A 144179-nucleotide genomic window follows, 5' to 3' on the forward strand; every position below is an offset into this window, starting at 1 on the left:
CAGCATAGCAATAGGGAAATTATCTACAGTCTTTTTGGTTATTTATGCTGAAATAAAAGTAGCTTTATATGGAAAAGAATTTTTAGAACTCTTCATTACCTCACATCATACACAAAAATTAATCCTTAGTGAGTTGAAGGTATATATCAAAAAAACATGTTTTAGCCGACATTATAGGAGCACATATTTATGATGCTGAGTGACTTTTTAAACAAAACAAAATCTGTAGAAAAAAAAGTCTAAAAAATTGCATGAAGCTACATAAAAATTAAAACTTCTCTCCATCAAAATATACCATTAAAAGCCTCAAGGTAAAAATAAAAATGTTTACACCATATACAATGAAAGAGCTCATATACACAATAAGACACCGTTTTTTAAGGGCTAGAATCTTTAAATGATCACTTCCCCAAGAGTTTATCCACATTGACTGGTAAACACATGAAAGAGAGCTAACTACATTAGTAATTAATGAAATTCAAATAAACACCAAAATATAACACCATTATAGACCAGAGAAACTAAAATGAAACCCAAAGGACGATACTAAGTGTTGACATAGCAGTGAAGCAACTAAAAGCCTCTTAAATCCCTAAGAGTGTAAATTGGTACAACCACATTGGAAAAGAGTTCGTTTCAGCATTGTTGGCCCAAGTGAAAGTTACACATATGCTATCACCCAGAAATTCCACTCCTGAGACATACACTCAGAAGACTTCAGTGCCTTTCCTGAACTTAAAGAGTTGCCTCCAAGATCCTATTTCAAGGAAGAACCTGCGGCCCAGCTGCAGTGAGTGCAGCCGGCCAACAGCCTTCACCTACCAACTCCTTTGTGGTCAGCCTCAGCTGCAGAGAGCTACATTGACCAAGATCAACCATCTTAAGGGCAGCAGCTCATACCAGGTTACTGAATGAGGCTTGGCTCTGAGTCTGACCATTTAAGCCTTATGTACTTATTCTAGACCTGCCTGCCAGGTTTTCAAAGATTTTGTTGGACTTAGTTCAGCATTTTCCCCAGCCCAATTCTGCCCCAGCCACCTTCTCTTCACAGGTGTTAGTACCTACACGGCATTGCATACACCAAGACCCATCTCAGCACCTGTTTCTGGAGAAGTCAATATGTGACAGCTGGTGCTAGAAGCAGCCTGAGGATTTGAGGCTACATTGTTCACTGCCCAGCTGGCAGTGGAGACCCCATCAATAGTGGTAGGTGAGACACAATAGCCCCTGCACACAGGTGTTGATCATATCGTAAAACTTTCATTGGCAGTGAACTGAAAGGGTGTGCTCATGAAAAAGGACGCACCTGTATCAGGCTTCGGATACATTTAAAGAAAACAGTAGCTATTAAGTGCTGAATGACTATTGCTGAACACCATGACTGCTCTACAATAATATAGTGAGTAGTTCTGGGCAAGGAACTGGCAATTCAAAGCCAGTTGTGAAACTCCCAAGGCCTGTTGGGTTGCATAGAAAGAGGCTCTTACCAACACTATCTGGAGGATAGGAGAAAGCTGAGAATCAAACCCAGGGCTTAATCCATTCGCTGAAATTAAAAGAAAGCTAAATGTCCAACTCCGTTAGTTATGCACCTTAGTTGAGCAAACCTCTCGCTACTCACAGACATGTTGGTTAATCACATATCTGATGCTTAGCTGAGGGAGGAGGAAAAACTCAAGTTGGTTCCTAGTGTTATGGCCTTGTGTTAGTCCATTTCCATACACTTCTATGAAAAAATACTGAGGCTGAGTAATTTATTAGGAAAAAGAGGTTTAATGGACTCACAGTTTCACATGGCTGGGGAGGCCTCTCAATCACCATGGACCTCTAAGGAGCAACAAAGACAAACCTCACAGGGTGGCAGGCAAGAGTGTGAGCGCGGGAACTGCCCTTTATATAAACCATCAGATCTCGTGAGATCTAGTCACTGTCACGAGAACAGCACAGGAAAAACCTATCCCCATGATTAAACTACCTCCAACTGGGTTCCTCCCCCGACATGTAGGAATTATGGGAGCTACGATTCAAGATCAGATTTGGGTGGGGATACAGCAAACCATATCAGGGCTTAATTGTGTTCCCTGCGCCCAAAATTCATATAATGCAGTCCTGATTATATTTGTAGATAGAGCCTTTAAAGGGGGGCGATTAAAGTAAAATTAGGTGAGCGTGGACCCTAATTCAATAAAACTGGTGTATCTATAAGAATAGGCGATTATGACACAAGCGCATACGGATCAAGATGGCTATCTACGAGCCAAGGAGAGAGGCTCACAAGAAACCAGTCCTGCCAACAATTTAATCTTGGATGTCTAGTCTCCAGAATTGTGAGAAAATAAATTTCTATTTTTTTAACCATCCAGTCTATGGTACTTTCTTACGGTAACCCTAGCAAACAAATACAGATTTGGGTACAAAGAAGCAGGATGCTACTCTGACAAATAACTAGAAATGTAAAAGTGGCTTTGCAGTGAGGCTGGAAGAGTTTTGAGCCACATGTTGGGAAAAGCCTAGATTGGCTTGAGGAGACTGTTGATAGAAACACATATGTTAGAGGTGATTCTGGTCAGGGCTTATGAAGAAAACAGGAGAGCTCTAGAGAAAGCTTTTACCTTCTTATACAGTCGTGAACAGAATGTTGGGAAAAATATGAATGTTAAAGGGGCTTCTGGTAAGGTCTCAGATGGAAATGAGGAACATGTCATTCAAAATTGGAGAACTCTAATACAGATTTACTGGCTCAGATTGTGGGTACAAGCTGAACAAGGATAATAGCTACACAACATTCTTGCTCAGGGATGGACTCAGAAGACAATGGTGAGAGAAAATCCTCGCAACGGGCTGATCTTTGAATAATGAATCTAGCCATCTACTTTATGTGAAAAAAAGAAGTAACCCAAACTTATACACAGATTTATGGTCAATGGCAAATGGCTTGGCTGGCTGCTCAGGGACACATAAGAGAAATATCCATCAATAACAAAATAAATAATGTTTTAACATTCATACAATAAAATATGGCAATAAAAATGAACTACAGATATATACAATACCATGAATGAATCACACAAAATTGCTGTGCACAGGAAGTCAGGTAGCAAAAGAAACAATTACAGAAATCTGTATTAGTTTGCTAGGACTGCTATTGTAGGAATGGAGTTGAGATCCAGAAAGGACACATGGAGAGCTTCTGGTTGCTTGCAATGTTTTATTTCTTGATTGGGCAATAGTCAGGTGTTTGTAATTCAATATACTCTTTATGTATTATGTACTTTTTAAAATGTGTGTTTTATGTTGGGTACTCTCTTACATTGTAGACAAGTGGTCCTCTCAAAACTAAACTTCCAAGTAAAATTGGCTTACCTCCCCGGGCAGAGACAGTGCTGAAATAGTACATTCAGCACTGAGAGCGTGTACATCCTTCAGGAAGTTCATTCACAACAGAGAAGAAAGAGCAAGGGATTGGTCTATTCATGTTCTTTCCCTCCGCTATCCCCAGTCAGACGTCACTCTGCCTCCACTGGGGGGAATGAGAAAGAGGGAGGAGAGAAACCTGGAGCATTATGCTCATGAAGCTTCATCAACATAAAAGGAAACATCAGAGTAGAGAAAAAGCAATGCTAATTTATACCAACATTGTTCCTAAGGTTTTTGTTATTTTAATTCATTCATCTTAACCATTAAACCTATGGATTCCTGGGGTCAGTGGCCATTCCATTCCACTTCACTTAGGAGAACAGATTGGTATTCCATCAAGACAGCACTGTTCCTACCTTCATGCCTCCATTCTCTCAATACCATTCCCTTTGAGGGTCTTCTTGTAACCCCTGGTGGAGAGTAAAGATTAGAGTCCGAACTGATTTTAGGACTTAACTGATTTTGATCTGAAATTGATTATTGAGTACATTAAACCCCAAAGTGTATATCAACTCCAAAGTGTATATCAACTCCAGTTTATACTTAAAGGTGAAAAATGTACTGTTTTCCTCATGTTCAGCTATGTTGTCATAAATAAGCAGTACAGAATTTTTATGATAAAATCAAAAGTATAAGGATAATGCAAATAATGCAATAATAAGATGTTAACTTAGAGATATTCCAATAATAAAATATCAAATTTGAATATAAAGCCTTCTATAATTATCGAAGTTTTGGGGCAAAATTTAGGATTAAAACCCCTTGAAGACAGCTGCTAGAGCTCCAGCCATGATTCCTGAGTCCCAGGAAAAAGGAAGGAAAGAGAAGTTGAGCACCGTTCCCCAGTATTTTTTGGCGAATTCTCCAAGTCTCCTATACCACTTTCTTTGCATCTATTACTCAGAACTTAGCCATGTAGCTCCACATACCTGCAAAGAAGGCTAGAAAATGGGGTCTTCCCTCTGGAGGACAACTTATAATAAATATCAGGATTATTTTAGCGAGAAGGAACTAGAAGCGTTTGCTAAAGGAGCTCTTGAGATTTTTCCTCCTCTTTTATATGTAAAATCATTCAAATTTTACTTTGCCTCCAAGTGCTCTGTTTCTAACATGCTGGTATGGAAATGAAAGACACAATGGTCATATTTTTTAGTTATTAGGCATTTTCAAAGTTGATCTACAGTGGTTGTCTCTGCTGCCTTTTGCTGTAATAATGATTAAGTTTTAGAAACCTGTCAATGTAACCTAAGAAACAGTGGTGAATAGAATTAATTTTTGAGCTCATAATTAAGTCACAGGAAATCAAGATTAAATCTTTCTCAAGACCTTGATGTTGCCCCCCTCAAAGTCTATCTCCATTTCCACCTCTGGCAACCAGACCAATAATTAGGGTCAATCCCAGCACAACTTTGACCAGGGATTTTCTGGGCCTGCTGCAGAAGAAGGTGAACCAAACAACAAAGAGGCTGCATACCTAGGTGTCAAGCACCAGCATAAGCCAGGAGACTTTACATGGACCAAGATTCTCAGGGTGCTCAATCAAAGAAAGAAGGAGGTTGGGTGAAGCATGAAATTGGCTTAGGAAGAGTTTCTTGACATGGGGACACTTTCCCAAGGTAGCAAATTCTTGACAAGGACTCTGAGAGATAGTGCTAACATGCTGTCATGTTAGTCTTGGAAGCTTGTAAAGTGATGACCTACTTTCACTGAAGTAGAAAAGGAGAATGAACTTTCTGTTAACTAGAAATGTCCTTTTCCAACCTAACTGACAAAGTGCTACTCATTCTTTAAGATCAAGATTCAAATGTGTTCCATGACTCATTACACCAAATAAAATTAATCACTCTGTCTATTACAATCCTAGAGCACTACTAAGGGAATTCCTTACATTCTTCTCTCTACCTCGGTGTGATAAAATAATAAAAGTAAAAAAAAAAAAAAAAGGGCAGGGGGAGAAAATGCACATTCTCATAGATATCTGCCAGGATTACTAGGCAGTTATCGTTGCATGTATGCCTGTATGTGTTACGTGAGGTCAGGTAAGAGAGACTGAGAAATGTTGAAATATGAAACATTTTATTTAATCATTTAATTAATCAATAAAGGTAGATGCATATAGGTCAGGTTTCTTTTTCCCCCTCACCTGTTTCTTTTCTTCTCAACCTAATAATGAATACATTTTTGGTAAGACAAAACAACTTAAAAATCATAATATTAATAATGCCAGTACAGTGAGACCTGAAGAGATTCAGTAACTTGCTCTGGTCACACGGCTCGTAGGGAAAAAGACATGATTCAAATATAACAACTTTCTAACTCATCTTCTTAAATTTTTTACAATTTACTGCTTAAGGACAGTTTTCTTTGTTTAAAAATAATAAGGTTTAAGAAGCAGTCATTATAATGAAAAGATTTTTTGGACTATTGGATAATCCTCTTTGAAAATATCTGAAAGTTTTAGTTCACCTAACTGCCCCCATCATAGGACAGTGTGTGGATGACATAGTTGTGTGTTTCCAGAATGGAGGCAGGACCCTGAAGAGATGGCAGAGTGAGAGAAAGGACCAATAGAACCTAGAATGATGAGGGGAGAAGGAAGAAGACTGTTGTGATGGGTATCCTAAACATACATCACAATTATGCTGTATCCCAGCATGAGATCAAAAATATTTTTGCAACATCCTCTAAATACCATGTGTACAGGTAATCAACTAATAGTGGCATGGAGTTCTTTCTGCTGATAGATGAAACCTGTTTTCCTTCTCAGATATGATAGGTACAATCTAGGGGTTACACATGAATGCAAATTTACCAGCAATGTACCTAGTACAGCCTGTGTCTCTGCGGATACTAAGCATCTAATAAATATTTGTCTCCTTTAATTAAATTATGTCTTACACACTTGGTTTTCTCCACATGAAGTTTAGTCTTTAATTTGACAGAATCAACAGGAAGAGTCACACTTGTAAAACGTCATTTTAAATAACTAACATGTTTATCAAAAAAGCACTCATGATAAAAATAAATAAGATGAGATAATTTTTGGACAGCAGAGAATGTAGGATAATTTTCTCTTTCAACCAGAGACACATAATTTTCACTGTAATTGGGAGACCATGGGGTATAATGAAATAATTTCTAGATCAGTAGTCTAAAACGACATTCTAGGCCTTGATCTGCCATGAAGCGGTTGTACAATCTCAGGCAAGTTACTCTCTTTCTTTACAGTTCTAATTTCAGGGATGTTATGAGAACCCAATGAGATAATCCATGATGCAATTCATACACATGCTGCCATGTTGGAAAAATATAAATGATTTTGTTGTCAATCACAATACCTGATGTATATTCAGCTTTCTATAAGTAGCTGCTGATCAAACTTAAGTTTCTTAATTTTAGATTTCCATAACCCTGATGTGTATGTTCTACTAATACACAAAAGTATAACAATAAAAATATGTGAAATATCTTAATTATATATGATACCTAAATAATCCTCACAACAACACTGGTGAGGTTTCCATCCTTGATATCCCCTTTTCACCCATGAGGGTTACAAAGGTTACATAACTGCAAACAAGATTTTATAAGGTTTTTTAAAGGTTACATAACTGCAAACAAGGTTTTACTAAATAAAATATTTGGCCTAGGTCTACTGGTCACTAACATCCCTATCACTTCCATCATGAAATATTTCTTCTATTTGATATATAACTCTCTCCAAATCCCTAAAGGACATTTTCTCAGAGCAGAAAAGATACCCACTATAGGCTCGCAATTGTAAAACAAGCCCCCAAATAATTCACATGTGTTTTAAAGACAAATGCACATACATGCAACATGTATATATCCACAGGATATGAATCAATGCCATGAGAATAATGCATGCCTGTGCTAAAATCTGTATGTTCACGAACCTATTTCTCATTTGCTAATTTCTTTGCTTTACATAATTATCTTCTATTGTCAAAAGGAATGTAATGTGGGATGTTTTAGTTAGAAAAGTTTCTATTAATTTAAAAAAATGTTCTGTTTGCAATACCACTGAGACAATCAGAACTGGTAACCCAAAGGAATAATAATATAACAAGCCACTCTTTCTATCATAATACACCATTCCCCTAGCACCCCCTCAAAAAAAATCAAACTTTTTACTCAGACTGCAATATTTATTTTAAATAGAAGTAGAACTATGTGCTGAAATCTTCATAAAAGCTCTTATTACCTGTGAATCCCAGAGGCAGCCATCTATACATTAGCATAGATGATAATTGCCTGGTTTTTGATGATGTGTACAAATTTGACATTCCAAAGACCTGTTTTCATGAGCAAGTATAAAATATTTACCACTTTTGGCATCTGACCAACTAATTACCCTCAAAACACATTCAGAGTCTGCATAAAATATAAAATTAAAACTTTTAAAATAGTTTTATTATATATTTTTACTTTATATTCCCTTTTAATTGTAAGTAGTCTTTACAGGTAAAAGTCTCAGGGTACTAGAAGCTATTCAATAATCCTAGAAAAATAACTAAGGTCATGCCAGTGGTTTTTAAACATACTTTATGTATTTAACTGAAAATCACATCTCCTTCACTTTCTTTCAGCATATATCGTGCTTAGAGCTAAACATTAGCCCTCAGAATAAAGAAATGAATAATATACGAGTTGCTCTCTATTATGATTTTGAAGCCTGATTTAAAATTAATTTTCAAGACTATTATGGAATACCAAATGTCATATTCACTAGTACCTGTACTCTGCTTCCCAATTGCAATGTGCTGTTTGCCACAGCCATCTGTTCATATTCTCTCTCTTCCAACTTGAATATCAACAGAACCTCTTTCTAAAGGGAAAGAATTAGAGGTTTGAAGTTTTCCATGTTTTTGCAGAAAGATCATATAAAATTTGCACCCTGTATATACGAATTACACAAAAAATACAATTATAGAAATGAACAAAAATTATCTGTGATATGCTTGGGCATGTCATAAAAGTCTGGTATTGTATTTAGGCAATAGTTCTTATTGCACAAATGCTCATAAAGTTTGTAATATGAAGTCTACAGGGACTGTGAATATGAATGCAATGCATATGAGGTGTAACATATTCTAAGAAATAATACTGGAAAAAGTATTGTCATACAAATGGAAGCTAAATTTCCAAGGAAACCTTCAGCACATCAAGATTATACTCACCAAGCAAGAAGGACTCCTTAATGTATAAATGAGAATGCTTTGACTGATGACTGTGAAAGTGAGAGCTTTTATAGGCAATTAGCAGTTTCATATTTGTGACATTTTGTCTATCCAGACAGAATAGATTCATACAGTGAACAACTTTTTGAATCTACTCTGTAGGAGTACTGCACTGATTTGAGGAAATGGAGAAGGAAGGAAAGAGGATACAAAGAAAACAATTGATAAAGTGCTTACTGCAAATTTATATCCAATAGAAAGAATACATAGGCTAACATACATTGCCTGGAAAAAGAGAATAAAAAACCATGAAATCTGGTAACAAATAAAATAAGCAACACAAATAGCTCTCACATCCACCAATCACAAAGTAATACACCTTATGCAGAAACACTCCTTTTGAAAAGAAATTTGGATAATCTAAAGATAATAACTCATGAATATGTCACCAAGGTGTTTCCATACTCCCAAAGCAGATTGAGGAGATGACTTTGGCAAAATTTGTCATGTAAAAGAATCCCAGACACGGGATTCTTTCTCTCCCTTTGCTGTTAAGTGTCAATGCTGCCTATTTCCCTTACCAGGTCACTTGCTGAATGCTTGGAATAAATTCCAGAAGAAAATGGAATCTGCCTGTGACATCTCAGGTCCATTGATCACCATGGTTGATGTAACTAATCAGCTCCACAGGCTCATCTTCTTCTTCATTACTTCGTTTGTGTCATACTAAACCTGCAGTTCTAATCAATTTCCAGGTAAAAGTAAACATTCTTAATCGCTATACAAAGGAGGAGTTCTCTTGCTAGAGGCTCCAAACAAATAAGCTTTCTTTCTATATTCATTACTTAATGCAACTAATTTGAGACTGTAGTTTTTATTATCTGTGTAACTAATTAATTTTTGTCACATCTGTAAAATCACTGAATAAGACGGCATCATGTCTCTGACAGCCATGTCCATAACTTTTCTAATTGGCATGAGCTGCCAAAACCAAATCAATGCTACCGTGATCCTGAACAATCAATGACATGCTCAAATATATTCAGACTGGATGAGTGGCAATTTAATTGATTCTCTTTACAAATTCCACAATATTAAGGCTTTATTTTAGTACAAGTCAAGAACAACTTGAATTGCCAAGTGCCTACAGAGAAGTAGCGTGGGGGCAATGTAAGATCAGTAAAAGGCAGAGTTTTGCCCAGGTGGTGATGGAAAGCAAACACAAGTGAAAAAGATTTGGAAATAATGGCATCATTTATTGCTATAGATAAGAACAAACACATACCTCATTACTTATGAGAGAATACAGCACATTGTTTCATTAATTGAAAATTGGCTGGAATAGTTATCCAAGACAAAAAAAATGTGACATACACATAAGCACACATATATATTTAAAGTTATTTGTACATTATTGTAAAGAGATTCCTCTAAAAGATACCCAAGGGAGCAAAAAAGGAGACACTAATGTCCTTTTTTCTTTCCCAGACTATCAAGTAAGCCCAATTAAAGAGCTTGATATATCAGACAGGGTTTTAGTGAATGTGTCAGCATGGAATACAAGCACTGTAGCAAAGGAGAATGGATTATATGTTTTCAAAACCAATGTACATTATATAATCTACCCTGTGGAGATCATGAGGTGAGATACATCAGGCGGGGCTAATCAAACAACCTTTATCAATAAACACTTCCATGTAGATTTTTTTTTTTTCAGTTGGAACCACATTTCCAAGGATAGCTCTTATTCAATTCAACAAACTCCTGTTTTTAATAGCTCATTTAAACATTTTTTTCAACAATTCATTACAGACTGAAAAAGGCTCTGTGAAGCATTTTGAAATAGGCTTTGCACTAATGTGATAAGAGACATCTTTTGAAAAATAAAGTGAAATAAAATCCAGGAAAGCATATGGTGCTTACCACTCAGAAATTTCTGCTTTTTTTTATACTAAAATTCACCAGAGAACCCTACGGTTTTTAAGAAACAAATAAAAGTACTTCCATAGCTAGAGGGATGCTCTTGCTTCTTGCTTCTCCCACATTTTAATTAGCTTTAAGAATGGTATCATTACATGTTTTAAAAGCAACCTTAAGAGTTGAGTAGAAAGAAAACTAATGCTTATTTTGGACCTACTATCATGTATTATGCTGAGTATTTTGCATGGATCTCCTATAGGGTCCAGCACCATAGGGTTCTGTGAACCCCTCCCTGCTGGTGCCGAGACGGGAAACTGCAGAAATAAGAGACACAGACACAGAGATAGAGAAAAGAGAGTTTGGGCTGGATCCACTGCCAACCAAAGCAAGGAGACCTGCAGTGGCACCAAGTGCCTGGACACTCTGACTTTTATTGAGTACAAAGCAGGGGGCAGGGAATGTAGGGTGAGGTGATGGTGGTCGGTGATAGGGTCAGGTAAATCACATGTCTTGGAGATCGGGGGGCCTAAGACTTTCAAGCAGCGGAGCCCAGGAGAAAACCTAATGTGTCAGTGCTCTTTGCACATTTGTTAGAAATGTCAAGGACATTCATTCTTATCTTCTGAGAGAAAGAGAAACCAGGTGTAGAAGTAGGGTGTGAGAGTAGACATGGAACGTGATCACTGAAGCAGAGCATCACATAGAGACGGTTAAGTCCCTGGATGTCTGCAGGCCTCCTGACAGCCGTCAGGCCTTGTCACAAGAGCTTGGAGAAGCAGAGTTTTCTCCTAATTCCCCCAGGAAGGAGATATCTCAGCTATTTTGGACATTTCCTTCCCTAGCTGGCTAAACAGCGGGCACTTCCACAGCACTGGCACTGCCGCACAGCTGAGGTGCCCTCCAGCAGCCCTTATGTGGGCATGACAGAGGGCTTAGAGTATCTTGACTTAAGATCACTTTGTTCACAATGTCACCTCAGTTCCATGCATCATAATCCGATAGTCATGTCTAGTCATTAGTAAAATTAAAGGTTATATTAAGTATATATCTTTATAAGTGAGTAACTATAAGATTATATATAATTATATAAAGGAATCACCATGTGCCTACATTTCTAATTCTTTTCTAAATCAATATTTATATGGGAACAGGCAGAGGCTTCAGACCCTTGTCCCGGCACTTGCTGGGTTCCCCCAGCACAATCTCCCATTAGTCTCTTGCAACAATTCTTCCAGGTAGGCACTATTATCCTACTTTACAAATGAAAATTATTAGAAACTTTCTCAAAATCTCACTGCTTTGAAAAGTAGCAGGATATATACTCAGACTTCTAATTCATGAATTCAAAACTATATGATTTGCAAAATGTACCTGAGAAACCATGGTCACCAAAACCAACATGCCCCTGCCTTCAAAGAACTGACAGACTGATTATCACTAGGAAAAACAAGTCCCCTGGAAGTCTTTCAAAATCTTACCTGCTAAGTATATTAGGGCCTCCAAGAAAACACCAAAGCTACCTACCACACGTACACTATGGAAATTTGGAAAGTCTATACCCATAGAAAGTTCTTGAAGAGTTTTAAAAGAGAGGACAAAAAGAGCATTCTCCTTACTTTATTCTCCTGGTCCCCTTGAGGTTGGTATTCTACATTTGTGAGCTAGGAGGAATTAAGCAAGGGGTTACAAAAAGTGGATCAGAAGAAAAACAATTACTCAATTACATCTATAATGTTATATCGTTTTCCTAAATGTTTCTGTTTGATTAAAGAGAAAAAATAAACTATAGGAGCTGGGCAAGAGTAGTGATAGGGGTGGCATGGAGAAGAGAAGGGAGAAACATACGCTTAAGTGAATGGGGTCCACGTTTTCTTCTGTAGGTGAGCACATGCATGACACAATCAACTTCTGAAAAGACCAAAATGCTGCCAGGTGTAGTGGCTTACATCTGTAATCCCAGCACTTTGGGAGGCCAAGGCGGGCTAATCAGCTGAGGTCAGGATTTTGAGACCAGCCTAGTCAACATGGTGAAAGCCCATCTCTATTAAAAACACAAAAATTAGCCAGGCTTGGTAACACACGCCTGTAATCCCAGCTACTTAGGGGGCTGAGACAGGAGAATTGCTTGAACCCTGGAGTCAGAGGTTGCAGTGACCTGAGATTGTGCTACTGCACTGCAGCCAGGGCAACAGAGTGAGACTCGATCTCAAAAAAAAAAAAAAGACCAAAATGCTAGGAAGAATGCATAAGAAAGTGGTCAAACGGGAAGTACCAGCTTTATGGAATGCCAACCTTTACCAAGTGTTTCACTGCATAATTTTCATATAATCATCACAATGACCCTGGAAATAAGGGGTGCATTGGCTCAAGGTAACAGACTGTTGAATAGGCTTTGAATAAAAACAATGTGACAAAGCCATACCCACTATGCTGAACTGGCCTTACTAGCTGGAAAGATTAGAGATGTGTATGCAGTTGTGTGTACTTGTGTTTCTATAACCCACACCATAGAGACACTTGCAGGTAAATGAGGATATTATTTGGCATATCATATGTCCACAGTTCTCATGCCCCTCCCACAGGTCCCCTCCCACATAGCTCCCTATTATAAGCAACTTTGACTGTCAGTCTGGCCATTGCAGCTGCCCAAAAATGGGGCTATATAGACCAAATGCACTTCGGAATTAATGGTATCTTCCCCACCTTCCGGCAGCACTTAAAAAATAATTTGCTTTCTAGATGGAACAATTCTAAAGGGCACTCTGCAGTTTCCCAGAAGTCCAGACTAAGCTTCGTTTGCCCACAGAGGTACCTGCTCACTAACATCCCCTTCTTTAGTCCCATTACCTTTCTTTTCTCCCTTTCTCACTTGCCCACTGTTTCCCGGGACCACTTCCCAAATAAAGCTCTTGCATTCAATTCATATCTCAGGTCCAGCTTCAAAGGAAACTCCATCTAACACAGCCTTCAGAGGGGAGACAGAATTTGAAGTGAACCTTGAAAAAAAAAAGGGTGAAATTACAAAAGGGAGTGTAATCAGAACAGCTACAGATTTCTTGGTTCCCATACCTGGAGTCAAACCCAGGCCACCGGGGTGAAAACCAGGACTCCTAATGGCTAGGCCAGGACAGAAGCAGAGCTGCTGGTGGAACTTACGCTCTTGGCCTTCCTAAAGCAGAAGAATGCGGAAAGGGCTCAGTGTCCCTGACTCGGTGTTACAGCTCAAATAGAACTCGTGGACCCAAAAAGTGTGCAATAGTGCCATTTATTAGGCAGAGTGAAAGGTCAGCTTCCACACTGCAATGGAAGGAGACCCAGAAAACATTCCACCCCAGGCTCCGGCTGCTAGAGCTTTTACCACTGAGGTATTCCCATTCCTGTTCTCATCCAATGAGAGGGGTTCTTTCAAACTTCCTCTTGAGTAATTGATCTTTGAATCCTTTACCGGATTGGCTACTATTTCACAACCCTGAGACACAGAGCCCCCACCTCCAACAGCCAGAGGCGGGAAAACGGAAACAAAGGTCCTACCTAGCTTGCCAGAAGCGGGAAAGTGAAAACAAGGGGCCCTATCCTGCCCGAGGCCGGAAAGCGGAAACAAAGGGCCCTAGGAGCCCCAGGACATCATTCTGACACAGTCCCTCAGGAGGAGAATAAAATAAATGGAAGGTGAGGGGAGGGGCTCACGGCTGTAATCCCAGCACTTTGGGAGTCCGAGGCGGGTGGATCACGAGGTCAAAATATCGAGACTATCCTGGCCCACATGGTGAAACCCTGTCTCTACTAAAAACACAAATAAATTAGCCGGGCGTGGTGGCACACGCCTGTAGTCCCAGCTACTCCGGAGGCTAAGGCAGGAGAATTGCTTGAAACCGGAAGATGGAAGTTGCAGTGAGCCAGGATCATGCCACTGCACTCCAGCCTGGCAATAGAGCTAGACTCTGTCTCAAAAAAATAAAATAAATAAAATAAAATAAAAAGAAATGGAAGCCAGCTACAAAGCATAGGTATAGAAAACCCCAAGTCAATCTGAAGGTAGACAGAGACTGGATCAGCAGATTGAGCATGGTACATTCTTAAGAATGCAAGATAAATATTTTGTTATGTTTCTTTTTCTGAGCAACCGCTTTCTTTTTCTGAGCAAAGGCTTTAGAAGGCTTATCATGTGCTCTCACTGACACTCTTCTTTACTTAGTAAGATTAGTTTTTTTTTTTTTTTCTTGTTAACCATTTATTTCTTGCCTAACTCCAGAACAGATTTGAGAAGATCGAAAAGGCCAGTATCGACTAGTACCTACAAAGTTTGAAGTCCTTACTCTCCAGCTCAACTATTACAGGAGTGCTATTGATAGGACCTTTCATAATGTAACCAATAGAAGAACAAGAAATAGGTAAGACAGTATTAATGCAGTGACTGACATAAACTTTGAATTTCCTGATCATTCTGCTATTTAAAGGCAATTATGTTAAAGAGGATTTCCTCTCCTGTATTCACCTTATTGCCAACTGATATATATATATTTGGGAAGTGGGGATGTCCTTTTTTATTTTTGTTTTACTTAATATGCTTATAATGGCATCAGATTTTTTTTCTGGAGAAAGGAGGGGAAAATATCAGTTTGGAATTAAGATATACTTCCTAGGAAATGTTTTTGATGCCTTGAAAATTTGGGAATGATGCACTAAAGCTTCAGCAGAAACAAAGTACAAAATATCTTCTTATGTTCTTTTTAATCTTTAGAGTGAAGAGATAGTATTTTCTAGCTTTAGATAGAAAATTACTAAAATTATGTTTTAAAAGGAATATATTTAATATAACAAAGAACTGATGGTGCTCCCCTTATATTTTTTCATTTAATTTTTTTTTAATTTAATGTCACTTATCCTTCTTTTTAAAGCTTTAGAGAAACTCGGTTGCAGATTACAAGCACATATCTAACCACAATTTGTTCTGTGACTAGCAATATGACTTTGCAAAAGCCAAAAATTGCTGAAGGTTATAAAAAAAAGTCTCCATTATGGTGGTGGTGGGTTTTGAGGAATAAATTGCTTTGCATGGACAAAACTCTATTTCAAGGGCAGCATTTGGAATTGTGAAAAGACTCATACAGTATTTTCTCTTTTAACCTTTTATGAAATTACATGTAAAACAATTTGTTTCATTGAGAGCTCAGTGTTTATTTCACCTATATTAGCCCTAACTGACTGAATGATGTTTGTGAATCCTTGAGGTTTGTTTGCTATCAAAAGTAGCATACATTTCAAGCAGTTTCTTTCAAGCAGCCTTGAGGAAATTCCTAAAACTGCAAAGGAGTGCATGTGTGGACATTTTGCTACACTATTAGATGACAGAAACAGAAGTTATTCCATAAAAATTTTAGCTAGAAAAGAAGTTTATTTTGTATTTCAATCCAAACATTTGGGAAAGAGATTGAAAGAATAAGAGCATTTTCATTTTTGAAGACAGAGTAAATATAAATTATTATGGTTTGGCAATTAATTTTTGTGTGTATGTTTTGAGGGTGTGAAGGAAATGAGCGTTTCCCTTAACGAAAATGTCATTTTATTAACATAAATCTGGGGCACTATTCTTTTCTCATTTTAGGAATTGTCAGTAACAAAATTTATCTACATATGATCATAATTAACTAAAATTTCTAATCTTAACTAGATAAAATCTATAAAAATTAATTTCTAAAAAGTTAATTTCTAATCTGATATTAGCATAAGCAGAATAATGTTCACCAAAGGTATTCACATCTTAATTTCCAGAATTTGTGATATATTGTGTTTGGCAAGGAAAAATGAAAGTTGTACAGGGAAATAAGGTTGCTAATCAGCTAACCTTAAAATATAGAGATTATCCAGGATTACCTGAGTGAGCCCAGTGCAATCACAAATGTCCTTTAAAACAGAGGTGTAGGGGGCCATGAACCAAGGAGTGTAGGTAACCTCTAGAATCAGAAAATGAATTATCTTGTAGAGAATCCAATAGTTTGATTTTTAGTCTAGTGAGACCTATTCTGGAATTCCGATCTCTAGAACTATAAAAAAAAAAACTGTATTGTTTAAACACAGTGTGTGCTAATGTATTACAGCAGCAATGGGAAACTAATGTGTTAATCTGTAGTTTTTATTATATAAAATTAATCTATTTTATCATTGTATATTACATATCCAATCAGGTTCTCTGATACTGATTCCATATTAGCTATTTTACAATTCTAAAGTTTAGATAACAGAAATGCAATATAATTATTGTCTATGAACATGCAAATTCTCTTCAGTCCTATACAGTTTCAATTAACTTTCCTCCCCTACGTAGAAAGAGCTAATATTACCTCATTTTACACATTTACTATTTCCAGTCTATAAGTGTGTTTGTCCTTTGGATTCCCTTTTGAATTGGTTGTAACACCTCAGTAGCTTTCTCATAAATGAGTCAAATAAAGTCTTATCTATGTTAATTTTTGTCTCTATTCTAGTCATTATTTTACCTGTTTTTGAAAATTGTCTCTTAACAAAAGTGACAGAAAGCTATCTCCAGTTTAAATGTGAAAAGGTAGGAGGAGAAAGAGAAGGAAAGGAGAAAGAAAGGAGAAGGAGGAAAAAAGGAGAACGAGAAATAAAAGGAAGATGAGGAAAAGAAGGAGAAGAAAGAAAAAGAAGGAAGAGAGGGAGAGAATGAGAAGGAAGAGAAGTAGGAAAAATCATTAGAATTTTACTTATCTCAATGTACCCTGGAGACTTGGGGCTTTGGGTACAGCTGGGCAGCTATGCTCAGATAAAGCCCTCAGGGATGTGTCTCCTGCTTAGCTTTCTCCCTTGGTGGCTTTATTCTCAGGAAAGCTGTTTCTACATGAACTGAAGGATGCTTTTTGGCAGTTCCAGGCTACTTGAGTCTCACCATGTGTGATCCTAAATGAAGACACTCTGTCCTAGTGTCTTTGTCAATTTCCTCATCGATTCCAACAGAGATCTACTAAATATTTGTAATGTGACTTGATACTACTACATCAGGGAATTTGAAATACATCAGTGAATACAACAAAGATCTTTATCCTCAAGCAATGTACATTCTACTAAGAGAGATGGATTCTCAATATCCAAAATAAATGAAGTTTTTACAGCATACCTCAGAGATATAGCATGATCAGTTCCAAACTATTGCAATAAAGCAAATATTGCAATAAAGCAAGCCACATGAATTTTGTTTGCCCAGTGCATATAAAAGTTATGTTATAACACTATGCTGTAGTCACTTTAGTGTGTAATATAATTATATGTAAGAAAAAAATCACAATGTACATACCTTAACTAAAATATACTTTATTACTGAAAAATCCCAACAATCACGTTAGCCTTCAACAGTCATAATGTTTTTTGCTGGTGGAGGGTCTTGGCTTGATGAAGGCTGCTAACTCATCAGGGTGATGGTTGCTTGAAGACTGGGTGACTGTGGCAATTTCTTCAAATAAGAAACCAATGAGTTTTCCACATTAATTGACCCTTCCTTTCACAAAAGATTTCTCTGTAGCATGTAATGCTGTTTCATAGAATTTTACTCATAGTAGAACTTCTTTCAAAATTGGAATAAATCCTCTGAAATCCTGCCACTGCTTTATCAACTGAGTTTATGAAATATTCTAAATGCTTTGTTGTCATTTCAACAATATTCACAGCATTGATTCCATCTCTAGAAACTACTTTGTTTTCTCATCCCTAAGATGCAACTCCTCATCCATTTAGGTTTCATGATGAGATTGTAGCAATTCAGTCACCTCTTCAGGCTCCACTTCTAATTTTATTTCTCTTGCTTATTTGTACCACATCTGCAGTGACATCCTCCACTGAAGTCTTGGAACACCTCCAAGTCATCCATGAGAGCTGAAATTGACTTTTTCCAAAGTCCTGTTTATATTAATATCTTGACCTCCTACATAAATCGTGAATATAGTTAATGGCATCAGAAATGGTGAATCCTTTCCAGAAGATTTTCAATTGACTTTGCCCAGATTCACCATAGGAATCCCTCTATGGGACTATAGCATTACAAAATGTATTTATTAAATGGTAAGACTTGAATTTAAAAACTACTCGTTGATCCATGGGCTGTAGAATGGCTGTTATTTTAGCAGGAATAAAAACATTAGTCTCTTTGTACATACATCTCCTTAAATTCTCTTGTGTGCGTCTCCATCAGAGCACTTGGGTGACCAGGTAAATTATCAATGAGCAATAATATTTTGAAAGAAATCATTTTTTCTGAGCAGTAAGTCTTAACAGTGGGCTTAAAATATTGAGTAAACAACGCTGTACATAGATGTGCTGTCATCCGGTCTTTGTTGTGCTCATTTACATAGCATAGGCAGAGTAAATGCAACATAATTCTTAAAATCTCTAGAGTTTTCAGAATGGTAAATGAGCATTGCCTTCAACTTAAAGTCACCAGCTGCATTAGCCCTTAACAAGATCTTAGTCTGTCCTTTGAAGCTTGAAAGCCAAGCATTAACTTCTCTGTCGGTATGAAAGTCCTAGATGGTGTCTTCTTCCAGTAGAAAGCTGTTCTGTCTACATTGGAAATTGGTTTTTAGTGGAGCCGCCTTCATCATTGATCTTAGCTAGGCCTTCTGGATGAGTTGCTGCAGCTTCTCTATCAGCACTTGCTGCTTCACCTCCCACTTGCATGTTATGGAGATGGCTTTTTCCTTAAGACTCATGAACCATCCTCTGCTAACTTTAAAACTTTTTTCTACGGCTTCCTCACCTCTCTTAGCAGTCGTAAAACTGCAGAAAGTTAGAGCCTTATTCTGGATTAGGTTTTGGCTTAACGAAATATTGTGGTTGATTTATCTTTTATCCAGACCACTAAAACTTGCCTCATATCAGCAATAAGCCTGTTTTGTTTTCTTATTGTTTGTTGATGTGTATAAAGGAGTAGCACTCTTAATTTCCTTCAAGAACTTTTCCTTTGCATTCACACTTTGGCTAACTCTTTGGCATAAGATACCGAGTTTTCAACCTTTCTTTGCTTTCAACATTCCTTTCTCACTAAATTCATCGCTTCTAATTTTTGATTAAAAGTAGGAGACATGCTGGGTGCGGTGGCTCATGCCTGTAATCCCAGCACTTTGGGAGGCTGAGGCAGACAGATCACAAGGTCAGGAGTTCAAGACCAGTCTAGCCAACATAGTGAAACCCTATCTCTACTAAAAATGCAAAAAATTAGTCAGGCATGGTGGTGGGCACCTGTAATCCCAGCTACTCGGGAGGCTGAGGCAGGAGAATCGCTTATACCAAGATGGCACAGGTTGCAGTGAGCCAACATTGCACTACTGCACTCCTGCCTGGGCGACAGTGGGAGACTCTCAAAAAGAACAAAAAAAAAATTGGGAGACATGTGACTTTTCCTTTCACTTGAACACTTAGAGGTAATTGTAGGGTTATTAACTGGCGTAATTTCAATACTGTTTTCTCTCAGGGAATTGGAGGGCCAGAGGAAAGTGAGAAAGATGAGGGATCACCAGTTGGTGGAGCAGTTAGAACACACACAAAGTTTATCAATTAAGTACGCTGTCATATATAGGCAGAGTTTGTGATGCTCCAAAACAATTGTGGTAGTAACATCAAAGAGCACTCATGAGTGCTACAATAGATATAATAAGAGATATAATGATAATGGGAAATTTTGAAATATTGCAAGAATTACCAAAATGTGACACAGAGATACAAAGGGAGCACATGCTGTTAGAAAAATGGCACCAGTAGACTCGCTGGACACAGGGTTGCCACAAACCTTCAATTTGTTATTTAAAAAAAAAAAAGGTATCTTCAGAGTACAATAAAACGATTGATAAAACAGGATATGCTTGTACACAGCATAATGGAGGATGATAAGAGCTATGTTAAAAGAAAAGAAAAGGTAAAGTAGGGAAATCAAGAATATTGGATGTGGAGGCTGTCTTTTAGCAGTCATATAGGTTCCATTGAAGAAAGAGTGACATTTGCGCACAAGTTCCAAGGGGAGGAGGGAGTGAGTTTTGTGTATAACTGTTTGAAGAGAAGTTCAAAGAAAAGAAATAGCCAAGGCAAAGACCCTACTCTCAGGTGAACTAATTTCCGGGAATAAAAAGAAGGCCAGTCTGGGTGGAAAGAATGAAGAAGAGGAAGAGTAAAAGAAGGTGGAGGGCTGGAGAGCAAATCCTGTAGCATCCCATATACCATTTTAATGACTTTGGCCTTTCTTTGGATAAAAAGAGAATTTTTGCAATGTTTTGAGCAGAGGAATGGCATAATCTAACTTACTTTTTAAAATATTTTTTGTTTTAAATTTTCTGTAGGTACATAGTAGATGTGTATATTTATGGGGTACATGAGATCTTCTGATACAGGCATGCATGCAATGTGACAGAATCACATCGTGGAGAATGGGGTATCCATCCCCTGAAGCTAAGTTACACTTGTAAAAGATTCATCTAGCTGCTGTATTGTGAATTGACTCAAGTAGGCAAACATAGAAGCTGATTAGGAGGCTGATTGCAGTTGTCCAGCTAAGGAATATTGGTGGTTTGACCCACAGCGGTAACAGTAAAAATGTAGTCATGGTGAGAAGTGGTCAGATTATGAAGACATTTTGAAGACAGAACAAAATGGGTTTTCTGTTATTTTATGTGTGGAGGGAAACAGAATTAAGCATGATTTCATAGTTTTGGCCCAAGGAAGTGGAGGGAAATGGAAAAGGCTGTGAGGATTCTAAGTGTTGGAGGACAATCAGGAGTTTCACCCTCCATGTGTTGAATTTGACTTGTCTGTTAGAGAATCAAATAGAGAAATCAAGTAGACAGTTGGATATGAGTCTGGAGTTTAAGACAGAGCTCTGGACTGGTTATAAACTTAGGCAGCATTCACATATAGATTTTATTTGAAAACTTGATAAGACCAGCAAGAGAATGAGGAAACAGAGAGAAGATAATCAGGTACCCATCACTTCAACATTAAGAGGTTAGGAAAAAGAAGAACCAGAAAGCATAACAAAAACAGGAGAGAAGTGGAAATCCAAAAGAGTGTGGAATATTGAAAGCCAGATGAAGAAAGCATATCAAAAAGGAGGAAGTTATCAACTGGACCAAGAATTGACTGTTGGACTTGACAGCAAGGACACCATTGGTGGCATACAGGAGAACAATTTTGGTGGAATGGCGGAGTGCAGTGCCTTATTCACTTACAATTAACAGAGAATAAGAAAAGGGTGGCAGTGCTTTGAGACAATTCTTGAACACACTGCAAAAGCTTGTGGCAGAAAAGAAATCAAAAGATAGGTTTTGAATTATTTTATGGCAGAAATAATATTTTGTGTATAGTATACATGAATCTGGTACATACAGGGAGGGATTAGCCTAAGTAGTGACAATGTTATTCATTTACAGAACCATGAGTGCAGAAACAGTGCAGAGGGTTAGCTATGGTGGGTGGTAATTATCAGCTGAATGCCTTCCTTTTCTCAATGCAAAAGGAAGCAAGATCCTTAGCTGAGCGTGAAGTGAGGGAGTAGGTGTTGAGGCTGGAAAAGAAAAATGAGAAATAGTCATCAAAGTGGGAAAGTGAAGAGACTTGGGATGCATAGTATGATGATGGCCTGTGGTAAGTATCCTCTTGAAGTTCACAGCCATGAATTTGAAATGAGACTAGTCTTTATGGTTGTATGTTTTCCTTCAACTATATGTAGCTGCATAGGTACAGGTCCAGAGCAGGTGGGAAATTGAATTTACCTAGGGTTTTAGCTTTGGCAAATGAGTTTAAAATTCCCAGGATGCATGGGATATGTTTAACTTGTCTAAAATATGTATTGTTAAAGGAATTTTAAACCTCTTGGGTATCATCTCATGGAACAAAATGTCTTATTCACAAAGGCTTACTTACCCAAGGATTTATAGGGCTCCCACATATCTGGCAGGAATTCAGCAGCATGTATTAATTGTGTGATTAAGTTTTAAAAGTTCATATATTGGCCAACTGTTGAAAGGTATTTACAAAGGAGAAAAACTATATCGAGATAGTACATTTTACTATGACAAATAATTCAACGTTCTATTGTATTAGCGTAAAATGTAGCTACATATACAGCTATCATTTTCATTTATTTTTAGAAGTGTCTATACTTAATTTCCCAAGTAGGGTGACTTTATTTTAGGTAGATACTCTGTTTTATTCATTTTATTCTCTACTGCATTTAGTATATGTCAGAGCACATGGAAAATTCTCTTAAAAAAAAACCCAATGAACAAATATTTCTATTGATTAAAATAATCAGATGTACTGTTTTAGGTCCTATATTACTGTCTTGAAATAAAGCCCTCAACACAGTTCGTATAATATAATACAAATATTCAAATTCACATTGCAGATTTTAAATGATCTTCAAAATCACTCATTCTTTAAAAGCGCATTCTTCAGTTGGAGTCATTTGTGAGTATTAGTTAAAGAAAGAGTTTAAATTCAAATTTCATTACTATCTTGTTTCAATAACTTAAATATAATTAAAATGAGTTTCTACACACACAAAATACTTAGTTTACAAATAAGATACATTACCAGGCAAGGGCCATGTCTACTGTGTTTTTTTAAAAAAATTTAAAACTAAGGTAGGTTCTTGTATTGAAATACATATCTCTGAAAACAGTGTTTATAACGGAAATGCTGACAGACCCCATAACAATTGCAGTGCTAGCAGGCGCCACAATAATACCAACATCATCAGCCAATTTACCTCTTCATTCATGTCTGTTGCTAAGTGTCTAGTTACTGTAAATGCTTTAGATTTTGCATAATTTATGTAAATTATTAAACACCTGTTCTCTTCCCAGAAAACAAAGATATGGAACAGTTTCCTTAGTTTAATTGATTCCTGGCTTGAGTTCTGTCATTGTTTCCCCAGCACAAGGGAATGTAGCTCCCTAATGGTCAGATACTGTTGGAAAGACACAGATGTTAAGAACTGATCTCTGAGGAGCATATATCCGTATAGCTTTATGTGTTGGGTGGACATGTAAATGAATAAATGAAAATATTATTGTTTCTATTGCATTCATTTAGAACAGAATATATATACTATCAGTAATACTTATTGTAAAGCACTTTTGCTTGTTTTTCCTGCATTGACTTTTTTAATACTTTTGGCATCGGTCTTAAGTTTTAAAAACAACAAATCAATATTATTTTCCTTAATGAGGCAATTCATATTCTTTTCTAAATACCCAATTCAAATTATTTTTTTTAAATATTTCCAAATATCCAGTTCGCAAGATGTGCATTTAATGTGTACAGAAAACTCAATGTGGTCATTTGAAGCCTGTTAGAGAAGCATACTTGTTTGTGAATGATTATTAATTGTTATTGTTACTCTCCTAGATAAAATGTTAAAAAAATTTCTGGATCCAAATAATATTGTAATTACCTAGCCACCCTAGACAGTGTTTTAAATTGTTTCTTTATTAGGTAAAATCCAGTACAGCTACAGTTTAGTTACACTGAACCAGTTAGAGATGTAATTTGTATATGTAACATCTTTCTACAAAATTATTTTTTAATACAGTTGATTTTGGAAATTGCTTTGCTCAGAAAGGCATTTCAGAAATTATTTACAAAGCATAAATGATTTTTTATGGATCAATGGTTCTACCATTGAAGATCAATACATCTTCAGCTACCACAGAAATCTAATTTAACCACTGAAGGAAGTCATGAACTAAGAATCAGGAAGTAGAGAAAGAACCACCGAAAAAATGTTTAAGTTCTCTTAACCTATTATATTTGTATTCTTTAGGAGTAGTTCCAAACTTTATCCTTAACTGTATGAAATGTTCAGTGTTTGAAATCAAAATGGAAAAATATGTATCTTAAGAATTCTGAATTGGAGTTGAATTCATATTTAGCTATCAATAAAGTAAACTCCAATGCTTAAAATGAATGAGAATTTAACTCAGTCTCTTTTAATTAGTCTAAAAAGAAGAAACAGCAAAGAGTGGCCATGCATATAACACATATAATACAGATGAATGCATTCAGTATTTATAAAGGAGAAATTTAGACCCAACAAAATAGATATTACGTGATAAAAATCTGGACATTTAATATAAGTTTCATAGTGTGAGGTGGGGGGTAAATGAAATAAAACAATATACCTACTACAAGGCAAGCAGATTGTGTAGCAATTGTTTTTTGTTGTTTTTGAATAACACACCACACAAATTCAGTAATAATCAGCAACAAGCATTTATTTCTTGCTCACATGTCTGTAGTACCCTGAGATTTGACCTGTCTTAGCTGGGTTCCTCCTCCAGGCTGGCTTTCAAGATGTGGAATGGGTCTAACTCTTTTCTACATGTCTCTAATCACCCTGAACCACTGGGTACCCAAAGTATGAGCCTCTCACAAAGGCAGGAGCAAAAAGAGCAAGCCCACCTACCCACACAAGCATATCTTAAGCCCCGTTCACATGTTGTCAGCTAACATCCTATTGCAAAATGAGCTACATGGTCAAACCCAGCACCAATAAAATGAAGATAAAGAGGGACAAAGTGAATATTTGCAGAACAAAATTCTAATATATCACAGATAGCTGTTATTATTTTAAATGCAACTATAAACTGAGCCTACATTAAGAGTTGTCTAATGCCTGGTTCAAAATGAGCATCTCTAGTCAGGTTGAAAAAGAAAACTTTCAGCTATTTTACTGAAATGTATCCCATTTCTGCTCACCATTAACACATATGTGCATGATTTTATGTATGCATATCTAAAAAAGAAAGTTTTCTTTTAGAAATATTTTTTAGATTATGTTGCTATCATTCAGAACACTTGCTCAGCCCATGACCTATCCCATGTTTTTCTGAGTGCTGCCTCTCAATGAATAGGGATGGTCTCTTTACATCAATTTTCTCCAATATTATGCTACACACTGCCTTAACTCCCACCTTCCCATCCATCATATTTGATGCACCAGAAGGTAATATCTATAACAATTTGGGCCAATCAAATGATCTCTTATTTTCATTTTAAATTGAATATGAAAGGCATTGTTCAGCCTAGATTTGACAATCTGATGGAAGGAACTGGTTCATACTGGGCCTTGCCATCTATTTATTACAAAGCTTGCTTCAGAGGAAAAAGCAAAGCAGATAGCAGAGAGCTGAAGAAAGAGAAGATCTGACTTCCTTCCTGGAGCTTTTTGGTTTCTGGTCTGTCTGTTAGAAAGCCTAGCCCTTCTTGGGATCAATGAGGTCAGCTAACACCATTCTAAATAATTGATTTTATTTTGGATAAACAAAGTCGATATCATCGACTTGTACATCCAAAATAACCTTGGTTCAAAGAAAAAAATTCTCATGTTTAGGTTTAAAGTGAGCATATCAATACCCACCAATGAAGAGCAGTAAAATTATCCCTTAAGTATTTCCAGTTCACTGTCATTTATATAACCTATTACCTATATGATCCTCATTTTACTTTCCACAAAGCAAAACTAAACTAAGCAAAACTAAATTCAACTCTGTGGAGTAGTTGGGGTGTACAGGATTATCTACATTTAATTTATAGTAAAGCATTTATTAATTATATAAAATACACATGGAACATTTTAACAAGTATGCTCAGGTACTTAATTTCAGAAAGTGTTTCTAAAGCATGTATTTCCTCTTCTTTACCAGAACTCCTAAAGATACCTAAATACAGGATAAGCTCATTTACTGGCACCTCATACAATGTAGTTGAATTAGCAAAGAAAAAAAACCATGTAACATATTCACCTAATTGCATAGCCCACATGTCCTCCGAATTTCCTTTGTTCCCTAATGTTTTGAAAAAATTGAAAGGTTTGGTGTGCTACTTCTTGTGCTTGCTCATTAAAGTTATGACTCGAATCCCTATCTCCCAACTGTGCAGTGGACCTTGGCTCCCGCTCATGACCAACAGAACCTCCGGTCATGGTCTACATAATGGGTCACACTTTGCTTGGTTTTCAGGAGATAAAGCAGAGGTCAACTGCTTCCTTTGTTTCCCAAGCAAGCACACAAGATTCTGATATGCATGTACATTTTTTACTGAAGGGGTTAAGATAACTTCAGAAGGAAATTCCCGTACAAACTAGAAAATCTTAAATTTCTAGCCCATTCTGAATTTTCTGTAAGTCTAAATAAGGAAGGAATCTACATACGGAGGCTTCCATAGGAAAGGAAGTCTTCTGTGGATACTTCCTCTAATCTTCACTTTCTTGTTCTAACATAGGTGCATGTCCTTCTCAAAGAATCTCCTGATTCAAATCTCACTCCCAGTCCCTCAGAAAAACTCCAGTCCTCTCCACAGGATAAAATGTCAGTCTCTGGATTTCTTAAATATTTGCTTCACTTTCTTCAGTTCTGCCTATCTAAGAGTGTTATTATAAGGACAAAATAAATGACCATATCCAAATGGCTTAGCCAAGCACCTGCACATAGTGAATGTTTAATAAATACCATCACTATCATGTTCTTCTTCCTAATCACAATTGTCATCACCATTATTACCTTTGTATGTAGTACATTTATAAAGAGCACGGACCAGAATCCAAACTGCTTGGGTAAATATTCTGTCTCTTCCACGCTGCAGCTATTTGCAATTTATTTAACTTCTCTATAACACATTTCTTTATTTGTGAAGCTAATATAAAAATAGTACCTATATTATAGGATACTTGTAAAGATTGAGCAGATTATTATATTCAAATTCTTAAGGAGTTTCTGTCATGTAATAATCACAATATGTTTTCATTATATTTATTGTGATTATTATCCATATATATTGCTTCATGTCTGAGTCATGTAACCTCAAGTATCTTCCTCGGGTTTGTCCAAATAACAGTGATGTTCATCACTACCCAATGCCGAAGTTTCACTACGAATGTTTGCCCGGTATATAAAGGAAGTAAAACATACAATTGGCATTACCTAATCAACATTTTCACCTGTGCGATCCTGGTCAGTTTTGTCCTTTAATAAATGAAACTATTAAAGTAAAGCACATCTATCAAGTATTGACATTAATTTACCCTTCAGCTATGGTCTAAATCCATACTGAGAAAGGGAAAACTTTTATTTTTTCAATTAGTAAGGAGCCTGTCTGCTCTTTGAGTCAATGGACTCCAATTAGTGTGTGGAGAAGCATTTGATTTTTTTTCCTGCCCTACCCCAATGGGCCTACCTGAATCATAAAAGAGATATATTAGCTTTTAATGTATGCTCTTCTGGTTAATATGGAAGGGGAGGGAACTCAGTTCTTTATACCCATTTTCTCCCACTGATAAAAAGAGGAATGGGTGTGGAGAGATTAGCAATACGCCCCTCCAAGCATATCTAGAAAATACATAAACAACAAGATATCCCAGATATTTGAAACTTCCAAGGACTACTTTCTCTTCTTCCTACACACCATGCAAGTTCTATCCAGTAATTTAATACTCAAATGAAATTTGTGCTGGTAAGATCTAGCCCGGCTTAAACTAGATTCTAGGTTTCCTAAATGTAGTCTTTTCATAATCACTGGTAGGATTTATCATACCCATAAAACTAAGTGATTTAGTTCATTTTTTTGAATACATAAAAATATCATATTCTATTCATCTAATTATCTAAATTTTCTGCTCCAATTATGCTTGTAAATTGGAATGTAGAGAAATAGATAAAAACTGAAAGATCTTCCTGTATTGTAAATATAGGCAATTTGAGGACCTTATTATTTAATTTACTGCACCTTTTCCAATGAAATCTTTCTGTAAGATGCTTAAAGTTATGCTAATATGTTACTAAGAAATCAAGTAAAACTTTTGCATAAGCAAATTTTAAATATTAATTGTAATCCTTTCTGAAATCTATCTTTTCCACCTCTACTACCATTACAATTTTGAGGTTTAATTTAATTTGCTTAAGTAAGTTGCAATAGAAATGATCCAGTCACCCAAAGAATGCATTCCAGGGAATTGAAGCTCATCGTTATTTGTTCTGAGAGGTAAGTATGCCTTGGAGGTATACTTTAGAATCTATTCGGGTTTGCCAGGTGTTCTAACTCAGATATGCTGTTGACTAGCATGTCATCTGAGCACACTGCCAAATGAGAATTCTTCTGTTAGTATGTCTCTGTGGTGCACTACAACACAATACAAGTGGTTGAATAGGAAAAGGAAATAAGCCACACTTATGTGATTTCCATCTATATTAATAGTAGAAAATTTTGTCAGTCTGTATCCTCAATAATACCAGCAGATAGCATGCAAAGCTTATGTTACATTTAGGAAATATTTTCTCTGGAAAACTTGCCAAATGTAGTACATTTGATGCAGTGTATATCCAACTTGGCTGTTTTCTTGGCAGACCATATATTTTTATATTCTGATACTTGTAATGGATTTAAATATCAAAACTTTGGTTGTGAAGAAATTATATAATTTTTAAAAATAACTTTTTGGTTGTTAAGATCTTCTACTTTCATATTATATTTCTTTTCAGTTATAAGAGTGGAATCTTACGTCTGCAATAATGTCGGAAAATCTGGCTTCTAGAACTAATTCCCCTATGGACTATGTGGGTGACTTGTGCAAGCCATTTAATATCCCTTTCTTTCATTTGTCCTATTCCTTAAAGAGAATAATAGCATCTATCATTTTTGCTTTGCTCTGAACAGCAAGATATCTATGTGGACAAACTTTAACTACATCAGATACTAATTATTATAAATCATTATCTCTGTGTGACACAGAGTTTTCACTAGTGAGTCGCTGTGAGTCATGGCTTTTGACTTGTCCATATCTTTTCAAAGGAAAGTTAAGGATTATTAAATATCTCTCATCTGGTAACCTCTCATGACTATCTCTAAGTATTCCCACACTGGTTTATATCAAAGAGTATAAAATTATGGAGCACATTTCCAATAATCATTCTGTTTTAGGGCTAGAACTTTATTTGTGCAAAATATATTTTTGTAAGCCTTTTTCCTTAACTCTTGCTTCTTTTCTTTCTCCAGGCAGCAAAAGAAGTGCTAAATTTTTGTTGCCACCAATTTAGTTCTACATTTCCCACATGTATGTTACACAGGTTTATTAATGAGTGAAATGGTTTACTTTTTGTTTGTTTTATTCACAATATAAAAATGATATGCATTAGGTCTTATGTGTTTGTATTAATCTAGATTTTTTTGTGGTGGTGTATTTGCAATCTTAAAATTTTCCTAATAAAGTAATTAATGCTCAAATACATTAAAGAAACAATAAATAAATTCTTAAGACCTCATTGGTATTTTACCATTCTTATATAAGTAAATTACACTTTGATAGTTTCAACACTCATCATTCAATAATTACAAGTACATACAAATTTAAAGCTGGCTTATAAACAGTGTTAACCATACAAGACTGCAGGGCCCCAAGGATTAAATAAAGAAGGGCAAGGGTCAAAGAAAAGGAAAACAATGAAAAAAAAATTACATAATTTTTTCAGTCTCTGGAATTTTCCCCCAGTCTCTTTCTAGCCTGATCATCTGCTTAAGGAAAATAAATTAACTGCTTCAAAGAGAGGTTAAAGGCTTTATTTAGTTAATGTGCACGAGAGAACACCTGGAGACCAGGTAACTCTCCAAGTTGAAGCAAAATTGAGCTTTACAGGGTGGGGAAAAGAGAGCAGTACAAGTCCTTCTGGTTTGGCTCAGTTAGCAGTTTTTCTTGTCTCCAGCTGCTCTGAAAATTGTGGTTACAACAGCTGGAGATTATTCTGGTTTTTCCTGCCTCTCATTCAGTATCATTGGTATAGTTCCATCTCCATAACTGCCAGATACTTATTTTGAGAGCTGTTATTTGCAAGCATTGTGGTTTGTTGGTTGGTCAAGGTTCAAGAAGGGGAAAATAGAAGAGAATAAAAAGACCAGAGAAGCAATGAAAAAATTCAAGAAGGCAAGGGTTGAAGGTTATGGAAACTGGGGACTCTCCATTATGTTTTTCTTAATCCTTTTGCACATCTTTCTCTAAAATTCTGAATTTCTTGGCCATCAAATACTATAAATGATCACTTTGGGTCTAAAAGATATGCTAGAAGTTAAGGGAAGGCTGTGAAGGTTGTAAATTCTTTAAAGCTTTCTGCAAGACTCTGTTTTACAGACCCTTTCAGTTACATTCTGTAAGTCAGTCAGCAATGCTTTTTATTCATACCAAGCATGTGCATAACTAGTCTTGATGCTCAGACATTTATATAATACAGAGGACCTAGCTCTGGATGTCCATTCGAAGGAACTTACTACATGGTAAAACCAGTGACTCAATTACTGAAAAACATTTCACCCCAAAAAGCATTAGAGAAACAATTCTTCCTCTTCTGCTTCTGGTAAATTTCACTAGTTTAAATAGATCTGAATTCACATCTGGTTTCAATAAATCCAAATGATAGAGCAGAATGGAATGGATTAATGACTTGAGAATGAACTTCTTAAAGATTGAAAGTTAACAAGTGTTTTGCTGATTTTCAGTCTTACTCTCCAGAGCTCAAAGGACAACCTTATCTACATTGTAACACAATGTTTTAATTTACAAACAATCTTCATCTACAGCTACCTATTTTTTTGATCCAGCTCTCTTTGAAAGAACCAAAGGTCTTTGGCATCAATTCCTGTTTCTCTCCTAGTCAGTGGATACTGGCCCTATTGTTTCCAGAACAGAATTTCTCTTATCTTTTCTCAAAGTGCTCATTGGAACTCATTATTGACACCTCAATTTTCAAGACTAAAACATTGCAAAAACATTTGAAAACTATGCTAGCATTTATCCAACTGAATATATCTTTATTACCGTTTTATAAAATGTAATGGTTTTTTGGATATTGCATTAATTATACTGGAATGTATTAACCAGTTAAATGATTTCAACTCTTGTTTAACTAGACTGAACAAGAACCTCTCTGGGGTTCTTGCTGTTTCAGAAAATGTATGAAAAGATAGTAATTTAGCACTATGTGCCTTATAATTAACTTAATCGTTGTCAGCATGTAGCTATAAACCAAATACCAATTAGTCCTATTTGTATATCCATGGGCTTTTCTGGTTGTCTTTGCGTTAAAGTTTCTTATTTGGGCAACTTAGAGCCTCCCTCAGTGTGCATGGGAAATGCGTTTTTAAAAAACATTTTAAAATGTGCAAATTAAATGCATATTTATTTTTACTATACAAATGAGCCGAACTGATAAGTTCTTACTAGCAAAACACATTTTTTATAATACTTAAAATGCAACAAATGTAGGAGAGAAGTCTATGAATGCTGGTTAGCTACTATCAGAAATTCAGTTATTGTTTAACAATCAATTAATTCCTATAGTTTCCTGCATTTAACAAAAACCTATTTTTCCAAATTGAAGAAAACATGTATATATCAAAATGAGCTGCATTTGTATATTAAGCTAGACACAGAGAAAGCCATACGCCTGTGCTGAGAGAATTATATTAGCGTGAAAATGATTCAAATATATATTGGAAAAGGTATCCATGAGCAGACAGAACAAATCACATACATACAAAGAGACCCACAAAAATTCAGAGAAACAAACATAATCGGAAAAATCAAAACCAAAGAAACCAAGACATATTCCCGTTCAAAAAATATCTTGGATTGGAAAGAGCCCTACAGAAATATAGTAAGTGTTCATCAAAATCTGTTTCCTCACTTCCTGGGAACACACTTAGACTATATTTCCCAGATTCCCTCGCAGATGTGACTGCAACTGAGTTCTAGACAACTATTTGTAGAGAATGAAATGAGAAAGAAAGCAGTGAATTGCATTCATTCTAGAAAATGAAATGCGTAGAAAGTGGTGAGTTGCATTCCAAGCTTTGCCCACAATGAACTTCTATGTGCCTGTCTCTGGCTGAAGTGGGAGGATGCAAGCTCTATAGGGACCTTGGAATGTCTGTGTTAAAGATGGCAGAGCTGTTGTGAGCCTGAATCCCTGATGTGAATCCTGGACTCCCATTTCTTCCACTTGCTATCCACCTTAGATTATTAATGGGAACAAAGAAATATCTTGGACTATTATGTAAAAAGGCATTTATTTCCATGGTTTTTGAGTCATTATACATTTAAACTATTACATTGACCTAGAATAATTGAACTAAAAGAGTGAAAGTGATAGAGACCTAAATGATACTTTTCTGGCTTCTGGTCACCTTTTCTATTTTCCTTCAAAGATTGTTAGATCTCATGAGTTCAAGAAATGCTTTGATAGACTTTGGCTACCATGAAGTCTTTGCATTTCAAGCCAAAAGACAGGGCTTAGTGAAAGAGCAGAGTGTAGTAAAAGTAGCATTAGACTAGAAATTAAAAGGTATTATCGCTATGCATGATACTTCCTATCTGATGATGTAAACAAGTGACTTTTCCTAACTAGAAATTCTTCTGTTTTCACATCTGTAAGATGAGAGCACTTAAAAATGATCACCAAATATCTATAACATCATAGTTATCATTCTATGATTCTATAATTCAAAAAAGCCCAAATTATTGCCGAGATCCTTCTTTGTAAAAGAGACAACAAAATTAAGGAAAGTGCTTATGCTTTTTTTTCCCTGTATTTTCTGGGAGTTGTAAGATCAGCTCTAACCCTAATCTAATCCTGAGCTAGTACCTATCTACTGTCTAATTTATTACAACTTGAAAATAATAATGTGGACAATTTCTAAAATTATTCCAAATCTAATGCACCATGATACTAGGAGATAGCAAGTGATAATCTCCAGGAATAATTTGCTTATTGGAAGCTTTATTAAACATACCCTGCTTCTGTTAACAAAAGACTAATTTAGAAAATTATCTGGGTTTTGAAATAGGATCTGTGTGATAGTGAGCAAGTTGCTTAACCTCTCAGAACCTTATTGTCTTCAACTATAAATGGGGGTTAACCTTGACTCTGCTGTTGTTACAAAGATTCATGAGATTGGAAATGTGAACACTCCTAGTTTAGGCCTTGCCACACAGTAGCTGATCAGCATATGTGCTGGCTTATTTCCCAGCTTACTGCACAGGGTAGAAATTGGTGCCACGCAACAGGCCCAGCTCTGGCCCAAACACTTTCTAGTCACTACAAAGCATTCAAGATAGTTAACAGAGGATTACATATTGGCAGAGCACACAGGTTGTTACAGAAAGACCAAATGGAGATACACCATGTTAAAACTGACAATGAAAATGGTTGAATTTTTTTTTGGAGTTACATAATTTTAGCTTGTAGAAAGAATGAAAATAATGACTTTCATAGGCAACTGTTTGCTTTCAAGGTAGTAAAGGTAATTAACATTTCCTGGTCATCTGCTCAATACCAGAGGTGCTTCCTTCTTTGTTGTAGACCTTAATCTGCATAATAAAACTTTCAAGTTAGGTCTCTCAGGCTTATAATTTAGGCCAGAAAAGAGCGGCTCAAAGCACCTAAGTCCCTTGCTCTGGTCAAATTGCTGAACTCAATGTAGAATGAAAACCCACACATAAAGCTCAACTCAAACGTGTCTGGCTCCAAAGGCCATTTTCTTTTTGTATATGTCACATTGACTTTCAATAATAAAGTCTACAATACCTCCAAATTGTTGTGCTTTAATTCACCAACAATTATTGTGCTCATTGTTCCTATAAAGTGAGTTCATATATTAAAACTCAGAAAAACAAATCCCAGAATGGGGATGTGGGAATAGTACAGCAACTCATGGGCTTACTAATCCTCTCTAAATGGTGCTTTGTATTGTGAAGAACACGATTGTTCCAATATTTCAACATACTTATTTATTAGCAAAAAGTGAGGAGGTAGTGAGAGCATTCTGGTGTGTGGTCAAGTCAAATATAACATGGTCAGCATAGAGAGAACACAAGACAGACTGTTGTGACAGTTTCTTTGCATGATGTCATTTGGTTTTTGTTAGTAGAAAGCTATCAGTGACATCTGTTTATCCATTTGTGAACAAGACAAAGCCAAATATTGCACCAGGTCTCTCTGCACAGGCTCCTAAAGGAAAGTCTTGCAAGTGATGATGTGTCAAAAGTCACAAAAAACTGTTGAAATTCTACTTCTGCTGAGAAAATAGTGTACTTGATGGATATGTGTGTGAAAATGTATTAAATCCAGATGACAGTGGTATTTTTGTCTCCATTAGCAACAAACACCCAGGAGAATGAAATGTTTAACTTAAAGAAAAGATTGTTTGTGATCAGAATGGCAATTTCCTCGAGAGAGAGGCCAAAATGCAGACAACTGTGTTACCTGGATCGGCCTCTAAATTTTAGTTTCCACTATCCCTCTGAATTATTATATGTGCACAAGAAGATGACTTCAGAGAAAGTTTTACTGTTATATCTGGAAAGAATTTATTCTTTTTTCAACAATGTTCTCTTAAGAATTGTTATTTGTGAAACTTTCAGGAATTTCTGTCATCAAACCTACAAACTAATCTCCTCTTTAAATGATAGGTGATTTTTGAAATATTCTTGTATCTTTGGCTCAGCTCAGCAGAGTCTCTACATATGCACCATTTGTGTCCTACTGAGCTTCATCCTTAGTTATGGTAGGTTCCCGTGTGTTTGCCCATTGCATGCCTCTGTTAGAAGACTCAACTGAAGGATTCAACTAGGTGAAATCCTTGAGTAGGCACAGTAACTGAAATGGGTGATTGCATCTACACTGATACTAAATCACTGAGGTTTTTTTGTTACAATTCCACAAACCAGCAATTTGTACTGGGCTCAGCCGAAAAATTATTCTGTTGATCTCCCTGAGATCACTCATATGGCTGCAATCATTTATTGGCTCAACTCTAACTGAATGATCTAAGGTCAAATCATCCATGTATCTGGTAGTTGGTTTTGGCTTTTGGCTGGGGCAGTGGGGCCAAGGGGGGCCATTTGTTCTCTCATATTTCAGTAAACTAGTCCAGGCTTCTTTCCATGACATTCCCCAAGACACAAAGGCAGGACACTCCCATCTAAAGAATGACATCAAAGTGTTCTCTATTCTTGTTACTATTAATTTCTGCTCCATTGTTTTCATTCCTCTCTGTTGCTTCCTCCCACCCACCAAAACTCATTTTCATTTCTTAGACAGAGTGCTTTGCCCTCTCTTCTTTTGCAGATGCCTTCACCATCCAACCAGGAAAGGTTGTAGAAATCTGTGGATGGTCAATTCAGGAGAATTAGGATATCATCGATTTGGATTATTTATATAATCCGATTTATCAGAAAAGAATAAAATAGGCACATCTTTGTTTTCCTCCTCCAACTGCTTTTCTATTATACCTTATTTCCTACCCACTGGATGGTATCTTCGCTAAGTCTCCTGGCCTTCAGATATTGGAAAAGCAAGATTTTCAGATATTAAGAAGTTCAATCAGAATTGAATAAAATTTTTATTTCACTTCTAATTTAGAACTTCACCTTTTCCACAAGCTAAGACCTGAATCTCAAATGTCCATCAGCATTGGATAAGGCAGAAGCAATCATTCATCCTTCAAGGATGAACAGAAAGATGGGAAGATCAGAAATGAGAAAAATGGCAAGATCTTTTTTAATTGGTGCTGCTGTGATTCAACTCCACTGCAGACTGTGTGGGAAACACCTAAGTAGCAGCTATTTCTGAAGCATGAAAAGGATCTCACTGAAGTAAGATGTCAATTTTCCTTTCTGGTGAGCATTTGACTGTCCTGCAAGGGGTTTTCTAGCTTCTTCCTCATTTGATTTGCATTGGAGCACCTCCCTTCTCTCTCCCAAAGAGAGGGAAGAGAAAATGTCTCAGTGCTCTAAATGGGAAATTTCTATTGAACAGCCTATTACTTAAATATTTATCTACTTAGCATTTTCCCCCTTTGCACACTTAAGTTCGATTGCAAATGTAGCAGGCTTTCTGAAGTAATTATTGCCACCATGCCTTATCATTTGTCTATTCTATTTGGCTTTATATATTTGTATGTGCATGACAATACATACCAGGAGACACTTTTCTCAGCCTAATCGGAATAACATTAAGATTCTTTTTACTAAGTTGTATTTTGTGATTGGTGCTGCCAGCATTAATCTCTGTGGGATTCATGTTTTCTTTGTTGCATTAAGCAAGTTTTCATGCTTACCAATGCTTTTTTGTTTCGATTCTCTTTGCCTTATTCCATCAAAAATGCTTTTCTCTTAAGACCACTGAGCCTGTCAGACCAGGACTCAGAGAGCCCCTAGTCCTTGAACAAGACACACCCTCCGGCAAGAACACAGATTGGTTATCTCAGTTTTCACGGAATCTTTCTGACCTTCCTTGGCTCCTTTGCTACTGGAACCCTTAACCGCCCAGCACAGCCTGGTGTCCTACTGACTGTCACATCTCTCTGAAGTGCTCTAAATCTTGGGCCATGAGTTTTCACATTTCTCTTGACTCTTGCAGCTGTCATCTGACATTCTCTGAAAACCCTTGTCTATTATGTTCTCAAGAAAGCTGACTTCAGGTAGAAATAGATAGGATGTAATCTGCAATTGTCATTTTAGGGAAAGGAGATTGATGTATCTATTTTGTTTTTCTTTTTTTTCTTTACAAATTTTTTCTTTGCCAGTAATTAGAAAGTGATGGAAAAATAATATTAGATATGCAAAATTTCCAGCTCCCAGTCACTAAATATTAAAACAAAATAAATACATAAGACAACTTTGTACTTATAACTTATTCTGTACCAAATATATCTGGATTCTGCTGGTATTCAGGACCACACCCAGAGATGAATATAGGCCGTTACTTGTCTATTTGAGAAGTTAGACATCAGCGCATCTTGACTGATCCATTATAAACTCTATCACTCATCCCTCTACATTATTCCAGCCTGAACCGTATTCAAATCATTCGACTGTGTTCATGCAAGTATCCACACAAGACCAAAGGTTTGGAAAATACTATCTCAAAGTACACCCAGTTGAAATTGTCACAGCCCCAACTGTGTGGGCTCCTTTTTTTTTCTCTTAGATAGCAAAAGTTTTAAATAGAAGCAGAGCTATCTTTCTCAAACTCTGAATAAAATTTTAGGGTTTATCAAAGACTGAAGTCACCCGAATCTACGTTTAAATGTAAGGTAGGTTGCATTAATAGGGGAAGGGTTATTTGTAAACAGTTTTCTGATCATTGGTCATCTAGGTAGAGGTGAACCCTTATTTGCAAAGGTAATTCCAAGGCCCTGGCATGGCCTTTCACAATGTGTTCACATGGCTACATATTTTTGTAAAATTTGCAAAAGTGTGACATTTAACTGCAGTTGTATTTATTTACTATTCCTTTATGCTCCAACATCCCCTTGGTTGTACTTCTCCTCTTGTCTAGTGGTTTTGGTGTGGCAAAGGCGTAGTAAGGTGAAGGTGAGTTGTGAACTTGTTAATTTTGGGTTTCGTGGTTCACAGTACATTCTGTATATAGGTCAGGGATTGCTAGCCATCCTTCCAGATGCAGGAACGTCTTCTGAATACTTTTGCCACCCAGTGCTGACCCACTGGGATTATGACTGATGCTGCAAGGTCAGATATGGTATAGCTGTGTGAATGTATAGCATTAGACAGCAGCAGTTAAGTGGCTGTAGGTTAGAGTTCATTTTGAATAACATTTAATACTAACTAGTGAATAAGAACCCTTGAAGTGTTCTGGTATTACAGCTAAGAAAGAATCTTGAGAGATATTTGTCCAAATTTGATAATAATCTTAAAAATGCATTTGATACCACCAGCAGTAAGGTAAGAGACTGAGAGATACTGTTCTAAAAATTATGAATAATAAAACATTTCAATCAACAAAAGATTGAGTTATCTGAGAAAGGTCAAATTATCTTACTTTTATTTCTGAAAAAAATGGTACAAAATGCTGTCATATGAAAAGGTAGTCAGAGTATGCAGCCAAATATTGGGGGGAATGTACATAAAATGAATAATACAAGTGTCTAAGACACTTTATGCACTCAAAAATATTTTTATTTCTCTAGATTTTGTGGTATTCATGATTGCTTTGTAAAAATTTTTAGTTTTACATGATTTCCTTTCCTTTTCAATTTCATAAATAATTTTTATTGTAATTGATTTTTTTTTAAAGAGGACCTCACAAATTACATATGCTTCAGATCCCAAGAAACCTGGATCTGCCTTTGCCCCTATGGTATGCAGATGTATAGACATATATAAAAGATAGATAGATACATACATACATACATACATACATCGATTAGATAGAAAAGGTGAACAGCTCTCAGTTCACTTTAGCTTCTATGAAGTAGTAACATTAGTAAATGCAGACAGTACCCAGACCATAGAGGACTTTATGGATTAAAATCAATATTTCAGTGAAACCAGCTTGCACTTAGGAGCTAACTAGGAGCCAGTGAAAAACATATCGACGACTCACATAAATAAAGAAACCTCATAATGGAGTACATGTGAAAATTAAGACAACAACAACACTCCATTTGAGAAAATTATCTGAAGAAGCCAATCCCCTTTGTAGAAATGGTTCAGTCTCAGAGAACCTTTGGCATTCATCAACAGGATGGTCTGATCTCTCTATTCTTTTCTATAATTGACTCTGTGTTCCTAGTAAAGGAGAGGTGAATTTAGGAGCCATTTGGACTTGGAAAAGCTTTTGTCTGAAGATAGATTGATAATTAAATAACGGTTTTTCAGTTTCAATGTTTTACTCTTCTGATACTCAATAAAACTCCAATTTTTTAAAAAATAGAAATTTCTGTTCTATGTTTTGGGTTTTTTTGTTTTTGTTTGTTTTTGTAGGTCTTTTATAATTTCTGGATCGCCATTTGCTATGGTGCTTGAGTGGAAGTATCTTCATTGTCTCTCATCTTCCCAAAAGTTTACACATTCAGTGATAACATGATTTTGAATGAAACCCAATTTACAAAGATACACCTGAGGACCTATTTTTTTATATTCTTGCACAAGAGAATTTCAGTTGCTAATAAGTTCTGGACAATGTTTACATTTTGTAATAAAAAATATAAACTTCCTTATATTTATTTTTAAATAAGCAAATCTTTGAAATAACATTTCCTAAAATAGTGACCACACAGTGTAAGATTTTAAAAACTCTGGAGGTAACCAAGCCTCTATTTGTATGCTGATATTACCCCTTCTCAGATAGAGACCTCAGGCAAGTGGCTTAAATTCCTTAACTCTCATTATATTTCTATCTACAATAAGTATCATAAAGAAACCTAAATCTTAGACCTAAGGTGAGAGTTAAATATGATTCCAGATGAAAATGTTTTAACATAGGTCTTTTATAAAATAACTAAAAGCATTGTAAAATGCCTTTCAACCTTTTATTTTTACAACTAATTAAAGTTAACTTGTTGCTAAAATACCATTCCAAACTTTTAAGAAAATGTTTATAAATGAACTAGGATGACTGACACAATATTGAAAAATTTAAAAACAAATATAATGTGCAATATGTGCTAACTCAGATGAATTATTATTTTTTTTTTTCAAAGAAAAGAAGGGACTGAAGAACCCAGCAAAAGTATTTTTCCGTTGCAGAATCTTACCTCCCTCACCATGACAGTATACCTCAGAGGTAATGACCCTTACAATAAGTCACAGTAATAGGAGACTCCTCTGTTTTATAGATGGCTTTTAGTGCATTAAGCAAGCAAATGAACAATTTATCTCATTACCATTGGATTTATTGGATTTACAATTCAGTCATTCCAATAAGGAAACAAATACTGCAGCCTCTTCTAAGGGCCTCTTACTTAAAATATATTACCCACACACAAACTTATTTTATTTCTATTATTTCTTTTTTCCCACAGGGAAAGAGAAGAAATGAAGCTTAAAAGTTTGCCCATGTTAAGGCAATTAATGGACAGGATTTTGTTTTGTTCTTTTCAACTAGTATTATTAATAATTGTGTTTCTCTTTTTTCATGAAGGAAAACAACACAAGTGAGTTATTATTATCCAAATTGTAACTTGTATTTTTAAATTTAATCTTGTGAGTGTATGCATCTGAATTCTTTTATAATTTTAAATGACACTCTGAATGTTCTGAATCTTCCTAATTGTGTATTACTGGAAGATAGTAGCAACTGCTATATAACAATCAAAATAAAACTTTTCCTAGGGTACTCAAGTACTGTATTATTTGATCATATTATCTTCTTTATTATTTGAAATAGCCATGTGAGATGTTAATTTTACCATTTTAAAGTTGAGAAAACTGAAACTAAGATGAGATAAATCTCTTGCTTTAGAGAGCCACCCCAGAAATCCATCAAGTTAAAATTTGTATTTGACCTCAAGGACCTATTGTATGTTACTCTCCTCAAAGTTAGAAAGAACCATGCTCCAGGTCAATGTTTGAGATGATGATAATAGTAATATTTATAGATCACATTTTTGAAATCTAACTAAGCCTAGAACTCAGATGTGATTTTTAAAATCAGTGCAAACATCCTATCATTTCAGTACTTTTTATTATTTTCGTATCTTCATGAAAACTGGATCTCAAAAAAATGGAAAAATCTGCTGCAAAGTCACAAGATTTGCCTGTCAGACCTACATTCTGTATCAATACACAGGTTGCCTTCCTCATGAAGATGAGATAGGTATTGAGACAGGAAAGATGCCATAGTTTTCCCATAAATAGCTCCTTTTGGAGCCATTGGACTAAGTTATTATATAAATGCAAGTACAAGTTGCTTTATCTATTAAGTTATTTTTGCCTAATCCATGACATAGCTAGGGTGACCCTGGAACATCCAGAGAAGGGAATAAAGAAGAAACACAGGGCTGCAGGTCAGAGTCAACCAGTCTGTGGGTTAAGGAAAAACCTTACTTTAAAAGAACAATTTGACTGGAGTAAAACATTCAAGCTGTGATATCAGCTTCTGACAAAATAAAAAGCAAGCTTAATTTACTTTAAAAAACAAAGTGAATAACAAACAAACCCTCCAAAAACTTGCAAATGACTAACAGGCAGAGAATAGACCCTTAGCTTTAGGTGTATTAACAAATACATTCAGTTTCTTGCAAGAGATAGATAAACTTTAAAAAGGAAGATATCCGAAGACTTTACAATGCCGGCAGTTTTTCAAATGGTAACACATTAATTAACATTTTGATAATGCTGCTAATTTTTTCAACATGATTCAAAAGTTTGGAGATAAAACAAGTTTTTCAAAAATTGCATAGAGTTTGCTTAGAGCCAGCTATGTACTTGATGTGAGATGTATAAAGTAGCAGAGTTTTTAATACACTCTCTGCTAAGTGCAATAGAGATCTTCACATATTCAAAATAGATGGGCTCCAAAAAGGTAGTCTGAAGCTATAGAAATGCATTACACAAACCTTTATTAAAACACAAGATATCTTTGTCTCAGAAATGTTCAGTCAAAACATTGAACCAGAAAAGAATAAAAGGAACAGGAAGTTGGCCATCACATTAATAAACATTGGTGTGGTCCATCTGGAAGGCAGTGGCAGGAGGACTTTTTGAGGCCAGGAGTTCAAGACTAGCCTACACAACAAAATGAGACACCATCACTACAAAAAAAATCAAAAAATTAGCTGGGTATAGTGGTGCATGCCAATGGTCCCAGCTACATGGGAGGCTGAAGCAGGAGGATTGCTGGGGTCAGGAAGTCTAGACTGCTGTGAGCTGTGGTCACACCATTGCACTCCAGCCTGGATGACAGAGTGATATGGTTTGGCTCTCTGTCCCCACCCAAATCTCATGTTGGACTGTTATCACCAATGTTAGGGGCAGAAACTGTTGGGAGGTGACTGGATCATGGGGGCAGATTTCCCCCTTCCTGTTATCATGATAGTGAATGAGTTCTCACAAGATCTGGTTGTTTGAAATTGTGTGGCATTTCCCAACTTCTCTCTCTCTCTCTCTCCTCTCTCCCTCTCTCTCTCTCTCTCTCTCTCTCTCCGTTTCTCTCTACCTTTCTCTCCCTCTCTCTCTCTCTCCCCTGCCAACCATATGGAGATATGCTTGCTTCCCCTTTGGCTTCTACCATTATTGTAAGTTTCCTGAAGCCTCCCAAGAAGCAGAAGCTTATACAGCTTCGTTCTCCATTCTTCCAGTGGAGTTCAAGACTAGCCTAAGCAACAAAATGTCCAGATTCTAGGACAATTCTGCAGGCTTCTCAGAGACTCAAAAGAATGAAGCTCCCGTTGCCTTCTGTGGCAATATCAGTAATGCACACTTACACGAGCTTTTCTTTCTTCTGTGTGCCACTATCTTTTTTCTTTCCTTCTTCATAAATAAACTCGCTGCATCAAATATTTTTTTTTTTCTTTTTTTGAGACGGAGTTTCACTTTTGTTACCCAGGCTGGAGTGCAATGGTGCGATCTCGGCTCACCGCAACCTTCGCCTCCTGGGTTCAGGCAATTCTCCTGCCTCAGCCTCCTGAGTAGCTGGGACTACAGGCACGCACCACCATGCCCAGCTAATTTTTTCTATTTTTAGTAGAGACGGGGTTTCACCATGTTGACTAGGATGGTCTCGATCTCTTGACCTTGTGATCCACCTGCCTCGGCCTCCCAACGTGCTGGGATTACAGGCTTGAGCCACCGCACCCGGCCTGCATCAAATCTTATTTCAGCCTTTGCTTTTAAGTGAACTTCCAACAAAACAATAAACAATGCTCTGGGGACATACAGAAGAGTCACCTGAGACTGGAATAAGATAAGCAAGTTGTCTTTGGACTAAAGGTATGATCAGCACAATATGTGCTGATTGAATAATTGATCAACTGAATGATTGAAGGAAAGAGTTATCATCTCTCTAATGTGAGCAATAAGCTTTTGATAACTTTATACTTACAGTACTCAAATTCTGTTTCTTCCTTTGGCTATTTAGAAATGCATGAGAAGAAAATCAGAGGATGTAAGTGGCTGCAAACCATAGGAATAAATGCAGTTACCAGATGTTCATTTTAAACTTAAAATTAATGTGGTGAAAAAGTATATAGTTTGTCAAAAGCGTCTATGGAATGGAAAATATTAATGAGAAGAATGCCTTATAAATGATGTACTCCCCAAACAGCTGAGTATACAAGATAAATTTATTTTCAAAGCCCTCGTGTCATTAACAGACTGCTCATGCTTTTCTCACTAGGCTTATGGATTCTCCAGGACCTTCTGTGCATTGCCTCACATGGTAAAGATTCATTAACTTCTCTTCCCTATTTTGTTATTGTTTGACCCCTGAATTAATCTGTCTCTGTAGAATTTCCATCACTATTTTTTTTTCCAGACCAAATTACAGAAGAGTAAATTCAATCTGAGTGACAAATGTTGTTCATGCTCTCACTACTTTTAGTATTGTTTGGAGTTCCTTGTAAGCCAGCACAGGTAGCACGCACCAAAGCTTGCCATTTATCAGTAGTTTTTATGCTTTAACAGGGTGTTTCATGGAGTGCTGTCTTACCGATACAGGAGGAATTATCCAGGTGCTACTTATACATTTCAAGTTTAGGTAAAGCTAAATCAAATTGGAATGATTAAGTTGGAGTGCAGTAGTTCTGGGTGAAAACAAGCCCTTCTGAAAAGAGCAGTTTGCTGTTCCTTGTGTCACTTACAGCGTATCTAAGGGAAAGGCATAAAGCTCATTTTTAAATTTCTGTATGAATTAGATTTATTCATACAGCAAAGTGTTAAGAATCAGGTTTGCAAATGTGTGAAGTGAATCAGAAACATACATGGGCCATGTGTATCTTCAAATGCTTGATTAAATTGGCAGGATTTCCATTTATGAGGAGTTTGATCTCACAGTGATGACACAAGTAATATTTACAGGTAAATTTTCAAGAGTCATGCTAATAGTTATATTACATGAAAACTGAATTTATGAATTGGGGCACACATTTGAAGTTTAATCTGTGCATATCTATGGATTTTAAAATGTACTTCTATTATAAATTTTCTGGTAATCTGTTTTGTAATGTTTTCATTAGATTTTCTACAAGTTATTTTCACCATACTTAACAGTCTGTTTTTAATGCAATTTTTTCCTTTGCATGTTCCGATTTGTTTCAAGCCAAATTTTAAAGGCATTTTAAAAAATACCAGTATGTGTTTTTTCTTCATATATCTTAGTTCTTTCTTAAATTTTATTTGCTCTTTTCAAAAATTATACCTTATGAGGCATAATGAAGTCTTGGTTCCATGACTATGCTTCTCAATGGCTCAGATTGTTCCTCAGCTCCAAGGCAGATAACCGAAACTCCTATACTGCAAGGCATTCCCAGAAAGCTGTCTTTAATTTTGCTCCATTCCTGTTTTTACCTATTCTGAACTTCCAAATCTTAAGTCAAGGAGAGTCCACCTTATTTAATGGTTCAAAAAAAAATAATCATCACTGTTATTACAACCCACTCAGATTTCAATTCTGAATGGAACTAAATAGGGATTTTATTCTGCTTCCTTCACTGCTCTCTTGCCAGTACCCAGAAATGTGCCTTGCACATAGTAGAAACTCAATAAATATTTTTAAGTAAGTGTAACATGATTAATTATGGTCCAGTATTAACAACAAATATCATTTTATTGATTTGTTACAAGTACTCTATGAAAAAGATCAGGTCTTTCTATTTTCATTTTGAGTTATTCAACTAGACCCAACCATTTTTGTAAAACAATTTGAAACTTGGCAAATCCCAAAGCACAACTGGCAGGCTCAGCTTGGCAGAGCTTACCAGCCCAGCACTTACCCTTATGCTTCTCTGCCCATGTCCCTCAAAGTGACCAGCATGGGCCTGGCAGCCAGCCATTTGAAGCATTTTTGAATTGCTGACACTGCTGGGCATATATTTGTTTTACCCCTGTACCTACCTAACCTCTGCATGCTGAATTTATGAGTCTGATCGATGTGCAGTATTCCCCAAACACATAATTAGACACATGAACTACAATAATATACATGTGCACTGATAATAATTTGGAGTCCACCTTCACCAAAGAAAAAGTATTCATGATCAATCAACACGGTGAAGGAAGGTCTCTGATCTGGTCAGGATGACAGCAGCATTCTCTGCAGGTAATAATGATATTAGAAATGTTTCAAAACTCTTTGAGTGGAAAGAATATCTAACCTAGGGTACACTAGCTTACGGTATCAAGTAGACAAGATGTAGAATCATCTGAATAAGAAAAATTTATTTCTCACTCAAAATCAGCTCTGCTCCATGTGGTACTGTCTGTGATAGCAGATGTTGCATCATCTACTATATAGGTTTTCAAGGTTGTCCTGGAAGAAGTCTCTATTCTAAACATATGGAAGAGAAAACGAATTACCTTGAAGGGTAAATTCTTATTGACCACATCTGGAATTTGTGCCTCTATTGCATTCACATTCTATTGGTAAGAACTCAGTTGTCATACCCAACAACAAAGAGGGCAGAGGAAGAGAGTCCAGCTGTATATGTTCACTAAGAAGAAATAGACTGTGGCAGCCATGAAAATTCACTGCTCAGGCCTCCTACAGTGGAGACCAAAATATACTATTGTCCCCATATGCTGTCTCTCTGAATCCACCACTGCATGTACACTGAAGCAATACTTTGGATAGGCTGCTCTTAGCCAGTGACTGAGTCTGTTAAGATATGATGGCAGGTCTATTCCTGTGAGACACAGAACTCCTCCTACAAAGGACTTTGGCTTGAGAACTCCCTCTTGGCCTGGCCAAATCTTTCTTAGAACTGCACTGCATTCTAAGTTTCTTCCTATCTAATCCTGCTTTCTTCCTCTTCTCCTTCATAGGGGCCAAATCTACAGGCTCTGTCCACCTACTCTGGTTTCCTCTGCTTTATCCTCTACTGGTATTTCTTCCCAATACATCTCTTGCACATCTACTCACATCTTGGTGTGTGGTTCTCACAGGAATCAAATTAACACAGAGATTCTGGCATGTACCTAATTGTCCCAGCCAAATTATGTTGTTCTAATCAACATTTGTACTTGTTTCTCTATTTAGGAAACAAACTAAAACTCTTCCTCCCCAAAGAGGATCTGACTTGCTGCATCCAGCTAAAATTCCAGAACACCATAGTGACATGTAGGCTTTTCCATCAGAGCCCAATGTGGACCCTAATTGTCTTATGACCAAAAACTTGAAAAATATTAGTAGTCTTTGCCACCATTCCTATGTACACACCCAAATATGGAGCAGAGATGATATAGCCACACTGTAACTACAATCTACTAAAGAAGAGAAATGAAACACAGCAGTTACCGAAAACAAACAAAAATTATCAGAGAAGGCTATTATCAAATGTCCTCTCATTAGAAGAGAAATCCATGATTAGACTTTGACTTTGTTCTTCCTGAGGACACCTTGTTTTTTCCCAGTTAGCCTCTATTCTGCCCTCTGGGAGGTTCTACCTGTATTTCACCCTCTGTGATCAGGTTTGCAATGGGAATTGAAGAGGATGCTCTCTTTGAGGACCATAGAACTTTCCCAGCCTGCTTCCTGGTGGTAAAAGTTTAGAGGTCTCTAGGTTGCTTGACAGTCACGGGCTTTTCAGGCAGGTCTCAGTGTCTCTTGGAAAATTCAGCCCACTCAAACACTCTGATGACCTTTGTTTTATTTGCTTCTTGTCAGTTCTGTGTACCATTAATCACTCTAAATGATGTCATTTATTTTTCTTTTATTTTCTTTGTTTACTTTTTTAATGTACAATTTTAAAATCTGATTTTTGTAAGGTTTTTTCTTGTTGTTGCTTTCCCACCACAAGGCTTCTCTCTTACAATCTAATGACAACTGAGATGAGAACACAAATAAATAAGGTTGAATAAGAAGGCAACACCCTTAATCTGATTTTGGCTGAGCTAGGTGTTCCTCTGTTGAAATGAGACATCTTAATGAGATTTGCTCTTCAAAAACCTGTTTTAATATCATTTTTTGTACAACCCAAAGCCTAGAAAGTGAGTATTTCTCATCTCAAAGAACTCCAAGTTATTCCTTTTCATCTCTTCTCTTAAACTGGACAATTCTTGCTTGAGCTCAGCCACTTGAAATATCTTGTTAAATGCAGGAAGTAAAAGCCAGTTTGGCTTTTTGTCCAATACTCTTGAACTAATAGCTTTCTCCCTATTGGAAGACAGCTCAACCAAAGACTTATGGAAGTTGAAAGACAAATAACCCTGGCTTCCATATTCCTTGCCTGAGTTAACTCTGAGAATTGTTTCTACCATGTGTCCCGAGATCCTCAGTAGATTCCAACTCCAGTTGCCTGTACTGGTAACTTGGCTGATAACACGATGTTTATTGGCTTTCTTTCCTTCCCTGTCTCACTTCCCCACTGTCCTGTTACGTTTCCTGAGATACTCTCTCACATGAACTACGTGCATTCAAATGCTTTTCTCAGAGTCTGCTTCCACAAGTACCTAAACTCAAACATCATGGATTTTATACTGTCTATCTGGAACAGTGCCTAGCACACAGAATATAGGCAAAAAAACATTTGTGGAATGGATTGCTAAACTCATCCTAAATATGAAGCTCCCTTCTTAGCAAGTATTCCTTTTTTACTTTCTTGAGAATACAAAGTTTTATATTAACCTGTACATCTGTTCTTCTCATTTCCCTTGGAACAGTGATTCTTAACTTATGAGGCCCTAAATTTAATAAAAGCTACAAGCCTCTAATCCAGAAAAACATATAGGCATATATACACTAATTTTATAAAATGTGGGGAATCCATAGACCCATGAGAGTCTCATAAGTCTTCATGAGCCCCGATTATTAACTCCAGGGCTATGCCAAATCAAATACTACAAGTCCCTCAGGCACATTCTTTAGCTTACCTTCTTGCTTAAACTCTACCAGAAGATTTATCCATGACACTTTACATGAAGACTTTACAAGTGTTCAGAATACATTATAGTAGTTCAGTACAGACTCTAGAGCCAAAAGGATTGGGCAATCATGGGCAGATTACTTAACCTCTCTGTGCCTGTTTTCTATCCATAAAATGGAGCAAGCAGTAAAGACGCCACGTGGTTATTAGGAGGATTCAAAGAGTTAATCCATATAAAGCACTCGGAAGAGTCTATAGCCCTTCTCCATCAATGTGTAACTGTAACCTATTACTGTTCTGGATTCTAGGGATTTTTTGAAGGACTTTGATGATTGCTGGGGTAAGTTTCTAGACATTAAATCCAGATTCAAGCAAAGAAACTCCAGTTTTTTTGTTTTAGTTACCACCACCTTTTTTCGGTACATATAGGCCCAGATCAAGGTTTCAAAGTTTGCCTCAGCTGCAAAGAGTCACTCTGTGCACAGGAGTATATCCAGGGACTATTTCAGGCAAAGGTATAAAGGCCCAGCAATTTTATCCATTGCTGGACAGTTTTGATAGCCCATATATGGTGCGGAGCTCCTTATGGGTTCAAGGCAGGCTTTATCTGGCCTACATCACTGTTGAGCTTCTTCCTCCGCCAAGTCTTGCTTCCTCCCACTCCCTTTCACAAGTGTTGTTAACCCATATCAGACTTCCGCCCAGAGCTCGGTGTCTGCCTCTGCAAAACATAACCTGCAACAACTTCTATATAAGAGTCTTAAAAACAAACAAACAGAAGAAACCACTGGTCTGTTTATACAGTTTCCCTTATAATAACTTTTAGTTGCTTTAAGCAAGAGCTTGATTGTATAACTGGAGGAATTTAGTGCCTACTTAAGTTGACTCACTGACTCTTTTGTTGGCTGATTGACAGTCTCGTGGAAATTTGTTGTTTTAAACAAATTAGTGATATATAATACAATAAAATTAGCATTTTATTTCATGCAGCTTAGTATAGGTAACCCAAAATATCAAACTTCAAATATGCGTAATTTATCCTAATTGTAAGAAGGAAAGAAACAGGAGGAGTTTTTAAGTTTAAAAAATGAACTGACACATGTCTGTTAGCCAAAGCTTTAGTAATTATTTAGTGACTTGCTCAAATTCTTTGGCCTTCTCGGTTTTAGCTGGACAGATAATAATCTACTTAACACAGCTTTGAATGTCAGTGTTTGTCTAGGTCTTTGAGCAGTGAGCTGCAACCTGGCAATGCCCCCAGGAGTCAGCAGAGCCTGCCACAACAAGATCTGCCTTGCAGAAACTCTTCCTGATGACTCTGATAGCTGAATCTTCTTAATGGAAACCTGAAATCTGCTGCAGTAAAACTTTCAACTGATTTCTTTTCTCCACTTGGAAAAAAATAACAATATGTCTATATGTTTAAAGATTACCTTTTTGCCAATATTTTAATTCAGCTCTTGAAATCCTTTTAGGATATTTTCTTTTTCAAGTTAACAATTCTTCATTCCTCTAAGACATGAGCTTTTCAGAGTGTTTGCCATTCTGCCTGCCCCTGGATGCACTATAGTTTCTCAAAGTCTATTAGAACTGTATTAGCCAAACCTATATATTATAAGGTACAGTTCATTGGGACTATTAGTTATCTTGTTTTGGATACTATTTGTGTTACTGTGGTCTGCATCTGCATTAATTGTTTAGCCTTTTTAAAATAGTATGTGTTCTACCACAGTGCCTTTTTTGTCAGATCCTTAAAATTAGACATTTACAATCTGAAGCACCCCCTCCATCACATTCCCACTTCCTCACCACAGCAAGGATAGAATTTCCTCACTAATATCATGGAGAAAAACTAAGAAATATTAGATTTTGAGTGACATTGTCTCACCTATTGAATACTCACTCTGTGTCTGTGCTTTATAGGATCTCTGAGACCACTGTATATAAAATATAATCTACAAAACAGGATTTTATTTTTTGCAAGAGTAAATTGATTCAGAAGAAGGGAAAATTTTCCCCTTCTGGAAAGTCAAAGCAGAATTGCTATTGTTATTGTTTGTAGATTTTGTTGTTTAGTCTAGGTTTTATATTTTGTTTATATTGAGCTGAGTCTACACACCTTTATAGTTCTTGGGGTCCAGCTTCTTCTGTAATTGCCTCAGAAATGCCATCCTGTGGGACACCCAGCACAATAAATTGTTTAAGCTTTTGGGGAAAAAAAACCCTGAATTTTATACAGCTTTACAGTCTGGTGTCAAGTAAAGCCACAGATTAGCTGTCTAAATTACTAATATAAGTCTAACACAAACTATGGGAGTTTATTTACTACAAAAACTTCATATTGTTTTCATTGCTTATGAAGAACTAATTTTTCCAGAGGTATGATGTACAACATAAAATAATGACTAGTGTTCACTCACAGGTGATTACATCAATAGTCAATAGCCTTGAAGTGAAATTTTATAAAGTTCTGTCTCTCAGACAAATTTACATCCTCTGTTTCATTTAGGAATTTACAGAAGGAAAATGGATCTCATAGTAGCCATTTTTCCAGAGGAAATTTGCTTGAAATCTTGAAATTTGAAAAATAAAGGCCATCGTTTCAGGCCTCCAAATTCTGACATCTCCCTCTAGAACATGGAACTCTTAAATTTCTGGAAGGAAGTGACTGTCTCTCACTCGTCTTGTATAACCTCAGTCTCTAGCACCACTAATGAGTAGGCCCTAAAGAGATGCTTGTGGATGGAATGAATAATGAATGAATGGGTAATAAACAGTGCCAACTGTGGAAGTGAATATCTTGTGACAATCACAGGCATTACATTGAAAAGACAGTAGGAGCAAGACACAGAGATGATCAGGGGAGCTACAGAGGAGACATAATTGGAGCACTGTTTGGGAGACCAGAACAGGTGACCATGTAGCAGGAAGACAGAAAATTACGAAGGACCACAGTATATGGCAGGACTGGGCATCAGTCAGCAACATGAGCAGGAAGAGAGCCAAAGCGTTGCTGAGAAGTCTGTACCAGGGAAGACGTGCGCCGTGTGTGGGAGCGATCTACAGAGATGGCTCTCAGTGCACAGACAGAGCATATGTAGCTTGTTAATTTGAGGGCTTAAAAATCATATTTGATATATAAAACTAATAAAGATGATGAAAAATTAAAACTAAGAACAAGGAAATGGATGCAAAGAAGTCCTTAACTACATGTGTTTAATGATCATAACAATTTATTATAAAATGCTTAGAGCTATAGTCATGCTCATGGGATGAATGATTTTCACAAAATAAAAACAGCTGTGGGGAAATCACAAACAGTAACAGTGTCAATAAAACCAATAAAATTTACAGATGTACCTTCAAATATTATTCAAGTAGACAGTACATATGCAGTTATCTGTTAGGCCATACATGACTCGATTAAAGTGTAATTATAAAGAAATGGGCTGGATTTTGTAAACATTCAGTATCAGCAGAGCCTGCCACAGGAAGATTTTTTAATGTATCACTCTGTCTTGACAAATATGAACTTCTATAGTCTATTGCATCTTTTGCATTACAACTGCTGTAGAATAAGAATAGAAAAGCCACATAGATGAGTAAAATATTTCAAGTTTTATACGATAGCATCTGTATTATAGTTAATCAAAATGGGTGAGTATTTGTTAGGAGTAAGAGCCCATGGTAATATAGGCCATACATAAAAGACAAATCTTATATTAAAGTTTGAAAAGAACAAACATCTTACTACATATTGTTACTAATATTGCTAGAGATTCTTTGTTTTTAAAAAAGAACTATCCCAGCATGTACATGATGAATGCATTTGGCCTTTCTTTAATAGCATGTGTAAATAATAACTTTAAAAGTTATATACGTTTCATTTTATTTTAGTACCTTATTTATGATATTTAACAAAGTTATGCATTTTATTTGTGGAAGAGCATACTTCATATGTTATTATGTTACTTGCTATGTGATGCAATTAATAATATACTTTGCATTTACACAGAATCTATTTTTGTTAAAATCATTCTCATACTTTCTTTCCCTGCAGTAATTCCATGAGGGAAGCAGATTAGGTACAGTAACCTCCATTTTAGAGATAAAGAAACTGAGACATAAAGAAGTTAAATATCTTGATTAAGGTCATGCAAGCCCCTGACTTCTCAGGGCTCAATTCTGTTTTCTGAATCATCTTTCTTTGAAATCCCTTTCAGATCTTCATCCCTCTAGGTTTCTAGATGCCCCTGTTACAACATGCTGGATGGAGTAGTTAGAATATTGGTATCTGAGCAGATGAAGGCAGATAATAAATCTAATGCAGGCAAACAATAACTCCCACTTATGAGATTCACATATTCCAGTCCCAAGCTGGAAACTTTTCTCATTTCCAAAATTGGTAAAGTATTAAGTTTTGGCCATAACAATCACATCTACTTCTTTAAAAATAATCAACTTATAATAAAAATCAAGCAATTGTCATTTGGGGAAGAAATAAGCAAAAATAAGAAATAATCCTTTATCAGAAGAAATAAGAAAAAGTAAATAGTGGGATAGTAATGGAAGAACTTTAGTTAAAGCACTTGACTATAGTCTTCCTGATGAGAATGGTTCTAATGCATTCTATAGATTTTAGGAATATAAGAGGTGGCATGTCCTTCTGGACAAAAGACCACATACCATTCCAGTAATCCTAATCATCTATCACCATAAACACTCTCCTTTTGTGAAGATTCCAACTCATGAATTTTTCAATATCATTCTTTTTCATAATAGTTTTGATTTTTTTCTTTGCGTCTCCATTATGCCATTAATATAACCCCACAGTGGCCTTTTCAAGTAGAAGAGCAGCACTTAATTACTGGAATTAGAAATGACAAACATCACAGTTTTTATATCATTGACCTCCTCTAAGTAGTTATCTGTGTAAATCTGAATAGTCTTGAATCTGTGACATTTATCTTTTATTGTGACATTTATCTTCTACAAAGACTCTACAATTATTATTATTATTTTATGTCATTTTAAGTTCCAGGATACAAGTGCTGAATGTGTAGGTTTGTTATCTAGGTATATGTTTGCTCTGGTGGTTTGCTGCACCTATCAACCCATTATCTAGGTTTTAAGCCCCAAATGCATTACCTATTTGTCCTAATGCTCTCCCTCCCCTTACCACCCCCATGTCCAGCTGACCCTGGGAGTGTGTTGTTCCTGTCCCTGTGTTCATATGTTCTCATTGTTCAGTTCTCACTTATAAGTGAGAACATGTAGTGTTTGGTTTTCTTTTTCTGTGTTAGTTTGCTGGGGATGATGGCTTCAAGCTTCATCCATGCCCCTGCAAAGGATATAATCTCATTTTTTTATGGCTGCCTAGTATTCTATGGTGTATATGTATTATATCTTCTTTATCCAGTCTATCATTGACATGCATTTGGGTTGGTTCCATGTCTTTGCTATTGTAAATAGCACTGCAATAAACATTCATGTGCATGTGCCTTTATAGTAGAATAATTTATATTCCTTTGGGTATATACTCAGTAATGGGATTGCTGGGTGAAATGGTATTTCTGGTTCTAGATCCTTGAGGAATCACCACACTGTTTTCCAGAATGGTTGAACTAATTTGCATTCCCACCACAGAGTAAGCCTTGCTAGCATCTGTTGTTTTTTGACTTTTTAATAATCATCATTCTAATTGGTGTGAGATGGTATCTCATCGTGTGTTTTGATTTGTATTTCTCTAAGAATCAGTAGCATTGAACTTTTTTTTCATACATTTGTTGGCCACATAAATATCTTCTTTTGAGAAGTATCTGTTGTCTGTTCATATCCTTTACCCACTTTTTGATGGAGTTGTTTTTCTCTTGTAAATTTGTTTAGGTTCCTTGTAGATTCTGGATATTAGATCTTTGACATATTGGTAGATTGCAAAAATTTTCTCTAATTTTGTAGGTTTCCTGTTCACTTTAATGATAGTTTCTTTTGTTTTGCAGAAGCTCTTTATTTTAATTAGATACCATTTGTTAATTTTGGCTTTTGTTGCAATTGATTTTGGCATTTTTGAGGGTTTGTTTGCTTTGCTTTTTTTTTTTTGAGACAAGAGTCATGCTCTGTCAACCAGGCTGGAGTGCAGTGGCATGATCTCTACTCACTGCAACCTCTGGCTCCTGGGTTCAAATGATTGTCCTGTCTCAGCTTCCCAAATAGTTGAAATTACAAGCACACATCACCAAACCCAGCTAATTTTTGTATTTTTAGTAGAGACATGCTTTCAACATGTTGGCCAGGCTGGTCTCGAACTCCCGACCTCAGGTGCCCTCCTCAACCTTTCAAAGTACTAGGATTACAGGCATGAGCCACCATGACTGGCCTACTTTTGGCATTTTTGTCATGAAACCTTTGCCCAGGCCTATGTCCTGAATGATATTGCCTAAATTTTCTTCTAGGTTTTTTTATGGTTTGGGGAAGAGCTATTTATGACAAACCCACAGCCAATATTATACTGAATGGGAAAAAGCTAGAATCATTCCCTTTAAAAAATGGCACAAGACCAGGATGCCCTCTCTCACCACTCCTATTAGACATAGTATTGTTAAGTTCTGGCCAGAGCAATCAGGCAAAAGAAAGAAATAACAGGTATTTAAATGGGAAGAGAGGAAGTAAAATTGTCTCTGTTTGCAGATGACATAATTCTATACATAGAAAACCCCATCATCTCAGCCCAAAATCTCCCTAAGCTGGTAAGGAACTTCAGCAGTCTCAGGATACAGAATTAATGTGCAAAAATCACAAGCATTTCTTTACACCAACAATAAACAAGCAGAGCCAAATCATGAATGAACTCTCATTCACAATTGCTACAAAGCTAATAAAATACCTAGGAATATTGCTAAGAAGGGATGTGAAGGACCTCTTCAATGTGAACTACAAACAACTGTTCAAGGAAATAGGAGAGGACACAAACAAATGGAAAAACATTCCATCTTCATGGATAGGAGAATCAATATTGTGAAAACGGCCATACTGCCCAAAGTGATTTGTAGATTCAATGTTATTTCCATCAAACTACCATTGACATGCTTCACAGAATTAGAAAAAACTACTTTAAATTTCATATGGAACAAAAAAAGAGCCCATATAACCAAGGAAATCCTAAGTAAAATGAACAGAACTGGAGGCATCATGCTACCTAACTTCAAACTACACTACAAGGCTACAGTCATCAAAACAACATGGTACTGGTACCAAAACAGACATATAGACCAAGGGAACAGAACAGAGACCTCAGAAATAACACTACACATCTACAACCATCTAATCTTTGATGAACTTGACAAAAACAAGCAATTGGGAAAGGATTCCCTATTTAACAAATAGTGCTAGGAAAACTGGCTAGCCATATGCAAAAAACTGAAACTGGGCCCCTTCCTTACACCTTATACAAAAATTATCTCAAGATGTATTAACGACTTAAATACAATTATTTTTTAAAAGTATTCTTACTTTCAATTTCTCCCAGAACAAGGCAAAGTTATTTTCTTAATGTGGGCCATTGAGTAACCTAATAAGAATAGTAGTCATAGTGTAAATACTAGCTTTAGTTTTCACTAAACAATTGCCTTGGCTACTCTCCTAAAGTTGTTTCATGTTTATTAATATCAGTAACAATTTTAGATAAACAAGTTTATCAGTTATGGCAGTTGGGATTTTTTGGTTATAAGTTATAGAAGCTGATTAGGACATATATAAGCAGGAAAGCTTGTTGGAAGAGTAACAGTTTCAAGAATCAATAAAAAGATAAACACAATAGAGGGGGAAAAAAGGTACATACAAGATCAACTCTGAAAGTTTAAATGTTAGGAGCCATCAAATATCTCATCAAGGATCCCCACTGAAATGAATACAGTGAGGTCATTTTCCCCTTCATTCAAGACTCAAAGTACCAACTATAAAAATGTTTTGGCTAAGATTGAATCACATACTATGATGGTTAATTTCAGGTGTTGGCTTGACGAATTAAGGAATTCTTTGATAGCTGAAACATCTGTGAAGATGTTTCTGAAAAAGTCTGACATGTTAGTTGGTGGACTGAGGGAGGAAGATCCATCCACAGTGTGGGTGGGCAACATCCAATCAATAGGCTGGGAGCCCACTAAAGAACAGACAGGCAGAGGAAAGGCAGATTCACTCTCTCTGGCTTGGAGAGAAGTCATTCTTCTTCCCCTGGCCTTGGACATCAGAACTCTAGGTTCTCCATCCTTTGGACTCAAGACATCCAACAACCCACCTATGACTCCCAGGCCTTCAGGCTAAGACTGAGTGTTTTATCATCAACTTTCCCAACTTCCCAGGTTCTGAGGCCTTAGGACTTGACCTGAGCCACCCTACCAGCCTCCCTGGTTCTCCAGCTTCAGACAGCTTATTGAGGGACTTTTCAGACTCCATAAAGATATGAGCCAATTTCCCTAATAAGTCCCTTTGTATCTGTTATTTATCTATCTACCCACCCATCCAACCATCTGTACCCTACTGGTTCTGCCTCTCTGGAGAATCCTGACTAATGCATGTATCATACCTCAATTAGTATAAGTCAGGACCTCTTTATTTTTGATCTCATTAAGACTAAATGAAATGGGAGAGAGACAATTCTTCTAAATAAAAGCACAGTGCTGTTAGCAAAGGCAGAGGGAATAAATATTGGCCAGCAAAAACAATAACAGTAACAACACATGTCCAGTATTATAAATCATAATCTATGCTCTTTAAAAAACAATACCATGTCAGAAGCAAATTAAAATGCTAGATAAATATGTTTCTCTTTCTCCATGGCCAGATTTCTGGAACTCAAATTTTATAGTCACTCTATTTACTTTCTAAACACATATTACTTTTTAATTTCCAGCACTCAGCATCAGTACCCAAATCTTTACCCAAGCCCCATCCCTAAGATATCATTTATTTTTTAATCATTTATTTTCAGTGAAAGTTAATGGTCTTTTTTTTCTTTTCAATGAACTCATACTCTTCAGTATCCAAGTCTAATGTCCACAATATATGTCACTCTTTAATAGTCAAAATGTTGTCAAGTACTTATTATACAGCTGCCACTTCCTAGACAGGCAGAATACAAAGACTGCTAGACCTTTGAGGGGTTTACATTTAAGTGGGACAAACTGAATTAAAAATTATGGTGTTATGTAACATGGAATCACAGAATAACCACTTACCTTCATGCAAAGAGAAAAAACTTGCTGGATAGAGAAGGGTAGAGGATATTCCAGGCAGAGAAGATGATGTATGCAGAACTGAAGTTAAGTATGGTGTGGGGAATTCACAGCACTGAAGGAAATTATGTATGACTCAAGTTCAGAATTTAAGCAGATAAATTTGTATGAATAGACAAGGACTTGATGGTAAATGCATTTATATGATCTATGAAGGAATGTAAACTTTATCCTATAGGCAATGGGGAGCCATTGATAAGTTTTAAGGCAAAATAATCATCAGATTTGTGTTATAAGAAGACTAATCTAGTGACTGCACAGATGGGACTAGCAGAGAATGGAAGGACAGAGACAATTTAGTAATGTTGTAAAAATTCAGGCAAACAAAAAATACAGATTAAGGTAACTGTATTAGTTACCTGTGCCTGCTGTAATAACCGGCCACACAGCTGATAGCATAAAACTACAAAAAATAATTATTTCAGTTCTGGAGGTAGTGATTCTGAAATCAGGGTGTTGGCAGGGCACCGGGACTCTGGAAGCCTCTGTTTCTTGCCTCCTCCACCTTCTGATAGTTGCGGCTTTTATTGACTATGGTCACATTGCTCCAACCTCTGCCTTCATCTTCACATGGGCTTCTCGTCTTCTGCTGTTCATATTTCCCATGTGTCTCTTATACAGACACCTGGATCATTGGACTTAGGGCCCATCTGGATAATCCAGGATGATTTCCTCTTCTCAAGAGCCTTAACTTAATGACTTCTGCAAAGACCCTTTTTCTGAATAAAATGACATTCACAGATTCCAAAAATTAGAACATAGACACACATTTTTGGGTCTACAATTCAACCCACTACAGCAATAAAATGAAAAGAGGAAGTCTATAATAGCAGATGGGGGACTGATGAAACCTGTTGAATAAAGGATGAGTAGAAAAAGTATCCCAAGTAGGAGATTTAAGGAAGATGGAAAATTTAAGAATGACTTATAGGTTTCTGACTTGAACTGGGTAGAAGAAACATCTTTGTCTGTGAGTATCCTTTCTCATCATCTTCTCAACCTATAGAACTCTGTTTTGGAAAGGATGATTTTGTATCCAGATAAAATTACTTATTTCTGAAGACTCTCTTATTATAGTTAAGGTTATTCTTATAGTCAAATTTTGTAAACAAACATCTACTGGGTGAGATTTTAGAATGTTTTACAAAGAGTTCCAACTTAGATCTGCTCTCCTTGTAAGTTTGCCTTTCACATTCACCTTTCACTTTCCTTCCAGGCAGAGAAATATTCTGTCTGTTCCTTTGGACAAGAGCATTGATATAATCAAATCTCTCAGTGAAATGCTGTCTTGTAACCATCAGGATGACAGAGCAGGAAGTTAGGAGGAGAGTGAGTTTTTCTAGTGACCTAGACATGCTGCTCCAGCCCCAACCTGCAGACTTTCCATTATATGAGAGAAAAAGAAGCGAAATAAAAACCCTTATTTCTAATGTGCTGTTTAATGTTCTGTTTTTATATACTGTTAAATTTTTTGCTGCTTACAATTAAAAGAGGCTGAAAAATACAAGGGATCATGGAATCAATTTTACCATTAATCAAGATTTTTTAAAGTTACAAGTTCTTAAATGTTTGAAATAAAAACTAGTAAGCTTGAATTTTGACCTGTTGAAATTAAGATCTTCCTCTTAATGGCTTAAAATATGGTCATAGAGTTAAGAAAACAGTGTGGGATAGAGTTATCAATGTTGGGTCATCAGTGTAGCAATGGCAGAGATAAGATCATACAGAAAGGATGTGCTTAAAAAAAGAGAGAGAAACTCAGGAAGGAACAGGGAGAAAAAAGGGAATTCACAGTGACAAGATGAGGTAAGGCAAAGGAAAAACAAGGGAAAAAATGTTATAGATGCAAAAAAAGATTTTTCCAAAATTTTCCCTTCTTTTTAGAGCTCTCTTCAATTTTTGACATCTGAAACCAATGTTTATTAAATCCCTACCATGATTTACATTTATTGATTATAATCTACTTTTCTCTTTTTTTCATTTATTTCTTTGAAGAATTTATTTGCTTTTATGGCTTTGACCATACTTTGCTGATAATTCACAGAGTTACATCATTAATTCTGACCTCTCCCCTTCTAACTACCCACAAATCTTTCTATGACCAATGACTCTGAAACTTTCATAATGCTCTATATCCTAAGAAGTTTCATCACCTTTCATTTTGTCTAATATTTTTCTCTAGAACTTGTGCTCAACTTTATGTTTTGCCTAACAATATCTGAAGTTAGACAAAAACTTCAAAAATAAGTTATTTAAATTAGCTTTAAAGGAAAAAAGACTCTTCATAGGAGTTTATGTTTACACTTGCCCTGTCTTATCTGACATAGGGAATGCACAAAAAACAGAAAATATTCTTTTTTATGGCTAAATTATAACTACTTTGAAGATTTAATACTCCCCTGGAATTAAACTGTATATCTAAAAACCATTTCTGCCACAGATACACAGCTTGTCCTTCTTATAAAATTGATTTTTAAACAACTAAAATTTTTAATGGCCTTGTTTCAGAACAAATTACTCTAAAATGAGTAACTTAAGACAGATATTTGAATGGGCTCATGAGACGTGTGTCAATAATTGAGGAAGGGATTGGCCAGACAGTTCTTACCTCAGGTCCCTCATGTGTTGGTAGTCAGCTGTTGGTTGGGGTTACAGTCATTGAAGGCTTGACTGTGCTGAACATCCAGATGGCTTACCTGCTTGCCTGGCAGTTGATGCTGGCCAGAGTTCCTACATGTGACCCATCATGATGGAGGTCTCTAGGTAGTTACACTTCTTACATGACAGCTGGCTTTCCCCAAAGTGAGCATACTGTAAGGTCTATTACTGAGTCAAAATGAGGAAACTGGGGCCAGTGTAAGAAAATGAGAAGCCGGTTTACTCAGCTCCCAAGCAAAATTCTATGGTCCAGGAAAGGGCCAGAGAAGTCCCGCTTGACTTCTCAAGGCATGGGATTTTATGGGGAGTGGAGGTGATTGATTGGTTATTGGGAAACAAAGCACAGGCAATTTAATTGGTTACAGGGAGACAGGGCTTGGATGTGGTGAGTTGCCATTGGTAGGTGGGTGGGACTACTGGTAGGTGGGCTGGCTGGGGACATGATTGGTTATTGGGAAACAAAGCATAGTTGATTTCATTGGTTACAGGGAGACAGGGCGTGGTATGGTGAGTTGCCATTGGTAGGTGGGCGGGACTACTGGTAGGTGGGCTGGCGGGGGACCTGGTTGGTTATTGGGGAAACAAAGCATAGCAAGTTTTGGGAGGTGTTTTTTGGCCTCGGGCTGGGGGTTGAGCACTTAGTTTGGTGCTGAATATAGATCTGGGTGCAGTAGCAGAGGTAAGTGTGGAGAATTCATGTGGAGAAGCCAGATGCTGAGTAATGTGCTCAGAATAATAACGCAGTTATCAGGTGAGAGCAGGGATGGGTGTGTCCGTTTAACTCCTGGCGAGGCAACCGGCCTTACACATACCAAGAGAACCAAGCAGAAGTTGCTCGACCTCTTCTCATGCCTTAAAAGTCATCCAGGCCGTGCGCGGTGGCTCACGCCTGTAATCCCAGCACTTTGGGAGGCCGAGGCGGGTAGATCACGAGGTCAAGAGATGGAGACTATCCTGGTCAACATGGTAAAACCCCGTCTCTACTAGAAAACACAAAAATTAGCTGGGTGTGGTGGCGCATGCCTGTAATCCCAGCTACTCAGGAGGCTGAGTGAGGCAGGAGAATTGCCTGAACCCAGGAGGCAGAGGTTGCGGTGAGCCAAGATCGCGTCATTGCACTCCAGCCTGGGTAACAAGAGCGAAACTCCGTCTCAAAAAAAAAAAAAAAAATGTCATCCAGCATCACTTCCGTAGCATTCTTTAAGTAAGGGCAGTCCAGATTCAAGACAAGAATCATAGACCTCATCTATTGATTTTTAAATGCCTTCATATTTATCATTATAAAAATATTTGTTTTAGCTTTCTTAACAAGAAATTTTCAAAATTTCTACAGTGAGCATATACTATGAGATATTTACTATCATCTTGTTTCTGTGATTTTGTTTATGGGGAACAGAATAACTTTCACTACTATAATATATGTTTATAATTCTATAATATCTTACATATAAAAAAATTATAGCCTATTGTGTTTTGCCTTTCTACCCTTTAACTTTGAACCAAATTCTAAAAAATCATTAGGGTTAAAGCTTCAATTTACCAAACCAAGAGGCTACCTCTGGGGAGGAAAGACAAAGTAGTGAAGGTCTTGTTCTTTCAAGCTGTGAACAGCCATTAACTTTCAGTTTTGTCTCTGCAGGAAGAAAAAAACAAACACGCCTTCTTAGAGTAAAGGGGAAGCCTTAAAGTGAGGTCTCATGTTTGCACTGGGAGAAATTAAAGGGACTCTCCACCAGTGTTCATTAGTATTCCCAGAAACCTCTCATAAAATAAATGGAAAGGAAATTTCTTAAATTTGAGGGCTAATTCCTGGAACACTTTTATTGATTTATTTTACTTTGTTATAACCAGTGACTAGATTTTGATCTTGAAAATTATTTGGAAAATTGAAAGTGAAAAAGAGATATAAGACTTTTAAAAATTTTTTTATTAAAACAAATTTCATGTTACTTTTGTCATATTAACACAAACAGTTCAGACCTAACTTTTGTTTTACATGTAATTCTATCCTGATATATAATTTACACTTTTTAAAATACATTTAAATCATGTCTTGTCTGCATAACAGTCAATATTATCTCTTATGTTTGGAAAATGAACTTACATAAGAATATTTATCATAGACCTACTCTCTTTAAGGCTCCATGCTAGTTGAGGTATAAAAAGTCCAGATTTCTATGCTTCGTTTTGCTATAACAACCATAACAGAAAATACAACAATTTGCAAAACTCTCTATATGTCTGTCTTCGAGGTCTGTGTCTACGCTTCTGGAAGCTGCCAGGAGATGACAGCACTACTGTTGATTAGTGCAGCTAGGAGAAATAGCAGATTTTATTTCTAGCATAGACAAATAGTATTCCAGTTTTCTACTTTCCAAAGCAGTCAGGATAATCTGAAGCAGCTTCTTGATACAGTAAAACAATGAGGCCAGGATGAAAAGCCAACACCTAGAAGACAGCAATGAAAGAAAGTGGGGGACAGCCTTTGTGTTTGACATATTAGAACAGCCACACTAATGCTTGCCTACTTTTAAACTCTTTCGCATATGAGATAAGTAAATCCCTATTGAGTAAAGTGACTTTTAGCTAGAATTTCTATTACTTGAAGCAAAAGATGTCCAAATGATATCATCTAATTTCAGTCTCTTAGGCAGTCATCTGAGCAAAACAATTCTATGTGCTTGCCTAGGAAGAAAGGCTTTGGATAGTGGGTGTAATTCTGTTATCTGTTCCTCAGGGATTATTCTACTAGAGTCAAGGACACTTCTGTATAGGTAGAGCATGTTTAGAACCCAGTTATTGGGACCAGTAAACCTAGGGAGGAACTTAGAGGTTTGAGCCATTGCAGGGAAAGAAGAATCATAATGCCCCCAAAAGATGATTATACCAATTGCCTCTGAGATTTTCCTTACCTTAAAAAGGCCTGAGAGTCAAGTGCAAACACTCATCTCGTAATTCTATCTTACCCTTGCAATCTTGCTCAAGACAAAGATGCAAGAAAGCTGTTTCTACTTTCTTAATACTCCTTTCAGCTATGCCTTCTTTTTAATTTTGAGACTACTTTTGATGTTGCCTTTAGCTTAATAGCAATTATTACAGGAATCTACAAATATCCACTGTGGAAGCATACAGCATTCCCCTACTCCTGCATATTTTTCTGTGTATGGGTTGGGTTTCCACAAGTGTATGCATTCTTCTATTCATTAATTCTTAAAGCATCCATTTACCACCTACTACGTGTCAAGCATGGAGCTAGTGGCTATACTCACTTAGTATAGAGGTTTGAAAAAAGACGTAACTGGTCTTTTTTCATAGGCTCTATCTACAGCGATATGTACAAATGCCACAAACACATAAAGGAAGAAAGACTTTTCTGAATGGATAATGGAAGTTTCCACATAGGCAACTGAACAGTACTTTGAAAATGTGTCAGTAGGCAGAAAAAGTCTGATGGGCATGCCTGGAAGAAGTATGTGTGCCGCAGGGCACTGAAGTATGAGACCACTTTGCATATAAGAGCAACAGGAATCTCGTATGTATGAAATTCAATGTCAGGTGGCCATGGGAGAGAAGCCTTGAATGGTGAGACAGGTCTGGAATGGCAAGCTGACAATTTTAGGCTTTCAAATATAGAGATTCACAGAAGAATTTTAAATGGGTGTGACATTATACATGAAAGATATAATTAGGGAAGAAAGTAACTCTGGCAGAAATTTGGCCGAGGTGGAAACACTCCTACACATCAACTTCAGTCCCCAGACCAAAGGAAAAAGCATCTGAGGAACGTTTTTTTCCCAAGAGAGAACCCAAATTGCCTCCTTTCCCTCATTCCTAGACTTGGTCCTCTGCTTACTAAACAAAAGACCCTACTTATGCAGATATTCCAGCTGGCAGTTTGATAGCAGCTTCTTCCCCACAGAATTTCTCTCCCTGGTATTACCTTCGCTAATCAAAAAGACAATTTTCCTAACAAAACCAAAGATTTTTGTCATCTTTGAATATTTTTAAGCATTTCTAAAAAATCAAATCTTAAAATAATAGGTATAACAGTTATTGGGTATTCAAACCAGTAGATTATTTTTCACATTTTCATTACATTTAAGCTTCATTGAGTCCACGATAATCTTCCATTTGCTAAATTATTTTAGACTACTAAAAGCCCCTGTTACCAGAATTGTACTACAAGCAAATTTCCTTTTCCTCTGACCTGTTTAAAAGCAGACCCTCTCTCCATTTAGCACCAATACTGATGAAACTTACTGGATGTCAGGGCACGGCCTCTCTCCCCCATTTCATTTAGTATGGATACTTATCACAGACAGAATAGCTCATGTAGAAAAGAGCACCCTTTCATTCTTGTTCCAGTTTTCCTCATTTGGTCTTCCTTTAATCCTACAGACAATAGGAATCGCATACAGAGAACAAAAGAGATTCCAAAGAGCAGGATGAATTTGCCATAAATGGGCAAATTGATATGAACAAAATCCTAGTGGGGATTCCTTTAGCTGTGTGTCATCTTAGTTTTTATGGGAATTAGCATAACTTAGTGGATTAGGTTCAGGTTGACTGACAGTCATTGTGCCTGTGCTTGAATATCTCTGACAGATCATCATCGTGGAGCATGATATAATGGAAAGAACCCGTCACCTGAGAGTCAGAAGGCCTTTGTTCCATCCTGGAGCTGACATAAACTTTCTAAGAAAACTTAAGGAGTTACTTTACCTCCCTATGCCTCAGGTATACCATGTGTGAAATACAGTCCACTAGATGAGTTCAAAGATCCAGTCTTTTCATCCTGTAAAACCAAATTATTCTTTGAATACACTTTGAATTTAACTTAGAGCTATAATTATTTTAACTCTGGACTTTAAAAATCATAGCAACATGTTATATAGGCCAAAAATCCATTACCAAGACAGCTAGATGTAGAGAAATTTACAAAAAACCACTTATATATTCTTGAATTAACTGGTTAATGTCTATCTGTGCTGTACATGGTGTGTTATCACACATTTCAGTACATGTTATTCTCAGAAATCTCACTAATAGACCAAGAAATAACACAGAAAAATAGAAAAAACAGCAAAGAAACGCACCACATGTATATAAGCAAGGGCCTTTTATATTTGCCTCAAGGTAAGTTGGGTTCTGCCCTCCACACCCTTCTCGATTTGCACAGGAAAATAGCTGGAACTCCACACTTGGGAATGACGAGATATCTCAGCAGAGCGTCGCCTGATATTGAGTCTCTCTCTATAGCTGGGTGACTCCCCAGCTCTGAGGACACCAAAACTCTCCCAATGCTGCCTGCACTTCTAAACTCACACTGCCTTTGTAAAAGGGAGGTTGTTTTGTTTTCAGAAAACCAATGCTTATTCAGCTATTACTGAATATAATATATACGAGGTCAAAAACAGTAGGTAGATTTTCCTAGTCTTCCCTGCATCAGCTGGGCTTTAGCACACATGCATTAAATTACATTAGCAACTAATTTGTGGTTATGAAGAAAAAAGAGTTAACTCTTTGTTTTTGAATTGATGAGAAGTTTTCCTCCCAGAGACTACGAAATCATTCTAGATTTATTTTCAAGGACAAAAGACAAAACAGCCATGACCGCTCTCATTATTTTGTCATAGTTCCTTCCAGTCTGTATCTCCCTATTCATCCATTTCCATTCTTATATGTGTCTGTGAGTTTGGGTGCATACATTAAATATAATCAACATGTATACATTTGTATCTGCCCTTATTATTATTATTATTATTATTATTATTTTTGAGACGGAGTTTCGCTCTTGTTACCCAGGCTGGAGTGCAATGGTGCGATCTCGGCTCACCGCAACCTCCACCTCCTGGGTTCAAGCAATTCTCCTGCCTCAGCCTCCCAAGTAGCTGGGACTACAGGCGTGCGCCACCACGCCCAGCTAATTTTTTTGTATTTTTAGTAGAGACGGGGTTTCATCATGTTGACCAGTATGGTGACGATCTCTTGACCTCGTGATCCACCCGCCTCGGCCTCCCAAAGTGCTGGGATTACAGGCGTGAGCCACCGCGCCCAGCCGCCCTTATTATTTAATATTATGTTATAAGCTTTCTTTGGTTTTTAAAAATATTTACTGTAACCATAGGTTTAAAAGTCTGTCACATAGTCTCATAATAATATTATTGAATTTAAAGGTGCTTCTTTTCTTGTTACTAGTATAAAATGTGACATAACAAAAAGAAAAAACAAAAACCAAAAAAAAGTGACATAACAGAGTTTCAAAAAGTTTCTTCCTATTAGTCAGATAGAATGTATTTTCAGACGAAATATAAAATATTAAAAATTTTTAAAAGATAACATTACCATATTTTAAATACAGCTGAAGAAATACCTGCAACATTGTATACATCATGTGGATCAGTTTCTAGGGCTGCTATAACAAAGTATCACAAACTGGGTGGCTTAGACAAGAAAAACTTACTCTCTCAGAGGTCTAGAGGCCTGGAGTCCAAAATCATGGTGTTAGCTGAGCCACGCTCCCTCTGAAACCTGTAGAGGAGAAATCCTTTCTTATCCCTGCTAGCTCTGGCATTTGCTGGCAATCCTTGACATTCCATGCCTTGTAGATGCATCTCTGCTTTCTGTCTCAGTTGCCACTTGGCTGTCTTCTCCCTGTGTATTTTTCTTTTTATTATAAGAACTCTAGTTCATGTAGAATTGAGATCCCTCTCCAGTGTGACCTGACCGTGGCAAATTAGGTCTGCAATCACCCTATTTCCATATAAGATCACAGTTGGAGGTACAGGGACGTATCGTTTTGGGGAGACACAATATAACCTATAACATCAATGTCAAAAACACTTGCTATTTCTGCATGTGCTCATGCTATTTTGGCAAGCTTGGAAGTGTTTTGCACTTTCTTCCTATATTCACAACTACTTCTTCAAGGGCTAAACTGGTGCAGCTTCCTCCATGAATAATGACTCTCGCCCCCATTCATCAAGTGCCTGTGAAAAGCCAGGAATGCTAGGTACACAGCACTCTGTATGGATTACAACTTCATCTTGTGGAGATCCTTTCTTCTGAATTCACATACCAGTAGTTGTTACTACAGTCCATCATGTATTTTTAGTTATTTTTCAGCCATATATCTTTTTTTAACTTTTATGTTAGGTTTTGGGGGTACATTTAAAGGTTTGTGTAGGTAAACGTGTCATGGGGGTTTGTTGTATGGATTATTTCATCAACCTGGTATTAAACCTAGTATCCAATAGTTACCTTTTCTGCTCCTCTGCTTTCTCTCACCAACTTCCATGACGTAGACCCGGGTGCCTGTTGTTTTCTTCTTTGTGTTCATAATTTCTCATTGTTTAGCTCCCACTTATCAGTAAGAACATGCGGTGTTTGCTTTCCTGTTCCTGCATTAGTTTGCTAAGGATAATAGCCTTCAGCTCCATCCATGTTCCCTGAAAAGACATGATCTTGTTCTTTTTGTGGCTGCATAATATTTCATGGTATATATGTGCCATGTTTTCCTTACCCAATCTGTCACTGATAGGCATTTTAGTTAATTCCATGTCTTTGCTATTGTGAATAGTGCAGCAGTGAACATTCACATGCATGTGTCTTTATAGTAGAATGATTCATATTCTTTGGGCATATACCGAGTCATGAGATTGTTTCAGCCATATACCTTATTTTACAAATTAGATTGTAAGTTCTGTACTGGCGGAGATACTATTTATTTTTCCATATTGCCTAATACATATTTGAATAAATGAGTGACGATTAAATACATCAATGAATAAATGGATGAAAGAAAGTTCCTATGAACAACTGCACCTTACAATCTCTGTGAGTTCTTTCCGTCTCAAAGATCTGGCCTCCAGGAATCGCCTCTCTTTTATTTTATTTTCAATGTCTCCCTCGCTACTGTCTCGCTCTTAACTTACCTTCAAATGTGTTTGAGGATCTTCCATATTTAAAATAGCTTACTTGCTGCCATGTATCTATCTCCTATATCACTCTATCACTTCTCCTTTTCACAGTCAAGCAGCTGTAAATATCAAAGACAATTTATTTTGACTTCCATACTTCCTATTTACTCTTTAAAATAAAAGTGATTTTATATAATATGTGAACTTACAGAAGAGTAGAACCTATAGAAGTTCAGACGCCAAGCTACCTGCCATCATCCACTTGCTTTGATTTCTCCGCATTATATTATGTATTTATTTGTTGATTCTTTAATGCTTCTTAACTGCATACATACTTTACAAATCCAAGACATTGCCTGTCTTATTTATCATTGTGCAAACAGAAGTAAGCCTGATACAATAAATATTTATTGAAGAAATAAATGAATAAAAATTTCCCTGCTAGATTGTAAACTGAATGAGGGAAGGGACCATATGCTTATTCACCAGCATATAGCCAGCACCTAGCACATAGGAGTAGAGTGATAAATGTTTCTTGAATAAATGAATACATCATTGAAAATATTTATCACATGTCAAATATTGCCTAATCTAAGATATTGATAAAAATAGCAAGTACTAAAAAAGATGAATTGAGCTAAATTTCTCTTCTAAAAAGGAAAGCATCTAAACATTATGCCTTCTTGAAGATGATTAAAGTCCCTCCTGAATTTAAAAATAAAAAGAGTTAAAGGACCTCTGCAGAGTTAGCCAAGGGAATATATTAGTTTTTTTTTTGTTTGTAAGATGTCTACAAATTCTATAAAGTAGGAAGAAGTGTATCCACTTTAAGGGATTTTAAACTGCAGGACATTTTACCATCTCTGGATAAATAAAAGCCTCAAGTATTCACAGAGTTAAATTTGTAGTTGCTTTTAAAAATGAGGTGGGCTTGGCCAGGCGCAGTGGCTCACACTTATAATCCAGGCATTTTGGAACGCCTAAGCAGGCGGACTGCTGGAACTCAGGAGTTTGAGACCAGCCTGGGCAACACGGTGAAACCCCATCTCTACTAAAATAGAAAAAAAATAGGCTGGTCATGGTGGTGTGTATGTGCCTATGGTCCCAGCTACACAGGAAAATGAGGCAGGACAATGGCTTGAACCCAGGAGAGGGAGGCTGCCGTGTGCCGAGATCACGGCACTGCACTCCAGACTGGGTGACAGAGTGAGACTCCATCTCAATAAAAAGCAAAAACAAAAGCAAGGTGGCCCCAATTATAGAGACAGTATATAGACAAGTTTATATTGTAAGGCATTAAACTTTACCACTGATGGTCAAATCCCATGTGCAATAAACTTGCCTGTATAATCTCTTGGTTTCCTACTGGGCCTTGAGGTATTATTGATCACAGATAGGATGCTATTCTTCAAGTATCCATCTAGTGTGATAAATGAAAGGCAATAGATAAACACCCTAGAAAAAATCAAATCCACCAGTGGTGCTGTTTTAAGAAAATAACTGTAGGTTTCCTAATTGCTTTACAGCTTCGGGGATACCTGCCAACTATAATTAAAGAATCAAAGACTAAATATTCCATAAATCTTAATAAGGAACCATGGAAAACAGAAGTCAGCAGGAAATATAAGTTACAGTCTTTCCCAAGAGTTCAATGAAATCTCTCTGTCTGGGCCACTTAATATTATGTACAAACCTTAAATCCATAATAAGTATATTACCTAGTGTAAAAGGCAATATCTCTTTGTCAACACATATTTTAATTCATGGTGTCAGAGAAATACTATATTTTAGGAAGATTTATTATCGGATAAAAAGATTTCCTTTCTAATTTCATATTACTATGCCAACCAGCGTGGTTTCCTGTAAGACTTATTCTTTGGAAAAAAAAAAAGTCTTTGAAGGCTTATATTTCTGAGGAAGGAAAGGAAAAAGGGGAAGGGACTTAGATCATTACAGTAGTATTTTGCATATTAAGTTTCTAGTTATTGTAGTGAGAAATTTATGTTTTCTGACAATACCTCCATTAATATCATCAACTTTATCCCTTTCCCAGACCCTCTAACCATAAGCAATCACTAATGTGTCTTGACAAGAGAATCAGATCATTGCTTCACCTGCAGAAGTTGCCACATTTTCACTGTATGATATATGAGTGGCAGTTGTCTTGACTTAAGATAAAGTAATAGAAGGCCATGCAAGGAATGCAGCATCAGGAAGCAGACTGATCTGACTTGCATCCTTGTCCAGTATAACTTTGAGCAGATAGAGAATCCTCTCTTGGCCAAAGACTCTTCATAGCCAAGGCCCTGGCATTGCTGTTCCCCTGCCATTAACCTCTTTATTTAGACCTTTACATCATCCAGTACCTTCTAAAGATTCCTTTCCTTGAGATGTTTTTTTCCAGCAGCTTGTATACCTTCTAGAAATACTCTTTTCCTTTCCACTACCACTCCCAGTAACTCTCTATCCCATTGTTGTGCTTCTTACTATCTGAAGCTACATTATTTATTTGTTTAATCACTGCTTATCATTCCTCACTACTGTCAAACTCAGTGGTTCTCAACTGGGAACAATCCGGTCTCTTAAGAGACATTTAGCAGTGTCTGTAAACATTTTTTGATTGTCACAACTTGGTTGGGGTGCTACCAGCATCTAGTGGGTAGACGCCAGGGATGCTATTGTACATCCTGCAAATGGAAAAGTTAGCCCCATAACAAAGAATTACGTTAGCAAAAGTGTCAGTAGTACTCAGATTGAGAAATTCTCATGTAAACCCATAAGAACAGAAATCTTGTCTAGGCATAGTGGCCCACACCTGTAATCCTGGCACTTTGGGAGGCCAAAGTGAGTGGATCATGAGGTAAAGAGCTCGAGACCAGCCTGGCCAATGTGGTGAAATTTTATCTCTACTAAAAATACAAAAATTAGCTAGCTGGGCATCACAGACTGTGCCTGTAGTCCAAGCTACTTAGGAAGCTGAGGCAGGAGAATTGCTTTTAAACCGGGAGGCAGAAGTTGCAGTGAGCAGAGATCGTGCCACTGCACTTCAGCCTGGTGACCAAGCGAAACTCTATCTCAAAAAAACAAAAAAATAACAACGGCAATTTTGCTGGTTTAAGTTTCTTACTTCCCAAAGGCTAGAACATTGCCTTAATAAGGTAGCTTCTTGAAAATATCTGCTGAATGAACCCAATCAAAGAGAATTGGGAAGAGACAAGAGATAACAGGCTAGGAAATAAATCTACTAGCAGGGCTGTATACATGTGTGACTTCATTCCTTCTCTTGCAATGCCTCATTGCATACTTAGTGAAGACCTCTAGCACATGTATTCATAATTACAGCCTCCCTGGGTTTCTCATGTTTTGCTTGAACCTTCAATTATGCTTCAAACCCAGATAATTGTTTATTCACTTGAATTTTCTAATCCAAGGCCTTACTTTCTAAGCCCACTTTTGTTTTTATGACTGATAGCAAATATTTTGCTCCTGAATCAAGCAGTGTGCAAATCACAAGTAATTTACACCATCCTTGACAGTTACAAGATCTCCTTTCACCATTTTATGGCATCACCATTCCTGTAATACTTTTTTTCTAAGGGTAATACAAAAAGTACACCATGCCATAGAAATTTATCTACAGTAGATTCCAAAAATGTTTGAGATGACGTGTATGTTTATGGATTCTGTTCCTGCAGTCTATCTTCCTTTAATAATCAGTTACCAATGCATTTAATACCATTAGGTGTTTATCTTTCCTGATATTTATATCAGACAAGTAGATTAATACTAGATGTGACTTTGGTATAATAAATCAGAAAATTACTTGCAATTTAAGCTATCATCAGCTGCCACTGGAAACTGCCTGGGAAAAATATAAAACGTTAGCAGCTCATTATATATCTAATGTAACAGTTTAGATGGTAAGGGTCAACTGAGTTAAAATACACACACCTGTACACGCTTACTATGATATGATTAAATAATCTACAAGTAAAAATTCTAGGCATATATGTAGCGGGTAAGAAAGTCATATTCTTGTGCAACACGATAGATTTGGAATTCTGTGTTAAATTATCTACCACGTAATTCATGTTTTCCTCTTTGTTCCTTATGCCTTCTGAGCAAATAAAACACATTATGTTTTAAGTATATGCATTTTTAATGTTCATTTATTCTGTAAAATATAGTCTTAAATGTGCTTGTTTTATTTAATTAAGTAATTAAACTATATAATAATGCTTCCTGGTGAAACTGTTATTCAAAACATTACCATAAAATTATGGTTCTGAGTAATTCTTGTAACTATGTTAGAACTGAAACAGAAAGAGGTTATACACCTCAAACATCTTTTCCTCCTAAGCAATCCATTTATTCCAGGGCAGTTGTCATTTCGAACCCATTTTTGATGGACCATCAGATGTGACCGTGGCACAGTCACATATTCATCCTAAGCTGTTTTTTTTTTTTTTTTTTTTTTTTTTACCAATAGACTCTTTTAGAATTAGCCAGAATCCCTTGAGAGTCAGTGGCTATCTGAAGGATTGGGGCATTTAATATGTGTTTTGCTTTAAAAAGAACATAGAATAATTAACAAAAGTTATTTGCCTACATGCTTTAAAAATTGTTCTAAAAATAAGTTCAAGAGAGGACTTTCCAAAATTTACTACATTACTGCCATAGTCTCCCATAGTGATTTTTTAAAAACACAAAAAGTATTTAGAAAGAAAAGCTTTTGTAGTTTTGCTTGAAAGGTACCCCTAATAAACATATATTAAATAACGATTATAAGCAAAATAACCACGGTAGGCAGGTAGAGTTTTAAAAAAATAGAAAAGCCCTTCGAAAGAGCTTAGTTGAGAATAGCCAGAAATATTTACAAATGATAAGAATTGTAAATGACTAACAGAAGCAGTTTGAGCTAAATATGATATGTGGGGCTAGTTTTTACCAGTAGTCTGGTAAACGATAGAAAATTATATTCTAGGCCTCCTACTTTTCGTGAAGAATAATCGTAACAATATATACGAAATATTTTAGTCCTACAGATATAACTTTAATGGAGAAATACAAGTGTAGCTTGTGTAGCTTAAAACAGTATAGCAAATGGCAAAAACTACATGAATACAATTAGTTTTGTCATTTGGGGGTGGCTAAATTTGAAGTTCTTAATAATATTAGTAACACTTACAGTGTGCAGGTGAACTCTGAACATGCTTCCATTAAAAACACCCACCACAGAAACATTCCCATGCTTTTTCATGATTTGTCAGGAAAGTATATTATCATCATGGTAAGTTCTGCTTATGCAAAAATTAAGTTATAAAACTTACCCTTGGTTTACTCAAAACGAACATTTTGTTTCTGGAGTCCACATTGGTAATATTTCATACCTGAGATTTTTAAAATTTATTTTATTTTACTTTTTTGAGATAAGGTCTCACTCTGTCTTCCATGCTGGAGTGCAGTAGCACAATCATAGCTCACTGAAGCCTTGACCTCCTGGGCTCAACCAATCCTGGGACTTCAGCCTCCTAAGTAGCTGGGACCACAGGCATGTGCCACTATGTCCCGCTTTTTTTTTTTCTTTTCTGTAGACAGGGTCTCCCCTTGTTGCCCGGGCTGGTCTCAAACTCCTCAGCTCAAGGGATCCACCCGCCTTGGCCTCACTAAGCACCGAGATTACAGGCCTGCGTGAGCTGCTGTACCCAGCTGAGATGATTTTTAATTAAACAAAGACTGCTGTGACAAACTTGAAAAGAAAATCGATGTAGTTACATGGACATGCAAATTGAGCAGCCAAAGATCGTGGATGAGTGTGTTCAAAGGCCAAGAACGCTGTCTGGTGACCAGAGAGGAAAGACAGTTGGATTAGAGAAGAAACACTGTGAAGATAAAGCAGCTTGAAAAAGAAAATCGAAATATAACAATCTGACACTATAGTTTTCTCTTTTTTACAGAACATACCAAGGGAAAAAAAAAAGAGAGAAAACTGTCAGTGATTCTTTGGTTCTATGTGGTCACCAAACCCTGATGCCACATCCCATACAGAATGAGCTAATGAGACTTAGGCTCATGAGATTACATGGTAAATTGAGCGATAGCTGCTTAACTCAGTAGAAAAGAGCAATTTTATTACATGATATCACCAGGCTTTTATAGTGAGTTTTATGAGATCTCACATGGTGATTTACAATTACTCTGTGTCACCAGTGTGGCACTACTGTTGCATTGTTTTGGCTATTAAAGTAACTGCCTCCTGAGCCAATTTGCGAACGAGACAATTCACAAAGCAGCAGTGCTTTGTACTGTAAAAATAGATACTAGAGATAATTGGGCAAGGTGGTGTCATGTCACTTGTGTGCAGTTCATTAATTAACTGCTTGAAACTGCTATAAAATAATAGCCATGTCATCAGGATGAAAGTACAAGAGTGCAAAGGAAATAAAACTTCATAAGTAAGAAGAGAGACAGAAGTAGCTATTACAAAGAAAACTCAAATGTTTCCTTCCCTTTTAGTACCCATTCTTATTTCCCCCCAGTTACAAACCTGCACTTCAACTCTTCCTATTATTACTTGTTAGTGTTTATTGCATGCTAGATGATGCATGCAATTTATGTTCCCTTCCTATCCGTGGATGCTGATGGATTGTTTACTAAAAGAGCTCAGGGATCACTGCCACAGACAGCAATATGCAGTGAGTTTTCCTCCCACAACAAGGTTCGTATTAGAGACATTCATGAATGTATCACTAACGGCATTTCTCATTTCAGCAGCAATCAGATCTTTAGCAGGTCCAGCTGTGAGTCAGGCAATAAACCTGTGTAGGGGGAATTATGATGACAATAACAAAGATCTATACAAGTATAATGCCACAGTTAAAATTTGTGTTAGTAGGCATATTAATATTATTTCATAACCAGACTGCTTAATTGACAGTTGCATCAAAAGAAGCAACAGTAAGTCAAAATACGGTGAGCAAAAAGTGTTAGAAGAGTAACTCTGTGCATATATTTTTATCTGCCTTTTGTTTATAAGCTTCACAGTGATCTTAAACGGAAGTTGTGAGATGTACTCAAGAATTGGAAAAGTAGATACTTGGGAAACTTGGCTGAAGATGTCTCTGGCAAAAAGAAAGAAAAAGAAGCAAAACCGTTATGTACGACACGTAGCCTAGAAAAACGCAGATGCAAGTACTTAGAGATATTAGGTTTATTTCTCTATGAGGACTCCCTCTCTGTGGCAATAATGAAAAAATTGGGTCACCTCACAATGGTAATTTTCTCAGAATTATGGTACACTTGAGTCGATTTGATCTCCTTTTAGCTGAACATTTAGCTAAGGAGGACAGTGCTAAAAGAAGCAACCCATCATCCTTATCACTGCATGTAAGGGAGAAGGTGCTTGCAGAATGGCCTCCGAGGTCCTGTCAGTGCTTGTTCGAGGGCTTAGGCTGATGAAATATTTTCTGTCAGAGCTTATTCCACACCTGACATTTCTCATATTTGATCTGTTAATGGTTATTGCCCACTATGCTGGTTTCAAAGGTCAGATTCATAAAAAGGTTATATCTCTACCAATTGAGCCCTTCTTTAGGAACTTTCTTCAAATGTGTGTTACAGGCCATGGTGACAAGTGCCTGATCCTCACCCGGAGCACACAGGTGGTGATGGCCCATTCCTTAAGGATCGTTTGTTTCCCTGTGCTATGATAAAGACCGTTTCATTTCTAGAAGCTTCAACAGTTAAAATTTTTTTAACTGTAGATGATTTTCTTTTATATGTATTTTTTATATTCTTAGTAAATATCATAAGAATGCTGAAATTCTATTAGCAAGGAATTGTAATGTCATTGGTAAATATTTTGTATGGATATGTTATTCTGAAATTATGTATTTGCTAATAATAAAAACCCAAAGCAAACTAAGTTGGCAAGAGGAAACTTTGTTAGTCCAGAATACAAGAATAGGTAGAACAACTCACGTGCAGAAAGGACATGGATACAGCTGAAGTCAAGAAATTGAATTCTGCCAAGACCTCTTACATATCAGTCTCTATCGGTCTTATTCTTTCTTAACTCAGGCCGTCTTTTCTGCCAATAGTGTTTGTGTTTATCATTCAGGAAAGAAAATGAAAAAACAAGGCTGGGCACAGTGGCTGAAGTCTGTGATCTCAGCACTTTGGGAGGCCAAGGTGGGCGGATCACCTGAGGTTGGGAGTTTGAGACCAACCCAACCAACATGGAGAAACCTTGTCTCTACTAAAAAAACAAAATTAGCCGGGCATGTGGTGGGCGCCTGTAATCTCAGCTACGTGGGAAGCTGAGGCAAGAGAATCGCTTGAACCCTGGAGGTGGAGGTTGCGGTGAGCCAAGATGGCGCCATTGCACTCCAGCCTGGGGAACAAGAGTGAAACTCCATTTCAAAAAACAAAACAAAACAACAACAACAAAGTAACAATAATAAAATAAAAACAAAAAACTTCTCTCTTTTCTAGTCTTAAAACACTGGAAAGACTCTGACTGATTTAGTTTGAGTCTGTCACTCCTGGACCAATGAACTAGGGGATCAGAATCATGAGAGGATGTGGCTAATTTTGTTGAACCAAATGGTTGGACTTGGGTGGGAGGTGATAGCAGCTTCCAAAAGAGGTTGGGGGTCAGAGAGAAGGAGAGGAAAGAGTGTGTTTCCAAAAACAGGGAAGCTGCCAGCCAAATAATTGTGTTAAAAATGTCCCTGGAAACATTTGAAAGCCAAAACACTATTCCAAAAATGCAAATATAATGCATACCTTCCCCTAAAATCTGTCTTTCATAAGAGAACCATTAAACATGGGAGACACTACCAAACTAGTGTGTGTGTGTGTGTATATATGTATAGAAAATATGTATACATATGTATATAAAGTGTATATACATATGTATATAAAATATACATATATACACACATATATACATATATAATATATATATATACCTATGTAATATACATATATAATATATAGATATATACCTATGTAATATACATATATATACAATATACATACATATATTGATATACATATATAATTATAATCAGCAAATACATTATTTTGTATATAAATAATAAAAACTGAAAATGTGCTTGATCTTGTAGAGTTTATATTCTAAAGAATATATTCAGAAAATAAACCAATAAAACTATATGATATCAACAATATGGAAAAAAGTACAACAAAGAAAGGGGTATGCAGGGAGGGATGAAAGAGTTGGCTGCTGTTTCCTGTAGGGTAGTCAGAGAAGGCTTCTAAAAATGTCTTTGAATTGAGACCTGAAGGGAATGAATAAGTCAGGAATGTTTGGTGAAAAAGTCAGACATTCTTGAACATAAAATTTGCTTTAAGTTGAATTTGAGACTGATAGAAGGGATAATGAAATGAACACTGACTTAAAAATCGCTCTACCTTTAAGTTGTGAAACCTTAGGTAAGTGTATTTTTCCCAGTCTCAGTTTTCCCATCTGTAAAATACATGCATCATTCTGCTCTCCCCGAAATGTTAAGATTCTTGATTTGATGAAATTGCTTTCCATTACTTAGTTAAGGTATAACAACTACTGAGCAGTTTACATGTGAGCCTGGACTGCCTCATCTCTTGCTTGGACTACCTGAATAGCTTCTTAACATATGCCACTGTTGCTTTCCCTGCTGCCTACATGTACTGCTATTAAGACATATCAGGTTATGCCATTCTCTGATCAAAGCCTCCAGTGGCTTCCACTTTATTCCAGTGAGTAAAAACCCAATTTCTCAAAGACCTGTATGAGCTCGGACACAATGTCTTTTTGTTAAGGACTGAATTGTGTCTCCCTAAAATTCATATATTAAAGTCCTCTTCCCCAGTACTTCAGAATGTCACTCTCTTCGGAGGTAAGGCCTTTAAAGAGGTAATTAAGTTACCATGGGGCTAAGGCAGACCCTAATCTAATCTGGCTGGTGTCCCTGTGAGGAGAGGAGATTAGGAACCAGACAGCACAGACCTGGTGGGACCGTGTGAGGACACAGTGGGAAGGCGGCCATCTGTAAGCCATGGACAGAAGCCTCGGAAGACACCAACCCTGCTAACATCTTAATCTTGAACTTCCAGCCTTCAGAGCTAAGAGAAAATCAATTTCTGTTGTTTACCACTTTGTGGGGCTTTGTTATGGCAGCCCTAGTACAGCCTCTAATGTTATTTTCCACTCACACCCTCTTTTAGGAATCCAAAAGATTCCTATCTTTGGGAATTTTTATGGCGTGTTTTCTCTGCCTAAATGTTCTGTCCTCATGTCTTACTCAAATATCACCTTCTCAGCACAACCCCCACCACCACCTCCATTCAAAATGCATCCCCTTCCCCCACCACACCCTCACACTTTTAATCCCGTTTCCCTTGTTTCACTTTTCCCTATCATACTTTATCGCTTCTAATATGTAACTAACTCATTTTTATGTTAGATGTTTATGGCCTGTCTTTTTCCACTGGAAGGGAAACCTCATGAGGGTAGGGATGGTCACCTATGTGGCTCCCTGACGTACCTTCATAGCCTAAATACAGGTCCAGCACATAGTAGATGTTGAGCAATGTTTGTTACGTGGATGAAGTGGAAATAATAAGTTGGACAGTGCTTTCATTATTACTTGGTCCAATTCCTTTTAATTAAAATCAAATTAATATTTACCTTTAAAAATTAGTAAAATATATAGTCATCATTTAACTAGGTGGTAAACATTGATCTACTTGTAATAAATATCAATTCTATTGGAAATTAATATCTAAAATATGCTCTTTACTTATTTGTTGATGACCTATAAATCCAATTTACTACAAGTTTGCATTTAGTTTTCATGAGTCGGGGGATGCCAGCTATGACAACATACATCCTAATTTTCATTAAACTAGGACTACTAAGGGTTTGATTTTGATTTTTTAATTGCTCTCTTCATAGTGGACAGTGAATGCAGGTTGAGGGCTGGGAGGGTGCGTGCTTCCAGGGCCCTATTATCTTCTATCTAGTGGATCCAACCTTCACTAAATCCTAAAAGCAAGGAAAGAAGAGTGTAAAGAACTTGAAGGAGATTGTTGGGACCAGAACCGGAAGTGGCATTTATCACATTTAGTTACATCCCATTGACTGGAAATAGTCAATTGGTCCCACCTGTATGAAACTTGATTGGATAAAGTGCCAAGACAGAAGACGCAGGCACAGATAGTGGGAGCACTAGTCTCTCGATAATGCTTAGCCATTCTCTGTCACAGGAAGAAATGACATGAAGCCACCATACTGGTACTGCAGGCAAATAACAAAGAGAACTTTTGATTTGCATCATGCCTGGGATTGCTAAAGATCAAAATAAAAAACGAGGGAGGTTTTCCTATGCTCTTAATTTTGTCATATTTGATTCAGCCTTACTTTGTAATGTAAGTCACCAGAACATATACTGATTTGTGTAAACGTATCTAAAATAGACTACAAATGTAAATTAGTTGATATGTGTTTGCCACTATTTTTACCTGAGCTTTTCCCCGTGAGTGCTAATAATGAAGTGTTCAATGATACATCACCAAACTTTGGAAAACACAAAGGAAAATGTGAAACATGAATCTGACCAGTTACCCTCAAATTAGTTGTCTTTGAACTAAGAGGAGAAATCCATAAACTGATATGTTACTTCTTCGTCTTGAGTACATTTCTATTAATAATAAATAACATTATACCAAATTATAGAATTAACTAAGTCTGTTCATTTAGTGAGACTTAAAACATGCACAGCATTGTTCCAGCAAGTTAATTTATTTTTAATGAAAACTTGGTTTCTGGACTTCAGTACCTTACCATCTATATGAGTTGAAACATACATGCTATTTTATGTTTTGATGATAAAAACATGAGTTTCGGACCTAGACCTAGTGTTGAGTACTGGTTCCAACATTCCTTAATTGTTGAATTTGGCAAATAACTCTCTGAAACTTAGTTTCCTCATCTCTTAAACAAAGAAAAATAATTCTTACCTTGGAGCGATGTTTTATATACTTCAGAATTAGTTAGGGGAGAAACTAGATTCATTGTTGTCCCATATCAGCTCCTGAATACACTATGGCAATTATTATTACTCCTTATGGTAATACATTTTGAGAAGCAAAATAACTTAGAAATAATAACTGCAATGAAAGTTCAAAGATATGGGGAAAAACATGTAAGCTCAATAATAGGAAAGGAAGTTCAGGTGGTGCTTGAGCTGAATTTTAAATTATTGGTAGTCTTTGGATGAACAAAAGGGCAGCAGGAACACAATGGATTTCAAATCAGACATGAATATGAGCTGTTCATAGAAAAAATGGAGCAACCTGTTTAAAGAAACAGACATTGAAATAAGAAAAATACACATTTAATTTACTATCTTCCTTTTATATACTCAGCGATGAATATCAGAATTGTCGATGTTCAAATCTGCAAAACATAGTTTAATAAACATGTTCAATAAGAATTGACTAAGAAAAAATATTTTATAAAACTATTACTTAAATATTTCTGTAATAATAAAAGTAAAAGGAAATGTTATAAGTCATTTATAAACTAGTATTATAAGAACATTTAAATAACAGTTAAATTTTATATGTATTGCCCATATTAACTTATATAATTTGCACAATATTTAAAACTAAATAGCTAGGAAAGATGTGCTAAATTTCTATTTGAAACACCAAATATGGGGAAAATTTTAAAATCCTTTTTCATTATAGCTATGGTAGAAAAAAATTATTAATTACACTAGTGTGAATTATTTCATTTATAATTCTTCATTGATCCTAAAACAGAGCAAAGACAAATGTGAAAATGGACAGATTTAACTTGGTATAATATCTCCTTCATTAAAGCGATGACTTGACTTTAAAAAAGTGAAATGTACGTGTAAAGTAACATTTTGTTTTCTGTGAAATTTTACTTCAGCAAATATCCTGACTAAAATAAACAAATTAAAAAATGAGCAAGCCTATAAACTTGTTCTTATAAGTTGTTCAGGTATAGTTATATAGCCATGGATAGAGAAACAAACTAGAAAGTTGTTTTGTTTAAAAAAAACAGCAAGTTGGTATCACACACATATGCACGCACACACACATTAAGGAACACACAATATAAAATCATTTAAAGTTTTATTTTCTAGAACATGTGACATGAATTTTTAACCCAAGGTTATTTTGGGTTAAAAGTTTGATGGGTAACAAAACAAACAAATATCCGGACTGAAATGCCACATTGGTTTTCGGTTTTGTTTCTTCACTTCACTACATGACTACCTCATGTGAATAGGGTATTTTGCATGAGCCAAAATTTCACTCCCTGAAAAAACTTGATAAAAACTTGATAAGTTTTAAATGTTTTAGGAAATTACTTCAGTCGAGTAATTACCATTGTAAAAACATCATACTTATTTACATTTTGTATATATTAATTTCTTAATATCAAATGCAATGTTTTATTTGCAGCCATATTTTCATACAGGGGTCAGTGGATCAAAAGTGAGCACTGACTTTACCCTAAGCTCATATTCTCTGAGTAGTTTTACATTTACTAATAGAAATAAAGTCTAAATAAAGCAAAAGTACACAAAAAATGGGTCACATATAGCAGTGCACTGAAGCAATTACAGTGTCACAATTGCAGGCTTGAATTAAATGGAAAGTTCAATTTGATTACCCCTTTGTATTTTTATTATTACTTTTCTGCTATTATTATTGTTGTTGTTTTGTGTTCTGCGATTCGTTATGTCTTCATAAGTACACATTGCTAAGCACTGCTTGCTGGGGAAATAAACCTTCAATTAATCTGGACCATCATTTGTTCATCCACTTTAGAATATGATGCTATTTGCATGTCAAATGGAAGGTGAAAGAAGAATATTACATTCCAAATTTCTTATATGGTGAAAGGAGGGAAAAAGTGAGTACAGAAGAAAAGAAGGGCTAGAAGAAGGAAAGAAAAAAAAAGAAAGGAGAAAGGGAGGAAGAGGGGTAGAAACAACAGCTAATTAATCTGATTTTGTTTTTATAGGAAGTTGGTCATTATCAGTCTCCAAAACAGCATATGAAGCAGATGTACTAAATTGGTGAATCTTGAATTTTAAAATTCCAGACAATTATAGTCAGTTTTTCATTTCTTCCTGAAACAAATATGCCAGATTTAAATTTTACTGGACAATGCTCTTAAATTCTGGCCTAATAGAAAATTTGACCTGAAAAGCCCTATTTTATTGTAGGGTGGAAAAATATTGGTAAGTGAGCAGATTGGGGCAGGAAGTTACAACTTCTAACCCAGATAATGATAGCTTAGTATTTATACTGAAGTCTGTTTGGTTTTGTTTCTTTGTTTTTATCCAGTACTTAATTCTTTCCCTTTTCCTAGGAAGATGCTTAAATCTACCGCATCCTAAAAAATGTTCTTCTTTCTGCCTTCATATCTTCCTCCCCAATACACATCCAACCTTTTACCAAAGAACAGCTCAATCCTTACCGTCTTATCCCCTCTCTTTCTTACTTCCATTGCCTTCAATCAGACCTTTCATTACAGCCTGAATTCTTGGAATAATCTATCATTTGGACTCCATATATTTGACTCTCAGTATGAGTTTACCATTCAATATAAATTTCAAATTGAGCAATGAGTTCACAAAACTCTGAATTGGCCCCAAATAATATGATTCTGAATGGGCTAAAAGAGGTAATTGTGAAAATTTGAGTAAGAGTTATTGAGGGTTGTCTGATACCCCAAATTTAACTATGTAGATGAGGCTGACGCAGCTGATGCTCACTGTGGTATACTGAAAGCAGCCAATGAGATTTTAACAAACTCATACATTCATAATTGTTTACGTCTTCCTTTGCAGTCAGATCACTAACAGTTATTACTAAGAAAACACAAATCTCTACAAATGTAACAAATGTAAAATTCTAACTGAAATTTAAAGTGTATGCAAACAATTTTTGCTTATTCAAAATTATGAAGGCTATTATAAATTCACAATGACTGAAATGTTTCAAAAGCAAAGACAAATCAATACAGATAGATTTACGTGTTATATTTACCAATATTAACGCAAAAACCATATAAAATGACTATAGTAATATTCACTTACTGTGAAGTGTCTTTTCTTTTTGAAAATAATACGTAATATTGAAACACTGCAAACTAAAAATGTATTCTATATCACAGAATATGGTAAGTCAATTATGATATGTTTATACTATTTTTTCCAAGATGTTACTATGGTTCACATCACTTTTTATGTATAAAATCACATAATTTTACTCTAATTCAATTTAGATTCACAGTTTAAACCTTCACCAATAAAGATATTCATACATGTAATTAGTATTGCTACATTCTTACACAAATCTACATGTTGTGTTTATTATACCAGAGTCAAAAAGGCAGATCTTTATTTTCTGGATTATGTCTTTCTTTTTGATCAAAGTATTGCCCAAATTTAACAATAATATAAAAATTTGCCTTTTCTGGAGTACCTAAAATTTATATTCTCAAGTTGCTTTAAAATACTCTAAAACGTAATTTTTACCATATTTTAAGAAAGAAAAAAAATCACTTCAAGGCAGTCACCTATTAGTATTCTGCCTTATCTAAGTGGATTATGGATTTCGAAACTAAACCTGAACACATCTTAAAAAGACGCCCAAGCTTAACTATCTTGTCCTATAAATATGGAAGGCACTTTGACAATAATTGGGTCTCCCTAATACCCATATGGATTCAAATATTGCAGAGAGGAAATGGATTGTAAATTTTGGCAACTAAACTTAACTATACTTCCATATGTATGCTTTACCAACCACAGGATTTGGAATTCAAACCGTTGTTACAAACCATTTTTGCTAATTAGAAGAGTCTTCATTTTTCACCTTCGCAAAAAAATGTTACAAGAAGCCCAATGTTCGCCTTGCTTATCTCAAATTCCCATTTGGCAGGCACTGTAAAACTTAACTCCCAACGAGCTGTCATATGCCTGGAGTCCTCAACTTGGCATGGCTACTAACTTTGACCTCAGGGAAGTTTCCTGTGTTAGCCTTCCTGTGGTTTACCTCTGAGAGTTCTTTCTAAATTGAAAGGGAGCTAGAGAGAGATGGGTAAAAACAACAGCTCAACAAGCCAGGTTTATTTTAAATGGTACACAAAAACAATTCTCTTCCAGGACCAAACTGCTACAACAAGGTCTCAGGTAGTTACTCTTTACAAAGTAATTCAGGAAGAGCAAGGCAATTAGCTTAAAAATTAAAAGGTGTGCTAACAGCGCAACACACACACGCACACACACACACACACTCACACACACACCTGAATTAATACCCACAAATGATTCTATAGACATCAATCACAGTGTACAAAATGTCAGTCTTGGAGACCATGTCCCTGATTATCATCTTATGCCATACACCAGCTTAGGATCTGATCATTTTCTATTTCTGCGACAGCCACATGGGAATTCTCTCTAACCTGCCTCTTTGTAAACAGGCCAGGTTGACTGACTTGACCGTAAAGGACATCTAAAATGCAGGATTTAACTAGCATGAACTATTGATTGTGTGTCTCTAGATGCCAGCTAGATCTCAATATTTGAGTTGTGTAAAATATTCTTTCCATAAATTTTTCTGTAATGTTTCAGTTATTGCTGAATGTGTAATATTTTCTGTTTTTATTGTGGGTGACAGAGAGCTGGAATTTTGCAAGTAAGCTTCCTTCTTACTTACCTTCTGCCAGCTCTATCATCTACTTACTTTGGAAGATGAAATTAACTATTTGTGTGAACATTTGCCTATTTGTTCTCAGATTCATTTCCTACTCTTCTCTTAATCTGCTTTTCTATTGCGGAAAACTACATTTCTTTTAGGCTCCTCTTTTCTATTTTCTGGGTAATTGCAGCCAGTGGAAGAAACTGTAGCAAACTAGAGGACAGAATGAAAGGGAAAGAAGATGATATTTCTCTCCTTTCCTCCCTGTCTTGTGTAGACCCTCTGGCACATTCTTCCCTGGATAGCGACTTTCTCATTGATCATGCCCAGGGTGGACTCACTGTGGTTCTGCTTTCTGCAAGATGGCTCCAGAGCCAGACAAAGGTATTCTCTTTCCATTTGTATCTCCAGACTTGAAGATGGTTCTTAGTTCTCTTATTATTTAGGTAATTAATTTCCTATATTAAATTCATTCTTTTTCCAGTACATGCAGATTCCTGTTTCCCTGATTGGACATTGACAGACTTGTCTTCATCTGTAAGATGCAGTTAATAATAACACTGAACATATAGAGTAATTTGAGGATTAATTAATGCAGCTGTTCTTAAGTTTCGAGGTGCATCAGAATTATCTAGAGAGGTTGTTACAGTGCAGATTTTACGGCCTTACCGTCAGAGTATCTGATTCATTTGGTGAAAAGTGGGACCCCAATTTTTGCATTTCCAACAACTTCCCAGGTGTTTGCATGTTGCCAGTCCACAGCCCATACTTTGAGAACCACTGTAATGGAAAGTGTTTCACTCATTATAAGTGTTCTATAAAGTTCTAAAAATTAATGTTTACTGTCATTCTATAATTTTCTTTTGTCTTTCCTAATTATGGTTGTACCCAGGATTTGAAGAAATTCTCAAATTAAGAATAGACAAAGGTATGTAAATATAACCAAGGATTTGTGGGTAAATGTGTTTGTGTCATTTTATGCAGGATAGAATTAGTTGTCCACACATTACACTGAATGCTAGAGGCGGTTATATAGAGATACAGGTATACACACATATATTTCTGCTCCTACTTACTGACCATGACTGATAAATTCTTATACTTAATAGAGTCTTTTTGGTAAAATTAAAATGGGCATTTGAGTTATATCCAAGCAGTAACTTTTTCTTTCCTACTAAGGAGAGCATAACTGAACGCAAAGAAGGAGGAGGAGGGAATGGAAGAGTGGAGGAGCAGGAGTTGTAGAGAGAGGAAGAGAAGGATGATGTTATTTTGTACATGGCATTTAATATATAAAATAGCCTGAAACTTTAAAAATGTCTTAATATATTAATTAAAATTTATTAATGTATTAATATATTACTTATAATTAATATAAATTTTTCTTAATATATTAAAAATTTCTTAATATATTAATGTATTAATAACAAATGCTATACAACTCACCACTGTACAGATATGCTGAAATGGATTATCCAGACTTGGGAGGCTGAGCATGTCTTGAACCTAGAACTCTAGTTTCAAACACAAAACATCTGTCTTAACTTGTATTTCTATAAAAAGTGAAATTGCTTTTAAAAAAACTGAATCTCCCTTAACCCACATAGCTAATAAAATAAAATTGAAATGAGGAAACATAAAAAGATATGTCTTTATATACATATAGACACATCTGTATCTATATCTGTATATGTATATCTATATCATTAGACTGCAAAGAAGAATGTAAGGTACATGAGAGTAAATTTCAGTATAGATTCCTTCTAGATTTGGGGAATTTTTCTCCCATCCTAATCTTTACAGCTGACTCATCTATAATTGACATGACAGAAAGTTTTTAACCTAAATTCTACCTCAAATAAAGTTTTTACCCAAAATTTTACTTACTGTAGTTTTCACTAAAATCAAAATTTTGTTTGAAATAGTCTATGTTTTTCATAGAAACAACTATTCTCTGATTTATGCTTTCATGTTTCTTTGATTTATATAACAAAGTAAAAAATGCATAAACAGCTTTGGAAACAATTGTAACTAATCTTCTCCATTCACACAACTCAATTGGAGGGAACCCAATGGTATGAATTTACTAGCATGTGGTCTAGCCACCAGTGTTTGTAGCTGTATTAGTTTTCTATTGCCATGTAACAAATTACCGCACATTAAGCAGGTTAGATCAGCATATAATTATTATCTCACAGGCTTCACTAGTCAGCAGTCTGGTACGACTTAGCTGGATCTTCTGCTCAGGGTCCTATGAAGCCAAAATCAAGACATTCTCTTCTGGAGTCTCCACAAATAAAAGATCTGATTCAAAGCTCATTGCGTGTCAGCAGAATTTGTTTTCTTGTGGCTGTGAGACTGAGTTCACGGTTTTCCTGGTGTCTGTCACCAAGCATTGCTCTCAGCTCCTAAACACGATACTCAACCCTTCGCTACTGGGCTGCCTCCACAAGTGATTCACGACATGGCTCCTTGCTTCTGCAAAGCCAGCAGGAGAATCTCTCCCATCAGGAAGGCCCAGTTTCTTTTAAGGGTGCAACTGATTAGGTCAGTCTTCCCCAGAATAATCTCTCTTTTGATTAACTAAAAGTCAACACTCATATGGGGCCTCAATTACATCTGCAAAATCACTTCACTTTTGTCTTACATCACAACGTAGTCACTGGAGTGAAATCCATTGTAGTCACAGTTCCACTCATACAGAAAGGGAAAAAAATATATAGGACATGTATGTCGGGGGTTAGAATCTTGGGGATCATCTCAGAATTCAGCCTGCCACCGTGCTTGTGAACATGACTTAGTTTGATTTACAGAGCTGTCAGAGTGGGTTTATAAAGGTGGTTAAGAGAGCTTGCATTCTAGTGCCATTTAGAAGGTATTGTTGACTTTGTCTGGGGTCCTGACAGATGCCATATGGATAATTATTCATAATAGTTCAGGAACTAAAGAAAAACTCACAGATAATGTTTTATGCTAAAATGTTATTTAAAAGATTATGTAACAGCTAAAATCATTGTTTAAAGAGGAAGTAAAGTGCCAATGAGGGAAAATATAAGTTGGCTAATAAATACAGACATTACAGGATTACTTTGTCCTTATTTATGTATTTATTATTTAATTATTAATGTAACCATTTATTATTTTTTCTTTGTATAGGCAAATTAGAGAATATTCTGAACCAAGGCTAGAAATCTTTTACTGCCCTCCATACTGAGATCTCAAGAGTTAAAAATCACACTGATCTCCCAGACAATTGAGTCAGAAGAATCTTCTGCTTCTTCCAAGGAAAATAAATGACAGAATCTCTAACTCAGGTAACAAGCTTGAAAAATCAACAGAATCTCTTTTTCTTCTCTCTCTCTTGCTTGCCCACTCTCTCTATCTCATGATTTCTTTCTATGTAAGAAAACTTTTGTTCAGGCTGCCCTTGCCATCCCCAAGCTTGTACTTGTTTTAATGATGACCTTAAGTTTATATCCTATGTCTCTACTTTCATCTACAGTTTATCGAATGATCTTCCCAAATATTTGGAGAAAAATGAATTGAGCAGCTACGAGTTTCAGACACAGGGAAAACCTCTGAAGTGTATGAGACAGAAACCTGGCTTCACATTTCAGCATCACTAATTTAATTGACCTTAAACAATTTACTTAATTTTTCTGAATTTCAGAGCAAAGATAATTAGATCTAACAATAATATATAGTATGTGCTTATTGAATATTGAATAGACAAACAAGATTTATTACTACTACTTTTTCTATCAACTTTAATTTTAATGGAGCCTATTTTTTGCTAAAAGTTAATCTTAATGGAAACAATTATGTTTTTCTACATTTAAAATATTTCCCAGAGCATGTTTCCTGGGCCATTGGGTCCATGTAATGCTACTGGAGGAAAAAAGAGAAACAATAGTAAATGATGAAACAATGTATGCTGAACAGTGTGAGAAGACTCACAATGAGCATTATCATAACAAAGGCTCTGACATATCTCACATAAACGAAAATGCTCCCGGTTTTTCTAAAATTATGTTGGACAAGCTGAGGGAAATGTGGTTTTAACATTTTAAATATCTGAAGTCTAACAGAAATGTGTCTGTAAGCACCAGAACTAAAAAGAGACATAAAAATATCTACAAGAAAGAATATTATCACTACAGTTAAAAAAAAAAAAGGAAAAGAAGTAGCTTTGGTTTGCTTTCATTGTAGCAGATGATCACTCTTATTTCCATTCAGCAATATTATTAATATCACAGATGACATTAAAAGTAATATATTACTGAAGAAAAAATAAGTTGTTGTTGCTGTTATGTAAACTAGGTGATACTTTGCAACACAGTATGGTCCAATCTTACTGTAGACAACGTCTTGAGAATCGGGCACTATGGAGTGAACGAGGGAGGGCAAAGATCTCCACGTCCAACAGTGAAACCAGGGAGAAAACTGTAAAGATATTTTTGACTACATTATCATCATGCTTTAGAGATTAATGAATAAGAATGCTAGCAGAAATATAGAAAAATAAAATCTCAGTTTCATAATAGAGGAGTAAGGCTGGTGAACACTTCAAGAGTGGTCAGAAGGAGTTGAAAGGTAACATTAAGGAAAAAGAAATAGTCCTAGTTTATGATGTCCAGAGCTGTCCTCTGGGGTGCAATTAATCAATGTGTGTCTTCAACTACTTGAGATAGGCATGACACGTGAATGTAGAAACTTAGAACAAAAAGCATTGACTTAGCTCATGCTAGAATAAATTTAATTCCCACCTCATTCCCTGTGATGGCCCCAGGAAAAATGAGGAGACTCTGCTTCTCTCTTCATTTACACTTTGGGCTTCTTGCTGCCTGAAGGGAAGTGTCCAGGTGAAGTAAAATTAGCAATAAGCAGTGATCGCTGGAGTGATCGTCTAGAGGTTTTTAAGCTTCCAGGGCCACACTTTTCCATCTGGCAAAAGAGGATTAAATGTTTCTTTTAAACAATTTGTAAACTCACAGCTACAAAACATATGGCATTATTCCAAGTTTGACATACTTCAACGTTTGACTTAACTATTCCCACCCATTGATTTGGGCTTTCTTGGGATATTGCTTACATCTTTTCGAAACCAATCTGCTAAGACCCGAGACAAAATATATTGGATTGAATATAAATTACACAGAACGTAGATTTTTTTGTTTGAAGAAATGGAGCTTTAGAGAGACGAAGTATCATTCCTAACTGAGTGGTTCATCTAGTACATGATGACTTGAAGCTTAGGTCTTCTGATGATGCAGCTTATGTGCTTTCCATTGTACCACTGCTTAAGTAGGAGTCAATATTGATCAATACCAGTAAGTTAGGTGAAGCCCTTTGGACAGCATGTTATGGAAGAGATAGGTTGGTATGTTAGTGTAGACCTGAAGGAAATGAAAGTGAAGCTGGGCCTGCAAGGATGATATGCCATAGGGAAGAGAAAAGAAGATATTTATTGAAATTAATAGACCTTTAACATAGGAATGTCTTAAGAGATTACCTTCACAGCATTTGTCTTGAGGAGTGGTAGAAAATCATGTTAAAGAATTAGGAGTATTAGTAGTTAGCCCTTGCTATATGTCAGGTATTATATGTGTATTATTTCATTTAATCCTCTCAATAACCCTTGAGGGAGGAATTATATTTTGATCTTACTTGCAAGGAAACAGATTCAGAGAGGCTCAATATCATACTGGGAAAGACTTTCCTGAAACAAATACCTAACTCTACTGTGCACTTGAAGCTGTTCTAATCTCTTTACAAATACTAATTTAACCTTTGTAGCAGAGTTATGAGATAGGTATTATGATTTTCAGTTTACAGGGGCATATCTATCAGGCAGTAGAGTAAGAGTCTAAGTGTCTAGCCACTATGCCATGCTGCCTGGTAAGGAGTGGAGCTGAAATTCACATTGGCCGCAGTCTGATCCCAGTGCAGATGCTCCTAAAAACTAAGTATTTTTTCCTTCTCAGCTGCAATAGTCTTTATAGACGATGATATCTAGTCAAAGAAGATGAAGTTATTTGTCACCCGATTTTGTTGATGCATGACTGGAAGACGCAGGTAGGCAAAGGACAAAATATTTTTGTGATGCTATGTGAAACAGAAATCAATTACACAATCACAAATGGACTCCATCTAGTCCTGCCACCTTGGTCTTCATACCATAATAGTGGTAAAAATAATACTGAAAATACTGAGCCATTATTTTATGCTTATAGGGTTTTTAGTACTGTAGAAATATTTTTGTGTTTTTCTTCAATTAATTCACACAACCTAGATTAAGCACAACTTTCACCATTTTCTGGGTGAGAAAACTAAGATAAAGGGAGATTAAGTAACTTGCTCAAGGTCAAGCAGTTATTATCCTCTAGATTTATGTGTAAACCTAGGCACGGTGACTCCAAACCCTAGATCCCTAATCCGTAACCTAGATTACAACTCCCAAGGCTCCAGGCTTCTTGTCTCTATGCATATTGCAGCCCTGGGAACAGCTTGTACTTCCTCTCACCCCAGTGATACACAGACTTTCCTTTAATTAGTGTGTTTTTTTCTTTTCTGCAAATGATTCCTCATGATTTTTTTATTCAAAGTACATGAAAACACCTCAACCAACAGGAAAAAAAGAAAAATGTTATATATAATGTGAATGAAACTGTGGGCATTTTCTGGCTTAGAATTGAACTTCCAGAAAACAATCATAAAGAAGGCAAGGTTTTGCAATTCAAGTATTCATTAGGGCAGTATTATATCTTTTCTTAGTCTTAAATGAATGTAAAATCATAGTCCTTTGTATTAGAATGCATTTTTGAAAGTGTTAGCCAGGCTAGTTGGATAAATTAGTTATATAAATGTTTTTTTCTTGTATAGTTAGCATTTTTCTAATTTCTATGTTCAGATAGTGACCAAACCTAATACTGCTAAAAATTATAAGAGCAAAGAAAAAGTTATAATTAATTGAGCTTTGTTATAGGTAAAGTGAAAATTCTCGATTTCCACTCGCATATGCCTCTTGTTTTTTGAGTATGAATGTGTGCTGTTTTGAACACTCAGTCAATGCAACTTCTATTTTAGGTCTAACAATATCTCCATGTGGGACTTTGCCGGGCTAGCTCAGAACACATACATAAGAAGAGAGTTAGCTGCTCTTGGCTTCCTAAATCAAATTTTGCTATGGTGAAAGGAACTGATCATTCTTCAAATAGATGACTTCTTTTTATGCTCCACGTTGCCTCTAATACATGTTAACTTCTGGAAATTCTATTCCATATGAAGAAGGAAAGTTAGGGAGCTGTCAGGGAAAAAGACAGAAAAGAAGCCAAAGGTTAAGAAGTTAATGAGAGCTGGTGAATGGAGAGACCAGGTAATCAACTCTGCCATTCAAGAGCACAGAACACTCTGGTAGCAGAGAAAATCACAAGAACATGAAATGAAAAGAAGGTTAAATAAAATACATTTTATTCCAAAGCAGGAACTATTTTAAAAGAAAATTCATAATTTTAGAAATTTTGTTGGAAAAGTTAAAGTAAATCTTTAAAAAGTATTTAAAAAGTAAATCTTTAAAGTATTTAAAAAATACTGTCTCTATACTTTTGTTTATTTCCACTTTATTCTTTACAACAAGCTCAACAAACTTTTTACAGAGTAAGTTTTTTGTAATATAAAAACACAATAATCCAGGAACACAACAAGACTGATGAGCTATCACCAGACAGGAGTCTCTCCTCCCCCTTGCTCCTGGGATTTAAACCTATTTGACGCCCCCAGCGGCTAATCCTGCCCAGCAATCAGGTTCCATCCTGATGTGGAATCTGATACCTTAATATATTAAAAAGTCACTTCCTTCCACTAGCGTGTCTTTTTAATTGGTAATGTGTCTTATATGGCATAAATTATCAGTGCTTACCATGAATTCTTAGCCAACAAAAAAAATTAACAAGTTTTTTATTTCTTTTCATCAAATTTCATCTTGATAGATTCAGACACTTTGGGTAATTTCCAGTATCAGATCACTGGAACATTTATTTTTATTAAAAACAAACAAATTGATAGTTCAAGGTTTCGAATATTTCCAGAGCTGGGGTCTCACACACATTCTGAAACTGTGTGCAGGACACGGGCTGGGGACCTGGGCAGCTGCTGCATTCTATCAGCAAAGCAATCTCACTGCCTCTGTTTCTGTAACTTGAAAGTATGGCCCTTGCGAGACATTCTGACACCATGAATTTGAAGTCTTCTTGTACTGCGACTGCCAGAAAATTTCAAATGTTAAATAATCTCTCAAACTTGCCCTAGAAACTGAAGTTGGCTTATTAAAGATTTTTTTTCCTCCCTGTTTGAAAAACTTCTTTGTTTCACTAACGGCAGGTCTCCTGTGTTTTGTAATGTTGTTATTGAACAAGTTTAATGATTTGCTGAGGACCTCATCTAGAGGCATTACCAAGCAGCTCAAGATTAGAAACGTATGGTGGTGGAGGCTCTCCTAGAATAAATGAAAATATTTTATTCAGCTACCGAGAAGGGTCTCCAGAGATCAAATTAGAAGCTAGCTGTGAAGGGAGATGTTTAGGCATGCTCTGGAATTATTTATCAGCATTTTCTGCTTGTGTGAGAATAAGCAGACATTAAGTTTAAATTAAACAAAGGGGGAAAGAAAACAAGTTTTTTTCAGTAATTTGACTGCTAATGATATTTCTGAATTATTCTCAGCTTAATAGTTTAAGTAATTTGCAATGATAATAATGGTTCCTGCTAAAGCTCCAATAGCGTTGATTTTTTTTTCTTTTCGCCAAGATTAACCCCCTTTAAAACCTTTAATGGACATATAATTGCAAATTTATTGTGGGCTTTGTTAATTTTTAAATTTGTTTTCTTCTTGACATTTCTTTTAATTTAATTTTATTTTATTACATTCATCAACAATTTGAGAAACTCTCTTAAAAGTCCACTAAAAAGGAATAAATGTTCTTTATGTTGCACTGGTTTATCTTTACTTATAATGAGGCTGAGCTTGTAGATAGAATAGAGGCTGTTTAATGATTACTTTCGACATTAATGCACTTTTCCCATGTACTCATTCAAAATAAGTATGCTTTTAGGGTTTGTTGGAAAGAAGTAAACTGTTAACATGGGGTTGCAATTGGCCCTTAAATAATTGAATAAAAGACCAGACCATATTCCAGATTAACACATAAGTCTGTATTTTAAATATCTAGGTGGTGAAGTTGTGCTAAAAGCCATTAAATTTTGTTCTTAAAGGCACACTGCATGTTATCACAAATGAGTAATTTAAAACATGTTTGTGTGAAATACAGCAGGTTAACAAACTGAAAACTAAAACCCTAAGTGTGATAGCTGTTTTTCATATTGAGGAAATGTAAATATATAACTCGACATTTTGTCAGCCAGTAAATCATCTTTCAAGTCACCATATTAATCATGCACAGAGAAAGGACCAAGACGGATAAAACTTCCCTTGACACTCACTGTTTCAAAGGTGAAATAATACGTGATGGAAATAATATTGTTCTTAGAAATTCATGTTGCGTATTTGAATATTCTTCATTCGTATTAACTATTTTTAAAAGGATTTGGTTATCTGTTCTCAAATAATTTCCATTAACTTATTCCATTGTGATTCAGAATTAAATTGTACCTTGGATTTTTTAAAGGAGTGAAAATAAAAGAGAAAAGAAAAAAGTGAGATGAGGTGAACTGAGAACTCACTAAAAGCATAATTCTTTTCTGGCCAGAGAAAAAAGAATGCTTTTTAACAATTGAATATATATGCATATACCTACAAATTTCCTGTTTGCATGATTTGTGAAGAGGGTTAATTTGCTGTAATTTTTTTCTCTTAATCTGAAATGCCACAAATGTGAATGACTTTCAAACACTTTGCAGTGACATTGTCAACCCTCTGCTAATACTCTTTCAGTGCTTGGGAACCAAATAATTACAAGATGAGGCATTTAAAAAGTCAAGAAGGTGATATGATGCTGCGAATTAAAATGAGAGAAAGAACTCACTTACCTATATAAAAGAAGGGAGCAATTCAAATAAAGTAGATGTATAGCAAATGCCTTAATATTAGTTTATTTAAAAGTATTCCTAGATATTATTTACATTTGTATCTGCTTGACTTTTTCCTAAATTGCTGATTTTCTGAAATGCCAGATGTTGATTTTTTCATGTTTTGTCTAGTAGTGACAGAAGTGTCTCCGATTACCTTCCCCCTACCCCTGCCCCTGCAAAATATCTATTTGTGATATATTGGATATTTTTTTTCATAACTAAGTAGTTAGTGGTAGTATGTTATCTCTTTCAAACGTAGGAAGTAAGTGTATAGAAGGCAGTTGCTTTTCAGTATTCTCACAGATAGTGACAACTGCTTTCAAATATTTCGTGTCTATTTCTTCCATACACCATTGTGTGGCTTTCTTTGTCACTTTCCTTATCATGAATCCTGCTACTTCAATAAGGATACAGAAATTCCAACAAGAGTGCATTCTCATCATTCATGATGTAAATGATGAACCAGTATGTGTAACCACCATTAACTGCTTTGAAACTATCTTGCTCTAACTGTTTCTATAAGTCTTTTAGTAAATATTCAAGTTCTCCTTCAAAGCAAGTAATTGATTTCTTTCTGGGGAATTATTTTTAGATAACCCACATGATACACTCAAAAAGAAAATAAAAATTTAAAACTTGAAACTTGACAAACAAATCCAGATATTAACACCACATTTGAATATAATAATTAAAACTGATGATCAGATGTTAAAAATGAAAAATTTTCTAGAAGAAAATCCTTTCAATATGACCCAGCCTTTTTGGGAAGAAATTTTAAAGAAAGAAAACATAACTCCTTTCATACTGTGGTGCACTATAATTATGTCTAGAGTTGGTTGTATATTATAGTAGAGTTTTAAGTTCTACTACAATAAGAACTTGTATTATTTTGTCAGGTGTCTCTCAGCCTAGTTCCTAATGCATCATGAGCATTTCCTAAATCAAAAAATCTGTAACTCAATTATATATAGAGAGGCATTGCCCTTATTGAAAATATACATATATCACATATTATATTATATACATCAACATAATTGTATGCATTAATATGTATACATTATAAACGTATGTATCACTTTGATATAATTGTTTTCCCATTATATGATGAAAAGTATGAGTTATAATATTTACTTCCAGGAAGAGCAAAGATGGACGGTACTGTTGAATGATGGGCTGGAAAAGCCATTGCAGATAAGGTATTTTTCTCATGAAAAGATTACTAATACACATGTCTATGTGTCTAACATATGAGCTGCCAATCCTTTCTTCCCTCTCTACATTCTCTGGTCCACATCTTCAGCCATCTTTTACCAATACCTAATTCCTTTCATCATGCCTGCCTGGTGAAAGCCCTTCCTGTTCCAATTCAACGATTCATTTCATGCATACCTACACCTGTGATGCTGAGGCTTACAGGGGAAAACACAACCACACAATCCAGGCGATTGGCCATTCTGAATTATATTGTCTTCAGACTCTAACAGGCCTTTCTTTCATATTTTCTTGTTCCCATTTAACCTTCTCCACTCTCCTCAAGTATTTGGGCCCATGACCTCTCTCCTTATTTTGTCAGATGAATATATTCCTACTCCATAGAAATCTTCCCTAAGGAATGGTCTCTACATCTCATTACTAAATGGCAAGATTTCCCTTTTTCTTTGTTTCCTATTACAAATGAGGATGTGTCTTTCCTTGAGTTGATGCTAATTTCTTTGTATCTGCTCCAGATACCACCTTTCCTGCCTGTTCAGAAAACTGAATCTCTTCTCCGGTTCTATGGGCTCCTGCCCGTTAGGATTTAAATGCACTGAGGACTCTTTCATCTTACAATACAGAAAAGAAAACAAGTTTATCTTTTCCCCTGGAAATGTCTTCATGTAGTTGTCTTTTGCAAACTGCCTCCGCTTCCTCTCCTTCCATTCACGCCTCCAGATGCTGCAGCACTCCCAATGCTTCGGGAAATATTCCCTCACCAAAATCCCCCAATGACTGCTTTGTGCTAAATTTTATGAATACTTGTCAGTCCTCATCCAACTTTATCCTTTGACATCACTTAACAGCCTTGACTACTTCCTTCTTAATCTAAAAGCCTCTTCTCTGTCGTCCTGATACTGTGTTTCAGAGGTTCGCAAATTATAGTGGCCAAATCTAGTTCATTTTTCATTTTTGTAAATAAAGTTTTATTGGGACACAACCACACATATTCATTTACTCACCGTCTGTGGTTGCTTTTGGAGTCCATGACAGAATTGTGTAGTTGGGACAGTGACCACATGACCCACAAACCCTAAAATATTCACTATCTTGCATTCTACAGAAAAAGTTTGTCACTCCTTCTTAGATTTTGTAACACCTTTTTAAAGAATGCCTCTTTAGCTACTGCAAATCGCTCTCCTTACTAGGACCTTCTTACCAAATCTTTTCAATTTTCATGTTTATCCAAGTTACACCCTAACATATTTCCTTTTCTCAATCCACACAGTCTCTCTGAAAGTTTCCATGGTTATATATGACATCTTCACATACTAGCTGGTCTCTATGTTGATAACTCCCTGATATATTTTTCCAGCCCAGACTTCTGAGCTTCTGCAAGTGTCCTTTTACTTAGATAGTTCCTAAACTTCTAAAATTCAACAAAGCCAAACTGAACAAACCATTTTATCCACTCTACAACTTGCTCTTCCTTTATCTTCTGTCTCACCGATTGGCTCCACTCAGTTATCTGTCCCATCCACCACATTTTTATAGAGGAGACTATAAAATACCTCTTACTTTTCGACATGTAATCCGTCAGAATATGCTTCCAGTTATCACCATACCCCAGGTCACCACTCTCTCTAACCTGGATTACTTCAAATGCCAACCAATGTTCTCTTTGTCCAATCTTGTCAGTCTCAGCTCTGTTCATGACTCAGCCCACACTCTCCTTTTTCTCCACTCCTACCCACATCGCCCTACCCTACACACACACACACACACACACTGGCTAATTTGTTATAGGCTTCTGTTTCCTCCTCAAAGGTTTTACTGTCCCCTCAAGTCCCTCGAGACTATGTTACTGTCTTTTAAAAATATTCCCCAACTGTCCCATGCTTTCCCTTGTCAGTATTTCCCACAATTTATTCCCCTCACTATAGTGAAAGTTCAAAACAGATAGAGATTGTGTTTACCTTCTTCAACAAGATCCGCTCAGCAAGTTGCACAGTATCTGGTTCAAGGTAAACACACAATAATCTAAACTGTATGACTGAATTGTAAAGTTTTGCCAATTTGAAAAATCATTCATCTTTCTGAAAAATGCTTTCTGGAAAAGCTAATAAATTTTTAAATAATCTGACATCATAAATAGTCTTTATTTTAATTCTTGCCTTTTGTTTTTAAAATACATAAGTCTGTGTGTCATCTGGCACCACTATTAAAATGGCCAATATTGAACATAAGCAATGCTGATCTATGTTTCTTACAAAAGAAATGCCTTTATCCACAGATCCTTTTCTTTCCATAAAGGGTTGTGTATGGGATTTTAGATGGACAATATGATGCTGTGACCAAAAACAATTTTAGCAACAGTAAATTTGAAGGCATTAAATATCTTCAGTTTCCAAATGCAGTTTGTATATGTGTGTAATCACCATGTTTTCTACATTTAAAAATTGTTGCCTTTAATTAGTATATGTTTGATTAAACATGCCTTTTTATGAATTATCTAAGCATAATCAACCAATTATCTTGCAGTACAAGTTAAAGTGATGAGAAATATTTAATTTAAAATAATTTACTTTAAAGTTACTTTATGAGTACTTAATAGTAATAGAATTTTTTTTCTCCATGTGGCAAACCTATATTGTTATATTATCACTTGCCTGCTGAGTGCATTTCTGTAAAGCAGGAAATATTCTAGGCCACAAGAGCCTCTGTTTTTCACTGGAAAGTTGCAGGTCATTTCAAGGTACAAAAACATAAGACAAAAACATCTTCATTTTTCCAATTTTTATAGTTTATTCAATGTTCACGTCTACATTAAAAACCTTAAGAAAGAAAGACAGGTAATAAAAACTGGGGCAGAGTCCTAACAGAAACCAAGTGAATAGATCTCCTTTACAGCTTCCTATTGATAATGAATTCTCCATTTACCAAGAGAGACAGAATGAAGCAGTGCTTGGCAAATTATACTCTCCTCTGTGCTGCTGCCAAATGAAACACTTGAACAAGTGTAATTCTACATCCTACATTTGATGCGAGTCTAATGTCACTATATTTGGAATGAAACATTGCAAAAAGTTGGTAACATAAATGTTTCTGTTTTTAACAGATCTTAAGTGGTTTCTCATCTCCCTCATTTTTTGAAATAATAAGCATCAGTTTCTCATAGGAAGAATCTGAGAGTTATTTATGATTTCCCATTGTCTTTGTCTGCAAGCAACCAGATTAGAGACGTATCTACTCACAAAATGCCCATGCCTGAAACATATTTTATCGTTTTCATTCCTAATATACAACTCAAGAAATGTTTTCTATCGTAATAACAGAGAAAAGGAAATAAAAATTCATCATCTTAGTCTGTCATTTTGCTAAGCAGAATCCTCTCCTGCTTTGAGGCTATCTCTTGGTACAGTCGCTGAATCTGGAAGCATTTACAAATGCTTGGAGGAGTCCAGATTCAGTGAATGTGCCAACAGATAGTCTCAAAAAAGTGATGTTCACATATTTATTGCCACATTCAAACTCTTGCCTAACTTTTCATGTACACCGATTCTATCATACCAGTCTTCACTTCAGAAAACAGCATCTCTTCTTCATTCCTGTTACAGAAAACAAATTCTCTTGCTTGGTTTTTGGAACTCCTGTGATCCTACCTAATGTACCCCTTTTTTCAGCCCCATGGACCTCCTCAGTGTCCCAAGAACTCATCATGCATTTATGGCAGAGGAGGCCAATGGAAAAGGGAGATATAAAATAAAGTAAATGTGGTACCTAAGCATAATGGGAAAAGCATCACATAGGAAACAGAGAAAGTTGAGTTCAATCCCAGCCCAATCGTTTAGCAGGATTAACCTTTTCTAAAGTAGACACTGTAACTTTGGAGATGACAATACTTACTGAGACGATATTGAAATGATATTTCAAAGTAAATGAACACTCTTCTCAATACCTTTACTTATAGGATTTACTATAGGATACTACAGGCGCTAAACACTCCCTTTCCCAAATGCCTTTGTAGTGAGAGATGGCTATGCAAATAGGGCTGATCAATAGGCTATAAATAGGCTGGGAGTGGTGGCTCATGCCTGTAATCCCAGTAATTGGAAGGCCAATGCAGAATCACCTGAGGTCAGGAGTTCGAAACAAGCCAGACCAATATGGTGAAATCCAGTCTCTACTAAAAATACAAAAATTAGCTGAGCATGGTGGAGGGTGCCTGCAGTCCCAGCTACTCAAGATGCTGAGACAGGAGAATTGCTTGAACCCAGGAGGTGGAGGATGCAGTGAGCCAAGATGGTGCCACTGCACTCCAGCCTGGTGACAGAATGAGACTCCATCTGAAAAAAAGAAAGCTATAAATAGAAATCTGCTAAGCCAAAGGCAAAGCCTTTGTTTCCTTTATCATAGAGGCAGGTGTCATTGGCCTTACCTTTTTTCCTTACTCTTGCTTTGACCATGGATGTAAGACCCAAAGCAGAAGCAGTCACATTTCAACAGTGAAATCATGAGACAGCATGCTAAGCATGGTGTTAAACAGAGATGCATTTAATATGTCATTGAACTGCTGCAACAGCACTGAACTGCTTGCCACCGGACTTCAAGTTACATGAAAAAATAATTGCTTTTTGTTTAATTCCCACAATTTAAAATCTGTTACTTGTAGCCAAAGTATTACTATTAACTGGCATACTAACACAAATATTCTCCGTTGAAGGCATTTAGTATTTGCCACAGCACTTCGAGGCCAAAAATAATATTTAATACATTTTATTTATTAACTAGTTAAGTCCGAAACTTAATACATACTTAGATCCTAACAACTTAGTGGCCTCTTGGACATAGCACAAGTTCTCAAATCTTAGACAAACAGGATACTGCCACCATTATTTCCTGTTCTATGTGGATTTATGGGTGGCATTTTATTTTTATTTTAGTAATTGCAGAAAATCCAGCTTCCCAAAGATAGGATGTTATTGTAGCACTCTAATGTCAATAATGTGAACTACCTTGAGATACAGGTTTATGTTTTAACATTCCCTGAAGAATACTCCCTCACCTTTTTGATTTTGCCGTGATGCACCATGTGAAAACAACATCCCTAACTTTCAGAAACATTATGATAAAGAGATAATAAATGCAAATAATAAATGCCAGTAGCTGGCATATAATAGATGATCAATAAATTGTAGATGTTATTACAAGTATAGTTTTGTGAAGTTTTGAAAACACTTTAAAGAATATCTCCCTCTAAACAATTTCTGTCTCTGAAAATAGGAAATACACTGTTCCTGTTCTCGTTTCAGAAACAATATATAGCATCACAGTAGAAGCACCGTATTTAATGGATTCCACTGCACACACATACACTGCACACACATGTACACCAATGTAAAAGTGAAAGCAGGTACTGGGATCAGATGCCCAGTATGGCAAACAAAAATACGATACTACGGAGATACTATTACAATACTTGCCACTTAATTAAGCCAATTTGCCACTTAATTTTAAGAGGCTTTAGATAGAGAAATGTGTAAATATATAGCACATTCCTTGCTCCTAACTCATGGTCGGATTTGCCACTGTGCGATTATTATTTCATTTTCTTTTCTTTTCTTCTTCTTAATCTTCCTCTTAGATTATTCTCCCATTAGAAACACTCTCCTAATAGAATGCTTTTATTGTTACCTACCCTATAAGGATTTCTCCTGTAAATCTGAGCACAGATTACCCCCAGAACAGTCTAACTCTGAAGGTCTTATTCACTCTCCATTTAGTGTTTGTTTGTCCCACTTCAGTTTGATGAATACTTTCTCAGAATTTGGGTGCTCTCTAGTATCAGGAACTATAATCCAAGCCCTTGTTTTCCCAAGCTAAAGTTTCGGTGCTGTCAGTTGGACAAGATGTACCAATCACCCGCATATCTCAAGCTTAATGACTCCAGAAAATAGCAGTCTATCTCACCAAAAAGGGCTTAAAATCATTGGGACTTCATGTGAACTGGTCACTTTCTTTGAAGGCATGAGATATATATATCTCTATTTGCTATGGTTTCTGTTTGCATGGAGAACTTTAAGACTTCCCGGATGTAAGAGGAGAAAAATTAGACCATTTCTCAAAAAGACCCCAGAATCACTGCTTTGAAGACTAGCTAAAAAGATCACGACAGGCAACGAAGTCATTTGCTTTTGGAAAGTACAAGCATCAGAAAGCCCAAGCAATGGAATTCATAGCAATGAGCAAAAGATCGCTCTTATTTATGAGAAAGCAATTGGGTAAGCTAGGAAGCCCAAAATAGGGACCAAGAATTCAGGGTGATAGTAAAGTACAAACATGCACTTACCCATGTAGGAAACATACATAGCCTATGTTGGAAGTACAGTAGAAATTAGAGACACATTCAGGTCCACAAAATGCAATCACCCTTGTAGCATTTTCAAATGTAAATAATAATAACTCTATATTAACTGATTATCTTCAGTACTCAATTTCCTTAGACAGGTAAATTATTCTCCCACTAGAAATTAATGGGTTAAATGGGCATGGCAAGTCCATTTAACCCATTAGACAAAATAGATGTCATTCAATTCTTCCTTCTTTTATCTTTTCATTATTTCCTTTTTTTTTTTTTTCTGAGACGGAGTTTCACTCTTGTTACCCAGGCTGGAGTGCAATGGTGCCATCTCGGCTCACGGCAACCTCCGCCTTCTGGGTTCAGGCAATTCTCCTGTCTCAGCCTCCTGAGTAGCTGGGATTACAGGCACGCGCCACCATGCCCAGCTAATTTTTTGTATTTTTAGTAGAGATGGGGTTTCACCATGTTGACCAGGATGTTCTCGATCTCTTGACCTTGTGATCCACCTGCCTCGGCCTCCCAAAAGTGCTGGGATTACAGACTTGAGCCACTGCGCCTGGCCCTCATTTTTTTTCTTTACTGTCATTTATTCTTTCTTCCTTTAGTATTATTCATTCCCTATAACTTAGGAATAAAAATGCTGATGATTGGAGTATTGAAATATATTACTTGACTTGTTGTGTGCAATTTGCAAATTCTACTATTTCAAAAGGAATATCACACACAACTCATTGCACAACAGTTTCTCAAGGTAATTGTCTCAATGGCTTGAATACTGCAAGGGGTGAGATTTTTATTTTTCAATTTATGATCTTAAATTTTAAAACCACATTATTTGCTACTGGAACAAATAACACATTGACCATTTTTTTAAATTCCTACAATTAAAAGTGTAATTAGTTGATTAAAATTCACACAAAGAAGAGTTAGTGAATATATCAAACCATATCAGAAACCCTGGACATCCATACGTTTTAACTCATCCTATGATTGGACTGACCCTGTGTCTTCTATTGCTTCCTCTGAGAGCTAGCAAAAATAACCTCTTTCACTTACCTGCTTTAAAGTGGGGAGTAATGAGACAAAATTTGTAGTGGGATCAAAGTGTACTAAATAAGTACTCTGATTCTCAGGGAAAACATTATGGGTATTTATATCATATACAGTAATGAAAATGGAAATTATTTACTCTGGGGACCCTGGCCACATTATCATTAAATTATTTGCATCCTGATAAATGATTTGCAGGCTAATGAGAATGCGTTCCCAGAACAGCCTTTCCAAACGTTTCTCTATAGTTCTACTATCAGGTATATATGATACCATGTGATACAAACATATAAAACCTCAAAAGGTCTGTGAAGTAAATTACCCTTTTTTTCCTTTCTAATATGCTTTTGGGGGATTACTGAATGTTTTAATTTAAATTTGCCAGCTTGTTGCTAATGAGTTTTTCTTAATTCTATGGGATTTTTTACCTGTTTACATATTTATTTATTTCACTTCTTCCAAGATTACACCACAGTCACCTTCCTTAGTGTGAATCAAAGGTCCTTTCTGTCTTTGCTAAAATGTGTAAAGATTCAGTCCCCTGATAGATGGTTAAAAAAAAATACTCTAAATCAGAATTCTTTTCCCACTCTAATGTTTTGCATTTGACTTTTATCCATATGCAACCAAAAAGGAAAACAGAAAACTCTTCTGTAGATTGCAAATAAGGCTTTGCCTATTTGAGTGAATTTTAATTTATCTGTTCTTGTCTCAAGTAACACTCATTATTCTCATCTCCCTAGAGATGATATTCCCAGTGTCTACCTAGATTGAGCTACTGCAGTGAGAGCACACATTTGATCTGAGATTCTGTAGATATGTATTGCAAATAAAAATAAGTTGATCCTCTCAAGGGTGTTCCTACACTAGCTAAAATATAACTTGAAAGGTTAGTGGGGAAGGGGTTAGTTCCCAAAGGGAAAGGCTGTTTCCCCACACTTGCTTGTTGGAGGATAAATACGCTAATTGGAAAACTAGAAGTTCTGGGGATTTGCAAATGGAACAGGTGAAAATGTAACTGGTGATAATTAAAGGCTAATTATCTTCAACCCACAATTGGCCACAGGAGGTTCTTCTGAACCACATAAAAAGAGATCCTGAGAGAAAAAAAATAGACATGCAGAAGAACCTACAATTCTTTTATACACCTGTGCTATTAACTATAGCCAGGAATTGAACCTGTGTACACTGATAGCTCGTGTCTGCCTTCCCCTACTATCACATTTTCTCCAAAATCTGATGGAAAGATTACTACATGTAATTCATATCATCGGCATTACGATATTTCCACTTTAAAGTCTTTCTGGTGATTAGAAAGTAGATATTCCTCTGATATCCCAAAGAAGACAATTTCTGACGTGCAGAGTCATTGTATTAACTCTTCCAGAAAGCTTAGGGATGGAAACTGCTTTCATGGATTTCCTCTTTAACAATGGTTTGTGCAGCATGAAGGGCAGAAAAACAGGCCCTTTCACATTTCAGACTGTATCTGGTTTTATTTGGACATGTGTTAGGAGACATTCCAGGAAACTCTCTCCTAGAGGTTTCATAGTTGTGCCGGGAGGAATAAGAGGAGCATAGGCCAAGAGAAATGCATTGGCAGAATCATCATTCAAGGAGCCATGGCCTAGTAAGTATTTTTCTGGGAAAGTGGGGGTACATGATGTGTCATACAATATAGCTTACACGGCTACTTCCTCATCAGCATCTAAATGTGCCAAGTAGCCTGTCTGTCTTCTGTCCTGGAACCTCTCCCTCCATACCCATGGCCTCTCAAAGCTAGCAAGTTCACGCCTAACTCCACGTCTCATCTGCCTAGAGCTGAGTGATCCAGAAATAAGCACTGATGCAAGCCAGTGATATCAGGAAACTCCCCTAGGATTTTATACATGGATCTGAGTGGCGGAGATGATCTCTCTCAGGTGGCAGAATTTTATGGCATAAAACTCAGAACCTGCCAGCCACTGTGTTTTCCATTATATGGGGAAAGCTGGTCTACAGTGAGAGAGCAGCGTGTGGCAAGTAGCAAGAACTGGAAAATAAAACACCTTGCTACCTTTTCGGCCCCTAATATTTTTGGTTCCAAATGCACCTATCCTCCTGTGATTTGCTCATTCAACCCTTCCTTGTATAGTGAGCCAAAAAATCTTCTTTTTGACTAAAATAATGTGTGTTAGGATTTTGACATTTAGAACTGAAAAACTTCCCAATGAAGGAACACATCATGGGATACATTTTTTTAGTGTTGTCATTACCAATCCACAGGCCTCTCATCGTCAACAGAGAGCACAGCATCCTCCCTTTTGGCTGAGCCCAGGTTTAGAGAAAAGGAACACACAACAAATGGATTCGAAGAGGTCCAAGAACAATGGGGGTTTATTTCTTGCCATTGGGTCATGTCTGAGATGGCACTGGGATGTACGGAGGAGGCCCTTGGTAGTGCAGCCTTTCTGAAAACAGTGTGACATTATTTGCAAAATTAAATGAACATATACTCCACTACCCAGCACTCTCATTCCTGAGCATAGCATATAAACCATATACACAAGCATGCTAGTAGATACATTGCCATGGTTGCAAAAAATTGGCCACAGCCTATTTTTCTGCCACTAGGGAAATGAATAAGTTTGAGTTGGACCATATGAAATCACTAATTTTTGACCATTTTTTACTCTAAAAAATGTCAATTTCATATAGTTCAATCAATACAATGTGGTGGATATATACTATGTAGCAGAAACCAAAAAAAAAAAAATCAAGATCTTCCTATGGCAACATGGATATATCTTAAAACAACGTAAAATATATTAGTTTAATTTAAATAAAGTAAAACATACACAAAAATACACTGTATATCTTACCAGGATAGATGCATATATAAGGATATGTGTCAAACACAATTAATGGGACAACTATTAAAAGCAGCAAAATTGGAGTGGGGATTAAAGTAAAAAAGAAAAATCTATTATCTAATAGAGATGCTTTGCACGGCCTGGTGATGATAATGTGCCATGAGCTTGGGAGTAATAAAGCCATTTTTTGCACCTGAGTGGTAAGAAGAGTCAGAAAGCCAAAGAGAAAGGAACAAGAAAGTTTTCTCTACCAGCATGTGTCCTCAACAGAAGGCGGAAACAAGAGGGAATGTATTTAGAAGAGAGGATCTGAAACAATTCCTCAGGTTTTCCACAGCTCCAGGCAAATGCCTATAATTTGTCAGAATGTTCCAAGGCCTTCGAGAGGTCTAGAAGGGACTAGAATTAGCTAAGAGAGAGGGTTGCCACACAAGACAAAGCCTCTTTGTGGTGACTAGGTGACACTGTTAGTGTATGTGGCAAGGACCTTGTGAGTGAAGGCTATGGTCTATGGGAAATGGAGGTAGTTGATGCTGTGGGAAATGAAACCCATAATCAAAGACCTGACATCATGATTTATATTTCTGCAGAGTCTTGAAGAATCCAACGGGTGCTCATGATCAAGATGGCATTATTGCCATTCATGACCCATCTAAGACATGTGATTTGCAGCTAGAACTGCCAAAGTGCAATCTGGAGTTAAAAGAAAGGTGTCATTTGAGTAAAAACCAGAAGTTACTAAGTAACACTAAGTCAACTGAGTTTACTTGGTAGAAACTTAAGTGAGTTGAGAAGACAGGCTCAAGTCATAAACTATGTTTAGTAATGGAAAAACAATGAAAGTTCAATTTGTACAACCATGTCTTTGACTAAAATGTGTACCACATATACATATGTGAACACCAGTTATTCGCTGCCTATAACTCATTTCAACTATTCAAAATTATCTGTCTGTAAGTTCATGTTCAATATTGCATGTAATTGTTGGCTTTTAATACCATGTTTTTACATGGAGGTATATTATGGGTATGCTAGAAACAGATTTGGAGGTTTTGATTTAATAGACACTCTACTGGTATTTTAAAATAATAACACATTTGTTAGAAACGGATATGTCAAAAAGCTAATTATTATTCTTGGCTGGTTCTTCACACAGGCAGATTTTTTTGTTTTTGTTTTTGGAGTGTGTTTTTGTGTTGGAGACCAGTAGCTTTGCAATTGTGTATAATCTATTAAAGATAAAAGGAGTCTTCTTTTAATTAATGGCATAGCTCTAACGTGATCTAACCAGAGCAGTATCAGGAAGAGCCAGCAATGTCACCCCTCCTTGTATTCGACAGCGTTTGTCTTCCTCTTACAACATTTTCTAAGAATTCATCCCGGAGGATAGTGATTCTGAGCCAAATGCAGACACTTAAAGCCTTGAACTAAAGAAAAATTCAGTGCCAAGTGAAAAGTTTGGCTCATTAAGTTTAGTATTTGAAAAAGTAGATTTGAATAGAAAATCAAAGAGGCACCCCTAGAGGTATGTCATTGGTTGATAAAATTGTATTCAGCAGTAGAATCCATTTGATCCAAAATTCAAAACTGAACACTAGTAGAGAGAACACATAACATCAGAGATTTTCTAGCTGAAATCATTTTAGAGGGCAATTGGGAGTGCCGGTGTTCAGACTCAAAGGCAGAGGAAGCCCCCAAAGCTTTGTGACACAGTAGGACTTTCCCAAGCACACCTTAAGATGACTGAGGAGTGGTAGCTATAAACATATGATAATAAAAGCAAAACTATTACCAAAAGCTGATTTTTATTTATATCTTATATCTTACTGCTAAACCCTAAAATCCTATCACCATCATTCCAGCAGCCGAATCCCCAAGTCACAGCTAAGCAAATTACGCTTCCAATAGGTTAAATCGGTTGCCAATATTACTAAGCTAATTATTGACAAAGTTGGGATAGAAACACTGTCTGAGTCTAGAAATCTGAGCTATTAATCACTTACACTATAGACATTTACACTGGTTGACTTCTTGATCAAAGTCAACATGCTGATAGAAAGGAAAAGGAACTAAGAAAAGCAAAGATTTCCTTGGAAGGGAAGTGGAGGTTAATAGTGCTCTAATTCAGGACACATTACCTGTGAAGTAACTGTAGGATTTCCAGATGGACTTAAATAAGCCCTTGGACACATGAAACTGGTAAATAGGAGAAAAGTCAAAGATATAGATTTTTAAAGCAACGTATAGGAGACAGCTGAAGGCAAGAATTATATTATATACAAATATAGTACATAGGGAGAAAAATGGTAATAAAACCTCAGAGAACATGAACATTTAAAAAATGTTTGCAGGAAGGGGAGTAACTGAAGGAAATCATTAGAAGAAATTTTCAGATATCTAGGAAGACTATGTAAGCACCCAAAAAGATTTTTTTCCCTTTTTTGTTCATTAATACGTCTCTTGCACCAGAAATAATATCTACTATATAGTAGAGATTCAATAAATAGTTGTATGTATCAAGTACCAAATAGAGGAAATTTGTTTTTGCAATTGAAATGCTCAGGGTCCATATCTGGATAGGGTCTTTCAAATATCCTTATTTAGTTAGTTAGTTTGAAATGGAGTTTCACTCTTGTTGTTCAGGCTGGAGTGCAAGGGTGCGATCTTGGCTCTGTGCAACGTCTGCCTCCCAGGTTCAAGTGATTTTCCTGCCTCAGCCCCCTGAGTAGCTGGAATTATAGGCATGTACCACCATGCCTGGCTAATTTTTTTATTTTTGGTGGAGACAGGGTTTTACCATGTTGACCAGGCTGGTCTCAAACTCCTGGCCTCAAGTGATCCCCTGCCCTGACCTCCCAAAGTGCTGGGATTACAGGCACGAGTCACCGTGCCCAGCCTCAAATATTCTTAAAACACTCATTTCCCAAACCTAGAACATTATCTATACACATAAAAATGTTTAACTAGTTTTAAAAAGAGAGAGGGTTAATTATACAATTTTCTATGATTAAAAAAATGCTAAATATTTCTTCATGCTTAAATATTTTTAAACTAATTTTTTAATTAGGTAATTATATAGCTTCCTATGACTAATGAATTCTAATCATTACAGAATTTTCTTACTAAGAATTTACTTCCTAATGAAACCTATGGTAGGATTAACTAATTTCTGAAGAAATAAAAGGATTGAGAGTCGTATTTGTTTTTAGTCTTAGATTTGCCTGCTTTTCTATATACCTACATGTGAGAACGTTCTCATTAATTTTTCACTTGGCCTATGATTTATGAAGCAGTTAATATGAATTTAGGAATTATCTTCCAAAAATGCATCATAATTTGTGTCTAAGTAACAACTGTTTCAAAAAAGAAAGCCACAGTCATCACTTGGTTGTGTTGGCTGACAAACCTGGAGCAATTAATCTTTGTTTTCAGTGAATATTTTATTAAATTAATTTTCAAAAATATGTGCAAATTACCATTTTAAGAAAAGTTTTTATATGTGACAGTCAAACGTAATGAAATGACTCATGCCCAGACATAAGCCCCTGCCAAAATTTGAAAAAAAATCTGCATATATATATATATATGCATATATATACCCAAAGAAATCCAGGGGACTGAGGTTTTACCAAATGAATAGACATAGACACATGTGTGTTAATTATATACCTGAGTATATATTTACTTTTCAACTGAATTTGCTGATGGCATGAAATACTCAGGCTTTGAAGAGAGACAGAGGTGGATTTGGATCCTATCTTTGCCATTTCCTGACAATATGACATTGAACAAATTATTTCACTTCTCTGAGCTCTTATTCATCTTAAATTAAGGCAACTTAAATACTGAAATCTTTCTTGTCCCATATCATATATCGGATTCTTGGCACAGTAAGAATTTGAACAACACTTGTCTTTTTTGGTGAATGTGCAGGATAACATATGCACTGCCTGGCATACAGGGAGTACTCAACAAATGCGCCTTCACTTTCCTTTTTCCACCTACACAGTTATTTGCATCAGCCTCTCTCTCCCCAAATATTTCCGTTATTGGAACAAATGTGCATTCTAAGCTTGGATTGTCAGAATAATCATCTCAATCCCCTAGTGTCTCTCCCTTTGGAGATACCAGATCTCCTACATTGAAAATATTATCATTAGTCACAAGTTAATGCACTAACATATGCTACCCAAATTCTGTCCCCAACTCCTCCATACTAGCAGGAATTACTTTCTTCATTTTCATGACATTCATAAACTCAGAGTTTAATTATCATAATAGAGTTGAGTTTTACCAGCATTTTGGTTAAATAAATGACAAGACACGTCAGGCATCCTGCTTTTGGTTGACATGCTAACATATGCCTCCTCCACTGTAAATTCTGTTGATGGTTCTGGTGTCAACAGCAAGTGGTGTAATGAAATACACACTTATTGTTATTGAAATTAGGGCAACCAACAAGAAACATTCCAAAGCAAGTTTATTATTTATTGTACATCAGAACTATTATAACATTGAAGCGGTGACATGATTCAATTTAGCTTTGCATAGAACTATTGATCTTGATTTTTGCACAAAGAAGTCCTTTTGGGCTAAAGCTCTACAAAGAAAATCAATTTGCTTAAAATGCTTCCTTTTATACATAATAGCTTACTCATCGAGGACTGAAATTCTGCATGTGAATAACACTGCAGTCTCCTTCTTGCCAATCACTAGAAGCACCATGTAAATTATAATTGGAATATTATGGCAAAAACCTAGAGGCCACAGTCTTTCCACAAGATAATTGAATGTCAATAATGATCCAGAAAAACATTTGAAGCTGCACCTCAGCATGAGTATAAATGTCTTCAAATTTAACTTTTAAAAAGTGTTTCTATTCATTGTGCACTGAACATTTGTCCAAGTATGGAGAAATGCAAGCAAGCAGCTACCCAGTGCAAACATTTGGTCCATGTACAGGGCAGAGGCAGGGTTAGAAATACAATTCTAGTCCCAAAGGTGTCACTAACAACTAGAGTTTTTAATGTGGCTATTTAACCTCCCTGAATCTGAGGATTTTCTATTTATGAAAATTACTCCCAAATCTAAAGTGTTTCAACTCCATCAATAATTACATAAACATTTTTTTTACTTTGAAATCATATTATTTAAATGTTGTTAGAAATGAATAAAATTAAAAAGTGTTGTACTAAACATTCCAAAACAAGGCAATAAAACAAGAATTAGGGCATCTGCATAGGTATGATTGCCTCAAAGTTTTTCAAAATTTATCTTGTCTCACGTGAATTCATAACAATTTTTCTAAGTTAAAACAGAAACAGTGATGTAAGCTCTTATATAGTATTTCCATGTGGTTTAATAAAAAAATGTATGAATTAAATAAATGTCAGATTTCCAGAATCTGTCAAAGAAGACTTTTTCTATATTGGTCTGTATCTGTCTCATATGAACTTTAGGATAGTAACATGCTTTCCTTATTTTTCTCTTTTAAGGTTTATATATAAATCTGATAATTAAAGTTAAGACATTACTGCTATTTAAAAAAGCTTCCCATTGTGACAAAAATGTTTCTATGATTTTTTTAGTTCATCTGGTGTAGACCTAACTTTCCCAGTCATGTCACACAAATTATATTCTAACTCTAATGGAGATAACTCAGATTCCATGTACAGATATAAAACATACTTGTTAATACTATGCTGGAGTGTTACAATTTGCCTGTGATCTGCTTCCATTCAATTTTCTTAAAGCTAATTTCAAAATCATTTTCCCTTAAAGATTTAATTGCGAGTGTCTCTCTACTACAGATCTAATTATTTCCTGCTATACCATGAATACGACACACTTCCGGCCTCATATACCCTAAAGGATTTCAATTAATTCCAGCTATTGTGAAACATTAGGAAAGTAATTCCTAGACATTATGCAATATTCCTAATTTGTATATATCTAAAGAAATGTGATCTAATATAATAATATTTTACTGGAGGCCAAATGAAGGACATAAATGTGTTATTGAAAGGCAAATCTTATATGATTGAAATTTGCTTTTCCTCCAGAACACAGTTTCTTCAAAAATTGCCAGAAACAAGGATTATTCCATTTTCTTATGCATAAGGGGGAGCAACGAATCTTTTTAACTCTAGCAAATAATGATGCATTTTAATAAGGCTTTAAAAAATCTGAAATTAGCATAACATCAAAAAGAAATTATACTTTTTTTCATTGACTACATGTAATAACTTATTAATGAGAAAGTGCATTTTTCTAAGCACTTATAATTTTCTAAATAAGTCACTAACTTGGTAAACAAATTAACATTGTATAATGGTTTTGTTTAATTCATGCTTAACGATATCTGCTGAATTTTCAAAATACAAGTGAATTAGTGTGTAGAATATTGACTGAAAATATGGTCTCTAGTGACCTGCTTAATGCTATGGGGATCTGGGTAAAACTTTGATCTCCAAAATTTTAATATCTTCAATTGTAAAATGGCAATTGAAGCAATACCTTCTTCATCTTCCTTCCTAGATTTCTTATAATGATTAAATAAGATAATACATGTAATATTGTTTAAAAAGCACTTAGACTTACTCCATAACACCAAGGTCAACAGTGAGTAGCTCTTATTCTACACTCAGCTATCTTAGAAGTCCTCCTGGTTGGCAGAGAAATTTGTACAAGGTGAGCATAATAGCATTAGCCCTCGACTGGTTCAAGTTCGTCTCTTGTGGGCTTAAAAGGTTTGAGGCAATCCCAAATCTAAGTCTCATGGCCATAATACCACAAGGCCCCACACGCTCCTTTACTCTTCATTCCAGTGGATTGTTGTTTTAACCAGATTCCCTGGGCACACCTGGCTCACAAGTTCAACAATGAAATGCCTGTGTAATCATTGTTTCACTGTATCTTTTACCCTTGGGTTCTATTCACTAGTACTTTGTCCCATATAATTTCATTTTGATGCTTAACATTCCTCTCCAGCAGGAAATTCTTTTCTATAATTAACCCCACTCTCCTGATGCAATTAAACACTATTTGCTCTTTTCTTTAAAACTGATATAGATAAACCGGTCAGCATCCTTGGCATAGGAAGTTTTTATACATAAACGCTAACATTAAGGATGCAACAGCAAACTCCACAGAGTTTAACCTTATGTAATTTTTGCATAGCTAGAAACACAATGGGAGTCTTAGTCTACACTTAATAATTTTCAAAACAAAACCATAAAAAGATATCCAACAAGTATCTCAAAATTCTCTTCTTCAGAAAGTTTTAACTCGCATACAATTTAAATCTCTTTGTCTACAATGAAAGCCTATTTTCTCTTGTTTTGTTCGCAATAGATATGGAGAACAGCTACTCATTGTTTCCTTGGTAGTCTTTATCCTTCTGTAAGTTATTCCTCTTTTCTCAAAATCCCTTTTATCCTAGTCTTCTAAAAGAGCTATTTGCCTTTTTTTTAAAATTTGTCTATCTTTATACAAGCTCCAAAAATACTCATGTAAGTCTGGATGCACTTTTTAAAAATCTAATAAAAACACTGCAGGCAGATAATACCTGTGTTCTTTCTCATTGTGTTTAGCTAGTTGCCATTATACATGAAGAATTATATGTATATACATTTTTGCTTAACATTATGTTAAACAGTTCATTTTGAGTTGATGATAATAACAAATTTACATTATTTTTATGTTCCTCAACTATTTACTGAAATCCTTTCTAATCTGTTTTATATTATTAGCTTGATCAATTTTATTCTTACAGCTTAAAAATATTTCCTAACATGTTGTGACATGTAATACTCTTTAGCAAAAAACAAAAAAGACAGTATTTGTTTTTCTTAATAGACAAAGTTAAGTCCCCTTGTAGCTCCAGTTTCCTGCTGTTTTTTTAAGAAATAGAAGAATCAGGACTCAGTTCCACCTAATGAGCCTTCCTTCACCCCTCCTCGACATCTACTAGCTCTACCCACACCTACCACACACCCCATTTTCCTTCATTTTTTGCAGGTGTCTCCATTTTCCAAGATTCATCTACACTATTTCTTTCTATAAGTAAACAGAAGACAAAGCTGATCAATGTCTGTCCCTTGAGTGTGTACTTTCAATTGAGTATTATACTCTTTCTCTCAGTCACATTGAACTGGAATTCACATAGTCAGTAGCCCAGGTGATAACCAAATGCACACCAAGGTAGAAAATCAGAAGTGTTCACTCTTCCTTTCATTTCTCTTTTTTATGCTAATCTTCCTTAACTCAAAAAGTGTCCTCATTCTTTTATCAACCTTCCAATAAAAGCTGGTAAAATTATTTTCTCTCCCTTACAGTGCTTTACAACTAAATCCACTTAGATACCAAATGCTATTTTATTGTTGTTGTTACCTATTCTAAACACATTTTTTGTTTTTCTCCTTTCTTTCAATTTCTGCATTTCCAGCGTTCATATAGGCTTTGATCTTCCATCTAAGCAAATGTACAATGAATATTGAAATATTAATTAATATACAGCCCTCCCTTAGAAATTAGTAATTTTCCAATGGTTTATATTTGTACCATTGAACAAACTGATGGTTTTTTGAACAGAAGTATTTACCTTGAAATTATGTACTTCAGCTGAGCTTTTCCAATAATGCCATCAATGCAACTATTATTATTTCTACCTTTTTAAATGAATGTTTAGTTTTTTGTGCTATGTTATTTCTACATTGAAAGAATATAAAACTTGTCAAAGGTAAAATTAACAAATTGAGTTTCAATAATCTAGTTGACTTATTAGTGGTTCATGAACTTGGACAGCATTCAAGTTACAAAATAGGAAGGAAATTTTATAAGAAGAAAAAAGTGGAAAAAAAGCAGGAAAAAGAAACAAATAGCAGTTAGATAAGTTCAAGACTACTGCCCATATTGGATTATAAGTGAAATTTTGTTGGCTTAATAGAATTTGCCTATCATTTCTCTCCTGATTTCTGGAAAGTTCAGATCTTGTAAGTAAACAACTTTGGTATCATTTGGTAATGAGGAAATTTACCATGAGTGACTCTCTTTGGAGATCTCTTTCTTTCTTTTTTTTTTTTTTTAAACAAAAGTTTTCTTTCTTTTTTATTCTAGTGTCTACGTTTGCTTTAATCCAGTTCCACAGTTAAATATATTTTGTGCTCACCACCATCATTTTTCTATCTAATCCCAGTTATTTCTTGGTTGACAGCAGTTAATACATTGATTGATTGATTCTTTATGATACTGTGGTGAAACAGTATTGTCTGAATTCTTGTAGATATTTATTGGTATTTTTATAATTTATACAGTTGAAAGTAGGTTGAAAGGTTAAAAATTCTTGGCTTTACTTTGTTTGCCAAGTTTTGAGTATTTTATTTTAATTTTACTCAATTGAGTGTTCCTTTGTAGAAATCTGAGGCCAACATAAATTTTTCTTGTTAAAAGTGACAACAAGTATTTCCAAATCATATATCTGATAATAGGTTTATATCCCTCTTATATAAAGAACTCCTATAAGACAGCAAAAACAAAAACTTGATTTTAAATGAGCAAAAACTTTGAATAAATATTTCTCCAGAAAATACACAAATGGCCAATAAACACATAAACAATGCACAACATCACTATCACAAGGGAACTACAAAGCAAAACCATAATAAGATACCACTTCAGACCATTTGTGCACCTATGTTCATAGCAGTATTATTACAATAGCCAAAAGGTAGAGTTAATCCAGTGTCAATGAATGAATGAAACACAGGGGAGTACTATTCAGTCTTAAGAATATTCTGACACATGCTACAAGGTGCATAAACCTTGAAGACATCTAAGTAAAACAAGCCAGTCACAGAATGACAATTAATGTATGATTCCATTTATAAGAGGTAACTATTGTAATCAAAGTCATAAAAACAGAAAGTAGAATGATGATCTCAGGGGATGAATGAAGGGAGGAATGGGGAGTTTGGGTTTAATGGGTACAGAGTTTCAGCTTGCAGGATACAAAAGTTCTGGATGTGGATGTTGGTAATGGTTGCACAACAGTGTGAATATACTTAATGCCACTGAATTGAACAGTTAAAAGTAGTTAAAATGTTCAATTTTATTTAAAATTTTATACAATACGAATTTTTTTTAAAGTACACTGATGTTTTAAATTGACAGTTAACATTTTCTAATTAAATAATACACTTCTAGTAACTGACAATAAAAATATTCACTCTCTAGAAAAGGATAGAAAAGGGACTTGACACACCCACTAGAATGCTAAAAATTAAGAAGACTGACCAAATACCAAATGATGTCAAGATGTGATTCAGTTGGTACCCTTCCATATCCCTACTGTACTGATGGGAGGCTAAAATAGCGGCCACTTTGGGAAAGTGGTGACACTGTCTTAAAGTTAAATGTGTATATACCCTGTGACTCATCAATTCCACTCCTGAGTCTTTACCTAAGAACAAGAAAGCAATGTACAGGGATACTCATGAAAGCTTTATTCATATTAGACAAAATCTAGAAACAACGTAATGTCCATCAACAGGAGAACTGATAAACTAATTTGAAATCTCCATATAATGGAATACCACTCAGCAAGGCCACAACATGGATAAACCCACAATATAATATTTTGAGTAAAAAAATACTTGCCACAAAATAGTACATGCAGTATAATTCCATTATATGAAGTACTATATGGTGATTAAAAATAAGAATGGTGATTATTGTAGATGGTATTGACTAGAAAGAGACATGAGTAAATTTTAGGTTGTAATATTCTGTGTCTTGATTGGGGTAGTGATTGCATGGGTATGAACTTGTCTAAACTTATCAGATGGTACACAAAGATTATCTGCATTTTGTAGCGTATGAGTTTTACTTTGATTACAACTTAGGTAGAAAACAAGAGATGATCTTTTGCCTTGTTTGCTTAAATGTCTCTTTTAGTTTTAGAAATACAGTTAATATTTTAAAGTATATTCCTATTAAGAGCCAATCTCAAACATGTTCCTCAGCATGTGATGGGCTCATTTATTATGCACATGCAATTATTTTTTATTTTAGAAAGAGTTCATGAATTGCATATTTAAATTTGTGATTTATTTCTTTTTGTTGGGTTTCTTCTTCAGAGACTTTGAATATGACAATGCTGTTCTTTTTTCTAACTCGAAAAAAATTATATTCCTTTAAAATTCTTTTGAACACACAACTCCTTCAATCAGACATATTCTACTATTCCACTGAGATAGATTTAAATAAGATTGCAATGACGTTAACATCACCAGATCTAATGGATAATATTTTGTTTTTATCTAAATTGGCCTGCACTTTTACTTCATTTTGGAATTAGTATCTTCCTCTTAGCTTCCTGAGTAATGCACAGTTTTAGCTGTTTGCTGACCTTTCTGGCTTGTTTATATCTTTATCTTTCCAGGATGATCTTTCTCTAGCCAGTGATGAAATACAGAGCGCTCAAGATTTTCCTTAGTACTGTTCTTTCCTAATCCCATATCTCTTCCTAGATGATCTCATCTATACACAACTTCATTTACTATTTATATTCAGACAACTCCAAAATTTATACCTCCCCTCTAAATTCTGGAAATCAACTGCATTATTGTAATCTCCATTTGGGAAAAATGAAAGTTAACTTAGAATTTGTATTTCCAAAACCAAACCAGAGATAGGCTTTCTTCCCCAATATTTATTATTGTAATGAATGACTCCATCTTCTATCAAATTAAATAAGCTAAACCCGAGGAAACATCCTTGATTTACGTAATCCACCCACCATACCAAATCTACTACCAAGGCTTTTTAGTTTTAACTCTACATTTCTCATGTTTATTTTTTTGTCTTTAAAACCATAGCAACTATGTAACCACAGTAGCTGTTCCAGTGAACACTCATTGTCTCTAGCCTGAGCTACAACTGTACCATACATATCCATTCTTTTTTCCAAGTCTATTTTTATAGAAGTCATAGTTATGTTTACACACATACACACACGCATTTAAAGCAAGGTCTCGCTCTGTCACCCAGTCTGGTGTACAGTGGCACAGTCATAGCTCATTGTAGCCTTAAACTCTCTGGGCTCAAGTAATTTTTCAATCTCTACCTTCTGCATAGCTGGGCCTACAGGCACATGCCACCACACCCAGCTAATTTTTTTTAATGTTTTGTAGAGATGGAGTCTCGTTATATTGTCTAGTCTTGTCTTGAACTCCTGGCCTCCAGTGACCCTCTTTCCTTGGCCTCCCAAAGTGCTGGGATTACAGGCATGACCCAGCACTGCACCCAGCTCATATTTTTTTTTATCATATCACACCTCTACTCAAAACTTTTCAATGAATTTCCACTGACCTTGAAGTAAAGTCTGAAATCCTATAAGACACTGTGTACTTGATTTTCAATCTGTATATCTCACTTTATCTCAGAATTGGATACCTTGGTTCTCTGCATTCAAGTGAGGTTTTTTGGTTCCTTACATGATTTACCCTATATTTTACTGCGGAGATTTTGATAGTAATGTGCTTTTTTGGAATGAAATTCTTCTTCCTTTTTTCATTTACTTCACTTCATGCTCAATTTTACTTCTCATCACGAATCATTACTGTGTAGAGGAGAATTTTCAACCCTACTAATCTGGTCAGAATCTACTGATATATTATTTTATTGCATCATGAAAGTCTGCTGCTAAAATTACAGTTATAATTTTACGATTTTTTTTTAGTGTGATCATTATATTAACGCATGGTTTAACCACCAGAATTTATGTCATTTTTGAGGAGCGTCTGCTTCTTAACCCATTCATGAAGCTATAAGAAAAATATCACAAACGTGGTGGCTTATGAACAACAAACATTTTATTTTTTATAGTTCGAGGCTAAGAAATCCAAGAACAAGGGTCTGGAAGATTTAATGTCTGGTGAGGGACCATTCCTCAAAGAAGGCACTTTCTCACTGCATCCTCGCAGGGCAAAAGCGATAGGGCAGATCACTGAAGCCCCTTTTATAAGGACACTGATACCATCTATGAAAGCTTTCTCTTCGTGACCTAGTCACCCACCCCCAAGAGCCCCCACTCCTAATGTCATTGCCTTGGGTGTTAGGATCTTAACATATTAATTTTGGTGTAACACAATTACTTGGATCTTGGTTACTATTTGTTGTTTATTATTTGCTCCTCAGTGCCTCGCATTGTTTGATAAATGTGTGTTGAAGGAGTGGAGCAAGATGGTCTGACCAAAGTAGACATTTCTCAAAAGAAGTCATAGGAATGGCAAACAGGCATATGAAAAGGTGCTCAATATCACTGGTCACCAAAGAAAATGCAAAACTACAATGAGGTGTCATTTCACCCCAGTTAAAACGGCTTTTATCCAAAAGACAGGCAATGATAACAAATGCTGACAAGGATGTAGAGAAATGGGAACCCTTGTACACTGTTGCTGGGAAGGTAAATTAGCACAACCTCTATAAAGAACAGTTTGGAGGTTCCTCAAAAGACTAAAAATAGAGTGACCATATGATCCAGCAATCCCACTTCCAGGTATATACTCGAAAGAAAGGAAAGCAGTATAGCAAAGAGATATCTTCACCCCCATGTTTACTGCAGCACTCTTTCACCACAGCCAAGATTTGGAGGCAATGCAAGTATCTGTCAAACAATAAATGGATAAAAAAATGTGGTCCATATAAACAGTGGAGTACCATTAACCCATACAAATGAGATTCTGTCATTTGTGCACATGGATGTAATTGAAGGTCATTATGGTAAGTGAAATAAGCCAAGTACAGAAACACAAACTTCTTATGTTCTCACTTTTTGGTGGGAGATAGAAATTAAAGCAATTGAACTCATGGAGGTAGATAGTAGAAGAATGGTTACCAGAGGCTGGAATGGGTAATGGTGGGGATAGGTATGAAATGAGGAGCATTAAGGGGTAGAAAAATACTTAGAAAGAATGAATAAGACCTACTATTTGCTAGCACAACAGAGTGACTACAGTAAAAAACAATTTCATCATACATTTAAAAATAACTAAAAGAGTATAATTGGGTTGTTTGTAACACAAAGAATAAATGCTTGAGGTGACAGATTTACCATGATGCATTGTGCATTGTATGCTTGTATAAAAATATCTCATGTAACTCATATATATACCGACTATGTAACCACAAATATATATATATATATAATATGTATGTATATATGCTGAATAAATAAATAAGCAACAGGAGATGATCTAGAAAGTTATAAATTGGGACCAAATTGTACAAGAAAACAGAGCTGATGAACAATTAGGTGGGCAATAGAAAAACCACTGTATGTTTCTGGACAAGGGAATAGAGTGATGTGAACAGTGAATCCGAAAATAAGGGATTCATATTTGCACAGTTGGTGAAGAATTAATATCAGTTAGGATTTTTATAGTTGAGATAAAGATAAGAGGTATACAGAAAACAGAAGTGTAGTGAGACTAGAGATTTCTTTTCATTGTAGCATTACACATCATTATACTTGAAGACAAGTAAAAAGTTATCTATACTGAAGCCAGAAAGAAAACTAATATAAAAAATTAAGAGAATAATGTATGAGAATTGTTGTAATATGAGATAATCTAACATTATTCATTTAATTTGTTAAACTTTTTAGATCATGGATACATGAGCAGATTTGTTATAAAGGTAAACAAGGTGTCACAAGGGTGTGCCATACAGATTATTTTGTCACGCAGGTATTAAGCAAAGTACCCATTAGTTGTTTTCCTGATACTCTACCTCCTGGCACCATCCACCCTCAGATAAGCCCCTGTGTCTGTTGTTCTCTTCTATGTGTCCATGTGTTTTCATCATTTAGCTCCCACTTTTAAGTGGAAAAACGTGGTATTTGATTTTCTGTTCCTGTGTCAGTTTGCCAAGGCTAATACAAAGGATGTGAGCTTATTCTTTTTTATGGCTGCATAGTATTCCATGGTATATATTTACCACATTTTCTTTATTCAGTCTACCATTGATGGACATTTAGGTTGACTCCATGTCTTTGCTATTACGAATAGTGATGCAAGGAATATATGCATTCATGTGTCTTTGTGGTAGAACCATTTATGTTCCTTTGGATATATATCCAGTAATGGGATTGCTGGGTGGAAAGGCAATTTTCTTTTAGCTCTTTGAGAAATCATGATACTACTTTCCACAGTGGTTGAACTAATTTACACTTCCACCAACAGTGTATAAGCATTTCTTTTTCTCCACAACCTGTTATAGCCAGCAGTGTGTGTGTGTGTGTGTGTGTGTGTGTGTGTGTGTGTGTTTTACTTTTTAATAACAGTGATTCTGATTGGTATGAGATGGTATCTCATTGCGGCTTTTGTTTGTATTTTTTTTAATAATTAGTAACGTTGAGCTTCTTTTCATATGCTTGTTGGCCACGTGTATCTTCTTTTGAAAAATGTCCTTCATGTCATTTGCCCATTTTTTTAATGGGGTTGGTTGTTTTTTTTCTTGTAAATTTGTTTAAGTTCCTTTTAGATGCTGGATATTAGACCTTTGTCAGAGCCTTAGTTTGCAAAAACTTTTCTCCCTTTCTGTAGGTTGTCTATTTATTCTATTGACAGTTTCTTTCGTTGTGCAGAAGTTCTTTAATTTTATTCCATTTGTCAAGTTTTGCTTTTGTTACAGTTGCTTTTGGCATCTTCATCATGAAGTCTTTGCCTAGTCGCATGTTCCGAATGGTATTGTCTATATTGTCCAGGGTGTTTATATTTTTGGGTTTTACATTTAAAGTTTTAATCCATCTTGAGTTGATTTTCATATATAGTATAAGGAAGATGCCGAGTTTCAATCTTCTGCATATGGCTAGCCAGTTATCCCAACACCATTTACTGAGAAGGGAGTCCTTTCCTCATTGCTTTTTCTGTCAGCTTTGTCAAAGTTCAGATGGTTGTAGGTGTGTGTCCTTATTTCTGAACTCTCTATTATGTTCCATGTGTCTGTTTTTGTAACAGTACAATGCTGTTTTGGTTACTGTAGCCCTGTAGTATAATTTGAAGTAGGGCAGTATGATGCCTCCAGCTGTGTTCCTTTTGCTTAGTATTACTTTATTCAGACCCTTTTCTGTTTTTATATGAATTTTAAAGTTTTTTTCTAGTTCTCTAAAGAATGTCATTGGTAGTTTGATATTTTCAAGGGAAAGAAAAGAAAGCAAAACCAATAAAAGCAAATTAAAAAGCATTATGTAAGGTGCTAGAACAAAGTGACCACAGTTAATTTATAAAGATTAAATTTATACGTTAAAATTTAGAAGTTCGTTTGAAGTGTGTGTGTGTGTGTGTGTGTGTGTGTGTGTGTGTGCGTTTAATCAAGTTACATCCTACAACATAACAACACAAAAAATGGAAAAGGGATAAAAAAACTTTAATGGGTATATTCGTCAAAGAAAAGCTAGCTTACAATACAGTGTTAGTTTTAGACAAAACATCATTTAACAGTCAATGCAATGAATGAAATAAAGTGAATGTTAATACTGAAAACTGCAACAATACATCAGTAACAAATAATAAGGATGAATTTGAATATTCATAAAGGATATTCTGGAAGAAGCAATATAAAACTTAGTGATTTAAAAATGAGTATTGACAAATATACCATTTTACTTGGAGATTTTAATAAACTTCTACCAAAAACTAATGCATCAAGCAGAATGTTAAGTACTAATAAAATATTTGCAAAATTTATGAACGAGCGCGGTGGCTCACACCTGTAATCCCAGCACTTTAAGATGCCAAGAGTGGATCTTTTGAGGTCAAGAGTTCAAGACCAGCCTGGTCAATATGATGAAACCCCATCTCTACTGAAAACAAAAATTAGCTGAGTGTTGTGGTGCTTACCTGTAATCCCAGCTACTTGGGAGGCAGAGGCAGGAGAATCACTTAAACCTGGGAGGCAGAGGTTGCAGGGAGCTAAGATGTTGCCACTGCATACTGGCCTGAGTGACAAAGTGCAACTCTGTTTAAATATATATATATACATATACACACACACACACATGTGCAAAAAATTAGATCATTTAGCTGTTTACCAAAGAAGTCTCAAAAATAGAATCAATATTATAGTCACCACCTTTTCTGAGCACAATAAAGTTTCATTTGAAATCAATTAATTAGAAGACCAATAAACCATATGCCTAAAAATTATAAAATATTTAGACTTAGACAACACAAAATTTACTATATGGTAAAAGTTGTAGGATGAAGCTAAAGTGATTTAAGAAAACCAGACCTTAGTTTGTTATCTCCCACCCCTCAAAAAAGATCCCAAAACTAAATAAGCTAAATATTAATAACCTTCAAAATCCAGAAAAAAAAGTGCAATAAAGCAGACTCATGGAAAGGTGATAAAAGAAGGTAATAAAGGTAATACCAGAAATTAAATAAAATACAGAAAAAGATGCTCCATTAACTTAAATGTTGATTCCCAGAAGAATTATAAAATAAATGAGCCTCAGGCAAAACTGATCTTATAAAATAGAAAGAAGGTATATTGCTGTTGAAAACATAGAAAGAAACATAACTACAAACATATAATAGAAGAAAACTGCATATAAATATTTCTAGAAAATGAAAATAAGAATTAATTGGACAATTTCATAGAAGGTATGAATTTGAAAATTGACAGGTAATAAAAAACTTGTATAAATCAGTAACTATTGAAGATATCATACGAATAATCCAACATCATTAATCTAACTCCCAACAACAAACACAAAAAAGCTTAAATTGCTTTGAAAAAAAGGTTTGTCAAGTCCTAAGAAGCAAAGTTTCTTAGCATATAGTAGTGTTCCAGAAGAAAAAATATGTTAAAAACATCAACCAATTTCATTAATGAACTGAAATAAACTTGAAATTCAACTGGAAAGTTATACAAAAGTTATTAATCAATTTTACTTATATGGGTAAAAATCCTACATAAAATTTAACACATAAAATAATAAATTGAAAAGAATAGTAACAATAACAATGAATTTAAACCAGTACATTTTATTTCAGAAATGAAAGAATAGTTAAACCTCATAAATGTATTACTCTAATTCATCCTAAAGAATAGAACACACCAGCTGAGTGCAGTGGTTCACGCCTGTAATTCCAGGACTTTGGGAGGCCAAGGCGGGCGGATCACCTGAGGTCAGGAGTTTGAGACAAGCCTGGCTAACATGGCAAAACCCCATCTCTACTAAAAACACAAAAATTAGCCAGGCATGGTGGCGTGCGCATCTAATCCCAGCTTCTAGGGAGGTTGAGGCAGGAGAATTGCTTGAACCCAGGCTTGAACCAGGGAGGCAGAGGTTGCAGTGAGCCGAGATCACACCACTGCACTCCAGTCTGGGTGACAGAGCAAGACACAAGACTCCCTCTAAAACAAACTAACAAAAAATAAAACATAACATTTTGCTAACATTTAAAAAAATTACTTAAGGGGGGAAATAATGCTTAGAAACCCAGGACTAAAAGATTAATTTAACCACAAAACAGACAATACCATATTTAATAGTAAACTCTACATTGGAACAAGAGAAAGAATCCAGATAATTATAATTTTTAATATCTTTCTGGAATTTTTAGCCACTGTATTGAGATAAGAAAAATCAATACAAGTTATAAAGATTAGAAATGATAACATTGTCATTATATTTATGAACAAAAATAAAAACAAAGTTATTTTCTACATATCAAATCCAACAGAATCTATATGCATATTTTATAACCAATAAGAGAGTTCCACCCCAGTTTTTAGAAAGAAAATCAATGCAGAAATATTAGAGCATTTCTGTTTACTCATATTAACTATGTGAAAATATAGTTGAAAACATGCTGTTTACATAACAGCAAGAGCTTTGTGTACTTCAGTATAAATTTAATGAAAGATGTGTAAAACTTTAAGGAAAAACATATGTAATATTTCTGAAGGATGCAAAGGAAGATTTGAATAAATAGAAAGGTTTATCATATTTATGCCAGGGAAGGCTTGATATCAAAGACATGTCAAATTTTACAAAATTAATCTATAAATTTCTTGCAGTTCCAATAGAAATCTACTAAAGACTTTTATGATACTTGAGAAATTGATTTTAAAAATCATATGTAAAAACAAAATGTCAAAAATAGCAATAAAAATATCAATACCATTACAAGAAAGATAATTTTTGCTACTTGATATGAAGATTTTTATAAAGCTATAATAATTAAAACATTTTTATATTTTCAGAAAGATAGAAAAGTGATAAATGGGACAAAATCAAGTGTCAAGAAACAGAGCAAAATAAGTATGGGACTTTGACAGGCCACTGAAAATCTTTAGGAAAAATATGGCTGAGCAATTTGTTTACATATGAAAATATTAAATTATACTTTTTTTAAAGCAGAAGCAAAAACAACTCCAGACAAGTTCAGTAGTAAATAAGAAAAAGAAGCATGAAACACATTAAGAGAAATATAGAATATCTTTGTGCCATGAATGTATAGAATTACTCAACACACCCACACACACAAAAATTATAAGACTAATAAACTGAATAAAACTAGTTTTTGGAAAAGTAAAACAAATAAGAAAAGTAGTAGCTTTGACGATCTTTTCTGAAGAAATATTTGGATTCTATAAAATTGCTTATTACTCAAAATAAATTTTTTAACCCCTAAATATTTGTAAGAAAAAAGGCAAATTGTTCACTTGAAAAAATAGTTGCAAACTGTTAACAGGCAAATCACAGAAATAGAAATGTAATGGTCAGTAACCAGAGTGTTTAATACTACCACTAATAAAGAATATGCAAAGTAAAATAATAAATATTGTCTCCATACTATCAAATTGGCAAATACTTTATAATCTGTTGACAGGGAAGGTTTATGAAGATGTAAAAAAATTGATAATGTTTTGTATTGTTAAACCAACAAAAGATATTTCAGCCCACCAAACATAAACTAAGTATATTAAGCAACAACGTAATGTATGTTTCACTTATTTTAACTCCTACAAACTCTATAATAAATTATGCACTGCCATAGATCTTCATTTCATCGCTTTATCTTTCTTGTCTCTGCCAGATAAGGGCCACCCTATGGCCCCTCCTCTTCATGATTCATCTCCCACCATTATATCCATCCTCTAGAAGATAGCCTCAAAAGCCTGTAGAGGATGCTGGTGCTGTCTTCTCCAATGCCTTTCTTTCTTTCTTTCTTTCTTTCTTTCTTTCTTTCTTTCTTTCTTTCTTTCTTTCTTTCTTTCTTTTTCTTTCTTTCTTCTTTCTTCTTTCTTTTTTCTTTCTTTCTTTCTTTCTTTTATTATTATTATTATACTTTAAGTTCTGGAATACATGTGGAGAACATGAAAGGTTTGTTACATAGGTATACACTATGTATACCATGGTGGTGTGCTGCACCCTTCAACTCGTCATCTATATTAGGTATTTCTCCTAATGCTAACCCTCCCCCTAGTCCCCTGCCCACCAACAGGCCCCAGTGTGTAATGTTTCCCTTCCTATGTCAATTTTCTCCTTGTTCAACTCCCACTTATCAGTGTGAACATGCGGTATTTGGTTTTCTGTTCCTGTGTTAGTTTGCTGGAAATGATGGTTTCCAGATTCATCCATGTCCCTGCAAAGGACATGAAATCATCCTTTTTTATGGCTGCATAGGATTTCATGGTATATATATATGCCACATTTTCTTTATCCAGTCTATCACTGATGGACATTTGGATTGGATCCAAATCTTTGCTATTGTAAACAGTGCCCCAATGAATATACGCGTACATGTGTCTTTATAGCAGAATGATTTCTGATCCTTTGAGTATATACCCAGTATTGGGATTGCTGGGTCAAATGGTATTTCTGGTTCTAGATCTTTGAGGAATTGCCACACTGTCTTCCACAATGGTTGAACTAATTTACACTCCCTGCAACAGCATAAAAGTGCTCCTATTTCTTCACATCCTCTCCAGCATCTGTTGTTTCCTGACTTTTTAATGATTGCCATCACTGGTCATTGGAGAAATGCAAATCAAAACCACAATGAGATACCATCTCATACCAGTTAGAATGGCGATCCAAGGACTTTCTTAAAACCTTTGGAGAGGAAAGGTTATCTGGGACCTCATAGGAAAACATGATTTGGGGCAGATGAAAAAACAATGTTTTCCTCTAAAATTCATATGTCCCAATGCTTTCAGACTTTTCTTTCTACAAGAGTAGGAAAACATTTTCTGTAAATGGTCAGATAGTGAATATTTTAGGTTTGCCGGGCACATATGGCCTCTTTCCCACTCTAGTCTGTTTTTTGTTTATTTGTTAATATCCACTAAACACAAAACAGTGATTCTGTTTTATGGCAGTAAAACATACAAACAACAAACAAAACTATGCTGTGAGCTAAAGATTGACTCTGGCCATAGTTTGCTGACCCTGCTCTATGGTAGAAGAAGGAAGTGCTAGCACCTCAACCTCAATTTGTGTCTTTCTAGGAATCTGTTTGTTTCACCAGGTTATCTAATTTGTTGGGGTACAATTGTTCATAGTATTTTCTTAGAATCTTTTTTTTTTACCTTTTTTGATATTTTAAAATATTTTATTGTGTTTTAGGTTTGGGGGTACATGTGAAGAACATGCAGGATTGTCGCATAGGCACATTTTTATGTCTGTAGTTTCCATAGTAGTACTTCCAAATTCATTTATTTTGGTTATTTTTGTCTGCTCTATTTTTTCTCATCAGTCTAACTAAAGGTTTCTAAATTTTGTTGACCTAAAAAAATCAGCTTTTGGTTTTATTAGTTTATTGCTATTACTTTTCTATTTCCTATTGTCTTTCCCTCCACTATAAATGTATTGTTCTTTTCTTTCTACTAGCTTTGGGTTTAGTTAGCTCTTTTTCTATTTATCTGAAGTATAAACTTAGCTTATTGAATAGAGATATTTATTCCTATTTTTAATGTTGGCATTTATTGCTATAAAATTTTCTCTAAGTACACCTTTGCTACATTCTATAAGCTTTAATATGTTGTGATTTTGTTTTCATTCATCCCTATTTCTTAATTTTCTTTGTATTTTTTTCTTTGAGATTTTGGTTGTTTGTGTTGTTTAATTTCTTCATATTAATTATTTTTTCAGTTTCCCTTCTTTTATTAATTTTCAGCTTCATTTCATTGTGATTAGAGAAGATATTCTGTATTATTTCAATCTTTTAAAATTGCATATGGCTTCATCTTATATATATCAACTATATAATATTGAGAATTTTCTAGCAAACTTTAGTAAACCATAGTCTATGGAATCAGAAACAGAAGAACAAAAATATGGTAACAGAATTTTTCTCATATTAAAGATTAGCTAAAGTGATATCCAGTCAGAATTAGGAAGAATACAGACATGAAAGGCTACTAACAGACTGGTGTTATCAGAGGGAGTCAAGAGATCACAGGTAATAAATTCATAAGATTGAAAAAGAAGAAACACTGAAAAGTAAAGAAATTGCCCATATAGCCAAGACAATCCTAAGCAAAAAGAACAAAGCTGGAGGCATTATGCTACCTGACTTCAAACTATATTACAAGGCTACAGAAATGAAACAGCATGGTACTGATATGAAAACAGATATATAGACTAATTGAACAGAACAGAGGCCTCAGAAAAAATGTCACATGTCTACAACCATCTGATTTTTGACAAACCTGACAAAAACAAGCAATGGGAAAGGATCCCCTATTCAATAAATGGTGTTGGAAAAACTGGCTAGCCATACACAGAAACTAGACCCCTTCCTTACACCTGATACAAAAATTAACTCAGGATGGATTTAAGACTTAAATGTAAGACCTAAAATCATGAAAGGTCTAGAAGGAAACCCAGGCACCACCATTCAGGACATAGGCATGGGCAAAGACTTCATGATTAAAACACCAAAAGCAATGGCAACAAAAGCCAAAATAGACAAATGGGATCTAATTAAACTAAAGAGCTTCTGCACAGCAAAATAAACTATCATCAGAGTTAACAGGCAACCAACAGAATGGGAGAAAATTTTTGCAATCTATCCATCTGACAAAGAACTAATATCCAGAATCTACAAAGAACAGAAACAAATTTACAAGAAAAAAAAACAAACAACCCCATCAAAAAGTGGGCAAAGCATGTGAACAGACACTTCTCAAAAGAAGACATTTATGCAGCCAACAAACATGTGAAAAAAAGCTCATCATCACTGGTCATTAGAGAAATGCAAATCAAAACCATGATGAGGTACCATCTCATGCCAGTTAGAAAGGAGATCATTAAAAAGTCAGGAAACAACCGATACTGGATAGAATGTGAAGAAATAGCTATGCTTTTATGCTGTTACTGGGAGCATAAACTAGTTCAACCCTTGTGGAAGACATTGTGGTGATTTCTCAAGGATCTAGAACCAGAAATACTATTTGACCCAGCAATCTCATTACTGGGTATATACCCAAAGGATTATAAATCATTCTATTATAAAGACACATGCACACATATGTTTATTGCAGTGGTGTTCACAATAGCAAAGACTTGGAACCAACCCAAATGCCCATTAATGATAGACTGGTTAAAAACAACATGGCACATAAACATGGTGAAATACTATGCAGCCATAAAAAAGGATGAGTTCACGTCCCTTGCAGGGACATAGATGAAGCTGGAACCATCATTCTCAGTAAACGAACACAGGAAAAGAAAACCAAACACCACATGTTCTCACTCATATGTGGGAGTTGAACAATGAGAACACACGAACACAGGCACGGAAACATCACACACCATGGCCTGTCAGGGGTGTGGAACTTGGAGAGACATTAGGAGAAATACCTAATGTAGATGACGGGTGGATGAACACAGCCAACAACCATGGCATGTGTATATCTATATAACAAACCTGCACGATCTCCATATGTATCCCAGAACTTAAAGCATAATAAAAATAGAGAGAAAGAAATTGGGGTAAAAGTAAAGAAGGGGTAGAATATGAGATGACACATGAGTGCTGGGATGAGAGACTAAGTTCCTTCCAGCTTGGAAGAGTAGTATAGTTAGATCACTTTGGATTTGAAAACTTTGAATTTGAGGACATTAAAATAATTCCATACAGACTTTCCTTTTTCAGTAAAGATGGGATGATTGAAACCAGATTTATCCTATTACCTAAATTTTTAAAAACCTGAACAGAATATATGTAATGACAGTTTTCAGATATCAGACAGTAGAGAGTGCAGAGCAATGATTTCTAAGAGAAAGAACACCATTGAGAAGAGTTCTGTGATTGTCACTAGAAAGAGCATCTAGGTTGCAGCAAAAAGATGAAAAACTCAGGTGCAGCTGGCCATCAATCTGTATTGAGGAGACAGAACTAGGACTCTGAGAGTCCAAAGCAGCTGAAGTTGTGAAGCAGAGTACCAGAAAGGAGGTTACTGAATACACAGAGAGAAAAATTCTAGAAATCTGCAGATGCTCCGACTTGAGTCTCCAGCTGAGTACCGATCAACACATGTATATGAGGACACTACATATGCTCAGGAGAACTAACCCAAAAGAAGAGAGGAAAAATATATAGATACATAGGGATGTGAACAGTCTGTATGCTCACCAACCATAGTGGAAAACATCCTGATTTACAGGGTGTAGGGTGGCATAGTCAGGGGATTGCCTCTGAAATCTGTCAAAAAACCCAGCCATACATTAAAGTTTACTGTCTTCTATCGATTCTAAAAATTAAAAAAAAAACAAAAAGCCTCAAAAGGATCAAACTGTTTCCAAAGTTGGAGGACAGGTAATATTCGATTTTGAGATCTTTTAAAGCTTTACCGTAATCAAGACAGTGTAGTATTGGCATAAAAGTAGATAAAGAAGTCAATGGAACAGAATAGACAGTCCAGAAATAGACCCACACATATATATTCAATTGATTTTTGACAAAAATGCCAAGGCAATTCAATGGAAAAAGATAATGTTTTCAAGAAATGATGCTGGAACAATTGAAGAGTTACAAAAAAAAAAAAAAAACACACACACACACAGAGGCTGGCCTGCTACCATATACAAAATATTAACTTGGAAAGGCTAAAACTATAAAACTTCTAGAAGGAAACATAGGAGAAAATCTTATTGACCTTAGATTTGGCAAAGATTTCCTAAATATATCAAAATACTTAATATGAAAGAAAAAAATGATAAATAAGACTTCATCAAAATGAAACACTTTTGCCTCTCAAAAGACACTGTTAAGATATTGTTATGAAAAAGAATAGACAAGCCAAAGATAAAAATAGTTGCAAAACATCACATATATCCAACATAAGTTATGCAGCTACAATGTAAAAGACAGCACAATGAAAAAATGAGCAAAATTGTTGAGCAGCAACTTCACCCAAAACTGTAAATGTTAGTGAACACATAAAAAGATGTCAAATATCATTGTCATCAGGGAAGTATAAACTTAAACCACTATGGATTGTCACTATGCATACGCTAATCTAGCTAACGTTAAAAGGATGACCATACCAAGTGTTGCAACTGGAACGCTCATGAACTGCAGGTAGAACTGTAAAATGGCACAAACATTTTGAAAACAGTTATGCAATTTCTTAAAATATTAAACATACTCAATTCTATGACCCAGGCTATGTATTTACCCAATAAAATGAAAGCATATGTCTATACAAACACTTATATGTGAATGTTCATAGTAGTTTCATTTGCAGTGGACAAAAATTGAAAACAATCAAATGTGTATCAGCAGATAAATGGAAAACAAATTGGCATGTAGCCATACAAAGAAATAATACTAACCAATAGAATGAGGTAAACTATTGTTACATGCCACAATACAGATGTATCTCAAAAAGTTTTTATGTTGAGTGAAAAGAAGCAGACCAGAAAAGGAGAGAGAAAGAATGCATACTGCCTGATTTAATTTTGCAATTTTCTAGAAAATGCAAATTAATCTATAGTTACAGATTAGTGTTTGTCTTGGGTGATGGGAGCAAAGGAGAAGAGAATAGTATTCCTAAAAGAGTAGTATTCCTAAGAGAACAGTATTCCAAGGAGACTTTTGGGCTTGATGAATGCAATATATTCATTATCTTGATTGTGACAGTTTCACCAATATATAAATGTCAACATTCATCAAATAATAGACTTTATATATGTGCATTTTGATGTGCATCAATTGTACTTCAATAAACCTATAATAAAAAAGAAACTATTTTGATGATAATCACTAATTTAAGTACATATACATACACAGAGTATGACAAGATCTGGACTCGAAAAGAAAAATATGTATTTGTGTCCTCTGAATACTAAAGCATTCTGTAAAGTGGGATTATATCTGAGAAATTAGAAAATACTGAAAATAAAGAGATTATTTCATAAAAGGAAAGATAGTTGTTGAAAGATATTGGGAAATTTGAAAGAAAGAAGGGAGAATAAAGGGCATACAGATTTCACCAGTTCAATACTTAGGAAATTGACAGAAATCCTTCATTTTGTTACCTGAAAATGGATTAATAGCTACACTATACCTTTTGTTAAAATTAATTAACCTGAATATTTAACATCCCATAACATTATAATCATGAAAAGCAAATGTTATCAGCATCTAATATGAGTGTGCTTTATATAAAAATATTTACTGAGTTTGTTATTTTATGCTTTTGTTCAGTTGTTTATGCAGGTTTAATGCTGTAAGTACTTACTTTGTTTAGGGTCAAATTTATCAACCTAATTAATCTTAGTAGTAAACAATTTAGTTTTGTAATCAACTATGTTTTTGAAGATTTCTTATCATTCACAAAAGTGAATTTCAAACAATTTCAGCATTTCTGCCTGATTAGTTAACTTTAAAATCAGATTCTTTCAATGAAGTGCTGAGAACCTCGTATCTCATTTTATCAGTTAGACAGTCATTTTATCAAGAAACACATTGCTGTCAAAACTGTTTTTAGAGCATATTCAAAGACTATCTTTGCCCCAACAATCATGTTCCTCTGGCTCTCCTAACACGTGTATTCTTTATTATGAAGCAAAGATATAGTCCTTGTCATTGCATAAATGTTCAAGTCCCACAAGACAGCTTGCATTAAAATAAAATGCAGACATATAAAAAACAAAGTAGGAATTACACCTTAATAAAATAAAATAAAACAAAATACAGTCATATACAAAATAAGGAAGTACACCTTAATAAAATATATACTCAAACTACAAATAAAAGAGAAAAAAGCACTTTTAAAACAATCAAGAGAATATAATTAATGCATCATTTAGCAAATAGGTTTCAGGCATTTACTTGATAATTGGGATAAATCGGCAGGAAAAAAGGGACACATTCCTGCTTTGGAGGAGTTATATTTTAACAGGCTGTGGCTGACAAAGAAAACAATAACTATATCAATAAGAAAAGTGTAAAATATGCCTGAAGTTTCTAAGTTGTGTAGAAAAAAAAATAGAGCAGGAAAAGGTGTACCACGAGGACAAAAAAGGATATGGAGACTGAAATTTTAGAAAAATCCATATGTTGGAATAAACGTAAACATACACACTTATGTTGACATTTACCAATTTCCCTCAGAGAGGATTTGGAAGAAAAGAAAGGTTTATGTGTTTACAGCATATATTAACAAGTGTTAGTTAAGGCAAAAATAAACATTCTAAAATAAAAGAATGCTATTGTCAAAAACACATTTTAGGGGAAAGCATATCTCTAAAATCAAAAGATGATAATTCAGTGCAAATGAGATTTACCATGGTAATATTTTATTTTTTTTACAAAATATTGGGCACACATACATCAAGTGAAACAAAATTCAGTGTTTTATATAGGTCTTATTAGCATTGACTTTTTATATTGCAAGATCTTAAGATGTATGCTTTACATTGATAACAGCCATTTTCATCTAATTAAATTGTCATGATTTTATATATGCATGTGTCTTAATATATTACATATATATAATATATTCATATATTCACATGTTGAGTACTTTATTCAGTCACTGGTTAATACTAAGCAAAGGGTGATATAAGAAAATACTTATTACAGTGAACATTATATAAAGTTTAATATGAAAGCACTTTTCTAAGTGCTTTCTTTTTTTCTTTTTTTTTTTTTTTGAGACAGATTCTTGCTCTGTCACCAGGCCCAATCTCAGGTCACTGCAACCTTTGCCTTCTGGATTCAGGCGATTCTCCTGCCTCAGTCTCCCCAGTAGCTGGGACTACAGACGTGCACCACCACACCCAGTCAATTTTTGTATTTTTAGTAGAGAAGGGATTTCACCATTTTGGCCAGGATGGTCTCGAACTCTTGACCTCATGATCCACCCGCCTCAGACCTCCTGTAGTGCTGGGATTGCAGGTGTGAGCCACCATGTCGGGCTAGTGCTTTCTTACTTATCAACTAGTGTCAACGTCAGAACTACCTCAATAATCTAAGTACTAGTAAGGTCTGACCTAAGTATAAAAGTACTAAGTGCTATTTTTCACCACTTTACTGTTTCAGCACTTTACTGATAAGGAAAGAAGTAATAGAGAGGTAGAAGGCCATATCTTTGTTTATTCTAGCAACACTGATATGAAGTGGCACCGGGTTACACAACCTGGCTCTTGGGCTCAAAATTTGTGCCGTTAATGGCTGTGCTCTACAGCTTTATGAACGATCAGCCAGTCAGTTTCTGCTTTTCTAGATGTATAGCTATTTTAACCATTATTTTGGATAAATATATGTAATTTTGAATAATCACTATTACTTTTCATTTAGAGATTTAGACGTTTAGCCTAAATGTTCTCTGTGAACTTTTCTTGCATTTTACAGTTATTCAACCAATTTACATTTCTAATTTTTTCCCTAAGATCCCAGAAATTTTTCTTAGATTCAGCCTCCTGTTATTTCCCGGTACTTATATATCTAGGATTTTTCCCCTTAGGCTTGAAAAATAGGTTACTTGAAATTCAGCTTTTCTGGTGGCAATTAACAAGTCACTACACTAGCTGGCCAGGTTCTGTTGTTTGTTAGGGGACTACTTTGTGCCTGACACACACTGTACGTGAAATTTAAATAAATCAATGACATGGATCTTTCCCTGGAAGAATTTGCAGTCTAATTGAAAAGTAGACCCTCTACTCTCCACAAACAAAACTGCCACATCAACGTTTCTCGACTTTTTATCACCATGAAAAACACAGGAATTTCACCTGGCTGTACAATTCAATAAATAAACACTGTGGGTGATGAACAACTCTTATTTACTCACTAAAACATTGTACTCTTTTTCATTTCCTTCCAAGAGTAGCCAATGTTTATTAACTGACCAGCTTAGAAAAATAATCATGGTAAACCCCTTAGTTCGTTCTTCTAAAAAGCCTGCTGATCTAGTCCTCTCCGTTGCCAGCGCCTCCACCTTCTACAAAATGGGTGGCCGTTTTCTCCATTCCGCCTCATGGAGAAGATAATTCAAAGTGCCACAGGAAGGTATATGCTTCTTTGAAGTGTTTTCCAACAGCACAGATCTCATGAATCAGATCCTCTATGCAGATGATGCCATGTTTACCAAGAGGTTGAGCAATCAAAGCGTTACCTGTCAAAGAAATTCGCTTCTGATTGATTTTGCCATAACCACACTTGTAGATTACTCCTCTGCTGACTTCAGATTTGGGTACTGCCATGCAATATATGGTTCTACAATCCTCAGCATGTTAATTGAAGCCTTGTTAAATTCCACAAAGATTCCACTGAAGATCTGAGGAAGGCAAAGAAGCTGCAACACCTTTCAAACCTTTGGGCCACACCATTGATAGTACTAATCCTGATGACAAACACATTTGGGTTCTCTGCAGGTACATAGAAATTCCCAGCTTTTCTGGCCATGCTTGCCATTCGAATTTCAGTTCTGTACATCAGCCTATATTCCTTGTGATAGTGCTTCACTTTTTTCACACAGAAGCTTCGCCTTGTCTTTCGAAGAATCTTCTGGGCAAATTTTTTTCTCAGGGGCTTGATCTTCAGCTCTGCGAAATTCCCTCACTTTTTCTTAAGGGTTTCTGGCACAGCAGGAACCATCTTTTTTTCTCTTTGATACCCTCTATGGTTCCAACTGGAAAAGAGGCTTTTCTTTTTTTTTTAGACAGAGTCTCACTCTCAGCAGCCCAGGCTAAAATGAAGTGGTGCGGTCTCCACTCACTTCAATCACTGTGTCCCAGGTTCAAGCAATTCTCCCGACTCAGCATCCAGAGTAGCTGAGACTACAGGAACCTGCCATCATGCCCGGCTAATTTTTGTACTTTAGTAGAGACGTGGTTTCACCATGTTGATGGCTGGTCTTGAACTCCTGCCCTCAAGTGATCCTCCCGCATGGACCTCCCAATGTGCTAGGATTACAGGCCAGAGCCACCGCGCCCAGCCATTGTTTTTTTTTTTTTTTTTAATAATAAAGTTATCTTGTGAGCAAATGGGAGCATTGTCAGTACAGAAATAGATTCAGATCTCCCATAATTTTTTTTCTTAAAGTATAAGTTTTCTTGAGTTTTGTCATTAGTAACAAATTATTTACAACTATTGACATTTAAATTTTAAAACAACCTTTTGCATCTTACATAGTTTTTGAGGGCTTGTGTAGTCACAGAAGGGTTTATTGAGATGAAACTTCAAGGATGTGCATTATTGATGGAAAAGACGTCTTTAAGTTACTATGGCTTACCTTGGACTTAAATAAATTATTCCTCCTGAAATCTGTTGTTTTCTAAGCAGCAACAAAACAAAACACACTGCATTCAATTTGACCGAGAACATCCATTGAACTGGTTGTGTAGCTCCAGAGCCAAAATTTATTGTATTGAATTTGTGTTTTATGGTTTCATTGGAATGCCTAGAATCAAATTAAATTTTTCTAATGAGGTCTCATATCTAATTGAACAATATATTGGTCTTTATTTTTGCTACAAAATAATGGAAAATGTATGTCCCCTGTGCCATTTCCCATATCTTATCTACCATCACTTCCAAATACTCTCATTCTCTATTGGCAAGCAACCATTGGCTACTGAAAAACAATTTTAGGGTAGTTTTCATGAAGAAAAACTTATTTTATTTGATTTGATCTTCAGCTCTGCGAAATTCCTTGATAACTCTGGAATCCCACTCTTATTGCCCAGACTGGAGTGCATTAGCGTGATTGTGGCTCAGTGCAACCTCCACCTTCCAGGTTCAAGTGATCCTCCTACCTCAGCCTCCTGAGTAGCTGGTATTACAGGTGCCCGCCACTACGCCTGGCTAATTTTTTGTATTTTTAGTAGAGATGGGGTTTCACCATGTTGTCCAGGCTGGTCTTGAACTCCTGACCTCAGATAATCAATGTGCCTTGGCCTTCCAAAGTACAGGGATTACAGGCATAAGCCACCATGCATGGCCAGAAACACTTATTTTAAAAAGAAGTAAACAGTTAAAAGATTTTATCAATTCTTATCCTGATTTTTAACTAAGGCATTTATTTATATTACAAAACAAGCATTTGCAAATTATAAATTTCTAGAAAAAGTTATCTTTTCTAATGAAAGCAAATATTTTGGATGATGAAAATAGCAAGTAGAGAAGCATATCTATACTAAGGTTTTCTTCTATTTTGTAATGTATCGTCAAAGACAAACTAGAAAACCAACTAGATATGGTCCACATATTCCTTTTTCTGCAATAACCTAAAATCTGATTATGAAATCTTTCACTAATAATTACATTTGTGTTTAAGGCAATGTTGTTTGGTGATATGGCTTGGCTGTGTCCCCACCAAAATCTCATTTTGAATTGCAGTTCCCATAATCCCCATGTGTTCCGGGAGGGCCCCAGTGGGAGGTAATTGAATCTTGGAGGTAGTTACTGCCATGCTGCTGTTCTCATAATAGTGAGTAAGTACTCAGAAGATCTGATGATTTTATAAGGAGATTTTCCCTCTTTTGCTTGACACTTCTTCTTGCTGCCACTGTGTGAGGAAGAACGTGTTTGTTTCCTTTATCACTGTGATTGTATAAGTTTCCTGAGGCCTTCCCAGCCATGCTGAACTGTGAGTCAATTAAACCTCTTTCCTTTATAATTTAATTATTAGTGTGAGAACAGACTAATACATTTGGTCTTCATGGCACATTTTTTAATTCCAGAATTTCCCATGGACTTTAAAGAATGCTAACCAAGCTAGCAATGCTTCATTCAGTACATTCATCACAATAACTAAACAGTACTGTACCCTGTACTGTCTCCTGGGCACTATTCACCAGGTTGAACTTCAGCTGAAAGACCTTGTTTGAATTGTTACTAAGTTGCCTGACCCTTAGAAGGCAATCATCCAATCTTTATCTTTCTTCCTATGGAGGCTCAACTTTATACAACCCTCTCATTTCTTATTCTCAATTCTTTATACCTTTCTTCTCAGCAAGTCTTGTAACCTGTTTGGCCCAGTACTATGATATTCTCATTTTTTTGCAGCTGTAGAAAAAGTACATTCTAAATATTGATCTATTTGGCAATATACCTGTTAAATATTATAGCCTTTGAAAGGTGTAACATAGGGAATATGGTGTTTCCTTAAACAGTTTTGTGAGTTTTGTGGACAATTACAGTTCACTATATAAACATATCCAGTATAAATGTATTTTGAATGTCCCTCATAGGTCTACTTTTGAATATCCTAATTAAGTTTCCCAGTGTTGAAATGTAAAGAACAGATGACAGATTATTTTGTGGGTAATACAACCATACATTTATAAATTTGGGATACAAAGATCTGAATTCTAATTTAATAGAAAATAAGCCCTTGATCCTGGGGCTATGCTAGGCAAGTTTCCAGTGTCAAAATTTATGTAGGCCTATATAAATGATTTGAGGATCATAAAACATGGTTTCAAATTTTCATGAGAGTCATAGGAAAACAAGAACAAAAGATTTCTATAATGTTTAATGTTCCTCTTTATATGATGATATCCAAAATCAATATTATCTTTTCATTATTAATGCAGAATATATATCATTAAAATAATGAAATAATGCAATTATTGAGGAATGTTTTATTCCTCCAAGTCTCTGACCTTATGTTTTCGTTGGCACTGAGTAACATAGTAGTTTCAAGTATCTCCACGTTAATGAGAAAGTATACTACTATTGTAGGTTAGCGTATTTTAATTCATCTCAATAAACAGTTTTCCAGTATCCCTCACATACAATCTAGGTATACCAGATTACACAGAATAAAATGCTTGATAAAAACAATCTTTCCCCTGTAGGACTTAACATTATTCTGTAGGCTGTACGCCTAGTTAGTAGAACAAAGTTAGAATGTATCCTGTCTGTATTTATAGCTAAATTTTACATGCTTAATTTAAAATTAACTTCTTCTTATACATCAATCATGATGAGATAAGATAATATAAATTTTGACTGTATCAATGATGATATATGAAGATACAAATCTTTCATGATTGCATGAAGATAATAGTTAACCTCCCTGAGAGAAGCAGGGTTGCCTTCATGAAGGTAAAGCCATTTAGGGTAGACATTTAAAAAGGATTTCATATTATGGAAAAAGGAGAGAAAGAACAAAAGAAACAGAAATGGAAAAGTATGGCATCTTATAATATAAGTAGTTCTATTTTCCTGGATATGATAGTATACACACAGAACAATGAAACAAAAAAAGAGAGTTTCAAGTTATTTAGAAGAAATATTGCTTTATTATTGAATTCAAACTTAAAAACAAAATTGGTATTTAATTTCATAGACTATAGACACCCAGTTAGGTTTTAAAAGGGAAATGGTAGAATTACAGTTAGGGTTAGAAACAAATTTAGTCTTATAATAGTAACCAAGCTCCTCTAGAGTGAGGCAGTATATTCATGGAGAACTGCCAAGGGATTATTTTAATGATCCAGAAGATAAATAATGAAGGCTTGAACTAGCCTTTTGTCAGTAGGATTGAAAAGAAAGGAATAGATTTTTATAAATAGAATAGATAAAATCTATAGACATGCACCTAAATGTTGTAAGGCAAGATAGAATGAAGATTTAAAGATAACCCCAGGCACTTAATACTATGTAACTGAGAGAATTCTGCTGCTCTGACAGAACCTAAGAAGTCTGGTACAGAAACAGGTTGTAGGAACAAGATTGGCCCAGTTGATTTTAAGGGCTGACAAGGTATCCAGAAAGAATTGCAGTGGAAACTTTAGAAATGCAGACGCTGATGCTATGGAGAGAGACAAGCGCAAGCGGTTGGATTCAGGAGTCATCTCCACAGGGTCTTCTGCTGGGCATCTAACTACTTACTGCCAAGCCTAGATTCACTGCTCTAAAAGAAACTCTCTCTGTCAATAAATTTATTACAGGGCTCCCCACTTCCTTTCTTAGTGGAGTTTTAGCTATGATTTAAAACAGAAATTTCAAAATCTCTGTTAGTTTGGTGAATATTGCAGTATCTTTGTCTGCCATCTTAAAATAGGGAAAGTACTACCACTTCCTTAAATTGCGTGAAGCTCAGGAAATTACATGAATTGTCAGGAACATGTTCTGGGCCCCTGTGCTCATGTCACTAGCTCAAGTAGCATGATTCTGAGTAGGTTGTTGAAATTCTTTTTTAGTTTATAAAATTGAGTAGTAGAGTAATAATCTCTACGTTGCCTACTTAACAAATGCACATTATTATGAAATAAGACAAGATAAAGGCAGTATTCAAATGTAAGGAGTGATTACTGTGTTCTTCCTTCACATCTTCCTCGCATTCCCATGTGAAAACTTCACCCAGCTGGATGGTGGGGACATTGTATGTTAGCTTCCAGGCCATGAATAGGCTATCTCCCGGTTTGGCAAATCAGGAAATAGAAAGTCTAGACATAGGTGTGGTGATGTGCCTGTGGGCATGGCCTATGAGACTTAGTGTAAGGTAACACTCACAGTGCACCCCAGTTTACTCTTCTGCAAAACCGACATGGTAAGAGAAATTCTTAGGTTAGATTGTTGTTAGTATCAAGTGTTTAAATATGTTAGCAATAGACTATTATTGTAATAGGTGCAGATTCTGAGTCTCAAGCTTGGATTTACAAAAATATAATGTTTCCTATGCCCAGGCTGGTCTCCAACTCCTGGCCTCAAGTGATCCTCCCATATTGGCCTCCCAAGTAGCTGTGATTACAGGCATGAGCCCCTGCACCTGGCCCTAAAAATTAAACTTACCAGAGCTCTGAAGTCTTCATTCAAGCTATTGGCAAATTGCTTATTAATTCAATTGTTATTTCTCATTTTACTGAGTTCAATTCAGGATTTTGACTCAGATAATTAAGGTTTTCACTCCCCTTCCTTTCACATACCTTCCTCTCTAGTGCTTAATTATTGTCCTGGCATCAGGTGAGAGGAGTCTGGTCCACATGCCCATATCCTCTAACCTTGCTGCTCTCCATGGTTGCTAACATGCTTATCCTGGCAGGCATCATCACGTTCTGGCAACTGCTGCTGACATCCATGATCTTTGTGGCCTGTGACCAAGAAGTTTACAGTGTGTTTTTGTTGCACACATCTCTATTAATTATCGAATTTATGCTACACTAACAACACCCAACTCACAGTTGTTTATAACAACAAATATTTACTTCTTGTTCTTGCTGCATGTTCATTGAAGGTCCAAAGCAGTTCTACTCAACATCAACCTATTTAAAACCTTTTCAAAAATAATTCCAACTTTTATTTTAGATACAGGGAGTATGTACAGGTTTGTTACATGGGTATATTGCATGAAACTGAGGTCTGGGGTAGAGATTCTGTCAGCCAGCTAGTGAGCATAGTACACAGTACGTCGTTTTCCACCCACAAGTCTCTTCCTTCCTTCTCCATGTAGTAGTCTACGTATCTATTGCTCCCATCTTTAGGTCCCTGCGTACTCAATTTTTAGCTCACACTTATAAGCATAAATTTGCATTATTTCACTTAGTATTATGGTGTCCAGTTGCATCCATGTTGCTACACAGGGCAAAATTTCATTTTAAAAAATAATTTATTTATCTTACTTTAGTTGCATACTATATCTGGCATTTCTCCCCATGTTATCCCTCCCCACTCTCTCCTCCCCTGCATTGTCTCTCCCCTACCCCCACAACTGTTCCCCGTGTGTGATGCTCGTCTCCCTGAGTCCACGTGTTCTCATTGTTCAACATCCACCTATAAGTGAGAACGTACGGTGCTTGGCTTCTGTTCTGGGGTCAGTTTGCTGAGAATGATGGTTTCCGGATTCATCCAAGTCCCTACAAAGGACACGAACTCATCATTTTTTATGGCTGCATAGTATTCCATGGTGTATATGTACTACCTTTTCTTTGTCCAGTCTGTCATTGATGGGCATTTGGGTTGGTTCCAAGTCTTTGCTATTGTACACAGGGCATCAATGAACATACTTGTTCATGCATCTTTATAGTAGCATGATTTATAGTTCTTTGAGTATATATACCCAATAGTAGAATTACTGCATCAAATGGAATTTCTGTTTCTAGATCCTTGAGAAATCGCCACACTGTCTTCCACAATGGTTGAACTAATTTACACTCCCACCAACTGTGTAAGAGTGTTCCTATTTCTCCACATCCTCTCCAACATCTGTTGTCTCCAGATTTTTTAATGATCACCATCCTAACTGGCGTGAGATGGTATCTCAATGTGGTTTTGATTTGCATTTCTCTAATGACCAGTGAGGATGGGCATTTTTTCATATGTTTGTTGGCTTCATATATGTCCTCTTTCAAAAAGTGTCTGTTCATATCCTTTGCCCACTTTTGAATGAGGTTGTTCTTTTTCTTGTAAATCTGTTTTAGTTTGTTGTAGATTCTGGATATTAGCCCTTTGTCAGATGGGAGGGTTGCAAAAGTTTTTCCCATTCTGTTGGTTGCTGATTCACTCTAATGACGGTTTCTTTTGATGTGCAGAAGCTCAGAATTTTAATTAGATCCCATTTGTCTATCTTGCCTTTTATTGCCTTTGCTTTTGGTGTTTTGGTCATGAAGTCCTTGCCTATGCCTATGCCCTGGTTGGTTTTGCCTATGTTTTCTTCTAGTGTTTTTATGGTGTTAGGTCTTATGTTTAAGTCTTTAATCCATCTGGAGTTAATTTTAGTGTAAGATGACAGGTAGGGGTCCAGTTTCTGCTTTCTGCACATTGCTAGCCAGTTTTCCCAACACCATTTATTAAACATGGAGTCCTTTCCCCATTGCTTGTTTTTGCTGGGTTTTTCAAAGATCAGACAGTTGTAGATGTGTGGTGTTTCTTCTGGGGTCTCTGTTCTGTTCCACTGGTCTAGGTCTCTGTTTTGGTACCTGTACCATGCTGTTTTGATTACTGTTCACCATTCACAGTTGCTACAAAGAGAACAAAATACCTAGGAATAAAACTAACAAAGAACGTAAAGCACCTCTTCAAGGAGAACTACAAACCACTGCTCAACAAAATAAGAGAGGACACCAACAGATGGAGAAACATTCCATGTTCATGGTTAGGAAGAATCAATATCGTGAAAATGGCCATACTACC

At 35.8% G+C, this 144179-nt stretch overlaps 1 long non-coding RNA gene across 4 annotated transcripts; it reads left to right on the forward strand.

Annotated features, from left to right (window-relative positions):
• The first annotated feature begins 14031 nt into the window (after positions 1-14031).
• Positions 14032-96006, forward strand: LOC118143002 (uncharacterized). Of its 4 annotated transcripts, none has more exons than XR_004727012.3 (6): positions 14032-14207; positions 14791-14929; positions 64952-65083; positions 88180-88337; positions 91008-91098; positions 92110-96006. It is a non-coding gene; the product is annotated as an uncharacterized LOC118143002 (long non-coding RNA). The 4 variants fall into 4 exon arrangements; XR_004727013.3 differs by lacking the exons at positions 91008-91098; positions 92110-96006 and adding exons at positions 43718-43759; positions 88526-91000; XR_004727014.3 differs by lacking the exon at positions 91008-91098 and having other exon boundaries at positions 92110-92568.
• The last annotated feature ends 48173 nt before the right edge of the window (positions 96007-144179 follow it).

This window comes from Callithrix jacchus, chromosome 7, assembly GCF_049354715.1.
Source record: "Callithrix jacchus isolate 240 chromosome 7, calJac240_pri, whole genome shotgun sequence".
Classification (NCBI taxonomy): domain Eukaryota; kingdom Metazoa; phylum Chordata; class Mammalia; order Primates; family Cebidae; genus Callithrix; species Callithrix jacchus.